This window comes from Trachypithecus francoisi, unplaced genomic scaffold (genome assembly GCF_009764315.1).
Source record: "Trachypithecus francoisi isolate TF-2019V2 unplaced genomic scaffold, Tfra_2.0 Lachesis_group17, whole genome shotgun sequence".
NCBI lineage: Eukaryota > Metazoa > Chordata > Mammalia > Primates > Cercopithecidae > Trachypithecus > Trachypithecus francoisi.
In genome coordinates, this window is record NW_022681462.1 from 70,359,863 (window position 1) to 70,504,041 (window position 144,179).

Genomic DNA, 144,179 nt, shown 5'->3' on the forward strand with positions numbered 1-144,179 from the left:
ACAAATGAAACTCAATGGAAATGATGGACTTTGGGGGATAATGATGTGTTAATGTAGATTCATCAGTTGTAACAAAAATACCACCCTGTTGTGGGATTTTATAGTGGGGAAGGTGTGCATATGTGGGGGTGGTGGGAAGATTATGGAAACTCTGTTCTTTCTGCTTAATTTTGCTGTGACTCTAAAACTGCTTTAAAAAAATAAAGTTTACTTAAAAGGAAACCCCTCAAAAATACAGTTTTTAATTGAATTGAATTTTCTGCACAGCCCTCATATTTTTGAAAATATGAGTATGGCTTCCATCTTTGGGTTTTCTATAAGCCCTGCTTTCCTTTATAGCGAGCTAGGTCATTGACAAGGAATAATAAATCAATTAAAAAAGAGAATGATATCTAAGACTTCATCATTCCTCCATCATAATCCTAACATTTGGAGATTTCAGGAAAGCATGAACCTCAAAGTATGCCGCCTCCCTCCCAAGCAACGTGTGAAGCTTGTTAACTCTACTCCAAGATGGTATAAAACTTTGATTAGCCTGAATGCTACACTAAAGGACTAGGGTTCTAGTTTATTGGTCTATGGCTCTGGAGTTCATGCCTCCCAAGCCAGCCCTCTTTGGAAGCAAACCTAACATTCCATCCTTGGGGATGGCACTATTCATTCGACATTGCAGTGCCCAGGGTGTGTGCTTCTGGGATCCATTGCTAAAGAAGAAATATTAGCCTCCACTATGAGTACTGCTGCTGACAAAAGACAAATATCCAGAGGAGCCAGGGCTTTAGGCTGAGAAACGGATGGCAGGAAGCCACCTATAGTGGACAGAGAGAAGAAAGAGGAGGACTGAGGAAGAGGAGGCCACAGGAGGCTGGAAATGAGCCTCAGATCCTTCACCACTTTACCTGAAATCCACATAGGCTGTGAAACTCACCAGTCACGTCCTGAATCCTCACTGACACCCTCTCTGGAGGCCATTACCTGAGTCATAAAGATCTGTACCACAAATAGGTGCATTCAGACCACATGCCCCAGCCCTATACAATGGAAAGTTCAATAATCACCCCATGTTAATCAGGCCATCCTGGTTACTCTAACCAGAAGTATTCTATTTACTGATCATCTCTCTGTGGTTTCAGCTGTTTCTTGGAGTCTTATTTGTTTAAGCTAGTTCAACAAAAACACCATAAACTGGGTGGCTTAAAGAACAAATATTTATCTCTCACAGTTCTGGAGGCTGGGAAGTCCAAGATCAAGGCCAAGATTGGTGTCAGATGAGGGTCTGCTTCCTGGTTCATAGGTAACCTTGTTGCTATGACCTCACCTGGCAGAAACAGCAAGGGAACTTTCTAGGGTCTCTTTTATAAGGGCACCAATCCTGTTCATAAGAGCTCCAAGCTAATCACCTACTGAAGGCCTCTCCTCCTAATACCATCACCTCAGGGGTTAGAATTTCAACATATGAATTTTAGGGAGATACAAATATTCAGCATAAGCGAGCCAATGAGAATCAAGAAGGAGTGTCAAGAACCCCCTTGGCGAGAGAATGGGAGTAGGGGGACTAAGAGCGAAGGACTCCTCACTCGCTATAGCTCAACCAGAGCAGCTGCACATTCACCTGTAATAAGCATTGAGGTCTTGCTTACAATTCCATTCAAAAGGGAGAAAACTTCAAAACCACCAGTGTATAGTGAAATATCAGCATTAGTGGGCCACACATCCCAGATAATCCCAATGCTATACATATTGTCCCACTGTCAGATAACATATCAGAATATGCGTCCCTATTTGGCATTTGGAAAACAGGGAATTGATAATGTTTATTATATATTATCTGGTCTTATAGTGAGTTGGGTGCTTGTTTTATCATCTGTACAAGTTTAACCTGCTTAGGTGTAGGAAGCATATTAATCTTTGTGCCTTTTAGAGTACCTGTCACAATGCCTTACACTCTGGTGTTCAATAAATATAAGTTGAATGACAACAAGAGTGTTAGGTCATATTCACTAGCAAACAGATCCATGCAGCAGATTCTAAGGGCTACAATATAATAGAATGAACATGCAAAATTCTACCTTTGTTTTCTAGGCAAACCCATAATTAGAAACAATTTAAAGATAAGACTTCACAAACCAAAAAGGAAGTCCTAGACCACTCTTAGGCACAAAGATTTTAATACAGTGACACAGAGGAGATGACTACCTTGGAAGAAGCAGCTCCGCATTCAATGCTCACTTGTGTCAGTCTAACAGCATTTCTAGACTAAGGTGCAAAGCACAGGATGACCAAGTATTGACTCTTGTATGGGTGCACGTCCTGATGCTCAGACAAGTGACCTGATTACAGTCAGGGGCATCTAGATGTCTCTGGAGTGTTCAGATGGAGGCTTTTGACAACATAGTTTCCACATCTAGTCCACAAGTATGAAAAATAAGAGGAATATAGGTGAGTCCAAGGAGAGTGCCAGCACTGTTGGCCCAATTCCTTGGCACGAAGTAGACACCCAATAAATACGTGTTAAATGTGTGAAATGGTTCCCCTCCTCTCTGGTTCCAACCTGTTCAGTCAGCAGCCAGGGAGCTCCAAGTACTGTCAAGGCCCCGCATCTATCTATCTGTTATCTTTGTTGAAGAAGGCATCACAACCATTGTTTCTACAGAGTTGACAACCAGGTGAACATTTCTGAAAATCAGGCATGGCCAACAAGGGGCCTTCAGAGCATCCACAGTACTAGGTTGAAGAGGCATGCTCAAGAGCCCAGCACATCAGAGACATGAGCCACAGGGAAGGATGCTGGCCCCAAGTGTAAGCCACCTTGGGGCCCTAAAAGGAGGAAGAGACAATTGTCTGATGCAATTTGCAAATATCCCTACGGGTTATTGTTTGGGAAGTAAATGCAAGAACAATCCTGGGTGTCCTCTACTGCACATTTCTTGGTTCTCTTTATGGGAGTCCAAATGAAGTGATCTGTAATTAACCCTCAGAAGATGATCTGTTCTTTGTGCACACTGGTAGGTATAGGTGTGTGTGTTGGGGGTGGTATATGAGTATGTGTTCTTCTATCCATGTGCGTGAATGCATGCAGGGAAGCAGAAGTGAGAGGGGGCGTATCATTGCAGACCTCTTTTTTTTTTTTTTTTTTTTTGAGATGAAGGCTCCCTCTGTCACCAGGGGTGGAGTGTAGTGGCATGATCTTGGCTCACTGCAACCTCCGCCTTCTGGGTTCAAGCAATTCTCTGCCTCAGCCTCCCGAGTAGCTGGGATTATAGGCACCTGCCACTGCACCTGGCTAACTCTTTTGTAGTTTTAGTAGAGACGGGGTTGCACCATCTTGGCCAGCCTGGTCTTGAACTCCTGACCTCGTGATCTACCTGCCTCCGCCTCCAAAAGTTCTGGGATTACAGGCATGAGCCACCGCACCCGGGCCAACCTCTCTCTTTTTTATTGTTTCTCACTAACCCAGAGCATTAATGGAAATAATCATTTTTTTCTTGCTCATCCTGTAATCACTATCAAAGCTGTATAATGTTCAATTTTTGTCAGGTGCCAGAAGGGATGAACAAAGAAATTTTGACATTACAACAGACTGGATTTACCACCAGGTATACAAATGAAGAAGGCTTGGAGAAAGAATTAGTGGGGATTCGCATCCAGATAAAGCAAGTTATCACTATCTGCATAACCTTGAATGAATCACAGGCCTTTCTCAAGCTCATTCATTAAAGCTTTGTTTAATTCAACAAATATTTATCACATGCCAGGCGCCTGACCTAAGCACGGGGGCTTCATTCATTTATTCATTCAACAAATATTTATTAAATCCCTACTGTGTGCCAAGCACTGATCAGGGGGTTGGGATACAGCCATGAATAAAATAGGCAATATTTCTACCCCTCATGGAGTTTATATTCTAGTGGTATGGGGAGCGGGGAGGCAATAAACAAATAAATAGACAATCAACATGTCAGGTGTTTAGTGCTATGAAGAAGAATAAAGCGGGTACTGGGATAAAGAAGGCCATGGGTGATACTTTATCTAGGATGTCTTGGAAGGCAGTCCTCTAGGAGCTCAGATTTAAGTAGACACGGGAAGAAAGCTAAGGAGGGAGACATACAGGTATGTGGGGAAAGAGCACATAACAAAGAGTACAATAGGCATGACTCGAGCAATTATACCTCAGTAAAGCTGGGAAAAAAGGAATGACTCATTCTATACAAAAGCCTTCTACGTTGCCTCAAATCCCTTCTGGAAAGAAGAAATGTGTAAATCAACCATAAATGCCTTACCTACCCAGCAAGAACAAAACCACCTAAAATGAAGATGAAAAAGTGTTTTTGGAAGTATAGAAGGCTCTATAAATATACAGTAATGCTCTTTATGAGTCACTGGTTTGCACTAACAGGATCAAGTATGCATCTATATTTGAAGGTCTTATGCACAAATTAAATTGGTGCTGGCCCAAGTTCAAGAGCTAATACAAATGCCAAAAACGTATTTGGTGGTTATGGTGAGTGACTGTGTAACCTGCTTAGAACTGTATCCTAGGCCCGTAGTCCCCATGCAAACATAGCCTCTCGTAGTATATCTCATAGTATACCATTTCCTGCTGCATTTGATTAGGCAAAGCTGAAATCTCCCAACCAAGATGTGACCTCAATTTCTTTCTTTACAAGGAAATCACTGGTTAGAAAATTCCTTAGCCTTGGCAATTAGTCAATCAAGTTCATTAGCACAGGTTGACATATTTCCAGGACTGGTGAAATTTTAATTGGGTAGCAAGGAGGGGAATACTCAAGTTTTAAGGAAATTCTCATTCAAAACGTTCTAACCTTCCAGCTTCTCCTACATTTTCCTTAAATCTAACTTAGGGCGATAATCGAGACCATACACACATGAATTCAGTCTGGATGTGGCATTTTGGAGGAAAACCCCAGCTGAGCACACATGCGTGTGTTTCAGCTTTGCCAGAAGAAAAATAGTTATGCATTATACATGGACTATACAGACATTTTTTGTAAGCCTTACTTTAAAATGTTTGAATTTTCAAACTTAAAATGTTCCATGTGTTTAGTATTTCTTGTTTCATTAGACTAAAGAGAAGTGGTTGAAAATTCAGTCTCAGCAAACATGTGGTATATTCCAAGAATGTTTCATATAGTATGATTTCTGTAGCTACAGAGTTTGTAAACATGGCTTTTACACTCATTACTGGTGGTAGTTAAAAGATCATTTATTCAATAAACATTTATTGAGTACCTACTGTATGCCAGGCCCTATTCTAGGCACAGGAGATACAGCAGCAAATAAAGTTCGTACATTTAAGGAAACAGGCCATAAATGAATTTATAAATAAATATAATGGCAAGTAGTGAAGAAATTGTTCTTCCTGTTGTATTTAGGGAAAGGGAATGTGGGAGGGACTGCTATTTTAGAAAGAAAGCCTCTCCCTTGAAGTCTTATTTGAATAAAGACCTTAATGAGCCTTCTGCTGATTTGCGGAAGAACTGCCCCACGCAGACAGAGTGGGCCAGGCTCTGTTGTCGGGAGTGCCTGGAACAGCCTGAAGGCCAGTGGGACTGGAGCAGAGTGAGAGGTGAGCAAAATAGTAGGAAATGAAATCTTACGTGAAACCCCCACGTCATAGGGCTCTTGCACACCCAAAGTGGAATGACTACTGAGTCCGCAGTCTGGCTTCATTTTCTGGATGTTCAAGTGATGATAGGGAATTGCAAGGAAAGCCTGCTATCAAACAATCTCCTCATTAAGTTTCACATGAACACATACAAAAATGGACATTCTGTTTTCCCTCTCAGGACCATTTACCTTTGCATTTCAACAGCTTGAAATACTCTTCTTTACTCCTCTTCCTATCAAATTCCCCCAAGTTTAATTTAAGCTCTGCCCCCTGTGAGAATCCTCCCTTAACTCCTCCAGCTGACGCTGAGTCAATCTTCTTTGTGACTTCTTTGTGACTAGGGCGTCTTAACCTAGGACTTCCCCTGGCACCGATAGATTATTTACAGGAACGCTGAAACTGCCTATGAAAAATTTAGTGTATCATTCAATATGTTTTTCCAAGGCTGTTCATAAATCCCATGAGATTTTCAAATGAGTTTGTAGCTTTAAAAGGTGGAGAACCACCAAGCATTCACGGAAGGTGCTTCTCAAACATTAAATCTGCATGCAAACTATCTACATTTCATTACACTGAAGATTCCAATTCGGTAGCCCTGGAGTGAGGCTTGGTGCTGCTGGTCCTGGGACCGTACATGGTAGCAAGAGACTAGAATGTGGTCAGCATTTGCTTGTGTACACTGGCAAGGTGCTCTCTGCACTTAGGTAGATCACAGGTTTCTGGACAGCAAGGGCACCGCCACTACTACTTGGCTTCTCCCAAGTAGGGACTAATAGAAAAACAGTCTACTGTTGGGCCTCACAGGTGTTCTACAGATAGCAGTCCCAACTAGGCTTCTAAGGTTACCACCAAATGTTTAAGGCTAAACCTTTCCAAAATTCACAGCAGAATCTCAAAACCCCTAAAATCTTTCTGAAGCGAAGTTTTTCCTCTCTTCCAGTAGTAGAGTCCCATAACATATTGAAACCTAAATCCATCAACTCTACAAGCTATTATAGTTAGCACGGGAAATGCATTCATTTAGAATAATAATTCACTCTATGAGGGCATCATTTACTCACTAAAAATGTTCAATACAAAGAAATAAGATAAGGCATAGGGTGTGGTGGCTCATGCTTGTAATCCCAGCACTTTCGGAGGCTGAGGCAGAAGGATCACTTAAGGCCAGGAGTTTGAGACCCTGGGAGAAAAAAAAAAAAAAGGAAAAGGAAGGAAGGGGAGGGTAGGGGAACAGAGGGGAGGCAGGGGTGGAAGGGGAGAGGAGGGGAGGGTGAGGAGGGGAGGGGAGGGTGAGCAGGGGAGGGGAATGGTGGGGAGGGGAGGCATCAACGGAACCAAGATAAATCAAACCACCAGGCCCTTGAATGAGCAGGTCCTGGATAACTGTTCAGAGTCCAGCAGTGAAGTCTCATTTAAAAACGGCAGAGGGAGAGAAAGCCTCTAAAAGGCAAGGGATAATGTAGAAAAGTAAAAATAGGTTTTAGAACAAAACTGCCACTTCAGACAACCTGCCACTCTATATTTGCAGAAATTGTAAAAGAACTTATTTGGCCATGTAGAAATAAAGTACTTTTAACAGCAGCTAACAATAGACCACATAAAAAAAATTACATACAAGACATGTGTGTCAGGAATGTCTTTATGTGTTCAAATGGAATTTTTCATGTGGTATTTTATACATATATATATACACTCATATTATTTGGACTTATTAAATACCATATGTAATGAAAACTATGCATAAATATTTATAAAAATACCTTTTTCTAAGTAGGCCAGGAACATTTAATATTTTTCAATAAATTAATATATAAAATACATACATTAGTGACAAATGGAACATATATTTTGAAATATGAAACCCAAGTAAAATGCTCAGGAATCTGGAGAAGAATCCAGGTATCTGCCAAAGGAAACTTTGGACGAGTTGTCTTTTGAAGAAGGGAAACAATGCTGGGTCTCTTATCTTCACGGACTGTTTGGCTTGTCAAACTTCTAACATCACTTCAGCCGAGTTTCGTATTTGACTTCCAACCTCATGGCCATTTGACCTGCCAACTATTATTTTTCTTTGAGGCTTTTAACACCCCACCCAAGTATTTTGCTTTCCAGATTGTGTCCGTTTCCTTTTCACTTCACCTTAAAGTCAGCCTGGGTTTACAACATCGGCTTAAGGTGCACCCTCTAGGGTTTCAGACAGACCTAGAGGACCGCGGTGATAACTGAAGCTAGATACCTCTCGGCAAAGCCAACGTGCTCGGAAGGTTCTCCGCGTTGTGCCAGGATTTCCATCCAACCTGAGTCTCAGGGCACAGACCAGGCCCCGAGCATCCGACTCCCCAGGGTCCCAGCCCCCTCCCCAGGCTAATCGTGCAGGCTGGGACCTCCCAGCCGGAAAAAACCGCCCTTTCCTGTCGCCTACTCCTTCCCCAGGCCGATGACTCGCGGAGGAGGAAGAGACGGAGGCCGATTAAGAAAATTAGCATTCATTAACCCGGTTCACGCTCGTGCCCCGGCGGAGGGGAGGGGTGCGCCAGGCGGCGGCGCTGGCTGTGGCCGGCTGACCGGCGGGCGCAGGTGCCACCACGGGCGGAATTTTACGCTCCCGGGCCGGCAGCTGCGCCACTTGCGCCTCGTCGCGCGTCTGGGGCAGCCGCCACCAGCTTGCTTCAGCTTTAGGCAAATCCTTTTGAAAGACCCTGAGGGAGAGGAAACGCCTCCCTCTGGACAGGAGAACCTGTAGCGTCTGCTGTTCGTCGCTTGTCCAGTTGCTCAGCCCCGAGCTCCGGCATCTCCAGGGCGCGAAGTCCACTCTCCGGGTTTTGGCTGCAGCTCCAAGGGGAGCGAGCTGGAAACTGACAGAACGCGACCCTCCCCCTCCGCGCCCACCAGAGCACGGGCTGCGAGGGACCTGGGGAGCTGCGGCCTGACCGGGGAGGCGCGCTCAGGTGGCCTCGCTTCCCTGCCGGTCACCGCCCGCCACGCCAGAACTTCGCACAGCTAGGTCGGCCTGTTGGGATCCGGAGAGGTGGGCGCACGAGGTTTAGTGCGGGAGTCCGGGGTGCGGGCGGAGTCCTATTGTCCCCGTGCACCCGGGCGGCAGCACCTCCGGGTCCCTCTTTAAAACGAGCGTCCGGCGACCTTTCTTTGTGCTTAGGGAGTCGAAAGCGGTATCTTCTCCGAGGGAAGTCGCCTACTGGGGGGTAGCGCTGGAGAGGTAACAATGGGCGCCCGTTGTCCTCCGAGGGTCCAACGGTGACCCCCCCCTGCGCGCGCGCCCGGCTGCCGGTTGGCCCCGGGCCAGGGCACAGGTACAGCGGCCGGGAGGGTCGGCCCCGGGGCCCGCGCCCTCCGCCCCGCCCCAGTCCGTCCCCGTGCCGCCGGCCCCGCCCCGCGCCGCCCCGCCCTCCGCAGGTTCAGTCCTCGCGTCCGGCCGCCCAGCTCTCAGTTGCGCGCACCTTCTCTCGCGGCCGAGGGGCCGCAGCGCGGGGTTAGCCCGGAGACCCGGCCACCGGCCTGGGGCGCCTTCACGCTGTCTCGGAGCGGATAATGCGGTGAGCAGACACCGCGCCGGCCGACTTGGCTGGATCTGCGCACGCCGGCCGGGGCTGCGTGCGCCCGCGGGAGGCCCGGGGCAGCGGCTGGGATTCTCAGCGGCGGCTGGTGAGTCGGGGCAATCCAGGGTTCCTTCCTCTCTACCTTTCTGTGAGTCTGTCCCGCCCGCGCCGTGGCCGCTTCCGGCGTGCGCTGGTGTTAGGCTGGGAAACCAGCAGGGAGCCGGGATACCGAGGGCATCGCTTTCACATCTGGTGTCCAATGGACCGAAGGGGACATAAAGCAAGCCAGGAGTGGGGCGGGCGGCATGACCGGGACTCAGAGCTCCACCATTTGTGCCCACCACTTTTCAGGGTGGGGCTGCGCGGCCACATTGCACCCTCCGAGCTATTGACAGAGCCATTCTGGGCGCGTATAGCATTTTTCCATCTGAGAACAAGCCGCACTTGGCTACCGCGCCCCTCGCGTCGTGGATTGGTACCAGGGCCGCACATGGGTGCATCGCACAGCTCTGTCGTGGCATCGCCTGCCCGGTGCCCTCCTCTTTCTTAATGGAGGACATTGTTAGTGGGGCGCCAACCTGGAAATCTGGTTATTGACTTTTTTTGTTTTTTGACGGTGAACAGCTGAAACGTTTACAAGGTTTTTTGATTTTAGTTTTCCTCCCTTTCTCCTTGAAACTAAGTGGCTTGACACAGACAAGTATCAGACATGTGAGGACGAGTGGATCTGGCCAATCGTTTTTTCGTTATGAATTATTATACTCTATCCCCCTCCGACTTTGGGAGGCATGTGTTTCATCTTATAAATAGAAAGTAGCATATTTTTTGGCAGGATCTCCTTTATACTGTGCAGTCTAGGAGAGGTCAGTTTAAAAATAAATATGCACTTGAATGTTACATTACCGAGAGCCAGGCTGTGGCTGGGACAAGCTGCGTGGACAGCAGCATCAAAGCCGGGAGCGCAGCTGTGTTGAAAGGAGTAAAAGCCCCAGAGTGCAGCCCAGGCTGACAGTCAAGTAATTACATTTTGTTTAAAAAAAAAAAAAAAAAAAAGTGAGCGAATTAAAATGAGGAATGTCAGGAGGGTATTGCAACATGAATCTTTCCAGCCCTGGCGTCTTTAGAGGAGTGGGCTGCTGGTGTGTGCTGAGGGCATAGGGGGGCTCTAGGGAGGGAACTGATGAATGCGTTAGGGAGACAAAGATTCCGTCCCCATCTCCCAGATCTTAGTTCTCAAAATATCCAAGAGTTTCTGGGGAGTACTCTCGTTTAAAAAGAACAAAAATCAGGAGAGCAGCAGATGTCTGTATTTTAATAGCAAAGCCAGTCTTAGGGACTTCCTCTTAACATCACAGGGAGAAAAAAGACTCGCCAGGAACCAGGGGTGATGCCCCAAAGGTATCCCTAAGAGAATTTAAACGACTCCTGTAATGTTCTAACATACACAAGAGCTTTCATCTTAAAACCAGGAAAAATGTACCTTCTCTTCTTTTCTGGACAGTTCCAGAAGTCTATTCTTTCATACCCCCTACAATTTGTGTGAGTTCTTATTGGTAGTTAATAAGCTACACAGGTAGGTGTGTGATGCATACCCTTTTCAGAATAGATTTAGACACTCAGAAGTAAGTTGGAGTAGTTGTGAATTATTTAGCATTTTCATGTATCATGAAATACAGGATAAAGGCCATTTATATAGTCAAGGAATGGTGGAAAGTTCTTCATAAAGTCTCCCAAATAATGTGGGTTTTCCAGTGGGCCTCACCCATTGAATAAGACAGCATCAGCCTCTGGGTTCACAGATAAGAACTTTAGAGGAGAAATTTGGAAGCATTTCTGGATCCATGGCAGTTTCTGTTTTCCAGTGGTATCATCTGCTAGAGATTTACATGATGAAGTCTATGATTAGAACGTGGTGCTGAGGCTGTGGTAGCAGCTACAGGCTTGAAATAAGATGAGCTCCTCTTTCCCTCAATCTGAGCAGTGAAATTGTTTCGCATATCTCTATGGAACAAGTAAAAGCAGCTAGAGTAATACGTGTTGCACACTTTTTGCTTGTTATTGTACATTTAAGTGTGGTGCAAGATGAGTAATGCAAAGCCGTAACAATGATTGCAGAAGGGCTCACATGAGTTCATTTGGCCTGTCTGCGCTCCAGCCTTTCCTTTAATGTGGTGTTTTGTTTTATGTCCAACATGCTCACGAAAGCTGTGCTTTTTTACATATAAAGTTCCTGGTATTCAACAGTGTTGGGGATAAAATTGCTTTAACCTGTATCACCCAAAGATTTTTTTTTTTTAACCAGGCCATAGATTTTTCACAAATTCTTTGCCCATTAACTGTAACATTTATCCAGTGGGTGAAATATAATTCATAACCTAAAAACCTCCAGGAAGACTGCTCTGATTGTATTATTATTATTAAGATTCTTGCTTTCAGTCTGATTTTATCTAGGCCTCATTTCAGTATATCCATATCCAGTCTCATTTCTTACTAACCAGAATCCTGTGAACCTGTTTTTCTTTTTATTGATTGAATGAGCAGTCTATTTTTAAATGCAGTATGTTTGCTAGAGAACAAGGATAGCCATTTGAAAGTACTTGATTCAGCCAGCCACAAAATCTTGTGTGCCTTACCAAGCCACAGAAGACCAAGAATTTTCCTAATATATTGCGTTGTTCATTACTTTGGATGTTAAAAGCGCTTCCTAAGTGGAGCCTGTCCTATGTGTCAAGCACTCTTCTCAGCCTTTTGATTATCTTATTTGTTTCTAGCAATCATCTCATGAAAGAACCGTTCGTATCCCCATTTTGCTGGTGTAGAGACTGAGGACAGACCGGTTGTATAACTTACCCAAAGTTGTAACAATAAGAAAAACCTAAACATTCATGTGCAGTTTAACAGCACAATATGTGCAGGCATGAGTAGCTAATCCTAGGTGAAAGCAGCTCTTTGGGTTAAGGGGATTGGGAAAAACAAAAAAACAAAAAAAACACAACTTTGAACTTCTGAAGCCTCTGAGTCAGGCTGCCTGGGCACATGTCCTAGTTCTGGCGCTTAACACCTTGTGACTTTGGGCAAGTTACCTCGCCTTTACCTCAGTTTATCCTTTGTAAAATGGGGATAATATTATTTCCCTGAGGATTAAAGGAATCAAAAAAGATTATGTACTCAGAACAGTGCCTGGCCCAGAGTAGCCACAATAAAAGGTTGAGGTTTCAATGTTGCTTTTGTTTTTTTCCTAGGTACTTAATACTGGTTCTGTCATGTAATATTCATAACTATTCTTTGAGAGAGACAGTACAGTGGTCCCCTCTTATCCGTGGTTTTTCTTTCTGGGGTTTCAGTTACCCATAGTCAACCATGGTCTGAAACTAGGTGGATACGGGACATTTTAAGAGAGAGAAAGAGACCATATCCATATAATTTTTATTACATTGTTATAATTGTTCTACTGTTAATCTCTTACTGTGCCTACTTTACAAATTAAACTTTATCACAGGTATGTATGTATGAAAAAAAAAATAGTATATATGGGGTTCAGTATTGTCCAAGGTTCAGACACCCACTGGGGGTCTTGGAACATATCCTTTAAGGATAAGGCAGACTATATTGCTCTTCTTTTCCAGATGAGAACACAGGCTCAGAAAGGTTTAGTAATGTGGCCAAGGTCACACAGCTAAATAGCAGAAGCAGGGTTTGAACTCAGGTCTTTTTGACCTTATGCTAAATACCATACCCCCACCAACAGGGAGGAGGGGCAGAGAAGTTGTTAAATCTGATTTTTGTTATGACTTTCGGCCTCTGGCAAGGAAATAATTTCGTATCACCCTGTATCTCACAGTTGAAGATGACAGCAATTGTCAGCCTTGGGGAACAATATGTAAATTATTTTATTATTAAAGATGATTCATTCCCACGTATATGGCATGAAAGTGGATCTAGCATGAACACTGCTAGGGTTAACATAAGTAGTTTATGCCTTAAACGAAGAGATTTACTAGGTGAAAATGTGGGACTCTATGGTGAGAAAGCAAGCCAAGACACAGCCAGGGACAAGGACTTCTGGGGGCTGGGGATGGAGTGAAGCTCTAGCGTAGACCGTAGACCGTGTGCTTGCTTCAAAATTCTGGAGAGCCAGGGGTTGCAGAGTCCAGTAACCACTTCTGGACAATCCCTTCCTTGAAGGCAGGAACCACACTACCTTGACCTTCAGTCCCGGCACTCCGTGGGCATTTTAGTCCATGTTTGTTGATGTTGCTGCAAGAACGCAGCCGAAGAGGAGCTACAGGTAAGGTGAACAGAAAGGCTCTGGGCTCTGTCCATGGCAGAAGTCAAGCCCTGTTACAGCTTGGCATATGCCGTGGGGCCCTGCTAGATAAGAAACACAGAACAAGGAAACCTTTGAAACCTAGAGGGGTGCCCCGGAAAACCCAGAGGGCCTGCCTTGGCCTCCACTGCTTTGATGCTCTGGGTTTGTGATTAGCTGTGGGGATCAGCTCCAGAGACTTCTCAGACTGCAACAGGGTTCTGGAAAGGACAGCCCGAAGTAACTCAGGTAGCCTCAAAGCCAAGGGTTACAGCCTTGGAGCTGTCCAATTCCATTTGAAATCTTCTCCTGTCCCCACCCCTTAAAGGCTACAAAACAAAACAATACCCCACAAACCAGAATAAGTAGCCATGTAGTTCTAAAGCAATAGTCAGGTACATTTCTTTCCTTAAAAAAAAAAAAAAAAAAAAAAAAAGCTTTCATTGGCCTCGATATACTTCAGTGCCAAGTTTCATCAGAGTCACAGCATGATGGACTGAATTTGACAATACCTCTGGTAGAAAAGCAGTTTTCAAATTTTAACCATACAGTTTTATAATACAAAGCATGATATTAATATTTAAAAGATTACTATTTCTAAATAGCCAAGTAAACTGTGTGAAAGCTGGTGAGTTCCAAATTAATCCTTACTACTTGCCTAAGTCATGAATTAAAAGAATTCTAGAATCCCAAATTTAAAACTTTTTAAAAAGGATTTTCAGTGGATTGGGTTTTATTTCCATATTGCATAAAATTATCAGCCGCCTAGCCTTCGGCCCTTTGGTAAGCCATGTTGCAGAGGTCACACACCTGCAATTAGATAACAGGGTACTGCCTAAAGTGTACCTCGAGCCATGAATGGCATAAAAGTATTCTGTGGGACCCCAGTTTGATGAAGGTCCCTTTCTGCAGGACTTTTCAGAATATTTAAAAAGCCAGTGTATACAGTGGATCTCCACAGGGAGGTAGTGTCCAGAGTTTCTCAAGTACTTTTGCCCACTGAGCAGCTGCAGGACTAGCCTGGTAGGAAACACACTCTGGGAAATGCAGGACAGAAGCTACATAACCGCAGTCTGCCCTACAGAGCCGGAACAACCCAGGGACATTGTAGTTAGAGAACCACAGGCGTTACAGAAAGAGAGCCATGAGGATGCACCAGGAGATCCTGGTGAACACTGATAAAACTAATGGAGAATTAAGTGAGGGCAATCAAAAGGGGTGTGTGTGTGTGTGTGTGTGTGTGTGTGTGTATAGGAATAGAGATTTAAAAAAATACAGATTCTGGTCTTAGCTCTGACCCAAATTGTATAACCTTGACCTCTTGGGGTTTTCTTGTTCTCATCCCTAAAACATGGCATTTGGCAGGAGATGATCTCAGATAATCTCTGACTCTAGAATCAGTGAGCCAGGATCAGTGGCACCTATTAGCATAGCTATCTTACTACTAATAATGTAAGACTCTGGATTGAGAAGGAGACTCATGCAGATCTCTGGCAGAGCAGCCTGAGCAAGCGTGGAAGGCAGGGAACTTCAAAGTCAGGCCTCTATTCAGACAGCTTCCACATTTGGGAATCCGTCATGTTCTGGTGACAACCTGAAGGTCCTGTTTGTAGACACATCATGCCAATGATAGATCGTTGTCATGAGTTTAGTTGAAAAAGAACTTTTCTGTCCAAATACATCATAATCATTTAGGCTACATATATTTTTTAAAATAAGCAGAGGCATTTTTGGTGAAATGTGGCTTTGCCATTCAGAATGTGTTTGATTTCTCAACCTTTGTATTTATTTTTTTAAACTTTTGTTTTGCCAAGGGTCAGTTCAGACTTAAAACATTGATTTTAACACAGTGGGAGATGAGGCTCTAAGCCTTTGGCTGACTGGCTGGTTAGTCACAAAACAAATCCTTCCCCTTCTTTGGGCAGGCTCCATCCCATCACCTGTGAAAAAAAAATGGCAGAGTGGGAAGGATGGGGATGGGACGGGAGGCCAGAGAAGTGTGTAGATGTTCTCTAGGCCCTCTCCTGGCCCTAAACTGTGATTCTGTTCCTCTTTTTTCTTCTATCACAGGCATTTCCGTAGTGTCTTGTACCTTCTCCTATTGTAACACTTATTACATTTAGATTATCATATATATATATAAAGGGGAGTTTATTAAGGAGTGTTGACTCACATGATCATAAGGTGAAATCCCATAATAGGTCTAACTTTTAGGTATGGGGCTACATGTGCAGGTTTGTTATATAGCTAAATTCATGTCACAGGGTTTTGATGTACAGATTATTTCATCACCCAGGTACTAAGCACAGTACCTGATCATTCTTCTTTCTGATCCTCTCGCTCCTCCCGCTCTTCTCCCGCCAGTAGGCCCCAGTGTCTGTCGTTCCCCTCTTTGTGTCCATTTGTTCTCATTTAGCTCCCACTTACAAGTGAGCATGCGCGGTATTTGGTTTTCTGCTCCTGTGTCAGTTTGCTAAGGATAATGGCCTCCAACTCCATCCATGTTCCTGATTGACACAAGTGGCTGCCTAACTGGACTACTGGCTCCTCCAGGGTAGGGACTGAATCTCATTTATCTTGTCATTCATCTTTTCTGCAATAGGACTTAATGACAAAGTGGGCAGTATAGCCCTTGCTATACTACCTGATTCTTTCTGCAGCGTATCTCTTTAAGTTGTTGGCAGGTCAGAAATCTTTGTCACTTACCTTGCTGTGTTAGTCAGGGTTCTCTAGAGGGACAGGACTAATAGGGTAGATGTATATATCAAGGGGAGTTTATTAAGGAGTGTTGACTCATGCGATCATAAGGTGAAATCCCATAACAGGCTGTCTGTAAGCTGAGGAGCAAGGAAGTTAGTCCGAGTCCCAAAACCTCAAAAGCAGGGAAGCCAACAGTGCAGCCTTCAGTGTGTGACCAAAGGCCTGAGAGCCTCCTGGCAGCCAACCACTGGTGTAAGTCCGAGAGCCAAAAACTGAAGAACTTGGAGTCTGATGTGTGAGGGCAGGAAGCATCCAGCATGGGAGAAAGATGAAGGCCAGAAGTCTCAGCAAGTCTAGTCCTTCCACGTTCCTCTGCCTGCTCTTATCCTAGCCATGCTGGCAGCTGATTAGATGGTGCCCACCCAGGTTGACGATGGGTCTGTGTCTCCCAGTTCACTGACTCAAATGTTAATCTCCTTTGGCAACACCCTCACAGACACACCCAGGATCAACACTTCCCATCCTTCCATCTAGTTGATGCTCAGTATTAACCATCACACTAGTTTATTTTTAAGTCCTGCTCTAGTGAAGTTACTCCTTCCCAGGCTACAGAACATTCAAATGCAAGGGGAATCATCCCCAGTCATTTGGTTGTGGTGATAGAGGTCATCTGAGGGCCCTGTGGAAATAGGTCAAGTCCCTGCTAGAACCTTCTCAATATCTCATCGGAGACATTGGCAACCCCCACCAATGCTTTCTCATGCCCTGGGAGTGACTGAGGCAACTTGGCACCCATGTGTCCACTTAGAGCACAGAGTAAGGGTCCTTGTGTTTCCTAGTGCTGCATAGACCTCTCGCCAGCCATTAATGAATGAATAAACGTGAGCCATTTATTTATTTGTTATATTAGCGTCAGTCTCTCCACAGTGGAGTGCATCATTGCTGCAGCCTTACAATCTAGAATAGTGCCTGGCACGTAGTAGGCCCTCCGTGGATGTTTGTTGTTGAATACATGAGGGACCAGCCAGGGGCTGGGGAGGCACGTAGAAGGCTTTTTTTTTTTTTTTTGCGACAGAGTCTCGTTCTATCGCCCAGGCTGGAGTGCAGTGGCACGATCTCGGCTCACTTCATACTCTGCCTCCCAGGTTCACGCCATTCTCCTGCCTCAGTCTCCTGAGTAGCTGAGACTACAGGCGCCCGCCACCACACCCGGCTAATTTTTTGTATTTTTTTAGTAGAGACGGGGTTTCACCATGTTAGCCAGGATGGTCTCGATCTCATGACCTCGTGATCCGCCCGCCTCAGCCTCCCTAGGTGCTGGGATTACAGGTGTGAGCCACCGCGCCTAACTGAAAGGCTTTCTAAAGCTGGCTTCTCATGGGTTGAACCAGCAAGAGGCATGTGGCTCACTCTATGCATGTCACAGCACCAACTGGAGCCTGTTTTCTTGCTCTCAGATAGCTTCAGAATGAAATGTCTTCCAAAAGAGTGTTGATTTTTGGCCTTCTATTAAGTTTAGCAAAAGTTTATGCTGGTGATGGGGCTTTGTTTTGTATTCCCTGTGGGCTCACCTGGGAATGGTGGTGCTTTACTTGCCAGCCTGGGAGAGCGAGCTTCAGAGAGATGTCTCTCAGGGCGGTGCAGGGAGTAAAGCAGGGACTTCTTTCAAATTCCGTTCCTTTCTCAGAGTGGGGAATTAAACTGTTGGACCCAGAACATTTGGGAGTTTTTCACACTATATTTAAAACAATCAGTTGAGGCAGCCAGATCCCAAGGTCTAAAAGGAGTAAGGTTAGAAGGAATCCTCACCATGAGCTTCCAGCTCATCTTCTTCCTTATGCAGCGGTAGCTTTTTGGAGTAATTAATAATAAACATTACCCCTTCCATTGATTTGGGCTCATTGCCTGCCAGTTGCTTTGCCAAGCACTTTATGCTCATTGTCACCTAAGAAGACTCCCACCATTGCTGTTTGCACTTCATAGATGGGGAAACTGAAGCTCCCAAAGGGAGTCACTAGCATGGCTCAGACCCTTAATTGAATACCAGGAAGGATGGGAAAGGATGATGAAAATTGTATTCGCTGGTAAAAAGTATTTTGATTTTAAGGGTAGTCTTACTTTCATTAAAAATATTACTTTTTTTTTTCTTTTTTGGAAACTTCCTAGAAGCTAGATGTTTCTGCAAATAGAATGACAGAGCCCTACCATTTGACAGATGGAAGGGACCTTATCTCAGCCCCAGTCTCATTCTGACATGATAAAACCAAGGCCTTAATTGTTTAAGTGACACAGAGTATGAATCTTCCTCCTAGGCCCAGCTCTACTTTTTTTTAGGCCAAGGAAAAGAAAATCTTAAGCCTGAAATATAAGCAGATAATAACATAATTTCTTTGGTTAGAAAGGAGAGAGATTGGCCCTACTTATCAACTATTTAGGAAAATAACAATATGCCCTTTTGTTTTTTCTCTTCTCTCACACATCACCAATTCCGGTGGGGTCTATCCAGAGACCTTCAGATGGCTATGAGTTTTTCAGCCACCTCCTCGTGCTGTCAGCTCCCAGTAGCCTTGCCAGCCAGTTTATAAGCACCAGCAGCCAGAGCCTGCCCCATTCTGCGCAAATGGAATTATTGAATTAATTTTAACCCAAAGCAGGACTTTCTATTTATCATCATTCAGTTCATTCCTGTGGACTTCATCCAGCCCCAGCTCTTGGTCCAGGTAATTCTGGACCCCAGTTAGCCATCGGCACATTGAGGCTCCCTCTGGGTCTCCAGTTTAGATTGGTAAGTGCATGTTCTGTGTCTTCCACGTCACTTGCCCTATCAATAAGATCCCTTTAAGACTTGGCTAAGATTGGCAGATTACAAGTAATCGACCCTTCTAGCAACTATGTCATGTGTATAAGCAAGTGAGGTGCCAGTGAACTTTTTATCAGTGCCGACTGAGCATATATCTCTTAAGTGTTCAAAACCTAGACCTTTACTGAAGATAGATGTGATAGTAGTCACCAAGTAATTGTCTCTTCCTTTTGGAAAATCAAATCATTTGCCTGTGTGTGTGTATATATACACTCACACTATATATATATATACACAGACACACACTGTATACACACACTATATATAATATACATAAATACATACTACTCCCTATAGTTTTTCAAAAGGTTTTCATAAATGGTTTCATGATCAAAAGGAGACAAGTGATTTCAGGACCTTAGGCTCTCCTTACTCATCAGGCCTGGCAATCTGGACTCCCATATGGTATGAAGTCCCTTCCAATGATTACTACTCCACTCTGGCCTTCCGTTTCCCTTTGACAGTGTTAGTTGTGCCCACTCCCTAACCCTACACCCTCCAGATCCCATCACTTCCAGGTCTTGTCACTTTGAGGTTCATTCCATTTACTTTTCTATTTTTTTTTTTTTTTAACCTTAAGGTAGCGGCAAAATAGAAGTTGAATAAATCAGAGAAGGTAATATTCCCCCCATTGGTCTCAGCTTCCTTTAAAAAGTAAAACCAAATGAACTTAAAATGAACTTTAAATGGAAGTAAAAGGATTTTCCTCTTAAAATCATCCATAAAGTAAAGTAAGTAGGTCACCAGAGAATTTAGGAGAAAAAAATGTTAGACTGTTTGTATTTATTTATGTCTTAAGGTCAGGGGCTACTATAAGAGATCCCAAGTTGGTATTAAAACACCGCTTTTATCTGACCTATATAGTAGTAGTTGTAATTTTCCCAACTCAGGGACGTCTCATTTGTTCCCAAGGCTGGAATAGCCCCAACTGGAGATGACCGATGCATGTAGATGTGAATGAGAAGATAGCCCCAGCCCTATGTCCCATGGACAGGGGAATTAACCTCTCATCAAGCTGGTGGTAGGAATCCCTTCCAATTGTGGAGACTGTCCACAGGATCAATAGGAACCATTTTATTAATGAGTGATACAGGCGAAATTTAAGGAGAAAATAGAAGTGTTTATTTTGGCAATTAGAATAGTTTCCCCTCCACCCTGTATTTCAGTAGACAGTCTGGTTTCTCATTTGGGGAAAAGATACTGCCTTGTGTTTACATAGCACTGTAGATTTTCACACTCAGCTCTGACAACCTGTGGTTATTATAAAGTTTGAGATGATTATCTCCATTTTACATGAAGGTAACTGGTACCCAGTGTATCAGGGCTTCTGCGTCTTACAGGACTGGCTCATAGTTTTGGCCCAGCTCTTTCCCCTCTAAGGCCAGGAACAGCAGTGAGTTAGCTGTTTGCTTGGCCCATACAATCGGTGTTTCATTTGGTTTGGTTTGGCAAATGTTTTGATAGGTTTATTTTTCCCCACGTATCTGATCTGTGCCAGTTACATATTGATCTTCCAAACAACCCTTTCCTGTAGACTGTCCATTATAGTTTCTTGAAGCTCCCTTGTACATTTTAGGCCAAATGAGCCAAGTTCTCCCTTAACACATCTCATTTTGAAACAAGAAAAGAGCAAGTTCATTGTTGCTCCAGGGCCTCTTTCCTTAAGTTTGATTTAAGTAGAATCAGTGCGTTTGAATTCAGGGGACTGTATTGTCTAATTTTCCTTGAGTCTTACCTAAGACACTGTTTGCACATTGCAGTCAGGGATAGGAGTCGTATCACTTTCAAACAGCATGTCCACAAATATTTGCCTTAAAAATCTATATTTTTTTATCTGTATATTTGCCAAAGATCTGTATGGTCCTGTAGAATTACTCTGGCTTGCACTGATACACTGTTAAACTATTACCCTGTATGGATAGAGGAAGGTTAAAATGGCTTACAGATGGAAAAATGAAAGATAGCCTTTGCCACAAGAAAAGGAGACAGCTTCTTGTTACATGTTTGTTTTCTTCTGTAAGAATCATAGATTCCAGCTTGCATTTTCAGCAGAGGGGGCAGGGTTGAAGAGGAAGAGGCACAGCAATGGCTTTCAAGCTTTCTCATTTATTTATCCATTCAACTTTTCAGTATCTGCTATGAACAAGATCTCCGTTCTCTCTCCCAGATTATAGCCTGGTTGGGGAAGAATTAAATAAGTAGTGATAACAATCCAGTGTGATAGTTGCTAGGTCTGAGGTGTACACAGGATGCCATGGGGAACTGGCAGGAGATTCAGCTGCAAGTGTAGCAGGCCCCCCAGATTGCTGAGGTGGGCTTCACAAGCTATTTTATCTTATCTCCAGGCTGTAGGGGCAGGCCTGCCCTTAAAACCCTTGAAAGGGTTTTAAAGCAGAGAGTGATAAGGTTATATGAGGATTCTAGGTACCTCACTCTGGTGTAGATTGGAAGATAAGGTGGAGGGACCAGGGAGGTAGGTAAAGGGCAAATGTCCTTGTGCAGGAGAAAGATCATGGGGGCCAGGAATAAGGCTGATGGAGCAGGGATGATGAATGAGGAGAGACAGTCCAGACAGACTGATAGAACTATAGGACTTGATGTAGCGAGGGAGGCGGGGAGAAGGGATGATAGCTAGGTTTTGGAATTGAGTGACTTCTGCCATTTACCAAGAAAGCATAGTGGGGGAAGCAGATGCCTGGGGCAGGCAGGGGGAAGAAAAATGGCAAATCCCGTCTGGGACAAGGTTTATGACTATCTGAGGGAAGCAAAGTAGAGAGGTCTGGAATATAAGGGAAAGAAAAGGCCAATGCTTCTCAAACTCTCTGGGAAGGGCCACTGTCTTTTTGTTTCCATTTCCAATTCATTGTACAGGACTGCTGTGCACAAGGAATATGGAGCTTGGGCCACACACAACTTCCATGTAAGTTCAACAGCATACAGCTCCCAAACTTGTCAATAGCCTGTTCAGTAAGAAAAAAATCTATTGGTCACATGTTTGATGTTATGGCAATGTCAAAAAGATCTTGCTTTCAGCTTCTGTATTTATCTCATCATGGACTGCATGAACCCACTTTGAGTAGCACTGGTCTGGACTTAAGTAGATGTATGTGGGTTGAAGGTACTGATTTGGAAGTTATCCGTAGAGGTGGTATGTGATTGCCGGGGGAATTGTTGAGGAGTGGGGGATGGGCAGCAGCCATCCAACCCTATGAAAATGCCAACATTTAAGACGGGTTCAAACTTCTTCTGTAAGGGCTCAGTTAATATTTTGGGCTTTGAGAGCCACATACAGTCTCTGTCACAGACTATTCAACTCTGACCTGATAGAGCAAAAAAAGCACCTTTACTGGGATTTCTCAACTTCAGCACTACTGAGATTTGAGGCCAGATAATTCTTTGCTTTGGGGAGTTGTCCTGTGCAGTGTAGGAAGTTGAGCAGCATTCCTGGCTTCTACTCACTAGATGCCAGGAGCACACCACTCCCAGTCATGAAAATCAGCAATATTCCCAGACATTGCCAAATATTGCGTAGGGAACAAAAGTCACCCTCAGTTGAGAACCCCACTGAGCTGTAGACAGTACATAAATGAATAGGCATAGGTGTGTTCTAATAAAACTTTATCTATAAAAACAGGCAGGGGGCCAGATTTGGCCTACCTGTAGCTTGTAGACCCTTGACTTAAGGGATGGTCAGAAAGAAAACTAGAAGAGCTTATTCAGTAAAATTTGAGGACCTTCTGTGTCCCCAGCTCAAGAGGAGGCTCTGTAAGTGACTCAGCATAAAGAGGAGGGGAGTTTTCTCAACAGTAGCACTCATTTATAGCCCTTTTGCTTACCTTATTCTTTTTGAGCTCACCACCCACCTGGAAATAGCAGGCATTAAAACCACAAAACAGGAAAACAACAAATCACATAATACAAGCCCTCCACAACCCCTAAGAAACCCCCTAAGCAAAGCAGTAGCAAGGCTGGATTACGAGAGGTGCATTGGAGTAGACTTCCTCCAGGAAGGAAACGAGTCTGGAGCAGGTCTCAGAGGATGTTGTGAATAGAGGCTGATGGTAAGAAGGTGGGAGAGCTTTCCATGTAGGGAACACAAGGTTCTTAGTTTCAGGTTAGGAGGGAAATGCAGTGTCAGTTAGGAAGCTCCGGAGCTATTGTCCCAGTGAAAGCTGTGATTGTTCACTGTTGCATGCAATGGGCTTCCTCTGGGAAAAGAATGAACAGCACTTAACACGATTTTCTAAGAACAGGATGTTTTTCTCCTCGAGGATCAGGGGGTCTTTGTTACTTTACAATTCTAATATTTATTTATTATAATTTAAGTTCTAGCGTACGGTGCACAATGTGTAGGTTTGTTACATGTGCCATGTTGGTGTGCTGCACCCATTAACTCGGTATACACCCAAAGAATTCTAATCTTTTGACGTTTACCACAAAGTCACATCCCTTTTGAGATTCTTTTTGACAATAGCAAAAATACTGAAAAGTCCTAGTGAGTTCGTGATGGAGGGACTGTGTCTAGGACCCTTTCTACTCATTCTTGGCTTCTGACATGGTCAGGTTATCTCCACCTCTCTTCAGTGTTGCGCTCTTGGTGTGTCATTTCCTCTTGGTGCTGTCAGACAGACTTAAGATACATAGTCTTCAGATTGGCAGACCTCGAGTTATCAAATCAGCAGTGGCTACAGAATGCAGCTGTGGCTGGAATCCTAGCTCCTCTGGGTGATTGACCAGAGACACAGGCTTCATCTAACACTGCTTCCTAAGAGGTATGTGCTGAGCATTACATGCCTGTCTGGCCCACAGAAAGCACTCATGCTAGCTATTACTCTTTACAGATGTAAATTCTTGAGAGAACAAAGCCTTTCAGATTTGTCAGTTTCCAGAGAGCCTCTGTAGACATGCTCTAGGGTTTGGCCCCCGGGAGCAAGTCAACCTGGCTCTCATGATGGAAAGTCTAGCAGGGGTTATGGATTTAACACTTGTGACTTTAAAGTTTCCTATGGGCCATGTGTTGTGGCAGGCAAAAAGATGAATAAGCTCATGCTCACAGAAGAGCTTTCAGCCTATTTAGAGGGAAATCATTCAGCAAATATATTTGTACTAACACGTATACAAAGAACACAAAGATGTTGGCAGTGGAAGTAGGTTGAGAGTAGAATGACGACCCCCAGATTCCACATATAGCCAGTGCTGGTATCATGCAGAAAAGCCATGTTTCAGCCCATCCAAGGAACATGGATTATTGTAGACAGCCCTAGCAGGGTGACAGAATAGCATGGAAGTCCTGTATTTGTCCCTTTACCCCATCAGAGAACTAGAATATTCAAGGGGCCTAAACTTGAGAATGTGGCATAAAGGCAAATGGCTAGGAACTTTGCTCTCCAAGGTAGTATGGGTCAAATGACCATAATCTGAATTTCTGGACATTATCAGCTTATTATTTGGGATCATTTGAAATTACCATTACCAGAACTGGAGTACTGCATCGAATAATTGCTGACTTAAATATTAAGTTATTTTGTGAGCAACTTAATCACGTTCCTTGCTTTTGAGCAGAGATTAGAATGAATATCCTGGCAGAATATTGCTGAAAACTTCAGAGTCAAGTTCTTTTCCTGTATTGATATTGTCCTTGCAGCATCACAGACCAAGTCAGATCCATTAGTTACGGAAGCACGTGAGCAGTTCGCAGCAATGGCCTTATCAGAGATTCACATGTGTGAAACCAGAGTGCCTGCCTGGGTGCTTCTGACCAGCCCTGGTGCCATGCAAAACGCATCCTGATAAATGAAGCAGGCATGAGAGGACTTGCCCTCCTCCTGCCTTGTTGTAACTGCCAGAGATCAATGTCCATGTTGAGTCTTCCCCAGTAACTCATTTTTATAGGAAAAAAGGCCCTAATGGCCTCTGTTCAAAAGTGCAGACTTGGTACTATGTGAGGTGGACCTTCTGTCTTCCAATTTTGCTTCTAAAAGATCTTTCAAATTAGATCCCATAAAAGTGAGATGTGTACACAAATTAGCACTGAGCCTCACATATGGTATTTGTGGGTCTGTATATAATCAGGGTTGTAAAAGAACGATGAATTCAAGCTGTAGCTGAATCACAAACGAAAAGTCCCTTCAAAATCATGGAAGGTGAGATGTATCAGACTTTAAATGGGTCTGTAAAATACTACCTGCTCATTCTGGCTAAGTTCATTTGCATAACAGAGCTCAGCAGCTGGGGAGCCAGCTAATAGAGTTTCACAGTCTGAAGCTTAGAGCTATGTCCTCAGTTTAGATGATATGGGGAGAGGGTAAGAATCTAAAAATAGAAAAGGCATCTTCTTATCTTCTCAAATGGGTGGAGTTAAACAGACTGAAAATATGAAAAACATCCCCTTCGGGATGCTGGTTACTGGGTGCTTCTGGTTACACTGATTTTCGCCTTAGAAAATTAAACAGTGAACTTAAATGAAAATCTAACACTATGGGGTTTTTTTCCCCCCTTTGATTTTAAAATTATTCGGAGAAGCACTCCTACAGAGGTTTCTGAAAGGATTGATGTGAGCGCCCATGCTGTAGAAATATTTTAGTGTTTCTGATTCCAAAGATTGGCTGGTCATTTCTAAATTAGTAAGAAGACTGCCATGTTCAAACAAAGCCTTGTCAAGGGAAAGTCTGTGTGCATTTTTCTATGGGAAAGTGACTTGGGACCATAAGGAAATTGGCAGTGATCATGTTCCCATATAGGAAACTCAGAGTAAATGGGAACGTGAACACCTCCCTTCACGCACTGTCGGGGAGGTGCAGGGTATCCGCCCTCGCCTCTGTGAGAGCCTCATCCCATGGCCATACTTGCTGTCCCCTCCCCACCACAGCCCATTCCATCTTTTGAGAAACCTGAGTTATTACTTAGAGGAGCCAAAATCTGTTTCCTTGTAGTTTCTGCTTAGCTCTAGGGCCTCGCAGAACAAGTTGATTTCTTTTTCTGTATTAAATGAATCCTTCAGATCCTTTAAGATTAGTTTTCTCTCTATGAGTTTTCTTTAAGCTGCTGTATTCCTTCAGCCTCTTCTCACGTGTCCCAACCGAGCTCCTTCACTTCCTCCCATTTGTCCTGCTCTGAACATGCGGGGACATGTTCCAGGTAGCCTTTATCCCTTCTAAATGTGGAGCCCAGGATCATGTTCTGGGCGCTTGGCACAGTGGAATTATTTTCTGGTTGATAGCAGAGAGACATAGCCCACAGATGGTTGGGGGTAGGGAAGTGGCGGGGGGTACTTGGCCGAGTCGTCATCCTCCCCTAGGACTCTTGGTTCCAACATGCACGAGGAGTCACTGGATACTCCGGCATGGGGCTCAGATGGTGCAGTGGTGCCGTGGCTGGTTGCATCGATGCAACTGTGCTGAGGCAAAGCGAAAAGTGATCAGAAGCTGGAATGTCCTTGAAGGATGTGACAACCAAGCCAGAAAGGGGAAGTCGGATGCAGGCTCACTTCCTGCAAGGAGGAGAAAAGAACAGAGCCTCAGGTCCCTGGGGACAGTAGCACCCCTCACCCCACCTGCCCCTGTTTTTATACGTGTGTGTTTTAAATTAACACTGCAACCTGTTTTGCAGGATGCAAATTTTTTTTATTCTTTCTCTCCACTAAGAATTAATCTAAAAACAATTAGTAGACAAACCAAACATTCCTTTAAAATAAATGGAATTTTTAAAATATCCCAACCCCTTTGTTCTTTTCAGAGCCCTGTAAGTTGCCAGTGCGTCAACTCTTAAGTAACTTAGGAACTGATTTTTCTGTCATTTTTTATAACCCCTTGATTTTCTCCTCCTCCTGGCGGCTGCCCTTTTTTGGTATTTTCAGCATCATTCTGTTTGCCAAAAGGATGGTAAGAAATGAAGCAAAACACCGCTTCAGTTTTTCTCTTAACTGAATTATTACTGCTGTGATTATTTCTATTATTATCACTGTCATTTACACTTCAGTCAGTCACAAGAAACTAGCTCTCTTCCTTATCAAAACCATGACCATAGCTTCCTCTCAGGTCCTTTTGTGTATTGAAACCCTTGCATTTCTTAGAAAACCTGTAAGGGAGCAGCATGTCCATTCTCAGCAGCATTGTGCCCACCTGTCTGCTTGCCACATGTTCTGACCTGCCACATGACTGACTGGCAAGCTGAACACTTGTTGGCAAATCTTTTCTTCTAGTGCCCCAGGAACTAGAGCATTTTTTAAAGGAATCTAATTTCTGAGATGAATATTATATCCAACATCATCTACGAAGGGAAAAAGGAGCAAACCATGATCCAAGAACTAGGAGAACGTTTGTGGAACTAGAAAGAAACCAGGAATAATTGTGGAAGGTTCAAATTTCAGGGTCAAGGTTTTTGAGGAAGGGCTACCTATAAGAACCTTTCTGTCTGTCTTTTAAGATTTAGGTAAGAGAGTGGGTGTAGAGAAATGCAAGAAAACGAGAGAGTCAGGCGTGGTGAGGCTCATCTGTAATCCTAGCTACTCAGAAGGCTGAGGCAGGAAGATCACTTGAGGCCAGGAGTTCAAGACCAGCCTGGGCAACATGGCAAGACCTTGTTCTAAAAAAATTTTTTTTTAATTAGCTGGGAATGGTGTTGTGCACCTGTAGTCTCAGCTACTTAGGATGCTGGGGCAGGAGGATAGCTTGAGCCCAGGGGTTCGGCACTGCAGTGAGCTGTGATTGTGCCACTGTACTCCAGCCTGGATGACCAAGTGACTTGACCCTTGGTTGCAGGAAAGGGGTTCAAGACGAGGACAGACAGACACAAGTGAGTGCGCCCAGCACCCTCGGATGGCTCAGTACCCACAGGTTAATGCTGGTGTTAGAGTTTTAACTGAGACAGAAAGCTGAAATTCTCTCATCTGGGTTGTGGAACACCCAGGAGGACCCGCTCCCTAGTTGTAGTCTGGTAATTCTCTTCCAGCCTGTAAGCCCTTCCTGTTTAGCTCTTCCTTTTCTCTTTTCCCAACATCCCTTCCTCCAAGCAAGTCCTTCCTTCTGGGCAGAAGGCAAAGCCCTGGGGTTCCCCTGACTCATGCTGACTGTTCTGATGTGTTGGTCATTCACCAGCTGTCTCCTGGAACCCAGGTGTCTTCTTAAAATGATGAGGGAGGCCGGGCATGGTGGCTCACACTTGTAATCCCAGCACTTTGGGAGGCTGAGGTGGGTGGATCACGAGGTCAGGAGATCGAGATCATCCTGGCTAACACAGTGAAACCCTGTCTCTACTAAAAGATACAAAAAATTAGTTGGGCGTGGTGGCGGGCGCCTGTAGTCCCAGCTACTCGGGAGGCTGAGGCGGGAGAATGGCGTGAACCTGGGACGCAGAGCTTGCAGTGAGCCAAGATTGCATCACTGCACTCCAGACTAGGCGACAGAGCGAGAATCTGTCTCAAAAAAGAAAAAAAAAGGAGGAGGGATAGGATTTCATGTCATGGCATTTAGGCCCATTCCATCATCAAAGGTTATCTGTGTGTCACTAGTCACCCTTGCACAAGAAGCTGTCCTCATGGGCCCAGGCGATTCCACCTGCCTGCACTTCCCTTCTCGCTCACGCCCTGACCTGCAGCTTCTCCTGCATCCTCTCCCACCTGTTGGATTTTCTCACTTTCCCTTCCGACTACAAATGTTTCTCTTCTGAGATCTCTTCCCTTTTACAAAGTACAGATCCGTGCTGCCTCTTTGGTGAAAGCCTGTTCACAGAAGGAAAAAGTGATCTGTTCCATAGCCAAGCTCAGGGGAGACATGGCTCAGGCCTTTTGTGAAGTCTTCATATGCCCACACACTGCCATTGCAGACGCTGCTTTTGGACACATTTTCGTGATGTTTGTTATGATCAGTAACTCATAGTAGGCTTTTCAGGACCTAACAGCCATGTATAAAATCGGCTCTCCAAGAAAGCCTAATCTGAGCCCTGCATACACATTTGTGATTTTTTTAAAAATAGCCAATTCATTCACACGATTTGAAAATCCAAAATCATAAAAGGATAGTGAAAAATTTCTTTGCCACCCTGTTCCCCGCTCCATCTACTTCCCCTCTCTGTGGGTAGTCACTATTATTGTGTGTTTCCAGAAATACTTTATAGATAAGCCAGTACAAATATAAATACACGCATTTGCCCCTCTTTTTCCTTTGATGATGTACATCTTTGAGCTCTTCTCGGATGAGCACATTAAGCGCTTCTTCGTTCTTTATTAGATCTGAATAGTATTCATTTGTATGGATGCACTTAATTGAACCAGTCCTCTATAGGTGGACAATTAGGTTGTTTCCAACTCTTGACTGTTATGAACTGTGCTGGTTTGAACAGCCTTGTTATTTCTTACATATGAAATAACAAGTTAAGTTGAGTAAATCCCTGTAAGTGCCGTCTGAGGTCAGAGGGCATATGATTTGCAGTTTTGATAGATATTGCCCCACTGCCTCTACTGAGTTTGGACCTGTTCGTACTTCAACTGTCAGTGTATGCAGGGCCTGTTTCCCATCCTCATCAGCCCAGCACATTGCCACACATTTGTGTTTTAAACAGGCTTTGGAATGCACCCCTTTCATAATTTGGGAGCAGACAATTCCCAGAAGAGTACTCATTAAATGTCACATCAAGACCTCAAAGCTCAGAGCCCAGCCATGTGGCTTCGTGCTTGGTAGCCATGCAGCCTTGGCAGTGGCTGGACATCAGTTCTTCAGTAGTGATCCATTTGTAAAATGGGGATAGTAACAGTAACAGCTTCATGGTTTCCTCAGCTAGTCCATGTCAGGGGTTGGAACAATGCTCGGTACATAGAGAAGTCCTCAACAAATACTGACTTGTATTAAGTGCTGCTGGTACCCAGGAGATGCTCATACCCTCTCCAGGAGCAGCCACTTCTTGCCAGGGAAGAAACTATCCCATTAGGTTTCTGCATAAGTAATTGGCAAAGATTCTGAAAGAGCAGTGAACCCAGGAAGCAGAAGGGAAAACTGATCAAGTTGCATGGACTTAGCCCAGAATGTTCAGAAAGGAGAGGAGGAAGTGGTCAGTTCAAGAAATTATGGGCATTGGATTATCAGCATTGGATTGCCTCTCCTGGGATCAAGCATGTTTGCCCCTGAGCTGGGGAGGAAAGAGAACAGATGCAGTAGAGGGACTAGATCAGAGCTGCCAGATACTTTCCCAGCAGCACAAACGTCAACATACCTAGAGTTGTAAAACTGACATTTTGCCCAAAACTCTTTAACTTTCAAAGTATTTGGGAGCTCTTAGGATTGGCACATAGTACAAATTCAGTTCAAATTATTTTTTTCTACAGTCTTAGAAGCCTATGCCCCATCATGCAGTAAATATGGTGTAAATATTTGTAGAAAGAAAGCAAAATGCCTCTGAAGGTATCTTCTCGAGTATCTCCCACTCACCAGAATCTCACTACAGCTTAGGTAGCCTCCCCACCAACCCTTTTCTTACCTCTTTATTTTTTGCTGCTTCCCTCCAACCTTTGCCTCCATGCCACTGACATGAAGCCCAACTTCAAGACGCGCGAGCCTCTGGTTGAGGCCCTTGGGGCTAGTGCCTGTGGCTGGGCAAGGACTGGCCAAAGGCTGGGGCTTGACCAGCATCTTGCTCCCTGGTAGGTGCCCAGCCAGGAAGCCTGCAGACTGGGCCCTCCTCCTCTGCACCCTCAGAGAACAGCATGCATTTCCTCCCCCTTTGCCCTTCCTCCTCACTGTCCCAAATCCTTAAAGGGTGGATGTGAATAATCCAGTCAGAGTGGCAGGGACTCTGGCTACATTTTCATGGGGTTTTTTTTTTTGAGACAGGGCCTTGCTAGGCTGTAGTGCAGTGGTACAATCATAGCTCTCCACAGACTTGAATTCCTGGGTTCACCCAGCCCTCCCACCTCAGCTTCCCAAGTAGCTAACACTACAGGTGTGTGTTACCATGCTCAGCTAATTTTTTAAGAAAGTTTTTGTTGAAATGAGGTCTCATTATGTTTCCCAGGCTGGTTTCAAACTCCTGGGCTCAGACAATCCTCCTGCTTCAGCCTTCTGAGTAGCTGGGACTACTGGCGGGTGCCCCCATGCCCAGCTACTTTTTTTCATAGACACAGGGTCTTGCTGCATTGCCCAGGCTGACCTCAAACTCCAGGCCTTACTTAAGTGATGGATTTTTTTTTTTTAAATAATTGGAACACCCTACCCTGGGGCCTGGCCTTGCATAACCCTGCCTCCATCAGCTGACCCCAGGCAGTCCTGGCATGCCCTTGAGTTGTGGTGGACAAACTGTATCTTTCCATGGCAGCTGCCTTCCTGGCCATGTGTGCCGAGAACACCACTCCTGTGGGCAGCTGTTCCTCAGGCCACCCAGCTGCTCCTGCAGGCAGTCAGCCACACTCTGCCCAGAGGGCAGGAAGGCTACCTCTGATCAGCAGGGGTCCTAGGCCAGGACTAGGTATTGTATACTCATACAGGAAGGAAGTTCTGATATTTTAACAGGAAGAACGTGAGCTTTAACTTCTGTTACCACAACAAGACCCAAATTAGAGCTAAAACTATGAGAGCGAGTGTCAGGACCCATGATCATGTCATTGTTGGCAGCTCCATGGTCAGCCCGCTCTGCATGAGTGCAAACCTCCTGGTACTTCCTCTGCCTCCTCCCCACACCCAAAGCCAGAGTGGGGCTGGCTGTCTCCCGTGCATTGTTCTCGGGCTTCTCAGGCCTGGGTTGCTGGCCAGCATGCTGACATGCTGAGCTAGCTGCTTCCCAAACTGAGTTAGCTGTTACTGAGTCAGTGGGTGGTGGAGCACAGTTCTTGTCACCTGCCACTGGTAAATGAATTTAAAACTCTTGCTGAAAGGAAAGAAATATGGGGCAGATGCAGATAGCCTCCAGCTGCTACAAAGCAAATGTGGCTCCCTTCAAAACACAAGCTAACCCACCCAGCCCTTGGAATATTTATTTGCAGGCTCTGCAGCCAGGGGGAGGAGCTCCTGAGGGAAGAGGTCATGGTAGAGCCATTTGGGGAGTTCCTGCAGTGGGGAAGGGTTTAGCTTCTCTATGCCAGCATCGGAGGTGGAGGATTATTTTCAAAAGATAAGAGCATCTCATCAGCAAAAGAGGACGTTACATCCCCAATGCCTTCTTATAGCTCACGCCCTCCTAATCTTACCATCTAGTATGTGCAGGGAGGATGTGTTAGCTTTCTACACTGGTAACAAATGACCACAAACTTGAGGGCTTACAACATTTACCATCTCACAGGTTCTGTGGGTCAGGAATCTGGGCAGGGCTGAGTTCCAGCATGTCACTGACTTGTGATTCAGTGTGAGCCAGGGTGATGGTCTCATCAGAGGCTCAACTGGGGAAAAGATCCACTTCCAAGCTCCCCAACATTGTTGGCAGATTTCATTTCCATAGGCCCTCACACAGTGTAACTGCTCACCTCCCCACAGCCAGCAAGTCTTCTCCCTCGTCAGCTCAGATGGAATCTCCTATAATGTAACCTAATCAGGAGTGACCTATCACCTTTGCCATATTCCCTTGGTTAGAAGCCAGTCATAGGTTCTACTTACAAAGGCATTAACACCAGGAGGCAGATCATGGCGGCTCCCTTCAAATTCTGCCTACTGCAGGGAGGATATAGCCTTATCAGTAATGTTTCAGAGGTGTTCCCAAGTGAAGGCCCAGCCTATAATAGAAAATTACAATGTTATCTCTTTGAGGTGAAGCAGTTTTGTTCATCTCCTCCTACCTCAGAATGCCTTCAAATCCTGACATCCTCGACAGCCCAATACTTTGCCACAACCCGATTCCAACTCTGGCTCTCTTGTTTCTTGGCTATATGTTATTGAGAAAAGGTAACTTTCTGGGGGAAGGGCTTATCCTGAATCTCCATTTTCTTATCTGTAAGAATGTATTCCACTAATATTTTATAGGACAGTAGCATATAAGTTATTCTCACTTATTAAATAATTCCAGCACCTTTCCTTGTAGGACTATTCATTTTATTGCATTAACTTCTGTACGTATGGAACTCAATGAAATATCATTAGTCTTGCTAGTATGCACATCAAAGCAAAAGGAAAATGTATTTTAAAACAAATTCAGTTGTATTTAAGGAGCTGAAATCACTGATCCTATGCTTACAGCAATTCTTAGAATAGAGGAAAATGACTAAAACTGTAGACATGTCCAGAAGATGTGTTCATGGCTATGTCTAAAAAGTACTGGTGTCATAGATTTGGGGTTTTTAGATCTTTCTCTTTCCTGTTTTGCTTTCTCTTTAAGATTAAGATGAAAATTTTTATCCACTTACTGGAGGGAAACAATAAGTTCGCATTAGTTGGAACTGGCCCTGCCATTATTTACAGGCTCTTGTGAAACGGGAGACCCTAGGGCACCCAAATGGGTCTTTAGATTATAACCTGCTTTGGTTTCTTCTCCAGGTTTCTCCTGGTTGTGGTCAAGACTGGATGATGTAACTGGCTCTCTAGCAAGCCTCACTTGGCCGTAACCTCAGGAAGGTTCTCCGACCCCATCTCATTTCAAAGCCACTTCTGAAGCCACTTGAAAAAATGATGTGACAGTTCCTATCAAAAAGGATTATTCAGAAACATATACCATCTGTGAAGAAAGTGGCCCTTTTTTCCACTTGCAAAATAGACATTCTCAAATTCCAAAATGCCAGCCAAGACCCCAATTTACCTGAAAGCAGCCAATAACAAGAAAGGAAAGAAATTTAAACTGAGGGACATTCTGTCTCCCGACATGATCAGTCCCCCGCTCGGAGACTTTCGCCACACCATCCACATCGGCAAAGAGGGCCAGCACGATGTCTTTGGAGATATTTCCTTTCTTCAAGGGAACTACGAGCTTTTACCTGGAAACCAGGAGAAAGCACACCTGGGCCAGTTCCCTGGGCATAACGAGTTCTTCCGGGCCAACAGCACCTCGGACTCTGTGTTCACAGAAACACCCTCCCCGGTGCTCAAAAATGCCATCTCCCTCCCGACCATTGGAGGGTCCCAAGCTCTCATGCTGCCCTTATTGTCACCGGTGACATTTAATTCCAAACAGGAGTCCTTTGGGCCAGCAAAGCTGCCCAGGCTTAGCTGCGAGCCTGTCATGGAGGAAAAAGCTCAGGAGAAAAGCAGTCTGTTGGAGAATGGGACAGTTCACCAGGGAGACACCTCGTGGGGCTCCAGCGGTTCTGCATCTCAGTCCAGCCAGGGCAGGGACAGCCACTCCTCCAGCCTGTCTGAACAGTACCCCGACTGGCCAGCTGAGGACATGTTTGACCATCCCACCCCATGCGAGCTCATCAAGGGAAAGACTAAGTCAGAGGAGTCCCTCTCTGACCTTACAGGTTCCCTCCTCTCCCTGCAGCTTGATCTTGGGCCCTCACTTTTGGATGAGGTGCTGAATGTCATGGATAAAAATAAGTAACAGGATGCCAACTTTTTTCCTTTGGGGTAAAAGGTACAAAAACTAAACTAAACTAACCACAGTTGAAGAGAAGGGCTTCCGGAGCTGTATTTGCAGTTTTGTGATGGGTTTTCTAAAATAATATTCTTACAAAGTATTTTTTTACCTGGTATGCCCTCCTTGCAAAAACAATTTAGAAAAAAAACAACAAAGCAAAACCTATCTTGGCAAAAAGAGGAAGTGAGTCAGAGCCCGTTTGCAGCAGGCATTGGTGATGTTCAGCTCACACATTGTTTGCAGACACACAAGAAATCTGGCTTGGCCAGGATTGGCACTAGCTATGAAGGGCTGAGCGAGTGACACTGAGGAACTTTATGGAACTTTACAGCACTCTGACATTTTCTGAGCAAGAGGAAGTCAAAATTTATTTAACACCTAAGCCTTTTTGTAGACTCTTTTCTATATTGCTTGGGCTCACCATAGCGAATTCTCCAGTGTTAAAACTTTTCTGTTTTCACATTTGAACTTAGGGTTTTGGGGATTTTCTTGTAGTTCTTATATATCCCTCTATATCTATATTGCAAAATTTTGACTGTCAGCTACATGTTGGTAAGACACAGGCAAAGTATTACTGTAACTAAGTTATTTTTAAAGTTAAAATATATTTTTACGTGCCTTTGGCTTTTTATTGCAGAGTCTACATTTTATAGATCCTACATCAGATGTCACTTGACTTGTTTCCATTGAGATTCCACTGTAAGCTGTGTATGTGTGTGTTTGGAAAAGTATATTCATACTTACTTTTTTTTCTTCATCTGTTATCATACTTTTAACAGCAACCAATAACGAATTGTAAAGTATAAAGGCACAGGTTACTCATGATGCTTCTGCAGAGACTGTGGGCTACACCACATAATGTTATTTGGAAATATAGGTATTTTAGTACAGTACATACTTGCATTACATAGGTACTTCAAACAACACAATAAAGAGTAAATGATAAAGTGAACTTGCTTGTTTATAGTAATAAACAAGACCATAAAAGAATAAGTCTAGCTAGAGAAGTTGCTTCTCTGAAATGTATGTGAGCCTTTAAGGTAAGAGATGCTTTCCATCTGCTCTAATTTAGATTACTTCCTTATGGTTTGAGAGGCTAGAAACTGAGCCTCTCTACTTTAGGAAAGATGAACATGTGAGGTCAGATTTTTTTAAGTCAACACTGATGCCACCCTCTGAGTGCTCATTTCTGAGCATCTTCCTGACTTGAACCCTTCTACAGCAAACTCTTGCAAGTCCAGTTTCATCCCTCTAAGGCAAATGTCTGTTCATGCAGAAAGTGCCATATAGACAAGATGAAGGTAGCTAAAGCGAGGGCAGTAGAGAGCACTTACCCCATCCCAAGGTGCCAGAGATGCCCTGAGGATGGTGGTTAAGGAAACAGGAGCAGGAAATGTATACACAGATCTTTGCCAACCACTCCTTCCCCATCAAAGAAAAACACTTGCACACAGTAACTAACTACCAGCTCCTTCTCTCAAACTGGTATTTCTCCTCGAAATGTATCTCAGAAATGACCTCCTCTCCCAACCACTTCAACAATTCTTTCTTTGGGTTTGGGGTTATTGCAATTCTATCATCTAAAATAACCTTTGGACTGCAGGTGAAATGCAATTAGGACAACTAACCAAGTAGACGAAACAAGTTCCCCTAGGCAGGGGTGTCCAATGTTTTAGCTTCCCTGGACCACATTGGAAGAATTTTCTTGGGCTACATGTAAAATACACTAACACTGACCATAGTTGATGAGCTTAAAAAAAATAAAAATAGAAAATTGCAACAACAACAAAAAAAACTCAGACTATTCTAAGAAAGTTTAAAAATTTGTGTTGGGCTTCATGTAGGCCACAGGTTGGACAAGCTTGTCTTGGGGCATTGCATGCTTTCCTTAACTTTCCAGTTGTATTTCATTATCCATGACTCTCCAGTATTCTTTTTCTGTTGGACCACACCCATCATAGTTCACAGTTCCAAACAAATTTCCCAGCCTATTTTAAATCTTGTTAATGAGGAAGAGTCCAATGTATCTCATTATTTGTAGCCAATTTTAGACTCTTTCAATACCTCCCCCCATTTTAATTAGTACTGATCGTATTCAGTCTTTCATTTTACTCTTCATCTGTAGCGTGACCTCAAGGTAAAGATGAAACTATTTCATGAAATGGGGAGGAATGTGGCTATGCATTATCTCTGCTCCCTCTCTGGTAAGTACTGGGGAGAGAACAGCCCTGCCAGTACTGGGTTTGTTTGATAGAGTCTAAATAATCACGCATCTTGCCTATAGTTAGCTATTTTAGTTTCTGGGAGTCCTTTCATGTGTATTTTCTTCCATTAATTGAATTAGGTATAATTGAGATGGCAATAAATATGCCCATATTAGAAAAAGGAAACAAAGCTACATCTGGGTTATAAATGATTTTGTTGAGTCACTTCTCCCAAGACAGCCTTTCCAATGCCTGGTCCCTTCCCCAGAGAGCAGGTGGACAGCTGGTGGTGGCTTGCTTTCCTGCAAAGAGGCACTTTACACCTACACCTGCTATGAGCTGAATTGATGTTCTCATCCTGTGAACCTTCTCCCACTTTCACCAAATTTATCTTTACTTGTTTAAAGATAAGGAAACCCAAGATGTACTTTATTTGCAAACTCAAAGCAAATGGCAAGCCACCTGTGACCCAATAACCAGAAAAGAAACCAAGCCATTTGTGTAAGTAGAGACCCTTCTTGTTGAGGTAGGCAAGGCTCTTGTGAGCGATTTTTTCCCCCTAGTGAGACCTAGCAAAAGACAAGCTATATTATTTCTGCCTGAAATTATCTGCTTGAAAAGAGCAAAATATCAGGATACTTAGCGCTTTGCAAATATGAAGTCATTATCACATTTCAGTGAGCCAGAAATCACTTAACAGCACACACAAAAGACTACGCTGGTTGAACAGCAAAGAGAAACCCGGGTCTCCAGAATCACAGTTTAGTCCTATATTACTGCAAGTGACCTGTTTTTTCTGAAGGCTCCCTGCAAATGAAGTCCTGGAATGGAAAAAATCTGTAAGTCTATAAATTAACTTGATAAATATTTTAGAACAGACAAAAGATAATACTGAGTGATGTAGTTCTGACCCTCCTCCTAATATGGAACCTGGCAAGACTGAAAAATTGTACTGTGAAATATATAAACACAATAGAATGAGCCAACATGATGATGGTTTCTCTCCCGTAAGAGTTTTTCTTTTGGAAATTAGGTTAACATAGCCCCAAATTAACAATTCTCATAAAATCTGATTTTAGAATTAGCCTCCCAGATTAATCTGAATGATTGACTTATTTTTTCTTAGGCAAGTCAGTAAGCCATACAATCAGGGTTATTGGGTGCTGCCCTGTGTCCCCACTCACTAGATAGCCATATCCTGCAAAATAAGAGAAGTTTCCAGATGCCAAATGATAAGCCACTATCAACCCAGAGGGGAAGCCTTCTGGTTGGTTTGGCTGTATGAGATTCAGGAAGGCCAGAATACCCAAAATTACTCACACCACATTAACTTATTGGTACTGGCTAAGCAATATATGTATTTCCTAAAGAAGGAGATGGTCTTTCTGGTAGATTTATGGACATACTTGTTTCATCTGACTGTAAATATATTGCATGCTTTATTCTGATGGTGCACTATTTCATCCAGCAAGCTTTTCATCTGAGAATGTTTAATGTTGACCTTATTCTTAGAGCAAGTAGATCTAAATATTTTTCAGCTGAGTTGTTAGGGAGTCATTATTCTGTGGTAAAATGCTGCAAAAAACATGTGGAAGAATGGGAACTATGCTTACTTTATGAAGTGATGTATAACAATGAAATCTGTTTTACAACTACTGTGCTGCATTTAATTATCTTCCATTTTTGCTGTTAAAAAAAAATCCGTTAATGATGTCACTTCCATTGGCTCCCAATGGAGGTCAGTAATCCATCCTCTGAAGGTCAGCCAAATTTCCCTCATGGAAAGCAGATCGACACGGGTGATAGATAAAAACATCTGCCCAAACCAAAGCCATCATGCAGAATAGAGTTAATATTCCAGAGACTCATCACTCAGACAGAGATGTCTGCCATACATCAAAATGAGCAAAGCTAAGTGCAGAATAGAGTTAATATTCCAGAGACTCATCACTCAGACAGAGATGTCTGCCATACATCAAAATGAGCAAAGCTAAGTGGGTATTATGCTTACCATAAAGTGATTATTAGAGTATGTCACAAAGTATGCATGTGATTCATTGCCAAAAGGATCATTGGGGGGAAAAAAGGAAGTTGAGTTCTGGGGAGGGAGAGACCTGGGGCAGTTTTGTGGAAGAGAAGGACTCAAAAGGTATCTTGAGGGTCTGCTGAGATCATTTTAGAGAGAAGGGGCATTCTTGGAAGGAAAAGAATATTATGAGCAAACCAAAGGATACACTCACATCCTAGTAGTGCTTCTATTCAAAACAGTCCAGGAACAGGGACTGGCGTAAAAAATGCCCACTTCTAGGTCTGCAAAATTGGGACCCACTCCTGAGAAGACTCCAGTGGAAGAAGAAAAGATTCTGGAATCAGACTACTGAACAGGTGGTTCCCAGGATAGATATTAGTATAAAATTAGCCAACATTTTGTGAAAGCTCATGCCCAGTCTATAGTGCCCAGAGACCTGAAGGCCAGAGTAGGGACACCTCAATAGTGAGGCTGATGTGGTGCGCTCAGGGAAAGTCACTTAGGAAGATGAAGGAAGTGAGAGGGACTAAGTGTCTCCTGAAACAACTCCAGATGAAGCAAGCTGGTATTACAGTCCCTGGGCTGAACACACTGGGCAGCTGTTCCACCAGCAGTATCCCAAGGAACTTTTTCTTTGAGACAGAGTGTCACTGTGTCACCCAGGCTGGAGTGCAGTGGTGCGATAGCTTACTGCAACCTCCGCCTCCTGGTTTCAACTGATTCTCCTACCTCAGCTTCCCGGGTGACTGGGACTACAGGTGCCCACCACCATGCCTGGCTAATTTTTATATTTAGTAGAGGCAGGGTTTCACCATCTTGGCCAGGCTGGTCTCGAACTCCTGACCTCAAATGATCCACCCACCTTGGCTCCCCAAAGTGCTGGGATTACAGGCGTGAGCCACTGCGCCCAGCCCCAGGAACTTTTTTTTTTTTTTTTTTGAGATGGAGTCTCACTTTGTCACCCAGGCTGGAGAGTAGTGGTGCCATCTCGATTCACTGCAAGCTCTGCCTCCTGGGTTCATGCCATTCTCCTGCCTCAGCCTCCCTAGTAGCTGAGACTACAGGCACCTGCCACCACGCCTAGATTGATTGATTGATTGATTGATTGATTGGTTAGTAGAGGTGGGGTTTCACGATGTTAGCCAGGATGGTCTCGATCTCCTGACCTCATGATCCTCCAGCCTTGGAACTTCTTTCCCAGGCTGGCTTACACTTTGAGTATCCCCAGGATTAAGGAAGAAAGCTCCCCAGGAAACAGGAGAATCCAAATGTCATTGAAGAGTCTCCTGGGTCATTAGAACCCAAGAGAGCCAGGAGTTCTGGCTTACAAAGTAGGAAAAACAATTCAATTGAGTAGAAACAAATAGCCCCAGAGGTTATCTCAAACTCCTTGAAGTCCAGAGTCATGAAACTGAGGCTCAGCCCAGACTTCCCAGGACCTGCCTATTCCCAGAAGTGATGTCTGGACTGTCCACCCCTCAGGGAAACTCACACTCACTCCCAGGGTGAGTCCTTACCCTACAAGGCACTTCAACAAGATGGTCATTATCAGCATAGCACGTGGTCCCCAACGTTTACACCACAAATACCCACAAAAATACAGATGGTTTCCAATGTAGGATGGTTCTTAATTGAAAACACATTTTCTACTTATATTTTTTAACTTACAATGGGCTTATCAGGACGTAGCCCCCACCATAAGTCAAGGATCATCTGTAGTGAAAAGATTCTTTCATTACTTTAGGGTCTTGAAAATCCCAAAGAATCCCTTTGAGGTACTGCATCCATAGAAAATTCCCATCTTTAAGTCTCAGGAAATGTGCAATAAAACTCCAAAGGATGTCATCCTTATACCCATGGGCAGCGTTGCTACAAGTGAAATAGGCAGAACTTGTGTGACCCTAGAAAAACAGTACTGCTCAAAACAATTTCTTCTACACTCAGCTGCCCCGGGGCTAGAAAATCTACCCTTGGAGATGGGTTCCTTTTTGGGTGAGGCTTTATATTAGGCATAGAGTCCCCTTAGAATAGTTCCAGGAGTAACACATCTGCAAGCCACCAACAGTGAAATGTGAACTCACTTATCAGATGCCCACTGTGGGAGCACAAGTCTCTAGCAACTGGCCTGGGACAAGGTAGCAAGAGAGACCAGGAAAAGCATGAAGAGTGAGTTCATGTAATGCATAATTTTGCCTGGGACCAAAGAAAAATGGGCAGTGAAGTGATGAGCTTTTCTAAGAGATTTACCTGAGAGCAAATGTGGCCTTCACCAGAAGAGATAATGAAGGTTATTGTTGGCTGGTCTCCCTAGTGTCAGAAGAGTACTTGCAATTACACCTAATTTTGAATCAACCAAATTAGATGGTACAGGAGATTAATATAAAACTCTCCATAACTGACACATTTCCATACACCCTACAGGCCAGAAGGCTTCAAGACAGTAATGGCTTTAATGCCAAATGTGCATGTTTCTAAGTCACTGTCTGGTCTTTCCTCTGCCTCATCCCCCACTCTTAACAATAGCATCTTAATGACATGATTGCATTGAGGAGATTATTATTTTCTCCTGACATCTCCTTTGTAAGTTCTTTCTGCATTCTAAGGTAAACCATTAGCAATGCCCCAGAAATACTTGAAACTTCAGAAGGCTTGAAACGACATTAAAAACTACATACTGAGTTTTTCAGAATAAGCAGTAATGTTCAGACACAACTTTGTACAGTAAGCAGGGCATTGTTAAAAGTAGAAGGAAATTCATAATTATCTTCCAAACCTGACTCCCACTGCATGAAAATGAAATTGGGATGGGACTAGAAACAAGAAACAAAACACTTGTGATGCTCTGTGGCAGATTTTTCACCATAAATGGCAAGAAGGAAAAGCAGACAAACACAATCTTAGATATTAGATTAGCAGCCAATAAAGTCCTCCCATCCTAGTACCAGACCATGGCTCTATGACTAAATAAAGCACTGTTTGTGAAGCTTCAGTAATCGCTCTTTTTAAAAAAAAAAAAAAAAAAAAAAAAATAGTGGTAGGTTCACCGTTGATTAAAATTGCTCATTTTCAACACATCTGGCACTCTGGACTTCATAAACATGTTGAATATTCATCAGGTACCTCAGGTAATTGAGAGAAAAAATTGTAAAAGTGTCATGATAGCAAAATATAGACAAGCAGCAGACCTGATTGTGTGAGACCAGGGAAAACAGGACCTTCTTACCAGAGCCCACACTCCTGGAGACTCTTCTAACCAGAAGTAAACAAAGTATTCAAAGTGAAATGGCTTCTGAGAGTGGGATGCCCACCCCTTTAACCAGCCATGAGATAAAATGCATGGGAGAAACTTCTTCCAACCCCTGGATCATCTGAAACCTCACCTCCCCAGGGAGACTCCTTGGCTCTGTAGTCCCCAGACCCTCCCCTTAGGCGAAGGTCATGTGGGAGGACAGAGCCATGGGTCTAGATTATGGTATCAAGGGTGTGATCTTGTCTGAACACACCCAGCAAAAACATCTTTGTGTCTCCTGCCTGTGCAACAAGGGCTTTTCTTGTAGGTCAACTGTTAAATGATATATTATCATTTGTTAAAACATCAAATGATATATTATGAACAATACTTCTGTGGTTGGTGGAATAATGGCCCCAAAGATAGGAGATTCTAATGTCTGGAACCTATAAAAGTCACCTTATTTTATCAAAAGTAAAAGGGACCTTACCGATATGATTAAATTAAGGATCTTGAGATGGGGCATTATTCTGGATTATCTGGGTGGACCCTAAATGCAATCACAATTGTCCCTTAAAGAGAGAGGCAAAGGGAAATTTGATCAGAAGAGTAGACAATGTGACCACAGAGGATGGAGTGATGGATCCAGAAATCAAGGAATGCTGCCTGCCACCAAAAAGTGAAAAAGGCAAGGGACAGATTTCCCCCTAGAGCCTCTGGAGAGAGTGCAGCCTTGCTGACAGCTTGATTTCGGCCCAGTTATACTGATTTCAGACTTCTGGCCTCTCGAATTGTGAGACAATAAATTTCTGTTGTTTTAGCCACCAAGTTTTTAGTAATTTGCTGAAGCAATTACAGGAAACTGATGCAATACCCAAGCACTGGAGAGAATACAGAAAAATGGAGAATGTTAAGGATAATGAGGTGGACTGAATGATGTTCCCTTAAAACTCATATGTTGAAACCCTAACCCTCAGTGTGACTATGTTTGGAGCTAAAGCCTTTGAAGAAGTAATTAAGGCTGAATGAACTCATAAGGGTGGGACCCTAATTGGATAGGACTCATATGCTTATAAAAAGAGGAAGAGACATTAGGGATGTGCACACACACAGAGGACACAGCAAGAAGGTGGCCATCTGCAAGCCAAAGAGAGAGGTCTCAGGAGAAACCAAACCTGCTGGCACCTTGACCTTGATCTCCAAAACTGTGAGAAAATTAGTTTCTGTTAAGTCACCCAGTTTCAGTTCCTGGTATTGGCAATTGCAGCCCTAGCCAACTAATACAGAGGGTTAACAGGGAAGACCCCCTTGAAGAGTTAGGTTTTTTAAGGAGATAAGGCCAGGATGACCCACCTCCCAGGTCCTTAGTCTTCCCTTAAGAAGGGGAGTTTACACTGACTTAGTGGTGCTCTGGATGGTGACAAGGAAGAGGAGAACATTCCAGGCAAAGGATCAACAGGAGAAAAGTCTAGCCCTGCACCAACATTACCAGAAAGCACCTCCTACTAAGAGCACAAGAGAAAGCTGCTTTCATGTGGCACATGTTCAAGCAGGGTAACAGTGTCTAATCAGACACAGGTATGGTGCCTGAGCCCACAGGCTAAGTTGACTACCTTTAGGAGGGTCACCGTCACTCACAATTGATCGCTGGGGGATAACCTTAAGCATATGCATGGTGGGCAGACTTAGGGGAGATGGGGGGAAATAAAATATTTAAAACATGTTTTGAGGCTTGTTACCAGCCCCAGACAGCATTTGATGCTGGCAGAGGCCAGATTCAATCCCTGTCATCCAGATAACAACAACAGAGAAGCAGAAAACACTACAGAGAGGATGCTTCGTTGTTGCTAGGGAGATTGTCTTCCAGGAGCTCTTTGCCTAAGAAGTACTTCTTCCACACAGATGCCAGGCAAAGTTAAATGGCCTTCCCAGTATGCAGAGGGCAAACTGAAGAAGGGGCCAGAGGGTTTGCCCAGACCCTGATGCGGGGGGCATTTAAATACCATTCAGGAAACCAAGTGACGGAGAGTCAGCCAATGTGCTGGAGGTGGAGCCCCATCAGGCAGTGCTTCCCACATCATGACAAAGATAATTATGACATTGGGACAGCACCACAGGGAAATGAAAGGGCTGTTGTGGCTGGCCCAGGCCCCACCTATCTGCCACAGGTACTGAGGGTACAATGCCTCAATGTCCTCATAGCACATTTGACACCTAATGTTTGTATTCTGGGAAGCCTCTCCTCAGAGTACATCATCTCACTGGCTCCTGGCTATTTATGGGACTACCCTGTAGCTCTCCTGAGGGCTCCGAGTCCTCTCTGAAGGCACAAGTGGGTGAAGGAATGGGGACACCAAATGTCACACCAGGTGAGACATGACTGCCCTGGTGGCAGTGGGGGTGGCAGTGATAGGGGCACAGCAAATCCTTCACCTCTAACAGGGGTGATGTGGTTTGGCTGCATCCCCACCCAAACCTCATCTTGAACTGTAGTTCCCATAATCCCCACGTGTCATGGGAGGGACCAGCAGGAGGTAATTAAATCATGGCAGCAGTTACCCTCATGCTGTTCTCATGAATAGTGAGTTCTCACAAGATCTGATGGTTTTATAAGGGGTTTCCCCTTTGCATTTCTCTCTCCTGCTGCCACGTGAAGGATATGTTTGCTTCCCCTCCCACCAAGATCGGAAGTTTCCTGAGGCCTCCCCAGTCCTGCAGAACTGTGAGTCAGTTAAACCTCTTTCCTTTATAAATTACCCAATCTCGGGTATTTCTTCATAGCAGCATGAGAACAGACTAACACAAGAGGTGAACAAACCCAGAGCAAACCCAGAAAAGCCTGGGAGCCCTGGGAGCCAACTGGTGATGTAAGAAAGAGCAAAAGTATTCAGTGTGACAGAGATAAGACAAGGAGTAGAATTGAGACTCTGCCTCTGACTACATGACAATAGTCTTTACCAGTCTCACTGACTGACAGGGCTTCTGCAGAGAATATGCTCGAGCCCCTACCTCTGAAAACCAAACCCAGTCCTGCTTCAAAAATGTAAGCTGCTTCCACAGCCTCAAGAGGGGGGCGTTTACACCAATGTCTGCATTTGCTCACCTCACATACACTGAAGTCACTTTCCTCCAGATCTACTGCCACCATTCACTGAAGCTATGCTCGGCTGTCACCAATGAACCACTTTCCTAAAGTCACAGATGTTCCCCACCCTACCTCTCTTCCTTCTCTGCAGCACTTGACTCTCCAGGGCACTGCTACTCTCACTCCCTTCTCTCTCCCCAACTACACCACTCTGAATCCTTCCCGGTTCTTCTTCTGCTACTGACCCCATTGCTACCATGCACCCTAGGGTCATTCTCATTCTTCTGCTTGGTGATGCCTTGTTTCAGAGCTTCAACTGCCAGCTATTTTCTGATGACTCCCACATCTCTATCTCCTACCCAGATATGACGCCTGGGCTTCAGACCTGAATATCCAGATGAGCCCTGGACATCTCTGCTTGTTTGGCCTGCCAGAACCCCAAATTTACCATATTTCAAATCAAGTTCACCATCAAAAATATGCTTCCATCTTCCTTCTCCCGTGCTTGTGAGTGGCAATCCCATCCAACCAGCTTCTCAGGACAAAACCCGGGAGGTGACTCCTTTCTCCACATAACCCTCTTCTCTTTTGCCTCGTAAATATTTCTCACGTCCAGTCTCTTTTCTCCAATCCCACTGCCACTGACTTCATTCAGGTCCTCATCATACCTTGCTTCTATTACACAGCAACAGCTTCCTATTTCACTGTCTTTAGTATGCCCCCTGCCAATGTTTTTCTTTTTTAATTTTGTGAGTGATGGGCTCTAAAAATATTTTTTAGACACTTTATTTTAAAAAATATTTTAAGCTTCTCTAACTGAACATGTAAACCCATAAAGTCCCAAATTAGCAACCTTCAGAAATTCTCCTTTGCCATATAAAGCCCAAACTCCTAAACAGGTATACAAGGCCTTCCATGAACTCTTTGTGCTAGTGGCACAACCTGGATGTAAAATCCAATGAATAAATGAAAGTCAAATACTCACTCTGCCCAACACCCTAATTTGTACAAAGAAGGTGGAATTGAATCTATGCTGCTCAAGGTAAAGTGGGTTAGCTGTATTAGTCTGTTCTCATGCTGCTAATAAAGATATAACAGAGACTGGGTAGTTTATTAAACATACAAGAAAGAGGTTTTTTTTTTTTTTGAGATAGAGTCTCGCTCTGCCACCCGGGCTGGAGTGCAGTGGCCGGATCTCAGCTCACTTCAGCTCACTGCAAGCTCCGCCTCCCGGGTTTGCGCCATTCTCCTGCCTCAGCCTCCTGAGTAGCTGGGACTACAGGCGCCCGCCACCACACCCGGCTAGTTTTTTGTATATTTTAGTAGAGACGGGGTTTCACCCTGTTAGCCAGGATGGTCTCGATCTCCTGACCTCGTGATCCACCCGTCTCGGCCTCCCAAAGTGCTGGGATTACAGGCTTGAGCCACCACGCCCGGCCAGGAAAGAGGTTTAATTGACTCACAGTTCTGCAGGGCTGGAGAGGCCTCAGGAAACTTAGAATTATGGCAGAAATGGAAGCAAACACATCCTTCTTCACATGGTGGCAGCAAGAAGAAGTGCAGAGAGAAGGAGGGGAAAAGCCCCTTATAAAACCATCAGATCTCGTGAGAACTTACTATCACAAGAACAGCATGCAGGTAACCACTCCCATGATTCAATTACTTCTCACTGGGTCCCTCCCATGACACATGGGGACTATGGGAACTACAATTCAAGATGAGATTTGGGTGGGAACACAGCCAAACCATATCAGAGGAGGAAAGAAGATAAGCATCCTTGCTCCTGATTGGGGTACTTCATTCAGAACTTCTTCCTTTAAAGTTCAACTTTCTTAAAACAGAGACCACTTCTCTCTTTTCCCTTGCTAGCAACTGATAGGATAAGATTGGATAGAGGCCTCCTTATGGTTGGAAAGCAGCATCCTCTTTTTTTCCCTCTGTTAGAAAACCAAGCAGGAATCAGGTAGAGTCCAGGAGAGAGCATCCAAAGATGGATGTCATCTTAATTGCTTCTGAGTTCAGAGGAGGCAAAGGGTTCTGACATCTTGCTCACAGATTGACCCAGGTCCATGACCTGGAATAGGCACTTTTGTGAGGTGTCAGGGACAAAGCCCTAGCTGGTAATAAATAGCATGTTCTTATTCTGGAGTATTCCTCAGGAACCTTCTGTGGTAGCAGGAAACCAGACAGGATTTGGGTTTTTAAGATCTTGCCTATCTTATCTTGTATCTTTGTAGATGTGACTAACCAGTAGGTCTTCAAACTGCCCCCAAATAGGCATTAACCTTTGGGTCACCCAACATTATACTGCTGGCTTTCCTAAAAAAAAAAAAAAAAAATGTTATGTAGCCCTAATAACCTAGAGCTCCATGGGGACTGATCTCAGTGCAGTTACAGTGAAAAACAAATCAAGATGTAGCAACAAAGAAGAATTAAAGCATTTAGAATATTTATATTCTTCTTTTAACTCCCAAGAAAATCCAACTCATAATCCATAGCTCTGTAAGAATGTTCCTGGAAGGGAGAAGAGGAAGAGGGGCTATGAAGACTTATGCATTAATTTTTTATCTATCGTATTGCATAATAAATTTGTCTGTAATCACACAGAAGGTCTTTGCCTTAAGTCCTTGTTCCCTCTCACAGTTATTGTGAGAGCCTCTGATTCCAATAGTGCCCACTCTAAGTCACCACCCTGACTAAAGGTTCTTATGAGGTCTCCATAGCCAGGAGACAAAGTCCAAACAAAGTCTTGGAAATGGCACTCAAGTCCCTTCGCCTTCTGGCCTCAATCTACACATCCCTCCTCACTCATGCCACCAGCCACACACATTTAGATTCTCCCTCATTTATCATTGCAGAACTCCCCAAATACCAGTCTTTTCAGCCTCTCTGTCTTTGCATGAACTCCTCTTTTCCTAACCCATTAAAACCTCTGTCACCTTCTCTGTGAAGCCTGTGTTAGAATCAGTCATTCCCTCCTCTTGGGCCGCATTGCATTTGCAGAGGCCCCTCTATTCAGTGGGTCTCCCGAAGTGATCCAGTCAAGTCCATCCTCCTGGTGAGAGGGCACATTCCTCCAACCTGACTCCCAGCCCAGCACAGAAGCTGCTGCTGAATGAAGAATGAAAGAATGAATAAACAGATAAAAAGCAGAGACTAAAATTAATGTTTATCAAACATGAATTCTTTTTTTTAGTCCACAAGAAATGGCTTATCAGTAGTCTTTACCAGATACAAGAAATGCCATAAATTCTGAAAAAGAGTTTTGAGAAAAGAACAAAGTACTATGCATTTTGCCAGTGTATTAAAATGATAGAGACTAATAGGACTGAAACATTTATTTAAAATATATACTTACAAATATGTCTAAGGATCTGGATTGTTTTTCCATATTTACAAGTTTTAGTTATTTACCTTATAAAAGAAAATAGCCCTATAGAAAGTTATTTCGTTTGCTTCAATAAGATATAGCCATTACAGGCTTTTAAAATGTTGGCTTAAAGGACGAGAATGTGATTTGGATCCTGCAAGCACTTAGAGTTCTGAACAAGCCTAAACAAACATTTTTAATCAGTGTTAGTGCTTTAAGAAATTTTTAATCTGCCACTTAAGAGACATTAATGTACAAATTGGCAAAAAAGAAAATAAAAACCTGTCACCTTTCCTACACATTATCTAAATGTGCTAAAGCAAATGCATTTCAGACACCCTGCCCTGCTGTGCATGAACACATAATAGGATAGGACGTCATCAGCAACTGAGTGTATATCCTAATTGGTGTCATCAGCTATTTCTAGGACAGCCAAATAGTGTCAGAGATAAAGAAATATAAATTATCTGTGAAAACAAAGAGGTATGACATGTAAAAATTGACTGTAGTGCCTCCTGATCCAAAACAAAAAATGGATCTTACACTATCAAAATATTTTTAAATGACATGTTATTTTAGGTCAATAGCTTTCTATAGTCAGAATGTAGACACATAGGGATGAATTATGCCTAGCACCCCCAGTTATTTCATCCAACACTGCAGCTGTCACAAACCACAGGACACTTGATCCATAGGCCAGTAAAGAATCAAGTTCTAACCACAGACACTCAAGAGTGCACCACAAGGCATCTAGAAGAATTTCCACTTGTGCCATCCTGTGCATCTCGGTGTCCTTAGCATACTGTAACCTGATTATCCAGACAAGATTGAGAATAAAAGCAAGTAATCCTGGACTCTCTCTCCTGTATCAGATATGTAGCCCTCTATTTGGTGAGTTCTATAGTTCCTAAAGCCAAGGACAAATTCTGTGTAAACATGCTGCTTGTACATTAAAACAAAATGTTTATCAGTTGTGTGTATATGTGATACGTGCATAGTGTATATGTACAGAGTGTGCGTGCATGTGCACGTGTAGAGTGTGAGAGAATGTCTGACAGGCTAAGACAGACAGATGACCAAAGAGACAGAGAAAGGCAAAATTACCTGCTTGGAAAGAAGCTGAGGGCTACAAAGATTACAAAGCATAAGGTGATTTTTGAAAAGGAGGAAAGAACACCCTAAATGAGAAAAAAAAACAAAAAACAAAAAACATGGGAAAGCACCAATGTAAAGAAAAGACAGGAGGAACTGCAAGTGGAAGCAAGAGTGACTTCATAGAAAAGAAAATGAGGCGATACCAAGCAGGGTGTCTTTATGGTATGTGTCCCTGGAAAACATTTTCTACCAAGTCCCTGTCTGTATAAAGAATTTGATTTAATGTTTTACAAAATTCATATGCCTGAGTCATGACTTATCAATGAAGATTTAGAATAATGGGTAAAGAATAGATATTTTTGTATTTGCCTATTATTCAGTACAAGGGAAGATTTTTTTTTTTAACAGCATTTTTTGTTTTTAATTTTTTTATTATACTTTAAGTTCTAGGGTACATGTGCACAACGTGTAGGTTACATATGTATACATGTGCCATGTTGGTGTGCTGTACCCATTAACATGTCATTTACATTAGGTATATCTCCTAATGCTATCCTTCCCCTCCTCCCCTCCCCACAATAGGCCCCAGTGTGTGATGTTCCCCTTACTGTGTCCAAGTGATCTCATTGTTCAATTCCCACCTATGAGTGAGAACATGTGGTGTTTGGTTTTCTGTTCTTGTGATAGTTTGCTAAGAATGATGGTTTCCAGCTGCATCCATGTCCCTACAAAGGACACAAATTCATCCTTTTTTATGGCTGCATAGTATTCCATGGTGTATATGTGCCACATTTTCTTAATCCAGTCTGTCACTGATGGACATTTGGGTTGATTCCAAGTCTTTGCTATTGTGAATAGTGCTGCAATAAACATACGTGTGCATGTGTCTTTATAGCAGCATGGTTTATAATCCTTTGGGTATATACCCTGTAATGGGATGGCTGGGTCAAATGGTATTTCTAGTTCTAGATCCTTGAGGAATCAACACATTGGTGATTGACAAAATCTCTAAGCATTTGCTTGTCTGTAAAGGATTTTATTTCTCCTTCACTTATGAAACTTAGTTTGGCTGGATATGAAATTCTGGGTTGAAAATTCTTTTAAGAATGTTGAATATTGGCCCCCACTCTCTTCTGGCTTGTAGAGTTTCTGCCAAGAAATCTGCTGTTAGTCTGATGGGCTTCCCTTTGTGGGTAACCCGACCTTTCTCTCTGGCTGCCCTTAACATTTTTTCCTTCATTTCAACTTTGGTGAATCTGACAATTATGTGTCTTGGAGTTGCTCTTCTCGAGGAGTATCTTTGTGGTGTTCTCTGTATTTCCTGAATTTCAATGTTGGCCTGCCTTGCTAGGTTGGGGAAGTTCTCCTGGGGAAGTTCTCCTGGAAAACTGCAGAGTGCTTTCCAACTTGGTTCCATTTTCCCCATCACTTTCAGGCACACCAATCAGACGTAGATTTGGTCTTTTCACATAATCCCATATTTCTTGGAGGCTCTGTTCATTTCTTTTTACTCTTTTTTCTCTACATTTCTCTTTTTGCTTCATTTCATTCATTTGATCCTCAATCACTGATACTCTTTCTTCCAGTTGATCGAGTCAGTTACTGAAGCTTGTGTATTTGTCACATAGTTCTTGTGTCATGGTTTTCATCTCTATTAGTTCTTTTAAGGTCTTCTCTGCATTAATTATTCTAGTTATCCATTCATCCATTCTTTTTTCAAGGTTTTTAGTTTCTTTGCACTGGTCACGTAGTTCCTCCTTTAGCTCTGAGAAGTTCAATTGGCTGAAGCCTTCTCTCAACTTGTCAAAATCATTCTCCGTCCAGCTTTGTTCCATTGCTGGTGATGAGCTGCGTTCCTTTGGAGGGGGAGATACGCTCTGATTTTTTGAATTTCCAGCTTTTCTGCACTGCTTTTCCCCCCATCTTTGTGGTTTTATCTGCCTTTGGTCTTTGATGATGGTGATGTACTGATGGGGTTTTGGTGTGGGTGTCCTTTCTGTTAGTTTTCCTTCCAATGGTCAGGACCCTCAGCTGCAGGTCTGTTGGAGTTTGCTTGAGGTCCACTCCAGACCCTGTTTGCCTGGGTATCAGCAGCGGAGGCTGCAGAAGATAGAATATTGCTGAACAGCGATTGTTGCTGTCTGAATCTTGTGCTGGAATCTTTGTCTCAGGGTGTACCCAGCCATGTGAGGTGTGATGTGTCGGTCTGCACCTATTTGGGGATGTCTCCCAGTTAGGCTACTCAGGGGTCAGGGGCTCACTTGAGCAGGCAGTCTGTCTGTTCTCAGATCTCAGCCTCCGTGCTGGGAGAACCACTGCTCTCTTCAAAGCTGTCAGACAAGGACTTTTACTTCTGCCGAGGTTTCTGCTGCTTTTTGTTTAGCTATGCCCTGTCCCCAGAGGAGGAGTCTACAGAGGCAGGCAGGCCTCCCTGAGCTGCAGTGGGCTCCACTCAGTTCGAGCTTCCTGGCAGCTTTGTTTACCTACTTAAGCCTCAGCAATGGCGGGCGACCCTCCCCCAGCCTTGCTGCAGTTATATCTCAGACTGCTGTGCTAGCAATGAGGGAGGCTCCATGGGCGTGGGACCCTCCAGGCCAGGTGTGGGATATAATCTCCTGGTGTGCTGTTTGCTAAGACCCTTGGTAAAGCACAGTATTAGGGTGGGAGTTACCCCATTTTCCAGGTGTTGTGTGTCTCAGTTTCCCTTGGCTAGGAAAAGGAATTCCCTTCCCCCTTGCACTTCCGAGGTGAGGCGATGCCTCGCCCTGCTTCAGCTCTTGCCGGTCAGGTTGCACCTGCGGACCAGCATCAACTGTCCAACACACCCCAGTGAGATGAACCCGGTACCTCAGTTGAAAATGCAGAAATCACCCTTCTTTTGTGTCACTCACGCTAGGAGCTGGAGGCTGGAGCTGTTCCTATTCGGCCATCTTGGGCGCCACTCCTCAGATTTTTTTCATAGTATCTAGGCACCATCACTTTCTGTGCAGATGCCAGAATCCTCTGTGTTTTTTATTGTTGGATGTGCTAATTCCACATTTCTCGCTGGGAGAAAAAGGTAGCAATGCTGTTATTACAACACCAGCTCTTCAGCATTTGTTTGTACTGAAACAGATTTTCTAGCTTCTGGATTTCCTTAATATCATTTATTTAATGCTGGTTATATCATCAATCACGTTGTGTCATCCCCACTGCCACCCATGAATCCTGGCTTCCAATGATGCTCTCCAAGGAGGGCGGTTACTGTGCTTTGGAGATGATGACCACAAAGTCAAGTCTTGCCCAGAGTATGCAGGAAAATGTGAATGTTAATTCATTTTCTGAGATTGTTAAATTCACTGTTTGAAATTTTATAGCATAAATATAGAAGAGCACATTTTCGGACCATATCTTCTCTTGAACTCCCTAGGGTAATTCCTGCATTCCTAGAATGTGATTTTAATGTTGACAGCACCTTTGCCTTCCACACACTATCACCATGGGGAGGTGGGGGGAACCCATGGGTAGAACAAGAAGAATGGTCCTATTTGTGCAAGAAATGTCCACCTCTCACCAACATGGCTTAAGCACAGAGGGTTCATGTCAACACATTGATACAGGCAACACATTGATTGGAGGGCCTCAAGCAGAAGGGTCTGCTAGCATTGCAGAGCAAGTGTCAAATGTTCTTTTCTTGCTTGGGGACAGACAATGCTCTGGAAGAATGCTCAAGGAAGGGGTCTGATTTTCCTGGTGCTAGTGATGGGAGGGGCACAGGGAAGAGGGTGAGTGATACCACCTTCACTGCCCTGGGGTGCTATAGATTGGAAGCCACTATTTATTTGGACATGGCGCAGTAAGACCTGACACATGGACCCCACATATGGCTCTAGTCAAGGGCTGGCAGTGGGCCATGAGAACCTCAGAGCCCTCAACTTATAGGTTTTATGTAAGTGAGAGTCATCAAAATCAACACATCTGCACTTGCCTGGTGACTCAACGAGAAAAACTGGGCTATTCTGGGGAGCAGTAGCTCATCAGGTCACCTACCAGGAATCAGGGCCAGGTCAAGGACCCCAAAATAAACCCGCAGATATGAATCCTGGAGCTCCTTGGGGCATCAGGTCAGCCCCACATAAGGGTTGGGAAGTAGAGATCAAAGAGTACTCCAAAGGGCAGAAATGGGGACCAAGATACTTACTGGTCCCAGCTCAGGGCACCCTGCCCAGATGGCACTGCTACTCCAGCTGTTCCCAGAGGAATTTTGAGAATGTTAAAGGAGGTACTCCAAAGCGTGGGAAGCCCTGAGATACAGGGCCTGGGACAGCCAGGGTCCAAGGCCCGTACTGACATGAAGGATGACGAGCCACATCTGTTACCAATGGGAAGAGTTATAAAGGAATCTGAGGTACAGGGCAGTTAAGCAAACTGTCCAATATGCAGCTACTAAATGGTAGAATCTGATCTGAACCCAAACAGTCTGACTCTAGGGCCTGTGCTCTGTGTTGTAAATCTATCTAAAAAGATGACTTTATAGTCAGACAGTTCAGGATTTGAATCACTATCCTAACAATTACCATTCTGTGGCCTTGGGGTAAAGCAGAAATAACAGTACCTACTCCACTGGATTGTTTTGCAGGAATCAACTAACTTCTTCTGTAAAGGGCCAGATGGCAAATTCTTCAGGCTCTGTAGTCCAGAGTCTCTGCCACTATAGCTGTAGCATAAAAGTAGCCACAGACAATGCATAATTGAATGAGTGTTGCTGTGTTCCAGTAAAACTCTGTACGAAAATAGAAGGTGGGCCAAGTTTGGCCCACAGGCCTTAGTTTGCCAACTATTTGTTTTGAGAACTAATTCAGATCATGCCAATAAAGGTTTTATAATAGTTACCTGCACTTGGTAAACATTCAATACATATTAATGCTATTATTATACCAACAAAATGTCTATAAAATTTGTTGGTTTAAGGTTCCGGTGTGCTTGTCACTTTTTAGTCTAATTGTTTTATAGTTATATTGTACATACTTGAAGGAAAATGAGTGAATAAATGTTTCATTACTCAAATTCTTCCTTATTACTGTTATTTTTCAAAACTTTTTAGCGTTATTTTCCACTGAAAACCGTCATTGTTTTTGAAATATGTGAGTCAAAGGAGCTAATGTCTTAGTGTAACGTTGTTTTAAAAATGTTTCCATTCCTTCATATTTCTATTTCAGTAATATAAAATGAAATTTTATATGCTACAAATCAATTTTTTCAAATCTAAACAACATTTAGGTAATGCATAATCAGCTTTATCATCACTTATGAGTGATTCCCAGAGTCATTTACAGATAATATTGTTTATTGGGAATCTACACAGCACCTTTCTTTCATGAGCAGCATTTCTTGTCTTTGGAAGATGATTTTTCCTCCATTTTATTCTTGTGGTTTAAAACAGCTACTATCAGTGTCAGCTGGTCCTGGGGGTGAGCACTGGGCCCAAGCTGTGAGCAGTGAGGGTTGGTTGCTTCTGCTGGTCTTGTTTTCAGCTGTCAGGAGGATGTCTGTCAGACAGAATGGAATCAAGTACAGAAAAGCAGAGGCCAGCGATGGTGAGACAAAGGCTTAGGATCATTGATTCCTCATCCAGATTATTCCTAAGGTCCAGCCACAACCCTATGCTCCCATGGTTTGGCTATGAGAGACGATTCCTTTTCTGCCTAAGCAAGTTTCCTTTTCTGACTATGGCATCGCCCTTGAGTGATGTGAATCACCTCCACTTAGTTTAATCCCAAGGGAAACGTCCTCATCTGCTTCTCACCAGATGGGTGGGCTTGGCATCATAGAAAGTAACTTCTGGAGAACAAAACTCACTTGAGGGCAGAACTCAGCTCAATGTCTTACACTTCTTTCATCCAGAAGACCAGATGGAACCAACTGGTTCAAGAAGAGGATGACTTTAAATGACCAGGCATGGTTTTGGCAATCATCTTTTATAACTAGTATAACTGGGAACATTGTATTCAATTAGAAAAAAGCAAGGAAAACTCTAAGTTGTTATAACTGGGCTAAGAGATACCATGGATCATCTAGTAGCATGTGGCCTATACTCAGGGCTTTGTAGTAAAACAATTTTAGGGAAACCTAGTAAAAAAGAAGTCACAGAACTCTGATTTTTTTTTTTTTTAATTCTGTGGTTCTCCCTTGGTTTTCAGGGATTCATCACATGGTCATTTGGTAAGCAGATAAATATGACTACACATTTGGGACAATGGTCCTAGTTCTCCCTGTATCCCCTGAGCAGACTGCTGATTTTTAGAGTTTAACTTAGCAGGTTTCCTTAAGGGTAAGAAGAATCCAAATATATTTCCATCTGCTGTTAGGCAGCAGGTGTGAGGGAATTATCAAGATCTCTTGGGGCCAGAGATGTGGGTTCAATCTCTGCCTAGACTATTTAAGTAGGCTACATGAAATGTTCTGAGCCTGTTTCCTTTTCTGTACATTGAGATGGTGAGATTATCTGCTTCACAAGGATGAACAAGATAACATATGCAAAAGGAAGGATATAGAATATTTTTAACCACTTGGCTTTAAACAATCTTCTACAGTGAACAACTACCTTGATTTTCTAACCATCCAAGGGCCACAGTCATTCAGATATTAGTATGAGTTCATCAACTTATATGCTCCTTCCAGGATTAGCTCTGAGGAAATGGACACTCTGAAGAGGTAGGGGTTAGGATTATTTTTGGAGGTGGGATACAGAAAAAGGGAGGAAGAATTTGATGGCATTCCAAAGGAAGATAAAATTGGACATTTAGAGAATAGGAAGGAGGCATCTATCAACAGCAAGAATGAGGGGGTTGTAGAGGAAAGGGCCCTGAACGAATATAGAAGAAAAAGAAGTTGGAGTTCAAAGAACAGCTTCATGGTTTCTAAGAATGAACACTGGGGACTCGGCTCCTGGCACTCCAAAAAGCCCATTACACTCTCTGTTTCCCTCATGACCCAAAGGCAGGCAAGAATTCATGTCATACCCTCCAATCAGTGCATCTATGGCAGGAGAAAGAGAGTAAAGATTAGAGGGTCTTACCTGGCTGAGACCCATCTCACCACAGCCACACCTGACCCAGAAAATTAGCAGGCCATGCTCAGGGCCAGCCACGGTCTGCCGAGCTGCAGAACAGATGCTGCGGGCACAGGGTTTCCTGCAAAGCACCATTGTACCTCTCTGCCAGGAAGTGCCTTTGAAAGGCAAAGAAACAGACCAGACACCCAAGTTCATAACTAACAAGTGTCTAATCCTCGCAGTGTCTTGCTTGTACAGCTGGAGTGGGTGCATATGACATCTCCCCCACCCACACGCTTGCCAACCGTAACACTCAAGAACCGTTTCATGAAGGACGCAGAAGGGAGTCAACCACCACCAGGGACTTTTTACAAAAACGATTTGAGCATGCCCTTCCTCTCGAGTGCTTGGTCCAAATACATTTATCTTGCTAATATTCCTCTGTCAGACTAAATTTCAGACGACTGAACTCTAGTTTCCAGAATCTTCCACATTGTAACTGCCTATTAATTACCTCTGCTTTGTCAGCTGGCCTCACACACAGGGCCTAAATGTTTAGTCTGCAGTTTGTATAATCATTCTTCTGCTTCATAATTACTCTCCAGAATTACTTAGCTCTGAGGGCCGCACCACAAAGTCTGTGCTTTTCATTTTCTCATAATGGCTCATTATCAGGTCTGCATCCATAATGCCTTGCTCAGGGGTTTAAATGAATCTTTATATAGTACTGGTCCTTTGGGCAAATTCCCAATTTTACAACCACTTCTCAGGCCCTTCAGCCAGGAGCCAGGGGAGTGGGTTCTGGGGGTAGTGAAGGATCAGAGACGCCCTGTTTCTACTGTACACATGGAAGGAGGAGCTTCCACACATCCTGAGGCAAGAGGATGTCACCACTCCATTTTCCAAACAGACCCTGACCAAGCTGGAGTGATGATGAGCTTAAAGGAGTCTGCACCACGGCCCTGCACACTCACCTGCCAGGCCTCATCTTGCGCTGGATTTCAGGAAGCATGGGCCTGCCCATTGGGAAAGAACTCCTGGCTTCAAGGGAAAAGCAGAGAGGGAAGCCTAAGATGACTCAGCGGCAAAGGGAGATGCAGAGATTTTTACTGTGTCAGAGTAGGTCTTTCATGGTGCATGGAGGAGCACTTATCCCACCAATTAAGACCCCCTGGAGTCCAATGCACTAGCTATTTCCAGCACAGTCTCCAATTATTCACCATCCCAAAACCTCACATTAGCCATGTTGGCTTACTCATCTCACTCTCATGGATCTTTCACCACCTCTATGATTCCACTCATGCCTTCTGCTTGCCTAGAATGCCCCTTTCAATACTCAAATCTACCTCCTCCAGGGAGACTGTTTCCAGGAAGACTCAGAGGTAAATAATGTCTTGCCTCTCTGAAACAACTTCATATATTCTGTGTGTAAATTAACCACACTCAGCTTTCTCCCTCCCTTCTATTGTTAAAGTGTCATTCATATTTTTATGATTACATGACTTTGCATTGTTGATATATTTTCTTCACAAATATAAGTACCTTGAAGGCAAGGTTTTTGTCTTATTTTTCTTGTCTCTCCCGGCATCGTAAATACTCAAACATCTGTGATTTAGTTCATTTGCTGCAATATACCCCGAATTTACAGGTTTTTTGCCCCTGTAGCAAAAACTACAGTAAGAAACAGTGGATCTGTGATTCAGCCACTTTAGCAATATTTAGATGTTTACTTCATTTATTAATCTGTACTATAATTTTAAGAGTTGCATTTGTTTTCTTACTCCTGTATTCTAACCATATGCCTACTACCAGAAGTATAAGAAAACTTGTTATTTTCCCCCCTCGCCTCTGGCTAGATAGAGAGCCAACTTGCTCTCCACCCTGTGAGAAGGGGAATTAGTCATGGTTACTGAAAAAAGGAGAACATAGTCAAAGTAAAAAAAAAAAAAAAAAAAGGAGAACATATTCAAAGTAAATTGCTTTTCCACTCAGAATCTCAACACCCACAGGAGCCTGAATTTGTAAATATTTACTGTCACTTATGTTAAAAAAATAATGACTTCCCTAAGCTATATTGCTGCCAAAATATTTCTTTCTCACATGCCTACCCAGAGTTTTGGCCTATAGCTGGCAAGACACCCTCTGCCTTAGGTTAACCTCATAGCAAGGGTAAAGCTTTAAGTGCACTTATGTGGTGAGAGAGAGAGAGAGAGAGAGAGAGAGAGAGAGAGAGAGAAAGAGAGAGAGAGAGGCAGCAGCTTGAAAAAATAAAAATGGCAACATAGCTAATGATAAAAGCACTATTTCCAATAGTGTCTGAAGTCTACTATATGAGTTAAAAGTGAAACATCAGCCTAACCAATGCAAAAGCTTTATGGAGTCTGAGCAAGGATGACTAATCTCCAAAGCTGACAGTTTCACAGCTTACACAGGCTTCGTTCTGCTAAAGTGTGGGGAACACCCACCATCCCCACCATAGTCCCAGACCACATTATGGCGTTGTATACTCATTCTCAGAACTTCACAGGGAAGATTATGGCAGAACTGGAATTCTCACTGAGGACACACCATTCTGAGCCCAGTTGCCCACTGACCCCACCTTCCATCCTCCCACCCGTCTTCTGGCTCCTTGAACCTGCATGAACAATGTTTATTTTCATGTTGAATCAACATGGGTTCAGAACTTTGAGCTCCACAAAGAAATCCACTAACAAAACCATAAGAAACAATATCTTCACTGCAGATGCTATGGAAGAGTGGGGAAGAGTGAGGTAGGTTACAATGCCTATCTCATGACCACTATTTATCCCGTCAAATGCTTCTGGTCTCCCTGAAGCCACCTCCTAGACCACTTGACCACTGTGAGTTATTCTCAGAGCCCAGCCTCTATGTATTACCCAGTCCCAAAGTTGCTTCCACATTTTCAGGTATTTCTTACTAGCAATAGCCCCTCTCCTCAGTATCAATTTTCTGTCTTAGTTCGTGTTCTGTTGTTCTAACAAAATACCACAGACTAAGTAATTTATAAAGACAAGACATTCATTTCTCACCATCACATGGTGAGAGGGCAAGAGCATGCCAGCTAAGGTCTCTCTTCTTCTTCTGATTAAGCTACCAGTCCCATCATGGGGACTCCCACCCTGATGACCTTATCTAATCCTAATTACCTCCGAAAGGCCCCACCTCCAATCAACGTATGAATTTGGAGATTACGTTTCCAACACATGGAATCTGGGGACATTATCAAAACCATAGCATCACCCCAGCTCCCCCTTACTGTGACCTAACTAAAACTTTATTTTCTGGAAAGCTAATTCTTCTTCCTAGTTCCAGTAAAATAAAAAGAGCCAAGACTTTCTAAGTAAGAGTAGAAGCCCTTCTGGTTGGATTGGAGGCAGGGGCTCCTGAGATGACTAAAAGGATTCAGTCTTGCTCCCTTGCCTCTCTACCTGGTCCTTCTATTTCTACCTCCCAGCCCAGCTTGAATCCTTGCAATAGCAGTCGGAAATGGCCATATACTTTGTAGGACTCAGTGTAAAGGGGATATGTGGGGTGGGTCCCCTTGTCAACAATTATGAACAATTTCAAGACAGCAACCACAGCACATTAAACCAAGCATGAGACGCTCTTGAGCAAGGGGACCCTGTGGGACTAGATAGGTCACATGCTCGTGTAGCTAGCCCTAATAGGAAAAGTCACAGGAATTGCAGCCACTTACATGAAATGTGTGCCATTTGTGACTAATTACTGTGCAGCACAGTTGTGCATTTCATAATTATGTAAGTGAAAATATGTAATCATTATATAAACACTGCTTTGTAATACTACAATGCAAGGTATTATTTTTACTAACTATGGGGTTCATTTTGTTGAATGCCATATTGACTACAAAATCAAACCCTGTTCATATGCAGACAGCCTTCGGGGGACCTGGGGCAGTGCATCTACTCACAAATTTTAATTTGAAGAGGCTATGAATGATGTGACTCAAAAAAGGGATTGCCTTAAAAATCCACACCAAACATGACCACCAGAAATGAACTTAGGAACTGAAAACAAACCTTCCATTTAATTCAGGACAAACTAGCGAACTGAAATTATACTATGGGTCATATTAAAAGAAGTGGTTCTTCAAATTTTGGATTTTACAGACCAATAAAATCTCTAAGAAATTTAGAAAATGAACATGAAGTTGACACATTTTAATTTTGCCATGCAAAGACATCAAAAGCCATCAATTCATTTAAAAATGAACAATTATGTCAGAAAAATAACATTTTGAAATATAGTTCTACAAGTTAAATGAATTTAGTATTATGAACAACTTACATTGTCACAGTGTTTAGGTGAAAGCTTTTCCTCCATCAGCATGCTGGCTAGACTGACATTTATAAACTATAGGTCTAGGGGCCAGTGGCTATAGGAATGTTTATACAGAGAATTGAAATATTTTGCTTTAACTTGCATGATTCCTTAAGGCCCATGGCCAACTTTCTGCTTTGGAGATGCAACTCATTTGGATATTATCACCCAGATATCAGTTTCCCCTTTTCTTTGCTCCTCAGCTCCAATCCTGAGAGATTTGGTTAAACCTGGCCCAAACTCCAAATCTATGTCTTTGAACCCCAAGGAGGCCATCTCATGTTCTCTGAATAGCTGTGCCTTGGTTCCCTGTCTCCATGTTCCTATATTCACATGGAATGTCTAATTTGAGTCCATTCATTGTTTCCATTTAAAAAAAATCCATTCAGTTCGAGCACTTCAGGATTTAGTGAATGTCCTTGAGATTTGCTGGGTGTGTGGTCTTCAGCCATCCTCTTCAATCCACCTCCATTCGCCCTTTCCTCATCCTTATCTCTTAGAATAACTAAATGCTCTTCCTCTTATAGCACAGTTTTGCCCCTAAGCAGATGCCTTGAGTATTTAGCATCTACCACAGAGTACCTTCCAAATTAGCAGGATTTTCTCCCTGAAGGAATTCTGGTGGGTTTAATGATTTCTCCATTCATCACTTATTAAGTAATTCCACATACTCACAGGAGACTTTCCCTGATTCCTTTAACTTTCAAAGGTCTCCTGCTCCTCTGAATTTATGCACTGAATTTTGCACCTACATCACAGAATCCTTTTTCCTGTTTACTTTGCTAGTGTTTCGTGTCTATCTGTCATGATCCTCAGTTAGGTTGTAATGTGTATGAGAGTCAGGACAGTAATTCTTACACCTCTAGTCATGCATTCATTGAGCAAGCCTTTGGATGTCTACTATGTACCAGGCACACAATACAGACAGCAGCATGTCTCCTTGAGCAGCTCATAGCTTAGGAAGGAGCAGAAGCATCAATTACAACACACTGTAGGAAATGCTGTAATAGAGTTGTAAACAAAATGCATAGGCACCTAGAAGAGGAAAGACTACCCAGTGGAGCTGAAAAGGGCCTCCGAAAGATGCATAAGAGATCACAGGAGAGGGGTATTACGGCCAAGTACAGAGATATGAGAGAGCAAATCATGTAAGGAAAAATTAAAAAGTTCAGTGTGACTAGGGCTTGGAGCTTCTTGAGCAGATGGAAAATAATTAAAGAGATTGTCAGGCAGGCTATAAAAAAGACTTCTGAATTTCTCCTAGCTCCAATCTATTGTTGTGCCTAATAAATAATAGCCTGTGCCTAATAAACAGTATATCATGGTAGAGCACTGTACCATCTTCAGAGAACTTTTACACTCATGATTTTTGGTCTTAACTCTATAAATAAATGATATCTCCTTCAAATTTACAGATAATAAAGTTGAGATTCAGAGAATTTTAGTGTTGTGCTTCAAGTCACCCAGCTAAGTAATATCAGGTGAGACTTTAATCTAATCCAATTACCTCTTCTAATTCTAAATCCAAAACTCTTCACCACCCAGATCTTGAGTGAGCAGGTCTATCATTACACAGCCTTATAGAGTGAGATGCTGTACAACTTAATGAAAAGAGAATGAGCTTTAGAGCCATAATTTCCAAGTTCAAGTCACTTACAACCTGCATGACCTTAGGAAAGTGACAGAATCTGAGCCTCTGTTCTATCACTGTCAACATTATATGTCAAGCCTTCTTTATAGAACCATTGATAAGATCAAAGCATACCATCCCTCCATAAATTCACAATATGAATATTATAAACCTATTTTAAGTGACTATTCCAGTGGAAACTTTAATTGCATATTACCTTTCAAAAAAATAAATATACTTAAGTCTACCAAATATTTTAATTTTGGCCTAAGTAGTCTAGTGTGCCCTTAAAGCTACTCATTCTTCCTTATTTTTCCTGGAATGTCATTTACAGGCTCAGCTTTATTTCTAAAATGAATTATAAACCCATCTACATATGAATCATTTGCTGTCCTCATTTCACACCACAACTTCTATTTTGGGGGATGGAGTGGGAGAATGGACAGCCATTACAAACTCCTGTAAGAATTTGCTATTTGCTCAGATAAAATGGCTCCTTCCTCCATGGCTTCCCTTTGAAAGAAATTGGTTGAGAAACGCTCTTTTCCAGGATCTTTGTGTCATTAAACCACTGCCACTAGGGTGATTAAGGGTGGCAGGGGTGGAGGGACGCAGGGAAATACCATGCAAATGTCAGTCAGATCTGTCAACACTCACCCCAGCACTTCTGCAGGCCCTCCAAATTAGCCTTTTCTCTGAGTATTGACTTCCAGAAAAATCATGCAATCAGCTTAAAATTAAAAATTACCTCAAAGACCAAAACAATGGTGGAGTAAACAGTGAAAATAAAATAGGGACCCCATGATGCCCCAAAATCACATGATCAAATGCTATATTCCCCCCAAACCCCCTCCCCAAACAACTGTCTCTTCAATTAGTGCCATCTAGCATGGAAAAGGCAAGAAAAAAAATCACAGCTTACAGCCGATATTTTCCACTGAGCCAGCCACCCTCCCTTTTTTTTCCTTCCCTGAAGTTAATAGTGAAAGCTCTGTTTGTTTCACAATGCATTAATTCTTGCTGCTTGCAAGAAATTATTTTTGGAGGTATCATATTTTAATATAAGTTTCCATGAATCTTTCCACATGATTCCCTTGCATTGAAGCACTGCCCTCCCAGCCAAGCTCACCCAACAATGCCCACACTTCATACACCCTTAGGCCTGGGACAGGCCAAATACTGTGTTCACCCCCTGGACCACAGCCCTGGGTGCTGGTGGGGAAGGAGAGAACGTTTGCAACTGATCTCAAGTGTCACAGTGGTTTTCAGCTGGCAAAAGCATCTGAACATAGTTGTACTTTTCATGCTCATGAAGGGGTTTTCCAAAAATCTAAGCTATGTTTTGAAATCTGCATTATTATAGGGTATAGATCCTTGCCCTTCGTTCTTTCTCCAACTCACTGCTTCCCAAATGGTTTGGAGCAGAACTTTTTGAAAACACAGCCAGAGGAAAGACCAGCTCATTTTGCCAAAGATTAAAACAAGAGGCTGATTAAAAGAAAAGTCACATTATATTCTTTCACATTTTGATTAGCCTAATTATACCCAATTTTGTTTACTGACTGTTCCCCATTCAAAATACCAGAATTAGAAAGGCTGGCTGCAAATACAAGAGAGTCAGTCTTGAGGCAGGAAGGCCCCCAAACATGTTATCCAGTCAGCATGAAAGTCATTGACTAGTACCTTTTTGTCCTTATAAATTCCAAGGGCTCTCATTACATGAAAAATACATTTTTTTCATTTTCTGTATACCATGTTTCTATCTCTTGGATCAGGAACTTAGAATGATCAGCGTTTGAATTCACTCTTGTCATTTTATTAGGTTAGATAGTCTGAGCTTCATTTTCCTTTCCTATAACATGGGAATAAAACCAAGCTGATAGGTTGGGTTACTATGATGATTAAAATAATTTTGTAAAGCCTTGAACACACTGACTAGCACATGGTAAGTGCTCAATAAATGAAAGCTATCATTACTATTATTACTAATGAGGTAGAGTTTCTATTGTGGCTTTCCCAATGAATGACACTTCCTGATATTTACTCCCTCGTAAAGTTCTTTCTTGCATTGAATCTGGGCTTGATCATGTGACTTGATTTGGCTGATGAAACTTTAGCAAGCTAGGCTTAATATAAGCAATCGGAAAAGGGGTTTGTTTTCTTGGGAAGCTCTCTCTTGGATCCCAGTTGCCATGTTGTGAGCAAGACTAGGCTGTTCTGCTGGAGAGAAGCCTTGTGGAGATGCCCTGGAGGATGAGACACCATTCACAGAGAGAGGACACCTGGAGGAGAACTGAGGTGCTAAGCTCCCACTGATGCAGTCAACACTACAGAGAGCACAGGAACAGCCCATGGAATTGTGAAATCATTGTGATAACAAACACCTGGGAAGGGGGAACAACCACCAACCTCTGCCACCCACCCACGCATGCACGCACAAACTTAGAAGTTACCTTCTACTCAACCGATGAAGAGAGGCAGTCAATACTAAGTAAGAGCATGGACTTTGGAGTCACAACAGCCATGGGTTGACTCAATTACAAACTATATGACTGTGGGCAGATTCTCTCTAAGCCTCTTTTATCATCTATTCATGAAAATAGCAGCTACTTCATATAGGGTTATTGTGAGGAGTTTAATCAAGATATTCCATATAAATATTTAGTTCTGTGCTGGATGCATGGCTAGTGCTTAAAAAGTATAAGTGATATCATTGTTTTCATTAAGGTAGAAATAGAAGCATAGCAATGTTGTTCAAAATATTAGGATATCTTGTTAATAACAAGTTGGCAGAGGCCACGGCCCAACTGTTCGACCTGAAGGACACGCTGAGCAGCTGAAGCCAATCATGGATATTCAGGTCATTTCTGCTATGGTAGCTAATTTAAACCACCATGACTGTGTACACTCCTTTCCTTTAAAGAAAATAGTGACTGAGTTTTCACAGGTGCTTTCAATTCAATCACTGGAGCCGTTATGCAACCACCCTTGTTTTTCTTTTCCACGGTAAAGAAGTAATACTAACTCCTGCAAACCTGATTTTAACTCCAGAAATCCAGCCCAGGAGAGAAAGGACATGCATTGCCCTTCGAAGCACGTATTACTCTGTTCTCACACTGCTGTAAAGAACCGCCCGAGACTGGGAAATTTTATAAAGGAAAGAGGTTTAATTGACTTACAGTTCAGCATGCTGGTGAGGCCTCAGGAAACTTACAATTACGGTAGAAGGCAAAGGGAAAGCAAGACGCCCTCTTCACAAGGTGGCAAAAAGGCGAAGTGCCTCGCAAAAGACAAAGAGTTCCTTATAAAACCATCAGATCTCGTGAGAAGTCACTCACCATCACGAGAACAGCATGGGGAAAACCACCCCCATGATTCAATTACTTTCACCTGGTCTCTCCCTTGACACATGGGGCTTATGGGGATTACAATTTAAGATGAGTTTGGGTGGGGACGCAAAGCCTAACCATATCAACCTATAATGAGAAAAGTTCATCAAAGCAAACACATCAAAACCCAAGTTTGGGGATATTTAATTTGCCATGTACCATTAGGGAAGTAGGCACAGTTTCAGCCCTAATCAAAGGCCAGGATTTTACTAAAATCTAAGCATTCCTGGAACCACATAGTCAAAAGGAAGGGAAATTAAGAGACTGTATTAAGAAAGAGGCCTCCAGTAAATGCCATCGGTGCATATTAGAAGGCACCTGAAAGATAGTACTTGTTTAAGAAATCAGGCTTAAGCAGAGGTAGTCATAAACCTCAAACATCTGTTCCATGGCTCATAATCTTGCACATCTTTAGGGGGAAGCACAGTGTTACCACTGCTGGCAGTACAAGCCTGCTGATAAGGAATGACTGGATGTTTTTCAGGCAAATACACTATTCTCTGAGTGATTTGGAAACTTTTTGTAGGGAATTCGTAAAATGGGTTTTCCCAGAATCCTAGAACAGGAAGGATTATTGAATCGATATTCACAGCCCTTATTGTTTTGCTTGGAATGTTTAAATGCTTTAGAATTCACTCCCTCTGTGTAATTCTTGTCTATCACAATTAAGCCATTTGCTGAACCCTGTGGACTCCTGGCAGGCAGACCCTGTGTTTCTCTAAGGCAGCTCCTCCCTTCTCCCATCCTCTTGGTAGCTTCTGTCCTGCCCTGGCTCCTTCTGCCCAGCAGACCCTTTCTTATGTCTGCATGTCAGCTCACATGAACTTCCTGAAGTACCAATCAATACCCCTGGGTATACAGATTGCCAAGGCAACCTCTGCTCAATTCAAAGTCACCCAGAATATTCTCAGTCTAGCAAGTGAAAGGGGAAGATGTGGCTGGATTAGAACAAAGATAACAGAAAGGCTGGTACCACCAAGAAGCCAAAAATCCTACAAAAAAAAGGAAAAGATGACGTGGATGTCGTGACTGCAAAGAAGAAGGCAAGGGCTGAGAGATGCAAGGGAAAAGTGGGCAGCCAATAGCAAGGAACAGGAGTAGGAAAGAGAGGCTGTCACAAGCTGAGAGAGGGCAAGGCCCACATTTCCACCCACTTCCTCCTCCAAGCCCCTGGCAGCATCTCACCAGCAAAACCTCTGTCAGCTCCACACTCTAGCAGCTGGCCACACCCAGGCCACCAACACTTTGCCACTAGTTGCAAGAGGATATTAGCTGAAGTCTCCTCTGATTTAAATGTGAGGCCACTGGTATGTGACTCCAAGATGTGTAACTCATAGTAGGATTGTCAACTTGGGTCATTTAAAAGGTGACCCCACCCAGGAGTACCTTCTGGAAATAGTATAGTGATCTCAGCAGAAAAGGCTAGAAGCTGTAGTTAGTGGGACCCAGCAAAAAAATCTCTTAAGGACCCATAGCCAGAGGAGACCAGCACGAGACCATCAAGCAAGAACTTTCCCTGTCTCTTCTTGTTCCCCTGCCTCAGCCCTGGGTCAGCTAAGACAACCTAGTAAGTAAAGGAGAATGGTAAATGTGCTCCATAGAAATACAGAAAGTAGGTATGCCTCCCCTCCCCAACTTCATATAAGTTTCTAGGAGAAAGCAGCCTGCACAGAGGACAGCAGGGCTTCTAGTCTACATGTTACTATTATATAGGCCTGGACATTTTATTACAAATAAGATATATATTTTTTCGTGGCTAGATGTATCTAGAGGACTTTTTCATTATTATGTAAGAAGAACCAAAAAGAGGATGTGTTTGTGAGCTTTCATCCAAAGGCAAGAGTCAGCAGAAAGGAGCCAAGATGGCATCTGCTGGAGCGGTGATGAGAAAAACATGACTTCATGATCATACCAGATTAAACTCTACTTGTTCAGTATATCAGTTCATTGGCCCAAGCACTCTCTGGTTAGCATCTCTCTGAATCAGATCTGGCCGGGGAGAGAGGACATGGAGAGGCCACTCAAGCTGGAAGATCAGGTTGGTGAAGTTTGGTGACTTCTGTGACTGCTGGGGTAGGGTGACCCCTTCCTTGTCTGCTCCACTTCTGTCGCCTCATTTCTCCAAGATCTCTTACCTACTGATGTCAGCGAGCTCTTATGACCCTAAATATTGTTCACCAGCCACAGGGCCTGAGATCAGATTGTCTTAAGATTTTTCAAACTAGGAGAGCCCTTTCTTCAGAAGAAATTGTTGGAATTTTAGAAGACCCACACAAAGCATTGCTGCCTTACTGGCCTATGTTCAGAACCAACAGAAAGAAGTGGAGATCAAAACATCAGCATTATTACTGATAAAGCTATTGGAGACTGTGACTTAGATATGAGGACCAAATGAGCATGCCAGCATTATATCCCAAAATTGAGAGTATCCACAGCAGCACTGGACAGCCAGAAGTCTCCTATGAAGGAGTCCTGTCAGGGAAAACTACAGTACAAAGGAATCAAAGAGACCAGAATACATGGCCTCTGAGACAGGCTGTTCCCAAAGCTCGAGGGCAGAGGAGGAGACTGAGCCCACATTCTCAAGCATCGCTCCCAAGATCCCCAATCAGGGAAGTCACTCCTCCTCTGGAGAGGAGGGAATGAGGAGACAGAAATGTAAAACTGCCAAGTTCCTCTTACAGGGAAACAAGAGGAATAGTGACTTAGTGTGCACTTGTTGCTGCCACATGTCTTACTATTAAGCAGATCATTGCTGTACTTCTCCGGTTGGAGAGGAGGAGGAAAGTGATGGTGCGTGTGCTCTGTGCCTCTCCTTAGCCAGCTCAGGAGACTCGCTACTACTAAGCATCTTTGGAAAACACTGTCTTGGGTCTCCTGGCAACAGCACTGTGTATGGACTCAGAACATGCTGCAGCTGTGACTCATTGATACTCTGGTAGATTTCATTTCCGTGGCTTGACATCCAGCTCCCTGAGTGTTATGGGTGCCCACTGCTGCCTCTAGCCCAGCATCCTGCTGCCCCATCAACTCCTACACACAGCCTGGCCCAGCACAATCAGTAGGCATCTTTGTGCCTAGGAGCTGCGCCCTGCCTGTCACCCAGGCCTCCCTGGGGGAAACCAGTGAGGAAAAGGGTGAGGCAAATCGGCTCCCTCTGCCTCAGCTTCATTCAGAAGCAAGATTCACCTGCCGAGCTCTGACCTCCCCCAAGTGATAATTGAACTGTGGGACTTCTTTGGCATCTAAAACCAGCGAGTTGTGCCTTGCTTTGAACTGGCTCCACTTATGGCAATTCATCTACTTGCTTGGTCAGAAGAACAATTCCTAAAAGAGGCCAAAAAATGAATGACAATGATGTTTACTGACTGGGGAGGAAGAATTGAAGGCAGAGCTGTGTGCATTCCTATTCCTGGATATTTACTTCCAGGTCCCCTTAAACCAGTAATTTTTAACTTTGGGTCTGTGGGTGGGGCAAGAGAAGGGTCATAAATTCTTTGGATAAACTAATGAAAGTTAGATATGCTCTCTCTCCAAAAGTGCACACACTCAAACACACACACAATGTGTATATATATGTGTGTGTATGTATATACATATATATTTAATATATGTTATAAAGTATTACATGGGTGTGTCTGTGTGTGTGCATATGTGTATATATACATATAAATTATATATATAAATTATAGCCTCCGTTGAGGTATGTACATACAAACACACACATACACACACACACATATGCCAGAATAAGAACCTCTGCTTTAAATCATGCAGAGTTTTAGATGGGGCATTTTATGGGGCCCCATTTTATGGGGCAATCTGATTTTAGTTTATATGGGGCATTAAATATAGTTTTGTACAAAACAGGGATTTCAATTGAACTAAAAAAACTTTTCATAAATTGATATCCTATACTCTTTTAAAGGTTTAAATAAAGATAATAAATAAGGACAATGGAAACCACATAAAAGATAGGTAGAATTAACTGTATCCGCAACAAGGTTGTTACTGTAAGTAGACGCTTAAGTCTGAGCTTCTGGGCATCCAAGATAAACAGAGAAACATCAGAAATATCAAGTAAAGCGACCAATTATTAAGAACTGTGTGTTAAACTTCTAAAGAACATGGTCCTTCTCCTTAAGGAGGAAAGAGTGATTTTTATTAAAATATTCACAGGCTGAAGGCCAGGGCAATGATACGTGATGGGCTGCGTGTTCCATGCTATAAATGGAGATTAGGTTCTACAGGCGGTACTTAGTATTTGTGATAAAGAAATATATAACATTGCTAATAGGGAAACACAACTAAGATTCAGGAAAAACATTACAAATGATCTCTGGGGAAAATCCAGTTTGTCAGGTGAGGGGCTGCCATCACAAGTCATTCTTTCAATAGATTAATTGGGAGCATCCAGGAAGAGTATCAGTACTGAAGGGAGCCTTCTGGAAGACAACTGAATGCTCTTGGCCAAGTTTTGTCTTCTTGAGGAGGATTTCTTAAGAGTACAAAGATATCACAGCTAAAATGCACTCTCAACTCTTTAGAAGAATCAATGCCGCTGGTTCTGGAGCCACATCTTGAGAATAAGCCGCTGGATTTACATTTCCTTCAGGACGCTAAAACATCCAGTTTCATTCCAGCTGGTCTCTCACATTCTTCAAGGGAATCCCTGGGAATGCACTTTCATGAAACAAGGCTCCGTCTGCTAACACTGGGATTCAGCTGCTGCTGAGAAGAGACTATTTCCCTCCAGCTTCTCTGAAAGCCACTGAAACACAGCTGGCCTGCCTTTTCCTATGACCTGACTTAGCCACCTCCACATTTCCACCAGGAGTAAACATGTAAGAAATTATCAATAGGAGACAAGCCCTACAAACTGTGAAATTACTTACAGCTGTTTATATTTTTCCCCATAAAATAGTATCCTTCCAGAAATTTGCCTGCAGAGAGGATAGTCTTTCTAGTAGAAATTCCTGCCTGCAAGGGTTGCTGGTCCATTGGCATAACAGGACTTCAGGGTACCAGCCAGGAGATCACAAGAAAGATTCTTCTTCAAGTGTCTGCTGCAGTAAAAACATCTGAATATCATTCAAGACTCACATCTCTTTAGAACAAAAGCACATCAACATGCTTACTTAACCAGCACTATGTAGTGTTTCCCATATACCAGGCCCTGTTCACATGTCACTCTTTTGCACCTTTTAACAACCTTCTGTGGGGACAACCATTATTATCCCCATTTGGCAGAAGGCGACATTGACGCCCAGAAAAGTTTAGTTGCCCATGTTACTCTGCAAGTACCAGAGGCCAGATTTGAACCCAGGCAGTCTAGTTCCAGGGACATGTTCTTATTCACTATCCTAGTGGTTATATAACTTCAGCCTGTACCAGAATCCCCTGGAAGTCTTGTTAAAATGCAGAAGCTGGGGCCCCATCCCTAGAGATTCTGGTTCAGGAGGTGTAGGGTCGGGGACTGAGAATCTGCATTGCCAACAAGGTCCCAGGTGATGATGATGCTGCTGGTTCTGGAACCACATTTTGAGAACTACTGCCTATGCTCCCTAAGCCATTAGTTGAACACCTGCTGGGCCTTTGCACACTCTACCTGCATTGTTCTTAGAGAATCCTGGTCATCAGTAGTTGTTTGAATTTTCTCCAGGTGATGCTAACGTGTAGCTAGGATGAGAATCCCTGCTCTGCTTAAAGCCGCTGGTTCTCAATCTTGGCTGTACATTGGAATCACCTGGGGGATTTTCAGATCTGCTGCTCGGGGTCCTAGCCTCAGATATTGTTTTAATTGGTATGGCCCTTAAAAGTCCCTGTACATCATATTTCTAAAATTTTTACAAGTGATTGTAATGTACAGCAACCATTGGAATATCACTGCTCTCAACTCTTTCACTTTTAGAAGCCATCAGTTTGCTGATGATCAGTTTCCAGGATCCTCAGGGATCTTCAGTTATCCTCCTTAAGCGTGATGACAAAGTTAACCCAGGCCAGAAATTAGCTGCTGCCATGAGACCAGCTGACTTCTAGTAAATGTTTCTAATTAGGGCCACAGATTTTTTTTTTTTTAAACAAGTTAGTCTTCTTGCTAAAGGGCCAAGTTATTTAGATAATAACTTGATTTTGGCAGACTGTTGAAATTCTCTGTCATTGCCTTCTCCCAAATTTGGAGTGGTTCGCTTTACAAGAGGATTCTCTATTTTATGAAGGAATTCCTGGCAAGTTTTCTTGAAAGGGCACTTAAAAACAATATCTGATTTGCACTCACTCATAAATTAAGGCTGGAGCCTTTAAAAGATTCTACAGCCCCTGACAGTGGCAGAAGCATCTTTCAAGACATTGCTTTGTTCTCACTCTAAGGTCTGATCACTTCCCCTCTGAGTTCCTGTGTTAATTCCACTGTCTATAAAGCTGAGGTGAGTGATGACACTTTCAGATATCACTCAGCTGTTTGACGAGCTCTCTGTTACAAAAACTGACAGGGACAACACTAAGAGAACAATTCAGGTGATAGTTTCATTTGCTAGGGAAAACCTAGTCCAAGTTATTCATTCATCAGTCTTCACAAACGTTTCTTAATACAATAAAATGGATTTTACTCATCAGATTATGCTAACGGAGTTCAATTCACTTGCATGATTTTTGAACTCACAGTGATGTATCTTCCTAGCACAAACCTGCAACCGATTACTTGGGAGAAAATTTAATAGATGGCAGCTTACTCTTTTCTCCCCTCAGCTTTATTGAGGTATAACTGGCCAAAAAAAAATTGTATAAAGTATTCATCATGATGTTTTGATACATGTATATGTTGTGAAATAATTACCACAATCTAATTAATTTGCTTATCACCTCATGTAGTTACCTTTTCATTTTTCTAGTGAGAACACTTAAGATCTACTGTCTTAGAAAATTTCAAGTATACAATACACCATTAACTATAGTCACCATGCTGCACATCGCATCTCCAGAACTTATTCATCCTGCAAAACTGAAACTGTGTACCCTTTGACTAGCATCTCCCTACCACCACCCCCAAAGCCCCTGTGTTAGGTTTCAGTCCAAGATGAGGTCCGAGGGGTGTCGCTGGGGTAGCAGGTATCTGAAAGAACACTCGAGAGACCACAGATAGGTGAGACGTGGCTTTATTTAGCAGCTCACTGACACTGCTGCATTTATGTACCTCAAAGACAACAGTGGCTCAGAGCCAGGTGATGAACTACATAGCTATGATTATATAATGCATGGGGCTACATATGTTATGGCTACATAGCTATGATTATATAAGGCATGGGGTTGTGTGTCTGCACTCCAATCCCACTGTGTCATGCTGTGCCAGATGTGTACCTCGGCCTATACCTGACTGCGATGCAGCCATTGTCTTTACACCCTGAGGACCACCATTCTACTCTCTGCTTTTCTTAGTTCAACTTTTAAACATTCCACATATAAGTGAGATCATACAGTATTTGTCCTTCTGTGTCTGGCTAATTTCACTTAGCATAATATCCTACAGATTCATCCATGTTTTAGCAAATGGCAGGATTTCCTTTTTTTTTTTTTTTTTTTTTGAGGTGGAGTCTCGCTCTGTCGCCCGGACTGGAGTGCAGTGGCCAGATCTCAGCTCACTGCAAGCTCCGCCTCCCGGGTTTACGCCATTCTCCTGCCTCAGTCTCCCTAGTAGCTGGGACTACAGGCGCCCGCCACCTCGCCCGGCTAGTTTTGTATTTTTAGTAGAGACGGGGTTTCACCGTGTTAGCCAGGATGGTCTCGATCTCCTGACCTCGTGATCCGCCGGTCTCGGCCTCCCAAAGTGCTGGAATTACAGGCTTGAGCCACCGCACCCGGCCGATTTCCTTCTTTTTAAAGGTTGAATTATATTCCATTTTATATGTGCGTGTGTGTACATATATATGTGTGTGTGTATGTATACACACACACACCATATAAAGTATGGGATATATATATTTAGATACACATACCATACTTTATCAATTTATCATTGACAAACACATAGGTTGTTTCCATCTCTTGGCTTGTCTTCTTTGGATGAGAAATGTCTGTTAAGCTCTTTTGCCCATTTTAAAAATCAAGTTATCTAGGTTTTTTGGGGTTTTTTTTTACTATTGACTTGTTTGCGTTTCTTATATATTTTGAATATTAAGGCTTTACCAGATATGTGGTTTGCAAATGTTTTCTACCATTGCATAGATTGATTGTCTCTTCACTCTGTTGATTGTTTCCTTTGCTGTGCAGAAGCTTTTTAGTTTGATGCAATCCCATTTGTCTATTTTTGTTTTTGTTGCCTGTGCATTTGGGGTCATATTAAAATAATTATTGCCCAGACCAATGTCAAGAAGCTTTGGTCCTATATTTTCTTCTGTAGTTTCATGGTTTCAGGTCTTATATTTAAGTCTTTAATCCATGTTGATTTTAATCCATATTATTTTAGCTGTGGGCTTGTCATACATGGCCTTTGTTATGCTGAAGTACATTCCTTCTATGCCTAATTTGTTGAATTTTTATCATGAAATGATGTTGGATTTTGTCAAATGCTTTTTCTGCATTTATTGAGATGATCATATGATTTTTATTCTTCATTCTGTTAATGTGTTATATTACATTGATTGATTTTTGCATGTTGGACCAACCTTGCATTCCAGGAATAAATCTCACTTGATCATGGTATGTATGCTTTTAATATGCTGCTGAATTTGGTTTGCTCAAATTTTGTTGAGACTTTTTGCATCTATGTTCATCTGGGATATTGGCCTGTAATTTTTGTTTCTTGTAGCATCCTTTTCTGGCTTTGGTATCAGAGTAATGCTGGCCTTGTAAAATGAGTTTGGAAGTGTTTCCTCTTCTTCAATTTTGTGAAGAGTTTGAGAAGGCTTAGTTTTAATTCTTCTTTAAATGTTTGGTAGAATTCATCTGTGAAGCCATCTGGTCCTGTGCTTTCTTTTGTTGGGAGACTTTTTTTAAATTACTGATTCAATATCCTCGCTCATTATTGGCCTGTTCAGATTTTCTATTTCTTAATGATTCAGTCTTGGTAAGTCGTATGTTTTAAAATTTACTATTTAAATTATCCAATTTGTTGGTGTATAATTGTTGCTAATCATTTCTTATGATCCTCTGTATATCTGTGGTATCAGTTGTAATATCTCTTTCACTTATAATTTTACTTATTCAAGTCTTCTCTCTCTTTTTCTTGGTTAGTATAGCTAAAGGTTTTAAATTTTATCTTTTAAAAAACCAACTTTTTTGTTGTTGTCGTTGTTTTCTAGTCTCTACTTCATTTATTTATGCTCTAATCTTTACCTCTTTCCTTCTGCTAAATTTTAGCTTACTTTGTTCTTTTGCTTTTTTCCAGTTTCTTGAGGTATAACATTAAAGTTGTTTATCTGAAATCTTTCTTTTTTCTTCAAATAGGTGTTTATCATTATAAACATTCCTTTTGGAACTGCTTTTGCTGAATCTCATAAGTTTTACTATGTTGTATTGTCATGTTCATTTATGTCCAGTATTTTTTTTCTTTTAACTTCTTTTTTGACCCATTGGTTTTTCAGAAGGGTGTCACTCAAATTCCACATATTTGTGAATTTTACAATTTTCCTCCTGTTATTTATTTGTAGTTTCATATCATTGTATTCAGAAAAGATACTTGATATGATTTCTGTCTTCTCAGATTTGCTAAGACTTGTTTTGTGGCTCAGCATTCTCTTAGAGACTCTTAGAGAATGTCCCATGTATTCTTGAGAAGAATGTTCAATAGAATGGTCTGTATATGTTTGTTATGTTCTGCTGCTATTAAACAGAATGTTCTATATACATCCATTTGGTCTATGGCATTATTTAAGTTTACTCTTTCCTTGTCGATTTTCTGTCTGAATGATCTATCCACTGTTGAAAATGGAGCATTGAAATCCCTTACTATTATTACATTGCTGTCTATATCACCTTTCAGTTCTGTTAATGTTTGCTTTATGTACTTACGTGCTCTGATGTTGGGTGCATATATATTTATAACTGTTATAGTCGCTTGATAAGTTGACCCTTTGATCACTATATATTAAATAATAACCTTGTTTGTCTCTTATGACAGTTATGATTTAAGTCTACTTTGACTGATGTAAGTACAGTCACCCCTACTCTCTTTTGCATGAAATACCTTTTTCCATTCCTTCATTTTCAGCCTATGTGTGTTCTTAAAGCTAAAGTGAGTTTCTTGTAGGTAGCATATTCTTGGATTTTTTAAAAAAAAATCTATGTAGCCACTCTATGTCTTTTGATTGAAGAATTTAATTTGTTTACATTTAAAATAATTATTGATAGACAAGACTTACTAATGTCATTTAGTTAATTATTTCTTTGTTTTCCTTCAATTATTTCTTCTCTTGCTTTCTTCCTTTTTGTTTTGATTATACTTTGTAGAAGTATGCTTTAATTCCTTTTTCTCTGTCTTTTGTGTATATATTAGAGCCTGTGTGTGTAGGTTGGGGGGGGTTACCATGAAGCTTACATAAAACATCTTATAGTTTTAACAGTCTATTTTAAGCTGATAAGTTAAATTCCAAATGCATTCAAAACCTCTACACTTTTACTTCTCCACCCCACCTATTTTATGTTAGTGATGTCAAAATTTCCATCTTTTTATATTGTGTATCTATTAACCTATTATAGCTATATAGTTAAAATTGCCCCTTGAACAACACAAATTTGAACTGCATAGGTCTACTTAGATGAGGAGTTTTTTTCAATAAAAGTAACACCAAGTGCGCCTGCCTCTTCCACCTCTTTCTCCTCTACCACCTCTAAGACACCAAGACCAACCTCTCTTCTTCCTCCCCCTCCTTAGGCTACTCAACATGAAGACAACAAGGATGAAAAGACATTTATGCTGATACACTTTTACTTAATGAATAGCATATAGTTTCTCTTTCTTATGATTTTCTTATTAACATTTTCTTTTTTCTAGCTTACTCTATTGTAAGAATGCAGTTTATAATACACATAAAATATAAAATATGTGTTAATCAATTGTTTATGTTATCAGTAAAGCTCTCAGTCAACAGTAGGCTATTAGTAGTTAAGTTTTGGGGGAGTCAAAACTTATATGCAAATTTTTGACAACATAGGGGAAGACTTAGTCCCCTTAACCTCTGCATTCTCCAAAGGTCAACTGCATTTTTTAATATTGCCTTTATTGACTGAATAAACCTTTCCCTGTCCAGAATTTTTTATCAGCCAGAATTATTGATCTCATGATTTGTATATGATCAATCTCCTTTAGTAATGGGATTAATATGTACTAGTATTAACCTAAGTATGGACCAGCATCACCTAGGAGTTTATTGGCAATGTAGAATCTGGGACACACCCCAGACCTTCTGAGTCAGAGCCTGCATTTTAACAAGACCCCAAAATGCACCCATCTTCTGCATGTTTTCCTTTCTTTTATGGATGGGAAAACCGACCAGGAATGTTAAAGAATTCATCCAATATAGGAAAAGAGTAGAGAAAAAAGACAGAACCAGGCCTCCCTGTCTAAGACTTTCTATTCTATCAGACTATATTTCTGAACTGCTAAGATTTTGTTTTATTTTGTTTGAATATAAGGAGGCACTTACTCTTTATAGAGCAATTTCTTTGGACAATAGGTCAACTGCATTTTCAATACTTTGTCTTCTTTTATATTAGGAAAGTGATTTAAGTACCACCATTGCAATCTTACAGCATTCTAAATTTGACTATAAACTTACTTTTACCAGTGAGTAAACATATGAACACTTTTATATGTTTTTGTGTTACTAATTAGCATCCTTTTCTTTAAGCTTAAAGAACTCCTTTTAGCATTTTTTGTGAGGCAAGTGTAGTAGCAAAGCTGAGGAAGCCCAGTTTTGTTTGCTTGGGAAAGTCTATCTCTCCTTCAGTTCTGAAGGACAGGTTTGCCGGGTATAGTATTCTTGATTGGCAGGGTTTTTTTTTTCTCCTTTAGCATTTTGAATATTTCTCCTACTCTCTCCTGGCCTGCAGGCTTTCTGCCAAGATATCTACTCATAGCCTTGTGGAGTTTCCCTTGAATATTACAATCTGCTTCTCTCTTGCTGACTTCAAAATCTGGCTTTGACTTTTGATAATTTTATTATAATGTGATGTGTCTCATTATAATCTTCTTTGGGTTTTCCTGTTTGGGGATTTTTGAGCTTCATGAACCAAGATGTTAATATTCCTCTGAAGATTTGGGAAGTTTTCAGCCATTATTTCTTTACGTAAGTTTTTGTCCCCTTTTTCTATTTCTCTTTCATAATGTATATATTAATTCATGTACTTGATGATGTCCGATAAATCTAATCAGCTTCACTCTTTATTGTTATTTTGTCTCCTTTAACTGGATAATTTTATCTAATCTGTCTGGGCTCACAGATTTTTTTTCTTCTGCTTAAGTCTGTTGCTGAAGCTCTCTATTGAATTTTTCATTTAATTATATTATTCAGTTCCAGAATTTCCACTTGCATCTTTTTAATAATTTCTATCACTTTATCGAACTTCCAATTTTGTTCATGTATTTTTTCTGAGTTCATTGAGTTGTCTGTTTTCTCTTGTAATTTGCTGGGTTTCCCTAGAACAATTATTTTGAATCCTTCATCAGGCAATTTATAGATCTCTATTTCTTTGGGGTGGTTACTGATATATTATTGTGTTCTTTTAGTGAAGTCATGTTTCCTTGATTTTTTGCATTCTTTGAAGTCTTTCGCTACTATCTTCACATTTGAAAAAGTAATTATCTCTTCCAGTCTTTACTAACTTCAAAAGAGAAAGACTTTCACTAGTCAACTTAAATAGGGATTCTGGTGGTCTCTCAGAACTTTTCTATAGATGCATATGCTCCACTTCCCTTGTTCCCTCTTGAGTGGGGTAGAAAAGTCTCCAGATTATATTAATATGTTGTCTTTTTCTGTAGTGCTATAACAAAATACCTGAGACTGTGTAATTTATAAGCAATAAAAATTTATTTCTTATGATTTGGGGGCTGGGAGATCCAAGATCAAGGCTCCAGAAGGACTGATGCCTGATGAAAGCTGCTCTCTGCTTCAGGATGGTATTTTCTTGCTGCATTCTTCATAGGAGAAGTCTCGCCTGGCAGAAGGGATGGAAGGGCAAAAGAGAACTCCCATAAACCTTGACCTCTTTTATGAGTTCTCATCCCATTCAAGTGAGAAGAGTCCTCATTACTTAATTACCTCCCAAAGGTCAGACTTCTTAGTACTATTGCATTGAGGATTCAGCTTCAACATAAATTTTAAATTTTCATTCAAATTACAGCATATTCCTTCTCTTGGTCTTGCAAAAGTCAGGCCAGGTGCAATGTAAGCCTCCTGTTTCTCTTCCCTAGGAAGTGCCTTGAAAAATTCAAGATTAATCACCTCTTTCCAATCCTGAATCAAGTTAGTTATCTTCGTGTTCTCATGCACAATCTGCAGAAGCTTGTACATGCTATCCGTGGGGGTGTATTCAGGGTGCCAGCTACATGGGGGAAAGGCATGCAGAAGGTTGGAAGCACACATGGGCTAGTCAGGGGATCTGCGGATTATGCATTCTATGCAGTTTGTGGCTGGCCCTCTTGATGGAATTTGGGAGGTAGTTAATAGAAACTGTGGCTCTTTGCTGAATTCCATACCTAGGTCGCTGTGAGTTCTGCCCCTTTTCCCTGCTCCTAGCTACCCCAGATTATTCTACCATAATGATTCTCTCAGAGTTCTGAACTGGGTGAGGCAGAAGTGGGTCTCTTCTACAGCATCCCACAGCTGAGGAAACTGGGCACTCACTGTTCTCACTTTCCCCTGTGGAAGAAATCAGGCTGAAGTGGTCTCTCTTGGCACTCAGCTGTGCCACACTGGGGGAGGGTGACACAGGCAAAGTAAAACTGTTCTTACCTTCTTTAATGCACCTATTCTTGGATTTATTTACTTATTTTTTATTTTTTGCTCCAGACAAGGTGCTATGATCTCTCTGCTGAACTTCTGAGCTCCCACAAAGGTTCTCTCACCTGTGAGTGGTTGGCAAAATTAGTGTTTCTGTGGGAGGGATGAAGGTTGACTACTCATCCATTGACTACGCCCATTCTCCCATCTTGCTGATGTCACCTGCAGCATTGTTTCTTAGAAATGCCAAGATGCCCCCATACATTCAAAATTATAATGTGGCAACTGAAGACTCAGTTTTGGTCATATCTGTGCACCATATTAGTCTATAAAACTCCTTTATTAAAAAAATTCTTCACTTGCCAACTATCTATCTATATCTGTATTCTTATCTATATACTCTCTACACACTTTAGTTTCCTAATCCTGCTTTTTCAGCTTAGCATAAGATTGACAGATCTAGCAAACAGAATTAGGAATGCCCAGTTAAATTTGCATTTCATACAAATAATAATTTTTATTATAAGTATGTCCCAAATGTTACATGTATTTTACCTGACAACCCTAGTCAAGAACACTTTCTGAAGGCTAGAGTACTCATGCTTTATTTTGCCCTTCCTCAGCCAGATTTTCCTTCATATTACCGGTGTTTACATTAACTTCCTATCCCTTTCTTTCCCTTTATTCTTTCATCCAACTGGCTCATGGTATTTATGTTTGGGCTGGATCTTAGAGTTCTAGATTGAGAAAAGATATGAGACTCAGAGATTAAGAGCCTTAAAACTTGGAGTTGGGAGAGTTTATGGCTCATGCTGTGATAGCATTTCAAATAGGTAATGACTTTTGTAGGCTTGCCTGAGAATTTACCAATTGTTTAGAAAATTTTTTCTCAAAGAAAGTAAATTTTGAGTTCCAAATTGAATTAGTAACCTAGTAGTAGAGATATAGGGGAGGGGAGGGATTAGAGGAATATTTCGATGGTAAAATAGAATTTGGTGATTACTTGTATACAGACAATGAGGGAGGAATGAAAGATGACACCCAGATTCCTAGTTTGGATAACTGGATTGATAATGAAATAATGAAGCACATATTAAGAACATACAAAATAAGAAAACAGCTCAAGTGTGTGTGTGTGTGTGTGTGGTGTGTGTGTGTGTTTGAAGTAATCAGAGAGCTACCAAGGCAGCCAGGACTTGAAGGGCCAATATTTTAAAAACAAGAGAAGAATGTTGAGGTGAACCAGACAATCAGTGATGCTTTTCACCCAAGGCATTTGTCATTTTATAAGCATTGGTAGAGACATTGAGAAGGTAAATAGCACTTTCAGAATTTCAAAAGAATGGGGAGACAAATAATAGAACTTCAGAGCTCACCAGGATGGAAGATCCTGGATAAACCAATAAACCCAGGCTTTCAGAAAAGAAAGGGCTTTACCTTAGGAATAAAGGTGAAACTAGAAATAGATTGGCCCTTAGTAAGACCAAAGCCTTGCTTCAAATCAGAATGGTGCCAAACTGGATTAAGTTGATCACTTTCTGTTCTAAACCCCCACTGGAGGAAGGAAACCTTATTGTGAGCCTCCACGTTCAACTTGTCACTTTATTTTTTTCATATATAATGTCTGGACTCAATTGAAACTTACAAAACAAACCATAAGATCAGACTAGTGTCTGAAAAACCAGAGGGAAAAAGACAAAACTAATTGAGATATTAGAGTTATCAGGCACAAACATGAAAACAACTGTGATTAATATGTTTAAATTGCCAAACATGTTTTTCCATTTTTTCCAAATCCCAGGCATATCTGGTTACCACAATATTAGAAATAGTTAAAAATATATATATATTGAGAAGGATGTAGAAAAATAAATAAGTTACAAAGCAGGTAGAAATGTTCCATGTCTTGATGGCAACATATGGTATCTTGATTATGTTGGTTTTACAGGAATACATGTTTGTCAAAACTCATCAAATTGCATTTTTTAAATGAGTAAAGTTTATTGGTTGTTTGTAAGTTTTACCACAATATAGCTTTAAATTCAATCTCAAACACTAAAATCAAAAAGAAAATTTTAAAAATCAGATATTCATAAATGCTGATTCAAAATGAATGTAATCTTGAGACACACCTACCATGTCAGAGAAGGGAAATATGTCAGACGGTTTAGTGACATCAAAGGAATAAGCTGTGTATTCTCTTTCTCTCTCTTTCCCTCTCTGTTTCTCTGTCTCTATCCACACAGCCAGAAGTATCATATCTTATTACTGCAGGTTCTCTACCTCACAGTTGATACTACCCATAGTTAAGATAGAATAAAGTTGACAGAAAACAAGCCATCTCAGGTTTCACTCCTCCTTAATAGGCACGAATTTTCAGTCCACATTTTTCGTGTACTCTGTGGCTCTACTGGCCGCTGACTTTTACCTAGACACTTGACTTTCTTCTTTGTGCAGTTTCCATAAAATCCCTTAGTGGATATTTTCAAACCATCTGGGTCCCGAACCCCACCTTTTGCCTGCACCCAGTATCTGGTCCCACTTCTCTCCCTGATTCTGATTCCATTACCATCCTAACCATTTCCTCCCTCCCAGTGTTTAGCTATTCACTGCTTTCTTAGTACTCTCTAATGCTACAGTCTATGATACAGGAGGGCAGGAACTTTCAGAATAGTTGGCACATTGGTCAACGAATCTCAGATTACAAAATAAATTTTAAAATCCAAGTCATTGCTTCAAACGTCTGTTAAGATTTCAAGGTTACATAGAAAAATAAGACTTTATTTCAAACATAAACTTTAAAGTTTTAGAATAAAAACAACCAAACTATTTCCCAGAACAGGAAGGATCGTTTTTCAAAAGTTGAAAAACCTACCAGATTTTCAAAGCATAGTGATAATGCATTACCAACACCAATGCCCTCAGTCTAAAAAGATAATATTACCCACCAAAGCATCATCAGGACCAACTGAATTTTCCTCTTTTTAAATTATTTCACTCTCTTCTCTGTTATTCTTTTATTCTCTTGATTTTTTTATTATAGTCTCTCAAATTCTCATTATATTTCTCCTTCCAACTCCCTCCCTTTTAACTGGTTATGATATGGAATTTACAATTAAATTATCTGTTATATTTCTTGAATATACTTGTGGGCATATCCTGCCTTTACTTTAAGATTGCAGATTAAAAGTGAGTCAAAGTATTTCCCTTTCCAGTATCTAACAAAATGGAAGAGACGGGAATTTTTTAAAATTATAAAACCTAAAACCTAAAGGAGAAGTCACTAGTAGCCACAAAACAAGAAAAGGGGGGTTGCTTAATGCATAAACTCCAAAAACTGGTAAATAAGGAAAGATACTGAAGACTGTGAAATGAAACAGAGAGGGTGCCCAGCCTTGCTTTTACTTGTGCCCAAACCCCCAGAAGTTGTACTTCTGAATTGATGAACTCAAACCTCAAAAGAAATTAACTGAGTCACTATCTTTTTTCCTTTCCAAATGAGAAATTGGGGGAGAAGATACTGGTGGTGAAAAGAGAATGAAATAGGGACTCAATTTGTTTGAGTTCTTTGTAGGTTCTGGATATTAGCCCTTTGTCTGATGAGTAAATTGCAAAAATTTTCTCCCAGGATATGAACAGACATTTCTCAAAAGAAGACATGCATACAGCCAACAGACACATGAAAACATGCTCATCATCACTGGCCATCAGATAAATGCAAATCAAAACCACAATGAGATACCATCTCACACCAGTTAGAATGGCAATCATTAAAAAGTCAGGAAACAACAGGTGCTGGAGAGGATGTGGAGAAATAGGAACACTTTTACACCGTTGGTGGGAATGTAAACTAGTTCAACCATTATGGAAAACAGTATGGCGATTCCTCAAGGATCTAGAACTAGATGTACCATATGACCCAGCCATCCCATTACTGGGTATATACCCAAAGGATTATAAATCATGCTGCTATAAAGACACATGCACACATATGTTTATAGCGGCACTATTCACAATAGCAAAGACTTGGAATCAACCCAAATGTCCATCAGTGACAGACTGGATTAAGAAAATATGGCACATATACACCATGGAATACTATGCAGCCATAAAAAAGGATGAGTTCGTGTCCTTTGTAGGGACATGGATGCAGCTGGAAACCATCATTCTCAGCAAACTATCACAAGAACAGAAAACCAAACACCGCATGTTCTCACTCATAGGTGGGAACTGAACAATGAGATCACTTGGACTCGGGAAGGGGAACATCACACACCGGGGCCTATTATGGGGAATGGGGAGGGGGGAGGGATTGCATTGGGAGTTACGCCTGATGTAAATGATGAGTTGATGGGTGCTGACGAGTTGATGGGTGCTGCACACCAACATGGCACAAGTATACATATGTAACAAACCTGCATGTTATGCACATGTACCCTAGAACTTAAAGTATAATAATAATAAAATTTAAAAAAGAAAAGAAAAGAAAGCTCCACAGCTGTACAGTCTAAGGAGCCAAGTCTACATTTCCACAAGAAAGGAAAATATCCCTCCAGTAAGTCTTGACACAGGACCATCAAGAAAGTTCCAGAAAATGAGCAGGGCTCAATTCTTTAACAAAGACTGGAAATAAACTAACCCAGCTGAGCTTTCTTCCTCTGTTGCTATTCTCTTGGTTTATAAAAGAATGGGTAGAGCACAAGGATACTCAGGCACCAACCTAAAGCTCTGAGGAGCAAACAAAATCGTCATAGATAATGTTTTAAAAAATAAGAAATAACCCTCTGTACATCAGAGCAAATAGAATGCCTAGACAGAACTACCCAAACTTAAAAAAAAAAAAAAAAAATGAGATGGCAGGCAATTATATAAATTTTATGTGATAAGGAAGAAAGAGAGGAAAGGAAGGACAAAGAACTAAATAAGTTCTTTCCCAAAGGAAAACTGCTTCGCACCATAGAATAACTTACCAAGTACTTGATCTTGCTAAAACAGACTCAGACCGGTTCCAAGATGGCCAAATAGGAACAGCTCTGGTCTGCAGCTTCCAGTGTGATCGATGCAGAAGACGGGTGGTTTCTGCATATCCAACTGAGGTACCTGGTTCATCTCATTGGGACTGGTTGGATAGTGGGTGCAGCCCATGGAGGGCAAGCTGAAGCAGGGTGGGGCATTGTCTCACCAGGGAAGCGCAAGGGGTCAGGGGATTTCCCTTTCCTAGCCAAGGGAAGCCATGACAGAAAGTAACTGGAAAAATGGGACACTCCCACCCAAATACTGCACTTTTCCCAAGGTCTTAGCAACTGGCAGACAAGCAGATTTTCTTCCACGCCTGGCTTGGAGGGTCCCACACCCACGGAGCCTTGCTCACTGCTAGCGCAGCAGTCTGAGATTGAACTGCGAGGCAGCAGCCTGGCTGGGGGAGGGGCATCCACCATTGCTGAGGCTTGAGTAGGTAAGCAAAGCAGCCAGGAAGCTTGAACTGGGCAGAGCCCACTGCATCTCAGCAAGGCCTACTACCTCTATAGACTCCACCTCTGTGGTCAGTGCATAGCTGGACAAAAGGCAGCAGACAACTTCTACAGACTTAAACATCCCTGTCTGACAGCTTTGAAGAGAGTAGTGGTTCTCCCAACATGGAGTTTGAGCTCTGAGAATGGACAGACTGTCTCCTCAAGTGGGTCCCTGACCCTTGTGTAGCCTAACCGGGAGACACTTCCCAGTAGGGGCCAACAGATACCTCATATAGGCGGGTGCCTCTCTAGGACGAAGCTTCCAGAGGAATGATCAGGCAGCAATATTTGTTGTTCTGCAATATTTGCTGTTTTGCAGTCTCCACTGGTGATACCCAGGCAAACAGTGTCTGGAGTGGACCTCCAGCAAACCCCAACAGACTTGCAACTGAGGGTCTTGACTGTTAGAAGGAAAACTAACAAACAGAAAGGACATCCACACCAAAACCCCATTTGTACGTCATGATCATAAAAGACCAAAGGTAGACAAAACCACAAAGATGGGGAAAAAACAGAGCAGAAAAGTTGAAAATTCTAAAAATCAGAGCACCTCTCCCCCTCCAAAGGAACACAGCTCCTCGCCAGCAATGGAACAAAGCTGTACAGAGAATGACTTTGACGAGTTGAGAGAAGGCTTCAGATGATCAAACTTCTCCAAGCTAAAGGACAAAGTTCGAACCCAGCACAAAGAAGCTAAAAATCTTGAAAAAAGATTAGACCAATGGTTAACTAGAATAACCAGTGCAGAGAAGTCCTGAAATGACCTGATGGAGCTGAAAACCATGGCACAAGAACTACATGACAAATGCACAAGCTTCAGTAGCCAATTCGATCAACTGGAAGAAAGGGTATCAGTGATTGCAAATCAAATGAATGAAATGAAGTGAGAAGAATAGTTTAGAGAAAAAAGAATGAAAACAAACGAACAAATCCTCCAAGAAATATGGGACTATGTGAAAAGACCAAATCTACATCTGACTGGTGTACCTGAAAGTGATGGGGAGAGTGGAACCAACTTGGAAAACACTCTGCAGGATATTATCCAGGAGAATTTCCCCAACCTAGCAAGGCAGGCCAACATTCAAATTCAGGAAATACAGAGAACGCCATAAAGATACCCCTCGAGAAGAGCAACTCCAAGACACATAACTGTCAGATTCACCAAAGTTGAAATGAAGGAAAAAATGTTAAGGGCAGCCAGAGAGAAAGGTCGGGTTACCCACAAAGGGAAGCCCATCAGACTAACAGCAGATCTCTCGGCAGAAACTCTCCAAGCCAGAAGAGAGTGAGGGCCAATATTCAACATTCTCAAAGAAAAGAATTTTAAACCCAGAATTTCATATCCAGCCAACCTATTTTTCCTTCATAAGCGAAGGAAAAATAAAATCCTTTACAGACAAGCAAATGCTGAGAGATTTTGTCACTACCAGGTCTGCCCTATAAGAGATCCTGAAGGAAGCACTAAACATGGAAAGGAACAACTGGTGCCAGCCACTACAAAAACATGCCAAATTGTAAAGACCATCGATGCTAGGAAGAAACTGCATCAACTAATGAGCAAAATAGCCAGCTAACATCATAATGACAGGATCAAGTTCACACATAACAATACTAACCTTAAATGTAAATGGGTTAAATGCACCAATTCAAAGACACAGACTGGCAAATTGGAGAAAGAGTCAAGACCCATCAGTGTGCTGTATTCAGGAGACCCATCTCACATGCAGAGACATACATAGGCTCAAAATAAAGGGATGGAGGAAGATCTACCAAGCAAATGGAAAACAAAAAAGGCAGAGGTTGCAATCCTAGTCTCTGATAAAACAGACTTTAAACCAACGAAGATCAAAAGAGACACAGAAGGCCATTACATAATGGTAAAGGCATCAATTCATCAGGAAGAGCTAACTATTGTAAATATATATGCACCCAATACAGGAGCATCCAGATTCATAAAGCATGTCCTTAGAGACTTACAAAGAGACTTAGACTCCCACACAATAATAATGGGAGATTTTAACACTCCACTGTCAACATTAGACAGATCAACGAGACAGAAAGTTAACAAGGATATTCAGGAATTGAACTCAACTCTGCACCAAGTGGACCTAATAGACATCTACAGAACTCTGCACCCCAAATCAACAGAATATACGTTCTTCTCAGCACCACATCGCACTTATTCCAAAATTGACCACATAGTTGGAAGTAAAGCACTCCTCAGCAAATGTAAAACAACAGAAATTATAACAAACTGTCTCTCAGACCACAGTGCAATCAAACTAGAACTCAGGACTGAGAAACTCAATCAAAACCACTCAACTACATGGAAACTGAACAACCTGCTCCTGAATGACTACTGGGTACATAACGAAATGAAGGCAGAAATAAAGATGTTCTTTGAAACCAATGAGAACAAAGATACCACATACCAGAATCTCTGGGACACATTTAAAGCAGTGTGTAGAGGGAAATGTATAGCACTAAATGCCCACAAGAGAAAGCAGGAAAGATCTAAAATTGACACCCTAACATCACAATTGAAAGAACTAGAGAATCAAGAGCAAACACATTCAAAAGCTAGCAGAAGGCAAGAAATAACTAAGAACAGAGCAGAACTGAAGGAGATAGAGACACAAAAATCCTTCAAAAAATCAATGAATCCAGGAGCTGGTTTTTTGAAAAGATCAGCAAAATTGATAAACCAGTAGCAAGACTAATAAAGAAGAAAAGAGAGAAGAATGAAATAGAAGCAATAAAAACTGATAAAGGGGATATCACCACTGATTCCATAGAAATACAAACTACCATCAGAAAATACTATAAACAGCTATACGCAAACAAACTAGAAAATCTAGGAGAAATGGATAAATTCCTGGACACATACACCCTCCGAAGACTAAACCAGGAAGAAGTTGAATCCCTGAATTGATCAATAACAGGCTCTGAAATTGAGACAATAATTAATAGCCTACCAACCAAAAAAAGTCGAAGACCAGAAGGATTTACAGCCGAATTCTACCAGAGGTAAAAGGAGGAACTGGTACCATTCATTCTGAAATGATTCCAATCAATAGAAAAAGAGGGAATACTCCCTAACTTATTTTATGAGGCCAGCATCATCCTGATACCAAAGCCTGACAGAGAAACCACAAAAACAGAGAATTTTAGACCACTATCCCTGATGAACATCAATGCAAAAATCCTCAATAATATACTGGCATACCGATTCCTGCAGCAGATCAAAAAGCTTACTCACCACAATCAAGTCGGTTTCATCCCTAGAATGCAATCAACATATGCAAATCAATAAACGTAATCCATCACATAAAGAGAACCAATGACAAAAATCACTTGATTATCTCAATAGATGCAGGAAAGGCCTTCAACAAAATTCAACAGTCTTTCATGCTAAAAACTCTCAATAAATTAGGTATTGATGGGACATATCTCAAAATAATAAGAGCTATTTATGACAAACCCACAGCCAATATCATACTGAATGGGCAAAAACTGGAAGCATTCACTTTGAAAACTGGCACAAGACAGGGATGCCCTCTCTCACCACTCCTATTCAACATAGTGTTGGAAGTTCTGGCCAGGGCAATCAGGCAGGAGAAAGAAATAAAGGGTATTTGATTAGGAAAAGAGGAAGTCAAATTGTCCTGTTTGCAGATGACATGATTGTATATTTAGAAAACCCCATTATCTCAGCCCCAAATCTCCTTAAGTTGATAAGCAACTTCAGCAAAGTCTCAGGATACGAAATCAATGTGCAAAAATCACAAGCATTCCTATACACCAATAACAAACAAGCACAGAGCCAAATAATGAGTGAACTCCCATTCACAATTGCTTCAAAGAGAATAAAATACCTGGATAACCAACTTACAAGGGTTGTAAAGGACCTCTTCAAGGAGAACTACAAACCACTGCTCAACAAAATAAAAGAGGACACAAACAAATGAAAGAACATTCCATGCTCATAGATAGGAAGAAGCAATATAGTGAAAATGGCCATACTGCCCAAGGTAATTTATAGATTCAGTCTCATCCCCATCAAGCTACCAATGACTTTCTTCACAAAATGGTAAAAAACTACTTTAAAGTTCATATAAAACCACAAAAGAGCCCTCACTGCCAAGACAATCCTAAGCAAAAAGAACAAAGCTGGAGGCATCATGCTACCTGACTTCAAACTATGCTACAAGGCTATAGTAACTAAAACAACATGGTATTTGTACCAAAACAGATATGTAGACTGATGGAACAGAACAGTGCCCTCAGAAATAATACCACACATCTACAACCATCTAATCTTTGACAAACCTGACAAAAACAAGAAATGGGGAAAGATTCTCTATTTAATAAATGGTGCTGGGAAAGCTGGCTACCCAGAAAGCTGAAACTGGATCCCTTCCTTACACCTTACACAATAATTAATTCAAGATGGATTAAAGACTTAAATGTTAGACCTAAAACTATAAAAACCCTAGAAGCAAACCTAGGCAATACCATTCAGGACATACGCATGGGCAAGGACTTTTTGACTAAAACACAAAAAGCAATGGCAACAAAAGCCAAAATTGACAAATAAGATCTAATTAAACTAAAGAGCTTCTGCATGGCAAAAGAAAGTACCATCAGAGTGAACAGGTAACCTACAGAATGGGAGAAAATTTTTGCAATCTACCTATCCGACAAAGGGCTAATATCCAGAATCTACAAAGGACTCAAACAAATTCACAAGAAAAAAACAAACAACCCCATCAAAAAGTGGGCAAAGGATATGAACAGACACTTCTCAAAAGAAGACACTTATGCAGCCAACAGACACATGAAAAAAAAATGCTCATCATTACTGGTCATCAGAGAAATGCAAATCAAAACTACAGTGAAATACCATCTCATGCCAGTTAGAATGGCGATCATTAAAAAGTCAGGAAACAACAGATGCTGGAGAGGATGTGGAGAAATAGGAATACTTTTATGCTGTTGGTGGGAATGTAAATTAGTTCAACCATGTGGAAGACAGTGTGGTGATTCCCCAAGTATTTAGAACTAGTAATACCATTTGACCCAGCAATCTCATTACTGGGTATATACCTAGAGGATTATAAACCATGCTACTATAAAGACACAAGCACACATATGTTTATTGTGGCACTATTCACAATAGCAAAGACTTGGAACCAATCCAAATGTCCATCAACGATAGACTGGATTAAGAAAATGTGGCACATATACACCATGGAATATTATGCAGCCATAAAAAGGATGAGTTCCTGTCCTTTGCAGGGACATAGATGAAGCTGAAAACCATTATTCTCAGCAAACTATCCCAAAGACAGAAAACCAAACACCGCATGTTGTTACTCATAGGTGGGAATTGAACAATGAGAACACTTGGACACAGGGCAGGGAACATCACACATACTGGGTAGGGGGCTGAGGGAGAGATAGCATTAGGAGAAATACCTGATGTAAATAACAAGTTGATGGGTGCAGCAAACCAAGATGGCACATGTATACCTATGTATCATACCTGCGTGTCGTGCACATGTACCCTAGAACTTAAAGTATTTTAAAAAATAGAATTAAAATATCAAAAACAAACAAACAAAAAGACTCCAAGGCCCTATGATAACAACAACCTACCAAGATGTAAAAAGTTATTGCATACCTGAGGAAGCAATGGGGGTCCCAAACAACCTCATGTAAAAGTAATAAATATTTTAGAAACAATATGAAACACAGTGGCTATTGCTGTAAATACAATTACCAACATAGCAGAAAGACTTGAACTAATCATGGTGAATAACATTTAAAAAGAAATCAAAGTATTTAGGAATGATGTAATAGATGTAGTATACAGAAAAATGTGATCTAAAGGATATTTGGTGCCCTCAAGGTAACCAACCCAACAAATAAACAGAAAAAAAAGGTAAACACATAGTGCAAAAGACCATTTCTGAAGCAAAGAGTTAAAAATAACACTTAAGTCCAGGCATGGCAGCTCATGCTTGTAATCCCAGCACTTTGGGAGGCTGAGGCAGGCAGATCATGAGGTCAAGAGATCGGGACTATTCTGGCCAACATGGTGAAAGCCCATCTCCACTAAATATACAAAAATTAGTCAGGCATGGTGGCATATGCCTATAGTCCCCGCTACTCAGAAGGCTGCAGCAGGAGAATTGCTTGAACCCAGGAAGCAGAGGTGGCAGTGGACCAAGATCGCGCCACTGCACTCCAGCCTGACGACAGAGTAAAATCAAAAAATAAATAAATAAAAAATAATGCCTGCATTTGCAGCTGTTTTTTCCTGTATTTTCCAGAAAAGTTTGATACAGAACACTCTACACTGAGCATAGTCAAGTTACATTATTAAAATTCAAAGATAAAGAAATAATTCTTCAAGTAATAAGCTAGAAAAGAAAATCATGTACACTGGGAAAAAATCAGACTTCCTCATGACAGTAAATGCCAAAGACAAAGGAGTAATGCTCACAATGTTCCGAAGCAAAGAAGGTATGATCCAAGAACGTCGTACCCATCCAGAATGCATTTGACTAGAGGAGAACAATAGGCAGACTTTCTCAAACATGACAGAATTCAGGAAATACAACATTCATAAGCGTCTTTTGGGGAAAAAAATATTAAAATATGAATCAAAATAAAGAGCACAGAAATAAAATCATCCAAGTTTTAAAAAACTGATAGGCATTAAATCCATTTATATATTGAGCTAAATACTAGACTAATCAAACTAAGAGAATTATGGTTACAGAAAAAACCTAAAAGTTTCATTTTTAGACAATATAAAAATATTAACAAAATTTGGGAGCAGTGGGAGAAAGTTTGAGAATGCTGAGATTGAAATATGTAGCTGAAGACTGGGCGCGGTGGCTCAAGCCTGAATCCCAGCACTTTGGGAGGCCGAGACAGGAGGATCATGAAGTCAGGAGATCGAGACCATCCTGGCTAACATGGTGAAACCCCGTCTCTACTAAAAAATACAAAAAACTAGCCGGGCAAGGTGGCGGGCACCTGTAGTCCCAGCTACTCGGGAGGCTAAGGCAGGAGAATGACGTAAACCCGGGAGGCAGAGCTTGCAGTGAGCTGAGATCCGGCCACTGCACTCTAGCCTGGGTGACAGAGTGAGACTCTGTCTCAAAAAAAAAAAAAAAAGAAAAGAAAAGAAAAGAAATATGTAGCTGAAGAATTATTATTGTTTTTTACAGTTCTTTTTTAATCTAAAAGAAAACGTTTAGGAAATAATAGATCTTGTCTATTCTTTTTCTTTCTTTCTTTGAGACTGAGTATCTCTCTGTCACCCAGGCTGGAGTGCAGTGGCACGATCTCGGCTCACAGCAACCTCTGCCTTGCAGGTTCAAGTGATTCTCCTGCCTCAGCCTCCCAAGTAGCTAGGACTACAGGCTCATGCCACCACCCCTGGCTAATTTCTTTGTATTTTTAGTAGAGATGGGGTTTTACTATGCTGGCCAGATTGGTCTTAATCTCCTGACCTTGTGATCCACCTGCCTTGGCCTCCCAAAGTGCTGGGATTACAGGCATGAGTCACTGCACCTGGCCAATCTTGTGTATTCTAAGGAAATATTTATTTAGAGTTCAACAATTCTCTGTTTCTGTTTCTATTAAATTTAAGTAAAATTATACTTTTTGCATTAAAGTGTCTTCTGTAATAAGTCTCCATGTTAATAAAGACATTTCTAATTAACCTGTGTGTGTGTGCATGTGTGTGCATTATACATTAGAATGTTTTGTGTTGCTATAAAGGAATACTTTCATATATATGTACCTTCATATAAAGACCGTGGGTAATTTTTAAAGAACAGAGGTTTATTTAGCTCAGGGTTCTACAAACTATACAAGAAGAATGGCACCAGCATCTGCTTCTAATAAAGGACTCAGGCTGCTTCCACTCATGGTGGAAGATGAAGGGGAACCATTGTAATTTTGCAGAGATGACATGGTGAGGGAGGAAGCAAGAGAGCATGGGGGCAGGAGCCAGGCTCTTTTAAACAACCAGCTCTTGTAGGAACTAACAGACTGAGAACTCTCTCACTCACTCCCAGGAAGGGCACTATTTATGAGGGATCTGCCCCCAAGACCCAAACACCTCCCATTAAGCACCACCTCCAATACCAGGGACCAAATTTCTACTTGAGGTTTGGAGGAGTCAAACAGTATATATGCATAAAAAGATGGACTCTAAAATGATGTTCCTCTCATGATAACAGTGATTTTTTTCTGAGCAGTAAGTAGCATTGAGTGATTTTGTCTTTTGAATTTGTTATAATAAGCACATATTTCTACAAAAATAATAGATTATTTTGCAAATATGGGGTCTTGTTGTGTTGCCCAGGCTAATCTAGAACCCCTGGCCTTTAAGCAATCCTCCTGCTTCAGCCTTCCAAAACACTAGGATTACAGAAGTAAGCTACTGCACCCAGCCTAGTATTTTTTTAAGCATAAGAATATATCAAGATAAATATTTAATATTGGGAACTGAAAATATGGATGCTTGCTATTTTCTGCACATTTCTGTGGTGTTTACATTAAAAAATGCATTGATAAACTAGTTTCTAGTTTTCTTCTTTAATGTCTTGATTTTTCAGAGGGGGGTGTTCTTATTTGATATTTCCTCTATGGTTTTCTGGGTTTCAATAGAAAACTTGTCGCCCATTTCTAGTTTAGATAGGGATTCATTTAGGAGGGAAAAGAAGCAATATCTGAAAATTGCTGGTTAATAATCAGTCAACTACATGCTACTTAGTTTACATTAGCACAAAGAAAACAATGGATTCTGGAAAGCTGATGTCTGGAAAAGTATCATTTTATTATGAACTAAATTGTAATTGGACACATAAAACAAAGAAATTCTTCCAGTGAACAGATACACTAACTAAGAAGCATTTCCCAGACACTTTGTTTCCATATAGGTTAATGGGATTCTGCACCATAAATCTAGTCCCTTTCCCTAAAAGGAAAATGTTTATTGGCACCAAAAATTTACTATGTTCTATGTAAGGAGAAGTACCAAGGCAGATGAAATTGAAGCACATGTTTCTAGTCGATATAATGTAAACTTATTTTTAAAAGCATTGCAAAAGGGAAAAAAAAAGGTGGGGGAATACTAGAAATATTCAAGGTGGGTTAAGCATACCCTCAAAATCAAAGAAAAACGCTCAAACTAAAGAGTTAAAAAATTAAATACTTTGTAGCAGATACATGTAAGTATATGTAATTTTTCCAAAACCAACTCAGAGTGGCATAACCTCAGTTTATAGGTTCAAATTGTGAATTTATACACACAACATGTGTTACGAACTTGGTCAGACTGAAGGCTCACATATGTGCTTTACACCATCCCCTCTGACCTTAGTATTTGGTTTTCCATCATTTTAGAATATTACATTTGTTGGGGTTTTATATCCTGTTGGAGCAATTTTAGAAGGCAGAGAGGGGAGGAGTTGGTGGGTTTTGTGGTTAGACCAGTCTATAACATTGTCAAAATCATTGTTCTCTCTCAAAGTGTGATTTGGTGCCAAATGGAGCAACCAAGATGTCAACAGTATTTCACAATGTTGAAGCTTCTCTCCATGAATCTCTGGATCCCTACAACTTGTTTACTATATCCTCAGAGAAGCTCAGGAATTCAGCTTAGGGTCCAAGTGGTCATTGGGTTCTTTTCTGGGAGGTGGGACACCATGTTCCTCTGCGTAGATAGGGTGTATTAAGTTTTCATTCACGTACAATCCCAGCTAGACCACAAAGAGCGTGAAAACAGAACAGGAGAGGTTCAGATGCCAAACAGTTACAGGGATTCTGCAGGCAGCAATTAAACTACCACACAAATGTCCTTTGGCCTCTCCCTTACGGAGCCATGCTGATCCCTGAGGTACTGTCTGCACAGCTTTCTAACAGTATTTCTAGCTGGCCCGTTAGATAACCATTGCACTTCTTAGCTTCTCTCTCTCTCACTTCCTCTCTCTTTCTCTCTCTTTCTTCACTTCCAATTGTGTAACTGAATCTATTCTAATGTTAATGCTTTCAACACCTCATTTTAAAAATGGCAACTGCTTTTGTTTTATTTCCATTAATTATTTTTTTAAAAAAGAAACAAAAAGCCTTATGCAGAGAAAAAATTCATACCCATCTGAACAAATTTCACACTCAGATATTCATCAGAGAAAGCCATAAGGAGCCCTTACTTTAACAAATAACCTGCATAATGAGATAATTTGCAGGAGAACCCAGTAATTTTGTTCCTAAATTCATCATATTATACATGCCCAAATACAAAATATCTTTGCAGAAGTATCCTGTGTTCTGTGTATATACCCATATGGTTGCTTTAGCATAAATAAGAAGTTACTGTTTCTTTCTAGGTGCATGAGGAATTATCAAGTGTTCCTAAAGCTTAGAAATCAAAGCAGAACCAAGGCCCAAAGCAGGGGTTGAACAGTGAGGGGAGAGAAGAAGTTTTGGTTTAGAGTAAGAAAGCCTGTCACAGGTACTCAACTCTGCTATTGTAATACGAAAGTAGCCATAACCAAAAACATGAGCATGACTAATCATTTCTCAATAAAACTATGGCCACTGAAATTTGAATTTCATACAATTTGCATTTGTACTTTTGATTGTATCCAACTACCTAAAAATCTAAAAGCCATTCTTAACTCATGGGTGGCACAAAAACAGGAGGTGGTCTGGATTTGGTCTGTGGGTCACAGTTCACCAAACCCTTGTATAGAGAGAGCAAACTGTAGACCAAAAAGTAGGCAAGCCCTCCCCTCCTATCCTACACAGGTATAGTGATTTCTGTCAGCAAGTTTTTTCTCATATCCTGTGTCTGTAATCCTCATCACAATCTTGGAGATACATATTAGTTTCATATAAGGAATGAGGAAGCTGAGGTTCAAAGAAGAATCAAATAATCTTTAATTCATTTAACAAATATTTGAATCCATTACAGGGGGGCTTGCATTAAGGCCTCAGGGTATGGCAATGACTAAGGCACAGTTTCTAGTTTCTTAGAGTCAACTGGGGCAAACCAGTACAGGACAGGAATGATTAATGCAACATAACGTACAGGCTAAAGGGAATCATACAGGAAGCATTTAACTCAGTTTGGGGGATCAAAGAAAGCATTCTGGAGAGTGACATCCAGTTCAGATGAAAAAGAAATAGGTGAAAAGAAGACGGGGAGGAAAATGTCTGTTCCAGTTATAAGGAACAGCGTGAGCAAAGACGTCGAGGTGAAAGAGAGCGTAACATATACAGCAGCTTCACATTATTCAGTGAGTGTGCATCCGAGCATACTGTGTGTATGGTGGGGGCAGGGAAAGAGTAAAGAAAATGCCCGACAAGAAACGCGAGCAAGGAAGACCATATGTCATGCTAAAGAGGGTGGCTTTATCCCAGATATCATGCGGAGCCAACCAACAGGTGGATGCAAAGGAGTGACATAGATCAGATTTACATTTCAGAAAGATCACTCTGGATAGAGAGTAGAGAATGGATTGGGAGGAAGCAAGTCCAACCTTCTCATGTCACAATCAAAAAAGTAACTCCCTTCTAAATGACTTGCTCAGGCTCACTTAGCTGGTGAGTCACCAAACCATATCTGTGACCCCATATCTAGTTACTAATTATAACAACCTTTCTTATAACCATAAGCATTTACAGGGTACCATATTACTACTGTTATTGCTGTTGTTATTTACACAAAGTTACAAAAACTAAATAATAGTAGGACCAGAACTAGACTCTATGTTCTAGGCCTAAACTCACACTCAACACCTGTTTTCACTTTAACAGTAACTTTCAAGCTATGTCCCATAAAGTCTTGGGGCTCTGTGGAGATGACTAAAGGAGAAACTGGAAAGACAGAGCTTCAGACTCTCCATCTTCACTTTTCTATCTTTTATATTTCCAAGAAGCAAGAGCTCCACTACTTAAAAAAAAAGGAAAATCATTGTAAGCCATGATATCCACCATGCAATCATTAAGAATGAAATCAGTTCAGACACTGTGGCTCACACCTGTAATCCTCGCATTGTGGGAGACTGAGGCAGAGGATCACTCAAGGCCAGGAGTTTTTTACTAGTCTGGGCAACATAGCAAGATCCCATCTCTACAAAAAAAATTATTTTTAATTAGCCAGGTATGTAGCTATAGTCCTAGCTATTCAGGAGGATGAGGTGGGAGAATCACTTGAGCCCAGGAGGTCAAGGCTGCAATGAGCTATGATTTCACCACTCTACTCCAGTCTGGGTAACAGAGCAAGATTCTTTCTCAAAAAAACAAAACAAAACCAAAAGAATGAATCAGTGGCAAACAAAGGATAGGACGATATACCCAGGGCCCTCAGTATCAGTTGTTCCCCATCTGCCGGTTCAATCAACTGTTCATAGAAATATTTGTGGACAATAAAAAATAACAGAAATTGGCCGGGCGCGGTGGCTCAAGCCTGTAATCCCAGCACTTTGGGAGGCCGAGACGGGCGGATCACGAGGTCAGGAGATCGAGACCATCCTGGCTAACACTGTGAAACCCCGTCTCTACTAAAAAATACAAAAAACTAGCCGGGCAAGGTGGCGGGCGCCTGTAGTCCCAGCTACTCGGGAGGCTGAGGCAGAAGAATGGCGTGAACCCGGGAGGCGGAGCTTGCAGTGAGCTGAGGTCCGGCCACTGCACTCCAGCCTGGGCAACAGAGTGAGACTCCGTCTCAAAAAAATAAAAAAACAGAAATCAAAAAAATATAGTATAACAACTATAAATGCTATTTACATAGCATTTACATGGTATTAGGTATTAGTAATCTAGAGATTATTTTAAATATATGGGAGGATGTACATAGGTTGTATACAAATATTATGCCATTTTCTACCAGGGATTTGAACATCCCAGGATTTTGGTATCCTCTGGGGCCTTGGAACAAATTCCCTGCATGACCGTATGTTGATCGTAAAAAAAATAGGGGTAGAAAATAGCTTATGAGAAGTGAAGTAATGGATTTGAAATACATTTAGCAAATCCTGTCTCCTTTTCTATTGACAGGCTTTCTGCCCTGCCCCCGAGCCCAGGAGGCTCAGGAAAGCTTAGTGGGACAGCAGGAAATCTAAAACACAGAATTTGTCCTCAGCAAAACTGAACAGTTTTCAATCTTCACAACACTCACTTTCACCATCCCTTCACCATGGAAGCTTGGCCACCTTCCTTACTGAAATGAAATAGACCTGATTGCATTAACTATATAATGTTTATTCCCTGAGTGTCTACAAGTGCTATTGTCCCAGATGTCGACTGTGGAATATCTCATCCCACTCTGAAATTTGTATCTGGAAAAGCTGAAACTCTGGGAGAGGCCAATTGTTAATCCACAGGTGGAATTTCGTGTCCCTTTGTGTCTTCGACTTGTCAGTCTCCAATTTATTGCTCACATGAAGATAATTTCATTCTCTGGACTCAGAGAGGCAGAAAACAAGGAGGGGATAGGAATGTGTTGGTCAAAGTAAATAAGCAGATGATTTTTGTGATAGGCTAAATTGAACTATTATAGCCTCATGATTTTGAAAAGCTCTTTCCAAAGCTGAATTTACCTGCAGAGTGGTATTTAGAAACCCCCTTTTGGTTTATAGTTTAATCATGCTCCTATCTCCCTCCCTCACCGTAACATTCTGGATCAACTGCCCCTATGTAACCAATTCTCACACTTAAAGTATAAAACTAGGAAAGATTAACTTCCCTCCATTCTGAAAATTAATCTTTCACCTTAGGAAAAGATTTATATTTCTGAGTCATAGAAAAGCCAACACCCTCCAGCACTTAGAAGCAACCTCAGAAAAAGAAAAAGGAATGAAAACAGTGAATCAATTTCCCTTTCCACACAGATCTGAGAGATGAGAGAGTTTTCGTGTCTGCCAAGGGGCTTCCGGCTCTGACAAGTTGAGTCAGCATGCTGCAAATCGTTCTAGATGATTTTTGGACCACATGTGGTAGCTAGAAGAAACTAAACTGGGTCAGGCTAACTTTTGCAAGGTGCCTTAGGATTTTAAGAGCTAAAGGGAAACTATAACTCAGTTTTGTGCCTCTTGTGATCATCTACGATGTGAGGGTAAATGGTAGCAATGTGACCAGGCATGCTGCCCTCTCTTGCCTTTTTTACGTGTCATTACTATTATAATAAGACTCATGGGTGTGGCATCCATGAGGAGGTGCTGCTGAGATCTCCCTTTAAGAGAGAATCTGCTCGACTGTAGTGATCATTTCAGTGCGTATATGTGTATCAAAATATCATGTTGTATACCTTAAACATGAACAATAAAATTTAAAAATATAAACAACTTTTAAAAAGAGAATCTTTAGTAAGAAGTGTGGTTACCTGCCAGCCTACAGCTATGTCACAGCTGTGGGGTCCATCATAGCATCCATACCAGGGCCATGCTTCTCCAGAGCTGCTCCCAGCCAATGATTGACCATGGGGAGAGGGGACACAGGTAGGGGTCTGCTAGGTTGAGGTGGGCATGCCTGCTCTACTGGGAAACTGTTGCTTTGGATGTCCCTATCAGCCTAGCCAAGACTTTCTCAGAGTTGCCCTGCAGGCTGAAACTCTATCTGCCTGATTCTTCTTCCTTCCTGCTCTCTCTTTACAGATGTGAAACTTGCATCATGGTCTGAGCCTTGTCCCACCTGTTCCTGCTCCCTCTCCCTTTATCCTTCACAGGCATCGCCCCCTAGTCAACGTTTTGCATTCCTAATTCCATCTTGGTGTCTGCTTCCTGAAGGAACTGAGCAGAGGCAGGTGGGAAGGGGCAGGTCTTTCTTCTCTCACCCAATCTCTAACCTCTCCTCCTCATGTTGCCTTAACGTTCCAGCCAGCCCACGCCTTCCCCCTTAAGCAGCAGCTGTGGCCTTCAGCAGTGTTTACCCTTGGCAGTCATGTGATCGTTTTGCCATTTACTTTCCCAGCAGAAACACCAACCCTAAGCAGATTGGAAACAGCACATGTGTCTTTATAAACTGAAAGTAAATATGAAAAGCCGAAGAGGTGCTGAGATACCAGGGCAAGGTCTGTTCCACCTAAAGATTTGAGGAGTGCGTGTGTGTGGGTGTGCGCGAGCGAGCACGTGTGTGTTTATTATCAGTTGGGGGAAGAGGTGGCAGATATCCCCAAATTAGAAATAATCTTCTCCTCATGATTTTGAGAAAGAATGAATACAAATGTATCATTCTACCTTTTCAATTCCATTGCCTACTCCAAAGTTACCAGATCACTTAGCAAATAGTAGAATGGATTCACTTGTTTTGTTCTTTTTCCCTCTCTACTTTCATAAATCAATAAGATAGTCAAAAGCTGGCAGGGAAGAAAGTCAGGGAGAATAAATATGAATGAACTGAATTAGCCACAAACTATTCAATTAATGCTTAATCAAGCAATTGTACAATTTAGAATGACCATTGTCCTGTTTTAATTTTTTCAACTAATCTATCCAAGTGATCGTGTCATTTTAATTGCTAAAATGAAAAAGACCTAGGAAATCAAGAAGACAGTGAGTAAAAAGGAACAGCTGGGTGTGACTGAGTTGCCTGCTTGGAGCTAAGCAGAAAGATGTAAAGTTTTTGAAAATTCCTTCCACCATTGGATTCTAAGGTGAGGAAATTAATTTTTAAAATTAAAACACAGACCTAAATCCTGTCTACTGACACCTGCTAAGTGTATGGACTCTGTTCACTTTGGCTTGAAACATAAAAGATGGGTTATCTCTATCAAATGTTGTCTACCCTAGAGGGATTTCATTCTCAGCATGCCAGAAACACTTAATCCTCTCTCTCCCTTTCTTCTCACTCTTCTCTTTTTGCTTCTCTCTTCTCTCTCTCTCTTTCCTTCTCTTCTATAATTTTCCCAAAGCCTACAAGGACACCCTACGTGCAGTACTTTGTTAAATTAGAGGTTACACCATTGGCACCAACAAATATTTTAAGATTTCTTATCATCTTTGACCTTATCACTCCCAACCCCTCACCAACAAAGGGGGAAATTAATATTAAATTATCTGGGCTGAGTATCATGGCAAATGTGTACACCCTGCCTTCCCCGATTCCTTCCATCTGTGTATGGCCTAAACAGCTGACTGGAACAGTCTTTCATCTGTAATCTAATCAACTAACTTTCCCATGGGAAACAGCCAATGAAACCCAAATCTACGTACCAAACTCTTTTTAGCCCAGGCAGTTGGCCACATCTGACATTTCAAAAAAAAAATATCAGTAAAAGTGGCTGCTATGAGTCACAAAAGACAAACAACATTCCTGAAAGAAATGAACAATCACTAGAAGAAACACATTAGTGCCTGCTTTGGGAACCCTACAGGTCTCTATAGATCTGAATGGTATTTAGGCCTGAATTCTCCACATCTCTCGGACACCTTCTATTTGCTGTTTAGTTTTCTGTAAATATAACTGTCTCCTCTCCATTTTTTAATTGTAATAAACTAGCATCCGAAATACTTATAATATTTAGCGTATTCCTTAATATTCTCTTTTCAATTATTGCTACCAACTTAAAGAGTGGTTAACTATAATTTGCTGTATACCACTGGCTTTCCATTTGGCAGGCCAAGACCTGCATATTACATCACAAGCTAGTACAAACACACACACACACACACACACTTGCACACACACACACCAAAGCAAAAATACAGTGGCAGAAGAGACTAAGGAAAGGAGATATCAGAACTAAATGTAATGTGGAGCCCAGGATCAGATGTCCTGGAACAGAGAAGAACATTAATTACAACTAAGGAACTCCTGATAAAGTATGAACGTTAGATAATCATAATGTGTCAATATGGGTTCATTAAAGTGAAACATGGACCATAGTGATGTACGATATTAACAATAGGGTAAACTGGGAGTCGCGTATATAGAAACTCTCTCTACTGTCTTTGTAACCTTTTTGTATATCTAAAAACCTTCTCTTTAAAAAGCTTCTTAGGACAACGACAGAAAGCTAGTCACTGACATCACGGTGACTGCATTTGACAATCAGGCTTTCCCCACAAGTTCCATTTCCCTGCAACTGTAAAATTCTGACGGTGATGAGTCCCTTTTCCAAGCTCACAGATAACGTAAAAAGCCGTGTGATGATGAAGATCATGCACTTGGTGATGCGCACAGAAGAGCAGCTGGCTAGTGAAAATGTGGTGATTAAGCTGAGCCCTGCATCTCACTGTTCTTTAACGGGGGTCCAGAGGGAGCCAATAAAGCTCTCTGTGAAATGTACTCGGAAATCTGAAATGTGTCCAAATCACCAGTTGCCAACTAACCTGCCCAAAATCTGACAGGAAATTCATACCAGAACGTTTTCCTGTTTTAAGAGAGGTGTAGTTTTGCAGCTTCTTTTCTTTTCTCTTTTTTTCCCCCTTAAGAACAACAAGAGTGGGTAATAAAACATTTGAATCAGATGGAAGGAATAAAACTAGGGATAAAATGGCACAAAACCAAACAAATCCCTGGAGCTGAAGAAAATCCTGGCTGTGATAGGAATTCAGGCCTTTCCAATATTTATCTGAATGAAGCAGACCTCAGAGCCAAATGTATGGGTGTGAAACGTTGTAAAATGAACGTGTAGGGATGTAAGTGTTCTTGAACGTAAGCTGATTAATTTTCCAAAACTCCGCCGAGCGCAGTGTTTCAGGTCAACTGAAGCTTCAGTTGGTGCTGACTCAGGGCTCAAACCAAGAATAATACAGATGTGATGAAAACCCTCCCTTTTCTGTAATAGCTTTGCTCCTCCCTGAGGTCCATGACACTCCCTCTTTAGATTTTGTGAAAATATCCTGTTTAGCTGCCGGCTTTAGAGGAATATGGTTCTGATCCTTGAGGGTACTTTCCCCTGAGCCAAGGGGGCATGCTATGTGAATCCAATGCTTCTCAAACCTTTTTTTCAGAAGGGGAATTCTTATACAAAAGAATCTTACTTGGGCCCTCCAATATAGAATCAATTAAAATCAGGACTGCTCCAGATGACGAAGAGAGAACAGAGTCATTTCATTTTATTGACTATATATATATGTATATTTATATATATACATACACATATATATTTTCTCATCTTAACTGCATAAAGGTTCATCATTTATAGAAACATGCTCAAAAATAGCCCCACACATATATACCATGGAATACTATGCAGCCATAAAAAAGGATGAGTTCGTGTCCTTTGTAGGGACATGGATGCAGCTGGAAACCATCTTTCTCAGCAAACTATCACAAGAACAGAAAACCAAACACTGCATGTTCTCACTCAGGTGGGAATTGAACAGTTAGATCACTTGGACACAGTAAGGGGAACATCACACACCGGGGCCTATTGTGGGGAGAGGGGAGGGGAGAGGGATAGCATTAGGAGATATACCTAATGTAAATGACGAGTTAATGGGTGCAGCACACCAACATGGCACATGTATACATATGTAACAAACCTGCACGTTGTGCACATGTACCCTAGAACTTAAAGTATAATAATAAAAAAATTTGCCCCAATATTTAGTATTTAGCTGATTGGTACAAAGAAATATATTTTTATTATAAATTATATTAATATAATAATACTTTATATTTGTATAATTGGTGAACATAATTCCTTGTCCCAGGGAACCCTCAGGGACTAAAGTGTTTTGAAACAGAGTTAAAGATGAGAGGAGTTAAAGATAAAGAAAGCTCTAAGGTGAATACTAGACAGAGTAGAAGTTGCCCAGATGCCCATTCATCTGCTTTCTTCCTTCCAGGAATGGAGGAATATCATATATTCCCATTGTCCTTGCAGACAATATTAGGGGGATGTGATTGCATTCTGGCCAATGGTATGTGAATAGAAATAATACATCTCTCTTCCAGGCCTGGTCTCTAAAGTGTGTCGTGCAATCCTCCCCACCCCCTCATCCTCTCTCTCCCTTATCTGTATGCTGGAAAGGAGGGATTACCAGTTGGCAGAATTAGTTACAAGGTAGAAGGAGAACAGATCCCCGAGTTTCTATTCAAATGAGAATGACCCAGGAAAGCCATGTTACTCCCATCACACTATGATGTAAGCAACAAATAAAAATTTCCTGGGTTGAGCCACTGAGATTTGAAGATCTGTTATTACAGCAAGACTCAGTCTGTTCTGATTAACACAGAAAACATGAACGTCTAAAATGTATTTAATCTCATTTAAACATTTTAAAATTTTGTTTAGAGGACCAGTATCAGCCTGAGTCTCACCAATACCATAGATTCCTTTTTAAATTTATTACTAGAAGAAGGCTATCCTTCCTGAAGAACTGGCATGCTTTATACAAGTACATAAGAATTTTGTCACTTCTTATGCCATTTTTTCCCCAGATACCAAAAATCCTGGGACAAAAATAAATGTTTAATTACAATCGTTGGTTTTGCCCTCTTGGCTACCATATGCGTTACTGATTCATTTGCATGAGTTCGGTTTTTTCAGTCTTTGTTAACAGTTTGTTTTTCGCTGTTTGAACCACTTGATCCATTTTGAAAAGGTGTAGTGTAAATGAGTAAGTCTTTCAAGAGAAATGACACTAACAAACCAAATGAAACAAATGTCAGGAATTTTCTTCAAAGTAACATTTCACTTGCATGATGTTAAAGGTTTTCCATCAATGTGACTATTTAAGTGGATGCCACAGGACAATTAAATGGAGATGGTCATGGAGGAACTCAGGCTTAATCTCTGATTGTGCTTCAGTTGATGGCAGGACATTTGACCAGTATTACAACCCCTTTCTTACATGGTCCAAATGTTTGAAGAGCATGAGCAATGAACAAATTTCTATTTTATAAAAATTAGAATCAGATATTTAAAAATAGACTTTAGTTTAAATATTTTTTCTATAAAATCCTAAAGAATCCTCCATAATCACAAACATGATGCTGAGACCAACATGATTTCTCTCTGCAGCCAACACGGTTATCATTTAATATTTTGTAAGTTTCCACTGGAATATTAGTACAGTATTCTTCCTTTCTGGTGACCAAATGAATAAAAACTGTTTTATAGCAGGCATTGCTTCCACTTGCTGAAGAGTGACTTCCACTAAAACCTCAACATCACAGGCATAAGAAAGGCAAAGGAGAATGTGTAAAGACTTGTTTCACCTGCCTCGTGTGAACTAACTTCACATTACGAAAAGAGTCACAAATGTACAAACCAAATGGGAACACATTCCCTTCCTCCCTCCTGTCATGCCAAGGCTGAGTTTCGTTTTTAAATATCAACCAGGCAGATGAAGAGGGAAAGTAAACAAAGGCATTTTAACACCTCCAAATCACAGTTTTCTTTTCTGTAAAATTGAGGTAATCAAATACAACATCAGTTGCACACATGAAATTAGTTAAGAATCATAGACTTTCGGATGGACTTGGAATGGCTTTTAGCAACTATGTCACTAGTCCATTTTCATACTGCTGATAAAGACCTACCCGAGAACGGGAAATTCACCAAAAAAAAAAAAAAGACGTTTACTGGACTTACAGTTCCACGTGGCTGGGGAGGCCTCATAATCATGGTGGAAGGCAAGGAGGAGCAAGTCACATCTTACGTGGATGGCAGCAGGCAAAGAGAGACAGAGCTTGTGCAGGGAAACTCTCATTTATTTTAAACCATCAGATCTTGTGAAACTTATTCACTATCATGAAGACAGCACAGGAAAGACCCATGCCCATGATTCAGTTATCTCCCACTGGGTCCCTCCCACAACACGTGGGAATTATGGGAGCTACAAGATGAGATTTGCGTGGGGACACAGAGCCAAACCATATTACATGGGGTTGCTAGGGAGGGAAGGGATCCCATACTTCTTCTCCAATGACAACAGCTCCATATTTGTCTGTTCAATATATGGGATTATGCTTTCAATTTTACCTTAAAGGAAGGTGCTGACACCAAAATCTTTTAAAACTCCTTGAATGAGTATAGCAGTCACAAAGACTTAGGTTTAAAATCCAGGCCTGCCACTTACAAGACTTGGACAAGTTAGTTAACCTGGTCTACTCTCACTTTCCTCCTTATAAGATGGGGTTGAATATAAACATGGGTCCCCATACATCAGAAGGCTAGTGTGAGGAAGAGATGATCAATAAGATGATAGACATGTCAGTACTATGTAAACATAAAGTATCACAGAACAAAGTGCTATCTTAGCATTATTTATTATATAATACTCACAGTTTGAATATGGCATTGGCACTGGAAAGAGATGAAAAAAAAGATAGGTGAAGATAGGCATAGGAAATTCCAGAGAGATGTCAGTCAGCGTGTGTTCTGTCTGCACGGTGCCCCATGGAGATGAACAATGCAGAGGCCCAGCTAAGTCCAAGCACAATGCTGCACCACGTCTGACCCAGCTCCCTGGCACAGGGGTTTAGCTGTCGGTAAGTGGGCACATGGGTTGCATGGTCTGAATGTTTATGTCCCTCTAAAATTCATGAGTTGAAATCTAATTCCCAACGTGTTGGCATTAAAAGTAGGCCTTTGGGAGGTGACTAGGTCATGAGGGTGGAGTCCTAATGAATGGGATTAGTGCCCTTATAAAGAGGACTGAGGAAGCTTTTCCCCTTTTGCCATGTGAGGACTCAGTGAGATGACTCCATCTATGAGGAATGGGTCTTCACCAGACACTGAACCTGGCAGCACCTTAATCTTGGACACCCCAGCCTCCAGCAATGTGATAAATAAATTTCTGTTGTTTATAAATTACCCAGTCTGTGGTATTTTGTTGTAGCAGCCCAAATAGACTAAGACATGGGTGAATTTAAATAGCTGCACCATTGTGAGCACATGAGGCAATTTTGACACAGAATAACTATTTTCTAGCGGTGGTTATGGGGTCCTCCAGCCTAAGAGGGTGTATCTAAGTTCTTATCCTGGCAAGGAGTTGGGAGCAAGAAGAGTAAGTCGGGTGGGAACACTGTGCCGTGACAGCAGCTGGTCAAAGGCATCCCTCATGCTGCCTGGTTTCCACTGCAATAACAGGCCTCCAGTCATGGTGGCAGCAACAGTCACATGGTGGATACTTCTGAAATATCTTGTCCCCCCAAACTGAGTCCTCTAGCCTCAAAGAGAAGTTTCTCGGTTCCCACTCCAATAAAAGCACAAGATTGGAGCAACCGCCTTGTGGCTGGATTAAATGTTTAGGGTTCTTGTATAGGAGGAAGCACTCTGGTAATGAACAATGTTTGTGCAATAGTGGGATAGGACTCAGAGTCCTTTTAATTTAAATATTTAAAGAGATGTGGCCTTATTATATTCAAGATGGTGAAGAACACAGCAAGTGCAAATATAAAGATATCTTCCTATTCCAAAAGGAGATATTTATAAAGTTTTTTTAACATAATCCTTCATGCTAACCAGCAAATAAAATTTGCTTGATATGAATTAGGTCCACCTAACACTTATTTATTAATAATGTTAGTATTATTATGTAATAGTAATAATATTAGGTATTCTGCTATTTGCTAGGTATATAAAGATGAATAATACATGTTTCCTACTCATGAGAATTTGATGGTCTCTGGCCACCATCTGACTACTGGGAATGTTTACCACTGGTATCACCTGGCCAAAATACTTCGCCCAAGGCCCGTCACCAACTCATGAGGGAAGTCTCTGAATGACATTGTTTTTAGCAGATTCAACAAGTGTTGTCATAAAGGCAACATAATGCCAACAATGGTTAAAAAAAAAAATGGTACCAACATCACATCCTTGCTTGTTAATTAGGTACTTTGGTAAAACCAAAGGTTCTATTAGTCTTGCCTCACTTTCTCGTTCAACTAAAGTAACTTCGGTATCAGATGAGGGGGAAACCACGGACATAAGATAGAGAGATTCTAGATCAAGGAGAGACATTTTAATTCTAAAGTCGAGCATCCTGGTCACTGGCTGGTACAGGTAGGATAGGTGACAGCTTTCTTCCTTTCCTTTAGGTCAGATGCTTACAACCTGGAGTCCTGAGAACACTGAACTTCCTAGGGTCATATACAATATTGTATGGGGATGGGATATTTTATTGAGTCATTAATGTCTGCCTTAATTAGTTTTTGTCTGTAGATGAATAAAAGGGCAATTTTCCCTTCCTCCTTCTAGAGATATAACCGTTCTTCACTTTTCAGTGCTCCTTGGACTCAGTTCTGCCCTGGAGACTACCTCTATTCATTTCTTTGCTGGAGGCAGAGGGCAGACATGGAATTGCCCTAGAAGAGGGAAGACAAAGGGAATATGGCTGGTTTGTAGGGTTAAGGAAGCTTCATGAAGCTACTACAGGGTGGTTCCTGAAAACAGATCTGGGTAGAGACTGAGGGGAGAGGTGCTGTCCATGTAAGATCTGGTGGTGGGGCTCACACAGAGTACAGCAGAGGTATTAAGGCCTCATCTAAGTTGAGTGTGTGCTTCCTGCTATGCACCTGGAGAGTCTGAACGCTAGTGCTGCAGTCTGGGGGCCCGTGCACAGATCCCTGAGCAGAACCACATATCATCAACCGTACCCCTGAGTGAAGAACAAAAACCCGAGAGTGTGGAACAAAATCCTGCAGCCCTTCCCAGCATTTCTGGACCAGGTTTCCTGTATGATCCCAAGTGAAGAATGAGGAAGAATGAGAAAGGCCCTCCTTGGATTTCTCAACCACCTGGTGGGTGGAAGGCTGAGTCAGATATGATTTGCAAAAATCGATGAGGCTCGTCTTATATTTTCAAGACTACAGAACAAATACAAACGAATTACAGGCACGTGCACTTTTTTGTTGCTGTTTTTTGAGACAGGGTCTCACTGTGTTGCCCAGGCTGGAGTGGAGCGGCACAATCATAGCTCACTGCAGGCTTGAACTCCTGGGCTCAATGATCCTCCCACCTCAGCCTCCCAAAGTGCTGGAATTACAGGCATGAGCCACTGTGCCTAGCAGTACTTATTTTTGAAGAAGAGGAAAACCGCTCAGACCTTTTATCAGATACTAAAAGGTATCTATGACCTAAAAAGGGTTAAAAGCCTCCACTTCTGGAGTTAGAGGGTGATTTTAGGTTGGGTTCCCTGAGATGTGGATTTGGGATTTGTGAGCCAGTGATTTATTAAGACTGCTTCTCAGGACTACCATTCGACCCAGCAATCCCGTTACTGAGTATATACCCGGAAGAACATAAAGCATTCTACCATAAAGACACATACACGCAAATGTTCATCGCAGCACTCTTCACACTAGCAAAGACATGGAAGCAACCTAAATGCCAATGAATGACAGACTGGATAAAGAAAGTGTGGTACATATACATCGTGGAATATTATGCAGCCATAAAAAAAGAACAAGATCATGTCTTTTGTGGGAACATGGATGGAGCTGGAGCCTATCATCCTTAGCAAACTAACACAGGAACAGAAAACCCAATACCGCATGTTCTCACTTATAAGCAAGAGCTAAACAATAAGAACTTATGAACACAAAGAACGAAACAACAGACACTGGAGTCTACCTGAGAGGGGAGGGTGGGAGGAGGGAGAGGAGCAGAAAAGATAACTATTGGGTACTGAGCTTAATATCTGAGTGATGAAATAATATGTACAACAAACTCGTGACACCTGTTTATCTATGTAACAAACCTTCACATGTACCCCCAAACCTAAAATAAAAATTTAAGTCAGGGAAGATAGCAGGAAGAGGGGGAAGCCAAACAAGGGTGTCATTGCAGGCAAGTCCTACAGAGGGTAGTCTTGGCCTAATCCTGCAGGGGACCTCTGGAGCGTAAGTTATGCCTCCGAGTTGTACCAGAGGCAAGAAAAGCAAGAGCACTGGGCTTTCATACCTACCTCACTTGTACACCATTCATCAAGGCCACAAGCAGGGTGGAGAGAATAAATGCCCAGGCGCTTTGGCTGGAGGGGCTCTCTGCACAGGCCCTGGCATCCTAAAAGCAGTTCTCCAAAGAGCTGCAGCAGCTGTGAGTTAGAAGCAAATGAACAGCAAACGGATATATGAGTATACACAAAAATGGTAAAGACAAAAAGATCAGCTGGGCACAGTGGCTTATGCCTGTAATCCCAGCACTTTGGGAGTCTGAAATGGGTGGATTGTAAGGTCAGTAGTTCGAGACCAGCCTGACCAACATGGTGAAACTCCATCTCTATTAAAAATACAAAACTCATCCAGGTGTGGTGGCGTGTGCCTGTAATCCCAGCTACTCAGGAGGCTGAGGCAGGAGAATCACTCGAACCCAGGAGGCAGAGGTTGCAGTGAGCTGAGATCGCACCACTGTACACCAGCCTAGGCGACAGAGCCAGACTCCACCTCAAAAAGAAAAAAAGATCTTGCGAGGTCTGATTGGGAGCACCAACGTCATCCACTGCGCCTTCTGAAAGGAGTTGTTCTTAAAAATGCAATTGCTATTGCAAGGCCGAGGCAGGTGGATCACGAGGTCAGGAGATCAAGACCATCCTGGCCAACATGGTGAAACCTTGTCTCTAGTGAAAATACAAAAATTAGTTGAGCATGGTGGTGCGTGCCTGTAATCCCAGCTACTTGGGAGGCTGAGGCAAGAGAATCACTTGAACCCGGGAGGTGGAGGTTGCAATGAGCCAAGATTGCGCCATTGCACTCCAGCCTAGTAACAGAGAGAGACTCCGTCTAAAAAAAAAAAAAGCAACTGCAATTGCAACTGGAGTGCCAAGGACTTGGCACACCAAGCATAGCCATGAGGACACTAAGGAAAGAGAAAATCTAGCAGAGAGCAGGGCCTAGAAGAGGGAGACAAAGTATGTTAGGAGGAGAGCACAAATCTAACACAGATGTGTCTATTAGTCCAATGGATCTGCTCCCAGTCCATCAGGAAAATGTCTCCTCACCAGACATCAGTTGTCCCTGTTCTGGGACGGAGTCTAGCTTTGTCGCTAGACTGGAGTACAATGGCATGATCTCCGCTCACTGCAACCTCAGTCTCCTGGGTTCAAGCAATTCCCCTGCCTCAGCATCCAGATTAGCTGGGACCACAGGCACGTGCCACCACATCCAGCTAATGTTTGTATTTTTTGTAGAGTCAGTGTTTCACCATTTATCCAGACTAGTCTCAAACTCCCAGACTCAAATGACCCACCCGCGCGTCACCTTCCCAAAGTGTTAGGATTGCAGGTGCGCACCAATGCACCCAGCCCTATTTATTCTTTATTCACATTCTCCTGTGTAGCATTTTCCCCACTTGCTTTATCCCATCACTCAGAGCTTTCCCATCACTCAGAGCTTCTTGGTGTCTATTTATTTCTTCATTCTAGTCCCAGCCTCTGGTTATTTTTTATTGGGGCTTGCCTCACCTGCCTCCTCTTGCTCATAGCCCCTTCTCCAGCATCTCTCTCTTCCCCGGGCACCTCATCAGTATCTTTTTCTTCTATAATGTAGAGAAACGTATTCCTTTTTGGTTCAGTCCTAGCCCAGTCAAGTTATGGCCAGTAGGTCTCATTTTCATAACCAAACATGCCCATATAAGGTGTATTCTGAAGCAAAGGCAGTTCTCTTCCTGAGTCTGCAGTTGGCACTTCATGTGACTTTTCCCCTCCCTATGACATACAGTATATATAAATATATATGTAATATGTACACACACATACTAATGCATATGGAAACTCAGGCCCAGAGAGATGGCAACTCGCCTGAGGCTGCTTAACTGGCTAGTGAGAGAACCATGACAAGAACTTAAATTCCTAACTCCTTTTTCAGTGTTCATTGCCTCTGAACACACTGCCTTCCGAGCGTTCAAGCATTTTATATCAATGGTAATAAATAAAAAATAGTTTATTGGGAAAGGCAATTCAAGCTAAGTGCCAAATACATTCCATAGATAAATAATTTATTTTCTGAATCTATGGGGCTAAGGCACATAGTATAAATATAGGGAAACAGAAATTAGCATAAATCTTGAAATAAAGTTGCCTTTCCATTACATACAGTAACAGATGATTCTACAAGGCTAAAAGAGACTGTTTAGGGGGACTATTCATTTGAAAACTTTGTAGTTTCAGTAAAAATACTTTCTGTACTCAATATTTTCTTACTGATTTCATCAAAAACATAAAATCATGAATCATAAAGCTGGAAGGTGTTTCAGTTAGATAATCTGATTCACTTCTCCACTTTCAAACAGAAAGGGGTATTCTTTTTTTTTTTTTTTTTTTTTTTTTTTGAGACGGAGTCTCACTGTGTCGCCCAGGCTGGAGTGCAGTGGCGCGATCTCGGCTCACTGCAAGCTCCGCCTCCCGGGTTCCAGCCATTCTCCCGCCTCAGCCTCCGAGTAGCTGGGACTACAGGCGCCCGCCACCGCGCCCGGCTAGTTTTTTTTTTTTTTTTTTTTTTTTTTTTTGTATTTTTAGTAGAGACGGGGTTTCACCGTGTTAGCCAGGAGGGTCTGGATCTCCTGACCTCGTGATCCGCCCGCCTCGGCCTCCCAAAGTGCTGGGATTACAGGCTTGAGCCACCGCGCCCGGCCGAAAGGGGTATTCTTATCTCCATTTCCAGAGGAATTAGTTGCCAGAAGTACTAGTATTGACTTAAGGGCAACTTAGAATCCTGTTTCTCCACTGCTTCATTTTCCAGAAGCCACATCTAACGTGGTCACTTGCAAATTACAAACCGCTTTTAATACATTTTACTTGTGATAATCCTCATAGCAACCTTATATGACAGGTCAATTATTACCTCATTTTTACAGGTGAGGAAACTAAAGCTTGGAGAGATTAAGTCACTTGCCTAAAAGCACCCCACAAGTATGTGACGGTTAAGACTGAAATCCAAATCTTCCATCTCCAAATCCCGTGCTCTTTCTTTACAATTCTATTCAGACTGTGAGTACTAGAGGAGGTGGTTTGTGTTGGCACATTGGTTTGGATGTTACGGACAATAAGAAAACATGGCTGAACTGTCCATCACTGCAAGTGGGATCTTATCTTTGTCTAACAGGAGGTCTTGGCTGGATAGGAACTGAGTCTTAAATACTTCCAGTGACTGGGTGGTAACTCCATGTCAGACTCTGTTCAGGTGTCCAGGATAGATCAGTGACCAACACAGAAAGGTCTCTGGCCCCTGGAATTTACATTCTAGTGGATGAGACAGACGTGAAACAAATAATGAAATATAAAATACGTCAAGTGATGCTAAGCGCTATGGAAAAATTAAAACAGAATGAAGAGGTGTGTGTGTGAGTGTATAAGGAGAATAGGAATTATATTTTATATATAAGGTGTTCAGGAAAGTTCATCAGATAAGGTCACATTTGAGAAGGTCCCTAAAATAAGTGAAGGAGCAAATTTCATGAAAATCTGGGAAAACATATTCTGGATAGAGAAAAATCACAAATGCAAAGATCCTAGGGTATGAGTTTAGTGAATCTGAGGAACAGGAAGAAGGCCAGTGTGTCTGGGAAGGTTTAGCCACCATGTACGCGCCTTCATTGAGCAAAAAACTCCATAAGAGAAAAAACAAGTGCATGTCTTTGAAACATAAAAAATAACACAGGGTAAAATTGAGTGTTACAAAGAAGCATAAATCAAGTACTATGGGATTTCAGAGGAAGTAAAGGAGGCTTGTAATCATAGAGAACCAGCACTTAATTCTCTATTCCAAGGTTTTCCTTTTTGTTTGAACTGTAAAATATACCATTTTCAAACTATATCTTATGTGGATTGCCAACATGAAAACAAATGAAATCAGAATCCTCTAGTAAAGGGAAGGGGTGGGGGAGTTTTAGCCTTCCCAACTTGGCCTTACTCTTTCTCATCACCAGCCACAGGAGAACCTTCGTGGAACTCTGGGGTCTAGGAAACAAAGTTTGCCAGTAACGGATCTAGTCAAACTAGCTCATTTTACAAAAGAGGAATCTGAAGTCCATAGAGGGAATCTTCTTCTGGCCTCTACTGGAGTGAAGTCTCCCTGGTCTTCTGGGCTGGCCTCAGCCACTAATGACCATAAAACATGCTTCAGCTTCCAGTCTGAAGTTCCTACCTCCTTGTGTTGAACCTTGGCCTGACTGACTTGGAACTCCATTCTTTCTGCCTGTGGACCAATGCATTCACCTATGGGACCCATGCATTCATCATTTCTAGGGGCAGTCTGAGACCATTGACACAAAGAGGTCATTGCTCAGATTTGCATTACAAATTAGATTTTGAGTCCAAAGTAAGACAATAGTCTTGAAAATTAGATTTATTGGGAGAATATAGGTCTTGAACACACAGAGATAATGACAATGAAACTGCTCTACGCTTATACCCTGAAAATGACAAGCACATCCTTGACATCATCCTTCGCATATGATGCACTTCTTTGCTTAAAATAGCCTCCTTTTTGGTAAATTCTACTCATCTTTCCAGGAAGCTAAATTCTCTTTCCCTGTGATGCATTCTCAGACTTTCCCAAGCAGAATCAATCAAGCCTCCATCTGTGTTCCTGTAGCACTTTTTTTCATACATTTGTTATAGCTCTCATCTTATTGCATTAGAAAAACGTGTTTACACATTTTTCTTCCGCTGACTCTGAGCTTCTGTTGTGAATAAGAAGTATGTCTCACTCATATTGATGCCTCAGCTGCTGCTACCACAGTGCTCTGGTGCTTGATACATTTGCTGATTGACATTGTAATTCTGTACTGGCTGAGGTTATGAGAAATGAGTGTCCTTATCAACCATAGACTTTTTGAGAAGTTGCCAACTAGTGACAAACCATTATTAATTATTTGCTTGGCAACTTGATAAGTTATTCAAAAGTAAAATGACTGTGTGAATATCCTGTTATCGATCATTGAAAGTTTCTGATGGACCGTCCCAGCACTCACCTTCGGTCTGTTTCAATCACAAGCCTTCTTACACATTTTTCTGTTTGTTCATCCATGCTGGATCTGTTCTGAGGCAGACACGTTGCTATGACCAACACAGCCAGCCATGACACATTCTCCTTCATAACTGGCCACAGCCCCTGGTAACTGTCAGCCTTGCAGATATGACTGACAAGAGTAGAAAGCAAAATCTGTGGGAAAAAATATGAAATCAGGTTCCAGTTTTCACTCCCTCATTATGTAAAAATGATCTCATGTTTAGTGAGTGTTGTGTGGTGAATCTCACATGATCCTGAGATGGAAGGGGCTTTACCAGAAGAGAACTGATTTTTCTGATAGATACGTGAACCTGGATAATGGTGCTTCTAGCCATTCAGCACTGAAAGGCAAACGTAAGTTCCCTTTGCCAAATTCACACTGCACATCAAAGCTACAGGGAAGGGTCAGTCCCTTTCAACAACTGCAACATAACTAAAGCCACTTCATTTGCAGGAGTTTATAAAAACTAGATTATCCCAGATCCATTTTCTTAAGCCAAGAACAAAACAACCTCAGTAGTAGAAAATGTCAGCTCTCACATGTCCACTGATCTTTGCCTCGTCATCTAAGACTTTTTAGATTTTGTGTTGAAATACAACTTCCCTACCAACAGGTCTCCTGCTCAATCCTTTTTAACCCTAACTTTATAGCTAGCAGTTCAAAGTAGAATATTCTTGCTTTCATGTATAAGTATTATTTGATCACATGGGACTTACCACATTTATTGTCAAACAATTTATCTTTTCTTCTTAAATTCCTGTAGGATTTCCATCTAGTTGATGTGGCTTTCATGTTTCTAACAGAAACGGCAAACAAGAACTCAAGAGAAAAATGTTTGTATCTTGTTGAAATGCAGAGTATTCAGGGTTATCACTAAAAGGCATTTGAGACATGACCACACAGAAAAGATAATCCAAGGAGCTGTTTGGGAAGACAAATCACATTAAGGGTGTTTATTTGGATTTCTAAAATTTCCCTTTCTCTGGCTTTATTTACATTTCATTAATATGAAGTGATTCAACGTGAGTAACATTTTGTCCTACATAGCTTACTGATTTGACTTTTGCAAGCAGCCAGACACCAAGAGTGGTCCTAAACAAGCTCTTGGTTGATGCAAAGCTCCACACTTACTGAATCAGATAACTGTAAATGAAAATTGCCCTTTAAATGTAATCTCTCAAAATCACCAGAGTTCATTTCCCCTAGAGAAGCAGATAGTTTATGCACATTCCCTTAGGAAGGGGATCAAGCTTGTTACCTATAAAACTAAGAAGGCAGAACTGCTGTCAAGGGCAGGAGTTGAACTGTACAGTTTTAATTCCTAAACTGGACCCAATTCAATGGGCTTTGGTCTTGATCTTTTCCAATTTATGTTAATTAAGTCCTCATTAAGCAGAGTTCATTTTAAAGAAGTCAGACGCCAAGTCTTGTCTTCTCTACCTAGACTTTCAATATTGCAGAGCTTTTTCTTAATTAAGGTGAAGAATTCCTTTTGGCTTTCACAGCCAGAATTTTCCACTTGTTACACTTAGAGTGCCAGTTGGCTTTCATGCTCTGCAACCATGTGCCTCTGGCACAGCTGGAAAATTTATGAACTTCTGTGGGATTAAAAAGGTGCTATATCCTTGGGAAACATTCCTAATAACCTGAATTCCTATTTATTCTCGCCAGTGATCAACCTTTTCCAAGTAATAACTAGCAAGTGAGCAGTAAAGGCAGGGAACAGTGAGATGTCAGCAGCAATGTTTCCAGAGAGGTGTCCTCTCTCCCTAAGCCCAGAGCTTGAATCCAACAAAGACTGATAGGGGCAGTCTTTAGCCAGAGCTCTGGCTCCTATTTTGGTACCCAAGGGCAACTTGCAGATAAAGGAGAGATGGATCCTAGGCGCCCTTATGGCTGTCTAGGATGTGTGAGGGCTCAATAGGAATGGCATCCCTTAAAGATTACTAGGCACCGGAACTGGAAGCAGAAGACCCAGTTCTAGATCCTCTTCTCCCACTGTATAATTATGAGATTTGGAACAGCTCTCTGCTTATCCAAGCCTTGGTTGTCTCACCTGTAAATAAAGAGAATATGACTCGACCATTGCTTCTCAAACTAAATGTGTAATGAAGGAACACATTTTTCCTTTCTTCCTCCTACCTGAATCTATTGTAGACTGGTCTTTTGTGAAATACAATAAAAAGGAATTACCAGAAGAATGATATTTGGAAGTTGCAACAATGTCAAATTTCTATAAGAATTCTAGGCCGGGCATGGTGGCTCATGCCTGTAATCCCAGCACTTTGGGAGGCCAAGGCCGGTGGATCACGAGGTCAGGAGATCGAGACCATCCTGGCTAACACGGTGAAACCACGTCTCTACTAAAAATACAAAAAAAAAAAAAAAATTAGCCAAGCATGATGGCAGGTGCCTATAGTCCCAGCTACTCAGGAGGCTGAGGCAGGAGAATGGCATGAACCCCAGAGGCAGAGCTTGCAGTGAGCCAAGATCGTGCCACTGCACTCCAGCCTGGGCAACACAGCAAGACTCTGTCTCAAAAGAAAAAAAAAAAGAAATCTAAATGCTTACCCATACTTTCTGTACTTATCTGGCCATGAAAAGGTAACAGTGTCTGGGCCAAGGACCACACTTTGAGGAGCAATCAATGAGATGATATCTTAGGCACCTCCTGGCTCCCATAGTCTCCTCTTCCCATAGCCTGCCTGCCTCTCCACTAGATTTGTCCAAGCACCCAAATGCTAAGCTTGGTGACAAGACCAAAATTATGCTTCTTGGGTGACTTAGTGTGTTAGTGCCTCTTTTATAACATACTATAAATTGGGTTACCTATAAACAACAAATGTCGTTCTTATAGTTCTGGAGGCTGGGAAGTCCAAGATCAGGGTGCCAGAGGATTTGCCATCTGATGAGGGCCCTCTTCCTAGTTCACAGATGGCCATCATCTCACTGTGTTCTCACATGGTGGAAGAAGTGAGGGGTCTCTAATTCCATTCAAGAGAGCTTCACTTTCATGATCTAATCACCTCCAAGGGCTCCAAATACCATCATCTTGGGGGTAAGAATTTTAATCTGCACTTTGGGAGGCCGAGACGGGCGGATCACGAGGTCAGGAGATCGAGACCATCCTGGCGAACACGGTGAAACCCCGTCTCTACTAAAAAAATACAAAAAACTAGCCGGGCGAGGTGGCGGGCGCCTGTAGTCCCAGCTACTCGGGAGGCTGAGGCAGGAGAATGGCGTAAACCCGGGAGGCGGAGCTTGCAGTGAGCTGAGATCCGGCCACTGCACTCCAGCCCGGGCGATAGAGCGAGACTCCGTCTCAAAAAAAAAAAAAAAAAAAAAAAAAAGAATTTTAATCTGTAAATTTGGGGGTGGGGTGGTGACATGGTCACGCAAATATCCAGTCTGTAGTATGAAGTTGGCAACAAAGATCCAAATAACCACTTGAACAACTAATCTCTGTGTTTCTTTCCCTATCAACCTCCACAAACCATGATCTAGAATCCCAGCTCCACCAGTTGGTGTTGGGGCCAAAAGCAAGTTACTTAACTTCTCTGTGCCTCAGTTTTTTCATCTCTAAAATAAGAATAACATCTTCTTCACAGGAGTATTTTTGTTAAGTGTTTATTTTGATATAGTTTCAAACTTAGAGCTAGATTAGTACAAGGAAATCCTATTTCCTCATTCTTGTTTTTTTTTTTTTTTTTTTTTTTTTTTTTTGGAGACAGGGTCTCACTCTGTTGCCCAGGTTGGAGTGCAGTGGTATGATCTCGGTTCACTGAAGCCTCGACATTTGGGACTCAAGCAGTCCTCCCACCTCAGCATCCAGAGTAGCTGGGACCACAGGCACATGCCACCACATCCAGCTAATTTTTGTAATTTTTGTAGAGTTGGGTTTTTGCCATTTGTCCAGACTAGTCTCAAACTCCCAGGCTCAAGTGACCCACCAGGGCATCACCTTCACAAAGTGTTGGGATTACAGATGCAAGCCAATGCACCCAGCCCTATTTATTCTTTATTCACATTCCTCCTGTGTAGCATTTTCCCCACTTGCTTTATGATTCTCTTTCTTTCCTTCTCTCTGTTTTTTAAAATTTTTTTCTGAATGATTTGAGAGTAACTTGCATCCACCATGCTTATAGAATTGTCCTGAGGATTAAAGGAATTAATACATGGAAAATACTCAAAATGTTGCCTGGCACACATAGTAAGCTCTCATAAAATAGTTCTTACGCTTGATTTTCAAAGGCCTTTCCAGACATGCAAAAGGAACCTCAAACTCTAGTAACTTGGGGGCCACTCCATGTGAAGCCTCCAACAAACTGGAGGTCTACCCCCATGGCTTTGCCCTTCTCAGAGATTTATGGCTGACTCACTTATTTTCCAATGTGTTGGATTTGACCAACTTAAAAAATATTTCCCATGCCATATATAGCTAGCCTTGAACACTGGTATTAGATGTATCGGCTCTAAATTACTATATGTTATTAAATCCAAAGAACTCTGGGATTTTTCTTCCTTTTCTTGCAAAACTGCTGTACTACTGTTAACATGGTATTAAATTGATCAGTAGTGAGTAGGAGGCCAAATCCTCACTGTGTTCTTTAGGAAATTGATAGCAACTCTGATTTCTAGGAAATTCAAGTATGACCTTAGAACAAAACTCCCCTAAGCAGCTCAAATGTCTCATATCTCTGTTATCCAAAATATCTCTGTCTCTGATTCAGAAACAAAATGCTGATTTACACAATGCCCTATCTAACCCTTATGTTGGTTTAACTTTAAGCTGAACCAGAACTTTCATCTCTCACATTCACCCTGGGTTCCTTTGCTTCCTCATTTCCTGCCTCATCCAGATCCTGCTGTGCAGAATTGAATTAAGTATAGAAAAAATACTGATTCAGCTTCATCTCCATGTGCCCAGATTTGGCTGCAGAAAAGGATAGAAATATTGTTTGGTCCACAACAATTTTTTAAATCATTCCATCTGAGTCATATGCCAAAAACAAATAAAATCATGGAGGCATCTTGCGTCCAGAAAAGTCCACTTTTTTCTATGGCCACAGTCTAGAAGGTCAGGTGACTTGCCCAGGGGACACATTGCTCTTCATAGAACATTGGAACAAGGCCCATATGTCTTCCAGGCCCTTTTGCTCAAAACTACCATGTGACCAAAACAAATCCTATCATTGTCCCAGCAGGATTCACTGGTCTTATGAATTTGGGGACAGACTGTGCCTGGGGGAGGAAAAGGAAACAAAGTAGATGCTTCTTCCATTCCAAAATGAATCACATATGTATAATTAGACCCAGTTTAGTTTCACATTACCCTTTCCTGGAGTAATCTATGAATATGGGACCCCCACATACATTCACAGCCCACACTGAATGCTCTGTTCCCTAGAAAACCTATAATCTATACTGTACAATTTGATATTTGGTTAAAACATTTTTGCGGGACATGTGTATCTGGTTCCCAGGGCTAAGCCATCCAGTCCTAGAGAGCCAAGGTCATTGTGCTATACTTCTTTGTACCCTTCAGAGCAATCACATGGCGTGCTGCATACATAGTAGGTACAAAACGTATTTCTCTGGATTGGCTGATATTTTATTAAAAAATGGGAAAATCGACTGGGCGTAGTGGCTCATGCCAGTAATCCCAGCATTTTGGGAGGCCAAATGGGCAGATCACCTGCATTCAGGAGTTTGAGACCAGCCTGGCCAACATGGTAAAACCCATCTCTCCTAAAAATACAAAAATTAGCTGGGCATGGTGGCTCATGCCTGCAATCCCAGCTACTTGGGAGGCTGAGGCAGGAGAACTGCTTGAACCTGGGAGGTGGAAGTTGCAGTGAGCCAAGATTGTGCCACTGCACTCTAGACTGGGTGAAAGAGCAAGACTCTGTCAAAAAAAATAAAAGGGAAAAATCAGTCATCCCACCCATCAAATCATTATCTCCATCCCCAATAGCTAGTGGCAGATGTGCCTGCTCCTTAGCTGCAACGTGGATATGCTTCCCTCCAAAAAAGAAACCAGTATCTCTGCTGCTATCATAGACTCAGACACCTGCAGGGGCAGTTCCCACTTACTGCATCCCACAAACCACTTGGTCTATACATTTCTCTACTATCACCATCTTCTTTCCAAATAATTCAGATATTTTACAGAGATGAGAAGACACATTGATACTCAATTGATTTATTTAAAAATCTAATGGATAGTTCCTTCAAAAGTTAAACACAGAGTTACCATTTATACCGCAATTTCTCTTCCAGGCATATACCCAAGAGAATGGAAAAACATATGCTCACACAAAAACTTGTGCATGAATAATTGTAGCAGCATTACTCATAATAACCAAAAAGTAGAAACAAGCCCAATGTCCATCAACTGATGAATGGATAAACAAAATGGGGTCTATCCATACAAAGGAATATTATTTGGCCATAAAAAGGAATAAAATATTGATACCCGTGACAACATGGATGAACCTCAAAAACATTATTCTATGTCAATTAAGCCAAACACGAAATAACACATATTAGATAATTCCATTTACATGAAAGTCCAGAATAGGCAAATCCATAGAGATAGAGAGTAGATTCATGTTGCCAGGGTCCAGGGGAAAATGACTGTTAATGAGTATAGGCTTTCCTTTTGGGGTGATGGAAAGGATATTCTGGAAAGAGAGTGACGGTTGCACATATCTATGAAAATACTAAAAACCATTGAATTGTACATTTTAACAGATGAAGTTTATGGCATGTGAATTACATACCAATTTAAAAAATTGTTTAAGGCCAGAGTTCCAAGAAGGCCAAACAGGAAGAGTTCCAGCCTCCAGCTCCCAGCGTGAGTGGCACAGAAGACGGGTGATTTCTGCATTTCCAATTGAGGTACCGGCTTCATCTCACTGGGGCATGTTGGACAGTGGGTGCAGGACAGTGGGTGCAGCCCACCAAGCGAGAGCGAATAGGGAGAAGCATTGCCTCACCCAGGAGTGCAAGGGGGAAGGGAATTCCCTTTCCTAGCCAAGGGAAACCGTGACACACAACAGCTGGAAAATTGGGTCACTCCCACCCTAATACTGCGCTTTACCAAGGGTCTTAGCAAATGGCACACCAGGAGATTACATCCTGCATGTGGCTTGGAGGGTCCCACGCCCACGGAGCCTCCCTCATTGCTAGCACAGCAGTCTGAGATGTAACTGCAAGGCGGCAGCAAGGCTGGGGGAGGGTTGATCTTTGTCGGTTTAAAGTCTGTTTTATCAGAGACCAGGATTGCAACTCCTGCCTTTTTTTGTTTTCCATTTGCTTGGTAGATCAAGCCCACCATTGCTGAGGCTTGTGTAGGTAAAGAAAGTGGCCAGCATTCTTGAACTGGGTGGACTCCACTGCAACTCAAGGAGGCCTGCCTGCCTGCCTCTGTAGACTCCACCTCTGGGGACAGGGCACAGCCAAACAAAAAGCAGCAGAAACCTCTACAGATGCAAATGTCCCTGTCTGACAGCTTTGAAGAGGGCAGTGGTTCTCCCAGCATGGAAGTTGAGATATGAGAACGGACAGACTGCCTGCTCAAGTGGGTCCCTGAACCCTGAGTAGCCTAACTGGGAGACATCCCCAACTAGGGGCAGACTGACACCTCACACCTTACGTGGCCAGGTACCCCTCTGAGACGAAGTTTCCAGAGGAACGATCAGGCAGCAACAATTGCTGCTCAGCAATATTCACTCTTCTGCAGCCTCTGCTGCTGATACCCAGGCAAACAGCGTCTGGAGTGGACCTCCAGCAAACTCCAACAGACTTGCAGCTGAGGGTCCTGACTGTTAGAAGGAAAACTAACAAACAGAAAGGGCATCCACACCAAAACCCCAACTGTACATCACCGTGATCAAAGACCAAGAGTAGATAAAACTATAAAGATGGGGGAAAAGCACTGCAGAAAAGCTGAAAATTCTAAAAATCTGAGTGCTTTACCCCCTCCAAAGGAACGCAGCTCCTTGCCAGCAACAGAACAAAGCTGTATGGAGAATGACTTTGACGAGTTGGGAGAAGAAGGCTTCAGACGATCAAACCTCTTCGAGCTAAAGGAGGAAGTTCGAACCCAGCACAAAGAAGCTAAAAACCTTGGAAAAAGATTTGACAAATGGATAACTAGAATAACCAATGTAGAGAAGTCCTTAAAGGACCTGATAGAGCTGAAAACCATGACACGAGAACTATGTGACAAATGCACAAGCTTCAGTAACTGACTCAATCAACTGGAAGAAAGGGTATCCGTTATTGAAGATCAAATGAATGAAATGAAACAAAAAGAGAAGTTTAGAGAAAAAAAGAGTAAAAAGAAACAAACAAAGCCTCCAAGAAAATTGGGACTATGTAAAAAGATCAAATCTACATCTGATTGGTGTACCTGAAAGCGATGGGAAGAATGGAACCAAGTTGGAAAACACTCTTCAGGATATTATCCAGGAGAACTTCCCCAACCTAGCAAGGCAGGCCAACATTCAAATTCAGGAAATATAGAGAACGCCACAAAGATACTCCTCAAGAAGCGCAATTCCAAGACACATAATTGTCAGATTCACCGAAGTTGAAATGAAGGAAAAAATGTTAAAGGCAGCCAGAGAGAAAGGTCGGGTTACCCACAAAGGGAAGCCCATCAGACTAACAGCATATCTCTTGGCAGACCACATAGTTGGAAGTAAAGCACTCCTCAGCAAATGTAAAACAACAGAAATTATAACAAACTGTCTCTCAGACCACAGTGCAATCAAACTAGAACTCAGGACTGAGAAACTCAATCAAAACCGCTCAACTACATGGAAACTGAACAACCTGCTCCTCAATGACTACTGGGTAGATAACGAAATGAAGACAGAAATAAAGATGTTCTTTGAAACCAATGAGAACAAAGATACAACATACCAGAATCTCTGGGACACATTTAAAGCAGTGTGTAGAGGGAAATGTATAGCACCAAATGCCCACAAGAGAAAGCAGGAAAGATCTAAAATTGACATTCTAACATCACAATTAAAAGAACTAGAGAAGCAAGAGCAAACACATTCAAAAACTAGCAGAAGGCAAGAAATAACTAAGATCAGAGCAGAACTGAAGGAGATAGAGACACAAAAAAACCCTTCAAAAAATCAGTGAATCCAGGAGCTGGTTTTGCGAAAAGATCAACAAAATTGATAGATCACTAGCAAGACTAATAAAGAAGAAAAGAAAGAAGAATCAAATAGACACAATAAAAAATGATAAAGGGGATGTAACCACCGACCCCACAGAAATACAAACTACCATCAGAGAATACTACGAACACCTGTATGCAAATAAACTAAAAAACCTAGAAGCAATAGATAAATTCCTGGACTCTTACACTCTTCCAAGACTAAACTGGGAAGGAGCTGAATCCCTGAATAGACCAGTAACAGGCTCTGAAATTGAGGCAATAATTAATAGCCTACCAACCAAAAAAAGTCCAGGACCAGACAGATTCACAGCTGAATTCTACCAGAGGTACAAGGAGGAGCTAGTACCATTCCTTCTGAAACTATTGCAATCAATAGAAAAAGAGGGAATCCTCCCTAACTCATTTTATGAGGCCAACATCATCCTGATACCAAAGCCTGGCAGAGACACAACAAAAAAAGAGAATTTTAGACCAATATCCCTGATGAACATCGATGCAAAAATCCTCAATAAAATACTGGAAAACCGAATCCAGCAGCACATCAAAAAGCTTATCCACCATGATCAAGTGGGCTTCATCCCTGGGATGCAAGGCTGGTTCAACATACACAAATCAACAAACGTAATCCAGCATATAAACAGAACCAGAGACAAAAACCACATGATTATCTCATAGATGCAGAAAAAGCCTTTGACAAAATTCAACAGCCCTTCATGCTAAAAACTCTCAATAAATTCGGTATTGATGGAACATATCTCAAAATAATAAGAGCTATTTATGACAAACCCACAGTCAATATCATACTGAATGGGCAAAAACTGGAAGCATTCACTTTGAAAACTGGCACAAGACAGGGATGTCCTCTCTCACCACTCCTATTCAACATAGTGTTGGAAGTTCTGGCCAGGGCAATCAGGCAGGAGAAAGAAATAAAGGGTATTCAATTAGGAAAAGAGGAAGTCAAATTGTCCCTGTTTGCAGATGACATGATTGTATATTTAGAAAACCCCATTATCTCAGCCCAAAATCTTCTTAAGCTGATAAGCAACTTCAGCAAAGTCTCAGGATACAAAATCAATGTGCAAAAATCACAAGCATTCTTATACACCAGTAACAGACAAACAGAGAGCCAAATCATGAATGAACTTCCATTCACAATTGCTTCAAAGAGAATAAAATACCTAGGAATCTAACTTACAAGGGATGTAAAGGACCTCTTCAAGGAGAACTACAAACCACTGCTCAGCGAAATCAAAGAGGACACAAACAAATGGAAGAACATTCCATGTTCATGGATAGGAAGAATCAATATCGTGAAAAATGGCCATACTGCCCAAGGTAATTTATAGATTCAATGCCATCCCCATTAAGCTACCAATGACTTTCTTCACAGAATTGGAAAAAAAACTACTTTAAAGTTTACATGGAACCAAAAAAGAGCCCGCATTGCCAAGACAATCCTAAGCAAAAGAACAAAACTGGAGGCATCACGCTACCTGACTTCAAACTATTCTACAAGGCTACAGTAACCAAAACAGCATGGTACTGGTACCAAAACAGATATAGACCAATGGAACAGAACAGAGCCCTCAGAAATAATACCACACATCTACAACCATCTGATCTTTGACAAACCTGACAAAAACAAGAAATGGGGAAAGGATTTCCTATTCAATAAATGGTGCTGGGAAAACTGGCTAGCCATAAGTAGAAAGCTGAAACTGGATCTCTTCCTTACACCTTATACCAAAATTAATTCAAGATGGATTAGGGACTTTAATGTTAGACCTAAAACCATAAAAACCCTAGAAGAAAACCTAGGCAATACCATTCAGGACTTAGGCATGGGCAAGGACTTCATGTCTAAAACACCAAAAGCAATGGCAATGAAAGCCAAAATTGACAAATGGGATCTAATTAAACTAAAGAACTTCTGCACAGCAAAAGAAACTACCATCAGAGTGAACAGGCAACCTACAGAATGAGAGAAAATTTTTGCAATCTACTCATCTGTCAAAGGGCTGATATCCAGAACCTACAAAGAACTCAAACAAATTTACAAGAAAAAATCAACCCCTCAAAAAGTGGGCAAAGAATATGAACAGACACTTTGGAAGAAGACATTTATGCAGCCAACAGACACATGAAAAAAATGCTCATCATCACTAGCCATCGGAGAAATGCAAATCAAAACCACAATGAGATACCATCTCACACCAGTTAGAATGGTGATCATTAAAAAGTCAGGAAACAACAGGTGCTGGAGGGGATGTGGAGAAATAGGAACACTTTTACACTCTTGGTGGAACTGTAAACTAGTTCAATCATTGTGGAAGACAGTGTGGTGATTCCTCAAGGATCTAGAACTAGAAATACCATTTGACCCAGCCATCTCATTACAGGGTATATACCCAAAGGATTATAAATCATGCTGCTATAAAGACACATGCATACGTATGTTTATTGTGGCACTATTCACAATAGCAAAGACTTGGAACCAACCCAAATATCCATCAATGACAGACTGGATTAAGAAAATGTGGCACATATACACCATGAAATACCATGCAGCCATAAAAAAGGATGAGTTTGTGTCCTTTTTAGGGACATGGATGCAGCTGGAAACCATCATTCTCAGCCTACTATCGCAAGAATAGAAAATCAAACACCGCATGTTCTCACTCATAGGTGGGAATTGAACAATGAGAACACTTGGACACAGGAAGGGGAACATCGCACACCAGGGCCAGTTGTGAGGTGGTGGGAGGATGGAAGGGATAGCATTAGGAGATATACCTAATGTAAATGACGAGTTAATGGGTGCAGCACACCAACATGGCACATGTATACATATGTAACAAACCTGCACGTTGTGCACATGTACCCTAGAACATAAAGTATGATAAAAAATAATAATAAAAAATAAAAAATTGATTAAGGAATAAAATAGGACACAAAACTTAAAGAACAATTAAAAACTACTTTGTGAATTAACATGAATCTCAGGGCCAACGCTGGTGTGTTGATTTTAGTGTTGCCAGAGCTGGACTTCCCTTTCTTTCTCTTTGTTTCACTCACATTTGGAACTGCAAACATAGGCTTTTCTAAAATACATTGTGTGCCTTTGCAGCTCACATCCAATGCCCATATCAGGTCCGTGACCCAGGCTATTGGGCCTACTCTCAAGTGGGTTTTGATCTGGCCCTACTTCTATAGACAATGTGAGCCTCGGGGATCTGGCTTCCCCATTTCACATTGTGAGTGGTGATCGTTTCTGTCAAAAATAATCATCTGTCTTTCATTGTAGTGCAGATGATACCCAAATGTTACCCTCATCCATCAAACTGTCAGGTTAATTGTTTATAAAACATCCGGAGCTGGTTGTCACAGAACATCAGCAAACTCAGACCAAATAAAACAGAATGCTCTAGTTGGATACAGCCCCTGCATGAAGAAGAGCCCTGATGACATTTATGGGAACAAAAGTTCACAAACACCTTCCTTAATCCAATGACTGTCAGAAACCCAGAGGTGGTGTTGCCCTCCTGAGACACTGAGCAAAACTGCTTTCGAATAGCTTAGTTTTTCTCTTCCTAGAATATTTTTTGATCATTTGAAAACTACTTCCAGTCCTAAAAGACTGAAGACAGGTAAAGTTTATGGTATGTGAATTATATATTGATGTTGGCTTTAAATTCAGCTTTTAATTTGACTTTGTTGGCTTTAAATTTCTGCCATGGTCCAGCACGAAGATGGACAATGCAGTTTCCCTGCCTGCCTTTGCTGCAGTCATGACTCTCAGATAAATATAAAAAGAATACCCATTAAATATTTTATTTAACTTACTAATTAATAAGGTAAACAGATGTTAGGACTAATTTAGAAAAAAAAAATTTTTTTGAGAAGCTGGGTATCTATTAAAAAAAATAACTGGTACGTGACTTACCAGGCAAGAAACTTTTCAGGGATGATTCTTCCATGAGACAGACATTTTTTGCATCTTCTTTTGGAAAAAGTCCACAAGTTCATCTTTGCCTGCATAGTTTTAAAATAGGCAACCCATGGAAAATTAAACCTAGTACTTCACTGAAGAACACTCAGGACTCTCTTTTGGCTGTTTTGAAGTTTCTAGTAACTTCCTGAGAGGCCACTGCTGCCAGAACTAGGAACCAACTCAGGGAGGATTGTGGGAGCTAAGTCTTTATCATCTAGTGCTAAAACATAAACAGAACCATTTATTGATAGATACACAGAATTATCCTCAAAGCAGAGGTGCATCAGCCACTATCTCCCTCCTTCCCACAGCCCTCGGACACTCTGTGGTCCAATTTCTTTACCTTAAATGTAACCCACTGTTGTTTAATGGGAAGAAGAAAGAGGAAAACAAACCTGCTAAGAAAGTGGACCAGACAAATCCAAGTCAAGAATCCCTGCCCTACAAGTGTGCAGAACGAAAATACTCAAAGAGGTCTTCAACTGTTTGGATGCCATGACTTCTTGAAACAGACAAATGCAATTTTGAGAGTAGTTTGAATGATTTTATAACCTAGCAGGAATATTTATCATAAGATCAAAAAGGCATCAACTCATTTCCCCTCCTGCCATCTCCATTCTCCATTCCCTGCCCTCCACCAGAGCTCCTCAAAGCTCAGGAAAGCAAGGCAAACAACAAAAAGAAACAACAACAACAAAATCAAGTTTCCAAAATTCTATTATTTATGGTAGGTAAAACTAATGACACAGCATAGTTGGGGTTTCTTACAGAATCAGTGTGCTTTGCATAAGACTATTTTAAATTATGTCCTGGCGTGGTGGCTCATACCTGTAATCCCAGCACTTTGGGAGGCTGAGGCAGCTGGATCACTTGAGGTCAGGAGTTCGAGACCAGCCTGGCCAACATAGTGAAACCCCATCTCTGCTAAAAACAAAAAATTAGCTGGTTGTGGTGGCACACGCCTGTAATCCCAGGTACTCAGGAAGCTGAGGCAGGAGAGTCACTTGAACCCCAGAGGTGGAGGTTACAGTGAGCTGAGATCGCACCACTGTACTCCAGCCTGGGTGAAAAAGTGAGACTCTGTCTCAAAAAAATAAAAAAGACTTTTAAATTGTAATGAAATTTTATAGCTATTGAATTTCGATTTTATAAATATACCTATTCTCACATAAAATTGTTTCTGTATAACACCTACAGGTTATATGTATGATTGTTAGGTTTATTTGCTGCTTAGTCCCTGATCAGAAATGCAACTCCCAAATATAATACAGTAGGCCCCCTTTCCCACCGTTTCAGTTACCTGAGGTCAGTTGTGGTCCAAAAGCATTAAACGGAAAAATTCCAGAAATAAATAATTCATAAATTTTAAATTGCATGCTGCTGTGAGCAGCTTGATGAAATCTCCAGCCATCCTGCTCTGTCCCACCAAGGATGTGAATCATCCCTTTGTTCAGGGGATCTGTGCTGTCTGTCTCCCCACCCATTAGTCACTTTGTAACCATCTAGATTATCAGATCAACTGTCACTGTATTGCAGTGCTTGTCTTCGAGGAACCCTTATTTTACTCAATAATGGTCTCAAATCACAAGAGTGATTATGGCAGCACATTGTTATAATTGTTCTATATTATTAGTTTTTAATCTCTGTGCCTAATTTATAAATTAAACTTTATTGTAGGTAGGTATGTATAGGAAAAAAACAGCATATACAGGGTTGGATACTATCCACGGTTTCAAGCATTCACAGGGGGTCTTGGAATGTATCCCCCAGAGATGAGGGGGGACTACTGTATACCTCATGTAGTGTTTTTGTGAGACTATTCTTTTTGTGTTTTAGCAGGAGGTTATCAGGAACTTGTCACTCCTGCATGGGTTCAGTTACATGGGGGAAAAATAATCCCAGAATTTCACTGGCCTCAAACAACAAAGCTACACTGCTCATTCATGCTACATGATCACCTTGGGTTGATAGGGACTCTGCTTCCCTGGCCCTCACTCAGGGGTTCAGGCTAATGCAGTAACCACCATCACAAGCCTTGCTGGATATAACAGCAAAAAGAAAAAGTGTGATTCATAGCACACTCATGCATAAAGTTTTCACCCAGGACTGACACCTGACACTTTCTCTCATATTTCATTGGCCAAAGCAAGCCATGTGACCATGCCTAATCTCAAAGAGGCAGGAATTGCAATCCTGAAGAAGAGAGAAAATTCATAACTAACACTAGTGACCACCAAAATTTATTTTGGAAAGTAGTCTCCTGTTTTTAAACAAGTTTTATTCTTTTAGCTATATTAAATTAGCTATTAACCAGCCACATCTTTACGGTGTTAGAATTCTAAGTATAGATTTTGATCTATTAATTTAAACTTCCACTCATCTGAAACATCAACCAAATACAGACTTTTTATGTGTGCCCCTCATTTTAGGCAAAATGCCATAGAAATTAATAAGACAAAATCCTACAAGCAGATCCCAGGTTGGGTAATTTGGTCTTATGCCAGAAGGCACAGCTTTCTTTTCTGGAAAGGGCCCAGGTTTGGGATTGGCTGTAGTTCCTCTTTCCATAAGGTCTGAATCTGTCAACCTCCATAGCACAGAGGATTAATTTGTCACACCTGGCATTCATCTGAGGAATGAATTAACACTGGTGTTTTAAGGAAATTTCATTTTAGGAAATTTTGGTTAGCAGGTGATTTTGTGGTTTCAACTTTACTTCCATACAATTAATTTCCTACACCCAGCTTAGAGTTGCTGAATCCAGACTTCAAAGCATAAAATCCCCCCAACATGGCAGAGTTAGGTGCATGTGGAACAAAAGTAGCCACTGCCAAAGATCTCAGGAGGTCAGAGGCCAGGTTCAAGGCCTTCGTGGAATGTGTGCAGCAAGGGTCAGCTCGACAAGAGTCCAACAAGGAAAGAATGGTTCAGAGTCCACTCTGGCAACAAAACTGAAAATAATCTCCTCTAATCAAAAGGTCTTGAAAGAACGTTATGGGAGCACTTGCTATCAAATAATACAAAAAGCAAAAGGAAGTAGGTCGTGTAATTCTACGATGTGGATAGATGTAGAAAGCAAATACTTTCTACATAATAAAACTATTAACCAGATTTGGTTATTTCATTGCAGCTTCTGGATCTTTCATTAATGTAATTGGCTCCTTGGTGTGTCAATGAGGATCCTGGCATGAAAGAAACAGCACATTCAGCTGGGATTTTGAAGGACATTTTTAGTGGTGGGATTCTTCACAGAGGTGTGGGCAGGATTAAGAGAACCACAGTGGATGTTGAGGAACTCAAAAACTAGCAGTGGCAAGAAGTCATTACTATCACTAGGCCTAAAGAGGCAGGGGACAGGAAATAATATTATCAGAGCTTGGTAAGGGCAGCCACCATAGAAGAAGAAAGCCCACCAGACTCTGTGACCACAGAGAAACATGGCTGCTCTTAAGACAATGCCAGGGTAAGGGGGTGCGACAACAAGTGGCCATGTGACCTTTTTCCATGAGCCAAATCCAACTGCAAACCAAAGTGCAAGGGATCTTGGCAATAGAGTCCAGTGAAGCCAGTCTCTTGGGGCACAGAGCAGAGAAGGACAGAGAATGCATTTGGCTGGCTTACCACCTCACCTAATTAAGAGATGCTGTCTGTAATTGTGTAAATGTTTTCTCTTTTCTTCTCTATTTTGTCAGGCTAGTTTTGTTCTGTTTACTTTTTCCTAAGTACTCCCCTCAGAGATTTCAATTCTCTTTACTTTCATTGCTAAATCCAAATGAACTCAATAGCAAGATAAGCAAGAGCTTCTTTCTCTTTGTTCTCTAAGGATTTTACAAATTTATTACATATTTAGTAACTCATCCCATATACAGCAAAGAAGGGAGAGATCTTACTTTATTTTTATGGTTTTAATTTATTTTATTTTGTTTTATTTTATTTTATTTTATTTTATTTGAGACAGAGTCTTGCTCTATCACCCAGGCTGGAGTACAGTGGTGTGATCGTGGCTCACTGCAGCCTCAAACTTCCAGACTCGAGAAATCCTCCCACCTCAGCCTCCTGAGTAGCTGGGACTACAGGCACAAGCCACCAAGCCTGGCTATTTTTTAAAAAAATTTTTGTAGAGACAGGGATTCCCCATGTCACCAAGGCTGTTCTGGAACTCCTAGGCTCAAGCGACCCACCCACCTCAGACTCCCAAAGTGCTGGTATTACATGCTTGAGCCGCTATGCTCAGCTATGGCTTTATTTTTTAGAGCAGTTTTAGGTTTACAGCAAAACTGAGCAGAAAGTACAGAGAGTCCACATATACTCCCCGCCCCCACACATGCACAGCCTATCAAAACCCTGCACCAGAGTGTACATTTATTACAACTGATAGACCTGCATCAATTATTACCAAAACCCATAGTTTTCATTGGGGTTCACTCTTGGTATTGTACAGCTTGTGGGTTTTGACAAATTTATGATTACTTGTGTCTACCGTTATAGCATCATACAGAGAAGTTTCACTGCTTTAAACATCCTCTGTGCACTCATTCGTCCAGATTTTAATTTTTAAACATAATGTTAAAAATCCCAAGAGATTGTATCCTAACTTTAAGGAATTCTGGTATGTTCCTGGTACATAAACAAAATAAATAATAATATAGTAAATTATTGCCTAAAATTATTGGAAAATGGAATGATATAGTTAGGAATATTGCTATAGACAGCATAACAAATCTACCAATTTTCGAATACTTAAAATATATTTCTAACTAGCATGTCAAACAACACAATTAGTGATATATCAAAACACAACTTTACTTTAAATATATCCTCAGTGGGGATGATTTTCCCCAGTCCCTGGAGGAAAGCACTGGCTTTTCTGGTCATTTTAAGACACAAAAGGCAAGCTCAATTCACAAGCAGAAATTGTCCAGCCCCAAATATTAACATCTAAGCTGAAGTTAGAGCAAAATCTTCTTCCCTTCCTTATCTGGGAGCTGCTTTAAGCAGACCACTTGTAGAAGGGCCCAGGGGTGTGGTTGCCACCTAGTCACTTCCTCTTTGTTTCTTCTCCTTTGCTGACCAGGGCCTCAGCCCCTCTCAGGGTGGTATGAGGGATGAAGGAAGGAAAAGATGGCCAAGGGAAGTCTTCTCTGCTGATGGCTTTGCTCTTTTTGAGCCTGATACATGTTACAATCCATCATTTCTCTCATGGGTGCCTCTAAGAGCTCATCGGAGTCTCCTCTGCTGGGCTTCCTTGACATGAGTGACACGTTCTGTCCCCCTCACTGCTGTTTCCCACTCTGTACTGGTTATTGAGTTGTCCACTCTACACAGACTCTTACTGTTAGAGCTTCCTCATTTCACAGGGTGTCCTTTTAGATAGGAATTTATATTCGTTAGCTATGGCTGTGTAACAAATTACCATACTATTAATACTTATGGCTTAAAACAATCAGCCAGGCCCAGTGGCTTATCCCTGTAATCCCAACACTTTGGAAGGCCAAGGCAGGATCTTGAGCCCGGGAGTTTGAGACTAGCCTGGCCAACAGATCAGGATCTCATTTCTAGTATTATATATTAAAAAAATTAAAATTAGCTGGGTGTGGTGGTACATGCCTATAGTCCCAGCTACTCAGTAAGCTGAGGTGGGAGGATCACTTGAGCCTGGGAGATCAAGGCTGCAGTGAGCCATGATTGTGCCGCTGCACTCCAGTCTGAGTGACAGAGCAAGACCATGTCTCAATAGATAATTAATTAATTAATTAATTAAAATAAAACAATCCACACTTATTATCTCATAGTTTTTATAGGCCGAGAATCTAGGCCTGGCTGAGCTACATCTTCCCCTTCAGGGTCTCTTACAGACCTGGGGCCACAGTCATCACAAGGCTGAACTGAAAAGAAGCTGCTTCCCAGTTCACTCACATAGTTGATATCAGGATTCAGCTCCTCACAGACTACTGGACAGAGGGCCTTAGCTCCTCCTGGCTCTTGGCTGGAGGTTACCCTTGGTTCTTTGCCAGGTAGGCCTCTCCAACATGGCAGCTTGCTTCACCAAAGCATGCAAGCTGAGAAGGGAATAGAGAGCCCAGCAAGATGGAAATCACAGTCTTTTGTAACCTAACCATGAAAGAGACATCCCATCACTTTTGTCACATTCTCTTGATTAGAAAGAAGCCACTAGGTCCAGCAAACACTCCAAGGGACGAGATGGCACAAGGGCATGAATACCAGAAGACAGGAATCATGGTAGGCCATTTTTGAAAGCTGCCTATCACAGACTTAAAAGTTTGGCCTCATCTCTGTCTACATATGGTCTACCGGAAACATTCGTGTTTCTTGCCTACTGACAAACGCTGAGACAAAGTGACCACCTCTTCTAGATGCCACTGGCCTCCTTAGCTTTCCCAGGCACCAGTCCCTGACCCTTCCAACTGCAGTTCCCTGCAGAGGAGTATACAGAACACTCACCAAATGATTCCATGAGGCTCCCTTTCCTGCAACCTGACGTTAGAAGACAGCCCCTCCCACCCCTCTTTTCCTGTAGGGAAGAGAGGTGGAAACTCACAGATAGCCATAATTCTCTCCCCAGAAAATCAGCTGATAATGCCTCCTCCTGTCTCCTCTTTCTTTACACTTTTATATTCTCAAAGTAAATTAAGCACTCAAGAGTTTCACAGTTGTGAAACTGTTCTTTGAGCATTCCTTGTGTAAAGTCTGCATATGACAATCCCTTTCACAACCATTTTGGTGTCTAATGTCTCTCATATTGTTGCCTCACTTGAAATTGAGAGAGGAAAAGACCCAGTTTAGCATTTTCTACATGTTTAAAATAATATTTTGATGATCCAGAAGGCTGTCACTAATTTATAGTATTTATCATTTTGATCATCCATTTTCATTTTCCTGCAAAAAATGCATAGGAACCCAATTTATGAAGAAATCAGTTTTCACAATAAAATCATAGCTATAAATGAATCACATAAAATCTATTAAAGTGCACTAACATATCTTTCTGTCTAATGTATTGATATAATTTTTAAGCTTTATTTTGAGATGAGAACATCATCTCCTTTTCTTTTTCTGATTTTCTCATCAGGCAGATTCTATAACAAAATCTCCTTGTCGAGAAAGAAAGGGATAGTGTAGAGTGACGTACATATAACACATACAGTAGATTTTTGTTCAAGCTCATTTACACTAATGTCTGTAGTACACGCTTTGAAAGCACCTAATAAACCATTTTATTTTCTACTATTTTGATTACTTTCCAAGAGCACTATTTCCTCTAACTTAAAATGCTCCATTATCCGTAGACTTGGATGTTTAATCTTGAAGTTCTAAGAGCCAGATTCTTGTTGTGTGTAACTGGAGGAAGACACTCCTAGGAGGACATTATCCTGGTTCACAGAGTGACTGTATTTCATTTATTATTTCCAAGTCCTTTATCATCAGTGTCATCAGGTTTGGCCAGAGACAAGGAGGTTAGAATTCCCCACCACCACCACCACCAGCACCACCACCACCACCACCACGAGTATGAAACAAACTTAAAAAGATGAAATATTCATTCTCTGGTTGTGAGACAATGAGTTCCTGAGATGGAATATCCCAAGAAGTAGGTGTAGAGCAGACATCATCTAATTCAAAATTTGCAACCTGCTAATAGAGAACTAGAACAAAATACCAAAATGAGAGGTCCGAATGAGAAGTCAAAAAATCAACATAAAAATTGCAAGAGACACAATCCCTAAAGCCTCAATAAGACAAAGAGGGCAGCAGAGAGGAGAGATCATCTCTCCAGGCAAGGGCATCCCAGAGGCTACTCAAAGTAAGAGGCACCTGAAACTGTGAAGAAAGATCTACAGAAGTTCATTCCTCTCTGAAGGCTTCTCTGATGGCCCAAAAAGACATAGGTGTCCTCCTGTTCAGGATCCCAACAAAACTTATACCAAATTCCCCTACACCACTCATCACAGTCAGGGGGAGGGTTTGTTCATGGGTCTTCCAATTTCTACTTTAAACAGCATAGCTTGAGGCCAAGGATGCTGTCTTTCCATCTGTATATCTACTACTTAACTCATAGTGAATGTTCAGCAACCACATCTTAATGCATAATGAATGTTCAACAAGCATTTGTTGAATAAATAACTGAATAAACGAATTGAAAATGAGGTAGCAGATAGCGCAAACAGCAAATATCAAAGAGAATCTAGGTGAGAGGAGAGAAGTTTTAGTCAGTGCCCTCAGGGAGCAAAAGCCCATGGGTCTTTGGTTTCTACCCAACCATGGCCACCAGCCCGGCATCTATTGCTCAAGTGTTTCTGCTCTAGCAACCTCAAAACTTAACTTTCTCCCCGCTCTCAAGATCTAGACTTCCGCACATTCATCCTCCTTTTGCAGGTGTTCAGTTGCGTCGCTCTTAATCTCATCTCCTCTATTTCCTCTCACCTTTTCTTTCTCAGATCAACACTCAAATACTCTTTATTCCCCAAACCTGATGCCCAAATCCCCTCCAACCCCCACATTTAGAACACTGCAACAGACTTCTTTCTTTCCCTATCAGTACTCCTGTTATTCAGGAGCTCTTCTGTCCTGCTAAATCCTGTCCCTGGAACAAATAATCACCCATAGATGATAGGGCAAATTATTTTATTTGAGAAAGCTTGTCTTGGATATATTAGAGAAAGTGTTTCCACTAAAAGCAACTATAGGATGTGAGTTACATAGTTGAATTTTTAAACATCCCATTGGTCTTAAGAATTTGAGGGGTCTGTGAAGAAGAGTAGGGAGGAGAGGAGGGTTAGGAGGAAAAGGGAAAGGAAGGGGAAGAAAAAGATGTAGAAGGAGAAAGAGGAGATAGTAGAGGAGAAAGAAAAGGAGAAGAAAAACTGCCTTGTTTTGATAGGCAGCATAACTCTCTTCCCCAGAAAAAATTCACAGAAAAGAACCTAATTGCTCGATTCATTGGCTACTTCTCAGTCTGTAACTTACTTGATACCCACCCCTTCTTGCAAGTCTCTTTCCTCGACCTCCATGACACCTCTGGTTCTGACGGATTCTCAGTCCTCTTTACAGTCCCCTCTTTCCAGCCACAGCCCTTATGTTTATTGTTCCTCAAGGTCCTCTTCTATGTGCTTTGCTATTCTCCCATCAACCCTCGGTTTCAGCCACCAGTGGGATGATGCTGATGATTTTAAAGGCCATGTCTTCAGCTCAGATTTCTTTTTTGTGATTTATGTATCCAGCAGCCTTTTGGACATTTTAACCTTTATGTGCCACAAGCACTTGGAATAAAACACACCTAGTACAGAACTCATCATTTACACCACTCCCAACTCTGTTTTTCTTGTGTAATTTATAATTGAGATTGGTACCACCAACAATCTTATTTCTCAAGTCAGAATCTGGCCTCATACCTCCCCCCATACACACATACTTACTTAATAAATTCCTGTTAATTTCACTGCCTACATTTCTCTTGAATCCTTCCAATTATTGCTTCCATTCCTTCTCCTAAGCTCCTGCAACATGGGTACACCTACTCTTGAACCCTCCAATTCATTCTCCATGTGGCAGCTGTGATCTTTCTAAAACCCAAACCTGATTGCATCCATGTCTTAATTAAAGGATTTTACTGTCTTTCCATTGTGTACTGTATAATGTCAGGTTTCTCTAATGCCATCTCAAAGTACTTTATCATCTGGTCCTTGTCTGTAGCCCTTTATGTTCCCTGTGCTCCAATGGCTGCTTTTAGTTGCCCGAATTTACCATGTTTTTCTCATATGCCAGCCTATCCCATGCTTTCCCTGAGCCCAGCACAGAGAGGTACTGAAAAAAACTGTCGGATGAACAAATGTGTGAATATGAAAGAATCTGTAATTGCTGGTGACTGATTTAAAACAAACTAACAAGTCAAAGAAACAAATAAAAAACCTCTGTAGCTCAGTTTTTGCTTTTACCCAGTAATATATAAATTAATATCATACAAGCAAAGATAAGCAGTGTCTTTTCTGCAGCAAGAGACTTTATCTTAATTCTTTTAGCATAATTTGATTTTGCCTCTTGAAAAAATTCAACTGCATTTATTATACAGAGGGTTTTATGGTTCCCTAAATGTATGCCTGCTGTTCTCTCTACAAATTGTATTTTCCAAATGTCTGTTCTTCCTAGAACTATTTGCTTATTAGAAGCCAGTTATTATTTTTTGGGGAATGGCAGCGTAAAGCTCGAGGATTTGTTCGTAGTAGGGCAATCCTAGAGATTTTGGATTTGTTTATGTTTCCCCAGATTCTTGTTCAATCATAATGTAGCATTCTGATTTTGACCAAACCTCAGGGCTTTTGCCTGTGGTCCAATAAATGGGTGTGCACACACATTGTTCAAATAAGTAAAATATGTTAGTGGTGTCCAATTCATCTCTCGGCTACTTCTTAAACTGCTAAGTGCCTGCAGAAGCTCATGACTATTTTATCACAGGAGCTAGTTTTCTCTGTTCAAAATGCAGTTACCTAACTTTGATATAACAACTGCCAAGAATAAAAATTCTTTTTTTCTTATGTTTAGGTTTAATCATACAATTCATTGACAAAATAATCATATATCAGTATCAGTTAGGGCACTGCAAATGAAACTGGCTTCAGAGGATTTAAGCAGAACCAGAATTTTTAAAAAGGATACAGGGCAGCTTAAGATTTGTCAGGAAGGCGGGACAGCCACGTAAACTCATGCCATTTCCCCAGGGGTGCAATATCCCTTTTGATTTATAATTTTTCTGTGGAGAAGGAGTTTCAGATATTTTTCATTGGCCCTTCCTACCATAGTGGCTCTTACCATAGGTCAGGGAGCTGATGTGGAAATTCTGCCAGATGTTGATTACTCCTGATCCAGTTAAACCCTAAAGAACTAGACTCTCCCCTTCTCCCCTCCCCTGTGCCTACTATGGGGTGCGCTTGGCTAAAAATTCCATTTATTACTTGACCAAAGAAATCCTTACTCCTTGACTAGGGGAAATACAGCAGCATTCCAAGTCCCCAGGAATTATCCGTTAGCTCAGGGCCAGAACCATGGGGATCCTGATATCCCTTTTGAGACCAAGAAGCCATTTCAAAGACAGTCATCTTTCACCTGTATCACCTGCCTCCAGAGAGCTGGAAGAGTTAGAGAACCAGGAGAAAACTCTAGGAAACTAGTGTTTTTCACTGTCTTTAGCCCCAACCAGGCTACATTAGTTATCTCTGATCCCCCACTGCAGTGATTTTTAAAGGTGCTAGGGTTGGCCCTCAAAGTTTTGGTAAAGGGAGTGCCTTGCAGGCCACCTTGAGGGCCATAGTTGGGGAACAGCAAAACAGGTTGTCATGATAAATTATCTGCAATATTCCTATCTCTCTAGGTCTTTGGGCTCCTTTATCTACAATAGATTTTAAAATATCTGTCATCTCAAATACAATTAGTGTGAGTCACCAACACAACTGAGCAGGTAGAAAACCAAATTTACTCATGAAGCACTGCTTCCTGTGGACTCTCCTAGTCTCAATATCTGTTCCATTGGTGTTCACTGTTTCATGCAAATGACTCTCACTGATTAAAGAAGATTGAGAAGCTATTAAAGGAGATTGAGTGGCTCACAGCATTTCCAAGGTAGCTGGAGAAGCAAATTGAGAGGCCACACAACCTCAGAGGACTCAAGTCATCAACTCACGCCAAAAACTGATGCTGCCGCCACTACCCACTCTAGGCACTTGCCCAGTGCTCCCGCTTCAGCAATGGCCACCCTAAAAACTCTATGGCAGCTAGTGCCACCCCTAGAGAGGATTCCCTGAAGAATCTGCTTGACTGAGTCATCAGTTTCTAATTTATAGTCTAGGATGGTGTAAACGTATCTATGTCTCAACTTCAAAAGAGACTGGGGAAGCAAGTATCTGCCATGGTTAGCTTCGGCGGTGGGAAAGCATCTCCAAGTGCCACAAGATATCACAGATAGGAAATTCCCCAAACATAGGAATCCACTTCTGATGCTGAGCAGGCAAAATAATGACATATACCTATTGCAGAGTGTTTCCAGACTAAAGCTTCATCAAAACATTTTGAGATGTCATGCCTACAACATTTGTGATTTGGTCACCCTAATTTCCTTTCCATTAGCTTGCTGATGAAATACAAATTGAGCAGCAGCAATACCATAATCCATCGAACTTAGCATGCCATCAATTCAAGTTGAATTTTATTCAACTTGTTAATTATTGAGAGAACAAGCATAATGTTAAATGAGCCCAAATAGGATTTGAGAAGGTGGGTGTATACAGAGGTGATTTACTAGATTGTTGGGTTAAATTTGAACAAAACAAAGCAAAAAACTGATTAATATCAGACAAAGCTATAGCCATATCATTGGGCTTATCCATTTCATGGGATAGAAATGATTTACATTCTACTGGACTAAATCTACATTCTAAACTGCCTCTATAAAGTTATAAAATAGCCAAGTAAATAGAAAATCAAACCTAGCACTGCACCAAAAAAAATATATCTCTTGAAGATGGCCGAAGAGGAACAGCTCCAGTCTCCAACTCCCAGCGCGAGTAACACAGAAGACCGGTGATTTCTGCATTTTCAACTGAGGTACTGGGGTCATCTCTCTAGGGAGTGCCGGACAATCGGTGCTGGTCAGCTGCTGCAGCCTGACCAGCGTGAGCTGAAGCAGGGCGAGGCATCGCCTCACCTGGAAGCGCAAGGGGGAAGGAAATCTGTTTTCCTAGCCAGGGGAACTGAGACACATAACACCTGGAAAATCGCGTAACTCCCACCCCAATACTGCGCTTTAAGGAAACAGGCACACCAGGAGAATATATCCCACACCTGGCCGGGAGGGTCCCACGCCCACGGAGCCTCCCTCACTGCTAACACAGCCGTCTGCGGCGATCTATCCGCAAGGCAGCAGCGAGGCTGGGGGAGGGGCGCCCTCCATTGCTGAGGCTTAAGTAGGTAAACAAAGCCGCTGGGAAGCTCGAACTGGGTGGAGCTCACAGCAGCTCAAGGAAACCTGCCTGTCTCTGTAGACTCCACCTCTGGGGACAGCCCACAGCTGAGGTCCAATAGGGAAAGCAGCGGGGACGGTGCAGAGGCGAACGACTCTGTCTGACAGCTTTGGGGAGAGCCGTGGATCTCCCAACGCGGAGGTTGAGATCCGAGAACGGACAGACTGCCTGCTCAGGTGGGTCCCTGACCCCTGAGTAGCCTAGCTGGGAGACATCCCCCACTAGGGGCAGTCTGACACCCCACACCTCACAGGGTGGAGTCATCCCTGAGAGGAAACTTCCAAAGGAAGAATCAGACAGGTACACTCGCTGCTCAGCAATATTCTATCTTTGGCAACCTCTGCTGCTGATACCCAGGCAAACAGGGTCTGGAGTGGACCTCAAGCAATCTCCAACAGACCAACAGACAGTCCTTCTGACTGTCAGACGGAAAACTATCAAACAGGAAGGACACCTATACCAAAACCCCATCAGTACGTCACCATCATCAAAGACCAGAGACAGATAAAACCACAAAGATGGGGAAAAAGCAGGGCAGAAAAGCTGGAAATTCAAAAAATAAGAGCGCATCTCCCCCTGCAAAGGAGCGCAGCCCATCGCCAGCAACGGATCAAAGCTGGTCAGAGAATGACTTTGACGAGATGAGAGAAGAAGGCTTCAGTCCATCAAACTTCTCAGAGCTAAAGGAGGAATTATGTACCCAGCGCAAAGAAACTAAAAATCTTGAAAAAAAAGTGGAAGAATTGACAGCTAGACTAATTAATGCAGAGAAGATCATAAACGAAATGACAGAGATGAAAACCATGACACGAGAAATACGTGACAAATGCACAAGCTTCAGTAACCGACTCGATCAACTGGAAGAAAGAGTATCAGCGATTGAGGATCAAATGAATGAAATGAAGCGAGAAGAGAAACCAAAAGAAAAAAGAAGAAAAAGAAATGAACAAAGCCTGCAAGAAGTATGGGATTATGTAAAAAGACCAAATCTACGTCTGATTGGGGTGCCTGAAAGTGAGGGGGAAAATGGAACCAAGTTGGAAAACACTCTTCAGGATATCATCCAGGAGAACTTCCCCAACCTAGTAGGGCAGGCCAACATTCAAATTCAGGAAATACAGAGAACGCCACAAAGATACTCCTCCAGAAGAGCAACTCCAAGACACATAATTGCCAGATTCACCAAAGTTGAAATGAAGGAAAAAATCTTAAGGGCAGCCAGAGAGAAAGGTCGGGTTACCCACAAAGGGAAGCCCATCAGACTAACAGCAGACCTCTCGGCAGAAACTCTACAAGCCAGAAGAGAGTGGGGGCCAATATTCAACGTTCTTAAAGAAAAGAATTTTCAACCCAGAATTTCATATCCAGCCAAACTAAGTTTCATCAGTGAAGGAGAAATAAAATCCTTTACAGATAAGCAAATGCTTAGAGATTTTGTCACCACCAGGCCTGCCTTACAAGAGACCCTGAAGGAAGCCCTAAACATGGAAAGGAACAACCGGTACCAGCCATTGCAAAAACATGCCAAAATGTAAAGACCATCGAGGCTAGGAAGAAACTGCATCAACTAATGAGCAAAATAACCAGTTAATATCATAATGACAGGATCAAGTTCACACATAACAATATTAACCTTAAATGTAAATGGACTAAAGGCTCCAATTAAAAGACACAGACTGGCAAACTGGATCAAGAGTCAAGACCCATCAGTCTGCTGTATTCAGGAGACCCAGCTCACATGCAGAGACATACATAGGCTCAAAATAAAGGGATGGAGAAAGATCTACCAAGCAAATGGAGAACAAAAAAAGCCGGGGTTGCAATCCTAGTCTCTGATAAAACAGACTTTAAACCATCAAAGATCAAAAGAGACAAAGAAGGCCATTACATAATGGTAAAGGGATCAATTCAACAGGAAGAGCTAACTCTCCTAAATATATATGCACCCAATACAGGAGCACCCAGATTCATAAAGCAAGTCCTTAGAGACCTACAAAGAGACTTAGACTCCCATACAATAATAATGGGAGATTTCAACACTCCACTGTCAACATTAGACAGATCAACGAGACAGAAAGTTAACAAGGATATCCAGGAATTGAACTCATCTCTGCACCAAGCGGACCTAATAGACATCTATAGAACTCTCCACCCCAAATCAACAGAATATACATTCTTCTCAGCACCACATCGCACTTATTCCAAAATTGACCACATAATTGGAAGTAAAGCACTCCTCAGCAAATGTACAAGAACAGAAATTATAACAAACTGTCTCTCAGACCACAGTGCAATCAAACTAGAACTCAGGACTAAGAAACTCAATCAAAACCGCTCAACTACATGGAAACTGAATAACCTGCTCCTGAATGACTACTGGGTACATAACGAAATGAAAGCAGAAATAAAGATGTTCTTTGAAACCAATGAGAACAAAGATACAACATACCAGAATCTCTGGGACACATTTAAAGCAGTGTGTAGAGGGAAATTTATAGCACTAAATGCCCACAAGAGAAAGCAGGAAAGATCTAAAATTGACACTTAACATCACAATTAAAAGAACTAGAGAGGCAAGAGCAAACACATTCAAAAGCTAGCAGAAGGCAAGA

General features: G+C 41.8%; 1 protein-coding gene and 2 long non-coding RNA genes across 5 annotated transcripts; 1 reads left to right on the top strand and 2 right to left on the bottom strand.

The window, feature by feature from the left end:
* The first annotated feature begins 7,397 nt into the window (after positions 1-7,397).
* On the top strand, positions 7,398-38,394 carry CDC42EP3 (CDC42 effector protein 3). 3 transcript variants are annotated; one of them, XM_033176003.1, is made up of 2 exons: positions 7,398-9,292; positions 33,500-38,394. In XM_033176003.1, exon 2 carries the CDS (start codon positions 33,735-33,737, stop codon positions 34,497-34,499), a length of 765 nt encoding a protein of 254 aa, XP_033031894.1. In that variant the 5' UTR covers positions 7,398-9,292; positions 33,500-33,734; the 3' UTR covers positions 34,500-38,394. The 3 variants fall into 3 exon arrangements, with proteins under 3 accessions (XP_033031894.1, XP_033031895.1, XP_033031896.1); XM_033176004.1 differs by having other exon boundaries at positions 7,398-8,657; XM_033176005.1 differs by having other exon boundaries at positions 7,398-8,633.
* Positions 19,629-59,164, bottom strand: LOC117062459. The gene is made up of 3 exons (XR_004428389.1): positions 56,605-59,164; positions 32,627-32,742; positions 19,629-26,541 (listed from the first exon to the last, which is right to left on the bottom strand). It is a non-coding gene; the product is annotated as an uncharacterized LOC117062459 (long non-coding RNA).
* A 20,350-nt stretch (positions 59,165-79,514) lies between these two features.
* Positions 79,515-116,775, bottom strand: LOC117062460. The gene is made up of 4 exons (XR_004428391.1): positions 116,060-116,775; positions 115,305-115,495; positions 110,302-110,430; positions 79,515-80,020 (listed from the first exon to the last, which is right to left on the bottom strand). It is a non-coding gene; the product is annotated as an uncharacterized LOC117062460 (long non-coding RNA).
* Between the last annotated feature and the right edge of the window lie 27,404 nt (positions 116,776-144,179).

Excerpts from the sequence above, each read along its gene's own strand:
- CDC42EP3 (XM_033176003.1), top strand. The coding sequence starts at position 33,735 with ATGCCAGCCAAGACCCCAATTTACCTGAAAGCAGCCAATAACAAGAAA.